General features: G+C 38.9%; 4 protein-coding genes across 8 annotated transcripts; 3 read left to right on the forward strand and 1 right to left on the reverse strand.

The window, feature by feature from the left end:
* Window positions 1-20,301: 20,301 nt before the first annotated feature.
* Window positions 20,302-27,168, reverse strand: CHCHD7 (coiled-coil-helix-coiled-coil-helix domain containing 7). 2 transcript variants are annotated; one of them, XM_059166414.1, is made up of 5 exons: window positions 27,014-27,113; window positions 25,449-25,519; window positions 23,920-23,989; window positions 22,363-22,461; window positions 20,302-21,602 (listed from the first exon to the last, which is right to left on the reverse strand). In XM_059166414.1, the coding sequence occupies exons 3-5, from the start codon at window positions 23,971-23,973 to the stop codon at window positions 21,498-21,500; spliced, it is 258 nt and encodes an 85-aa protein (XP_059022397.1). In that variant the 5' UTR covers window positions 23,974-23,989; window positions 25,449-25,519; window positions 27,014-27,113; the 3' UTR covers window positions 20,302-21,497. The 2 variants fall into 2 exon arrangements, with proteins under 2 accessions (XP_059022397.1, XP_059022396.1); XM_059166413.1 differs by lacking the exon at window positions 25,449-25,519 and having other exon boundaries at window positions 27,014-27,168.
* Window positions 27,169-27,540: 372 nt separating this feature from the next.
* Window positions 27,541-81,599, forward strand: PLAG1 (PLAG1 zinc finger). 4 transcript variants are annotated; one of them, XM_059166416.1, is made up of 5 exons: window positions 27,541-27,745; window positions 61,997-62,100; window positions 69,553-69,651; window positions 72,822-73,180; window positions 73,710-81,599. In XM_059166416.1, exons 4-5 carry the CDS (start codon window positions 72,939-72,941, stop codon window positions 74,965-74,967), a joined length of 1,500 nt encoding a protein of 499 aa, XP_059022399.1. In that variant the 5' UTR covers window positions 27,541-27,745; window positions 61,997-62,100; window positions 69,553-69,651; window positions 72,822-72,938; the 3' UTR covers window positions 74,968-81,599. The 4 variants fall into 4 exon arrangements, with proteins under 4 accessions (XP_059022399.1, XP_059022400.1, XP_059022398.1 ...); XM_059166417.1 differs by lacking the exon at window positions 72,822-73,180; XM_059166415.1 differs by lacking the exon at window positions 61,997-62,100.
* Window positions 81,600-82,421: 822 nt separating this feature from the next.
* Window positions 82,422-82,903, forward strand: LOC131826818 (large ribosomal subunit protein eL42-like). The gene has a single exon (XM_059166420.1). It carries the CDS (start codon window positions 82,460-82,462, stop codon window positions 82,766-82,768), a length of 309 nt encoding a protein of 102 aa, XP_059022403.1. The 5' UTR covers window positions 82,422-82,459; the 3' UTR covers window positions 82,769-82,903.
* A 49,011-nt stretch (window positions 82,904-131,914) lies between these two features.
* MOS (MOS proto-oncogene, serine/threonine kinase) lies at window positions 131,915-133,109 on the forward strand. The gene has a single exon (XM_059168854.1). It carries the CDS (start codon window positions 132,063-132,065, stop codon window positions 133,107-133,109), a length of 1,047 nt encoding a protein of 348 aa, XP_059024837.1. The 5' UTR covers window positions 131,915-132,062.
* Window positions 133,110-144,179: the final 11,070 nt, after the last annotated feature.

Here is a 144,179-nt window from a genome sequence, read left to right on the forward strand (position 1 = left end):
TGAGTTCTTTTTCCACGATTAAATGAAATAATATTTATAAATCACTTAGTGAGCTAGGAAGGACTCTATAAATGCTTAGTGTTCTTGTTCTTATTCTTGAACTGATGGGGAATGGAGAGACAGTACAAAGGCCACCAAGGTATCTAAGGGGAGAATACATTTATTCCACAATGGAGAATAGAACACCAGAAGAACAGAGAAGTTCCTGTGGCCAAACTTGCCAATTTTTACACTTCAGTCAGTAGGCCGGCCAAGGGCTCATGGGCAGTGGAGTGGGACTCACTAGAGAAGGCAGTGCAGCAATCTACCACCAGATGGCAGCATAGAACCACTACCGTTTTCACCCTCCGGTAGCATTGCAATTTCATCCTGCTGAGCTGTATATGACGTTCCAAAAAATTGGGTTCATAGCAGTGCAAATCAGAATTATCCCAGCCAGACTCCCTAATGCACCACCTAAGCCCTGAGTGCTAGTGTTCCTGAAATCCTATTTCCAGCCACTTTCCCTTCCTCCACCTTTTCTTTTTGCTGTTCTTGGGAAAACAGAATGGCTAGTAAATCTGATTTATTCAAACAAGAATTAATCTACACCCAAAGTAAAGAATTGTAGGGTCCACTCTGCAGTAAGCATTTTAGCTATTCTTTCTAAACTCATATACTTCAGCTATGGCTAAAACTTTTATTAAAACAAATCACCCTTGGGGTACCTAGGTGGCTCAGTCATTAAGTGTCTGCCCTATGGCTCAGGTCATGATCCTAGGGTCCTGGGATCAAGCCCTGTGTTGGGGTCCATGCTCAGCGGAAGGCCTGCTTCTGCCTCTCCCACTCCCCTTGCTTGTGTTCCCTCTTTCGCTGTCTCTCTCTGTCAAACAAATAAATAAATAAATAAACAAACCTCCCTTTGCCATGCATAATGCACCCCCAGTGACAGGCAACTCACATTCCAACAAGAGCAGTTCAAAAACAAAGATGCCGCAGAAACCCAATTGCTTTTTTGTAGAAAACTCAAGCATTATTCCATCAACATCTTTTAAGACCAATTTTCTTATACCAAGTAGCTTCTAAATGGATCCCTACAGATAAAGTATATTTCATCCCCAAAACCAAAATCTTTATGAATTTTTGTTGTTGATCCAGAAAAACAGGTCCTTTTCCTTTCTAGCCACAATTAGGAATAACACTGTGATCTATCCACCTGTAGAGAGTCTATCAAAATATTGTAGGGCCGGGGTGCCTGGGTGGCTCAGTGTGTTAAAGCCTCTACCTTTGGCTCAGGTCATGATCCCAAGGTCCTGGACTCGAGCCCCGCATCGGGCTCTCTGCTCAGCGGGGAACCTGCTTCCCGACCCCTCTCTTTGCCTGCCTCTCTGCCTATTTGTGATCTCTGTCTGTCAAATAAATAAATAAAATCTTTAAAAATATATATTGTAGGGCCATCATACTAAATCTGTTTATTTTTAATTGGGACCAAGGAGGTCATTCAAGGAGAAGTTCACAGATATACATAATATACCCTGAATGCTATAATTTACATTTGGTGCTTAGATTTAGTCAACAGATGTGAAAAATATATGTATCCAAATAATTCCCTAGAAACTGTCACATACAGAAGCTGAAAACATTATTCCTGCTTAGGTTAACACTCCCTTAGACTTGAAACATTCCCCTCATCTGAATTTTCACCATGATAGTACTATCTTAACCCACTGAGCCACCCAGGCGCCCCCATGATAGTACTATCTTAGTACTGTGTTATATTCCCATTTCTGTAGGTATACCCAACCTGAATATGGATTAGATGTGAGTTTGTGTCAATTTAAAAAGAAATCCACTATTTGAAATACGTCTTCTTACCCTAAAGTTAATATATAAAGTTAATATCACCAGTAATTAACTTTTTTAGCAATAATAACAAGCCACAAAATGTTTCCCCTAATACGATGCCTGAAGTAGGCTGCACTTGATCTCAGGTGGGACTTCTTGCAAAAAAAATGACCTGAATCCTGTCATGAGAAAAATCATGGGTAAACCCCAGCTGAGAAATATTTTACAAATAATCAGGCAGTACCCTTTAAAAATATAACCCATTAAAGGCAAAAGAAGGAGGAAAAACTGATCCAGCTCAAGGAAAACCAAAGAGATATGAAAACGAAATGCAACATATGATTCTGGACTGGATCTCAAACTAGAAGAAAAAAATTGCAGGCTAGGACACTCCTGGGACCATAATGTGAAATTCGCACAAGGTCTATGAATTGGATGTTGATCATGTATCGATATAAAGTTTCCTGATTTGGAGAACTGGACATGGCTGTATAGTGGATCTCCTGTTCTTGGGAAATAGACACTTAGAGCATTTAGGAGTAAAAGGCTATGAACTCTCCAATAACTCAGAAAGAATATATAATTTTATGGGTATAAAACACATAAGAGAAAGAAAGTGCAAACATTGCAAATGTTAACAATTGGTGGATCTAAGTGAAGAGTATATCAAAGTCCTTTGTACTATTTCTGCAATTTTTTCAATTTTTCTGAAACTGTCTCAAATAAAAGGTAATCCATTTTTTAAAGTAGCCACAATGTCATTCTAGACTCAGACCTAATAAAGCAATTTTGACATTATTCTTTTCTTAATAAAACAACATGTACCAAGGCAGGAAAAAAGGAAAATTTTAAAAGAAAATAAGATCACCCACAACCCACGTTCCTATCCTGCAGGTGCTCCCCTGTCTCCAGGGTTCTCCCTCCTTTTTTGCTGCCATGCACCTTTTGTACCCTCTGTGTGGTTGCTCCAAGCCTCCACCCAAGCCTCCATCATCTCTTGACTCTTAAGATTGGGCTCCCTGCCTCCACCTGTCCCCTCCCATCTATTCTCACCAGAGCAGCCCACGTGTGTCCTTTTGTGTTCAGCACTTTCAGCGAAGTTGGACACATTTGCCAAAAACAAACAAAACTCACCAAAGTAGAGATTTTGGCAAAATATGTAATCAAGTGTCTGGATAAGCATTTTGGCATTTGAAGACATCCAACTTCCATTTATGATCAGTAAGCTCCCTTCTACTCTCGCTCATTTCTGAAGTTCACCTTCTGCCAAATGCCCTTGACTCTAATTTCATCCTCCTGTCTCCACCCTGTCTTCAGTGGGCTGACCAAATTCTACCTTATGTTGTGACTTGCTCTGCTTGGGCATTTCTGAAGCCAGGCAGCTGTGTCTTCATCTCTCCAATCAGGTCAGACTGGGCTCTGCCGTCTGGTGGAGCCAGAGCCTCCTGGGTCTCCCTGAAATTTGCAGGTCATGGGTTAGGCACCCAATATTGAGTGTAACTCTGTCACTAACCAGCTAAAGGCCTCTGGCAAACTGTATGATCTTTCCTGTTCTCAAATTTCAAGTAAGTAAAACAGAGAATTAAATAATTCCGAAAATCACTTTTAGTTCTGAAAGACTATATTTCTATGATTCTACAGCCAGGAAAAACAGAAATCATCAGAAAATCAGAAGCAGAAAAATTTTGAAATGCAGCAGAATGAAAGATGATCACAAGCTGATGGGTTTATTTTAGGGCTTTGAGGCAGAGGATAGAAGAGTAAGACTCACTTCTCCTTTCAGAAAGTGGTTCTCAATGGAGAAAAACTGAAAGCTTTTCCGCTAAGGTCAGGAACACGGCAGGGATGTCCATTATCACCACTGCTATTCAACATCGTACTAGAGGTCCTAGCCTCAGCAATCAGACAACAAAAGGAAATTAAAGGCATCCAAATCGGCAAAGAAGAAGTCAAATTATCACTCTTCGCAGATGATATGATACTATATGTGGAAAACCCAAAAGACTCCACTCCAAAACTGCTAGAACTTATACAGGAATTCAGTAAAGTGTCAGGATATAAAATCAATGCACAGAAATCAGTTGCATTTCTCTACACCAACAGCAAGACAGAAGAAAGAGATATTAAGGAGTCAATCCCATTTACAATTGCATCCAAAACCATAAGATACCTAGGAATAAACCTAACCAAAGAGACACAGAATCTATACTCAGAAAACTATAAAGTACTCATGAAAGAAATTGAGGAAGACACAAAGAAATGGAAAAATGTTCCATGCTCCTGGATTGGAAGAATAAATATTGTGAAAATGTCTATGCTACCTAAAGCAATCTACACATTTAATGCAATTCCTATCAAAGTACCATCCATCTTTTTCAAAGAAATGGAACAAATAATGCTAAAATTTATATGGAACCAGAAAAGACCTCGAATAGCCAAAGGGATATTGAAAAAGAAAGCCAACGTTGGTGGCATCACAATTCCGGACTTCAAGCTCTATTACAAAGCTGTCATCATCAAGACAGCATGGTACTGGCACAAAAACAGACACATAGATCAATGGAACAGAATAGAGAGCCCAGAAATAGACCCTCAACTCTATGGTCAACTAATCTTCGACAAAGCAGGAAAGAATGTCCAATGGAAAAAAGACAGCCTTTTCAATAAATGGTGCTGGGAAAATTGGACAGCCACATGCAGAAAAATGAAATTGGACCATTTCCTTACACCACACACAAAAATAGACTCAAAATGGATGAAGGACCTCAATGTACGAAAGGAATCCATCAAAATCCTTGAGGAGAACATGGGCAGCAACCTCTTCGACCTCTGCCGCAGCAACATCTTCCTAGGAACAACGCAAAAGGCAAGGGAAGCAAGGGAAAAAATGAACTACTGGGATTTCATCAAGATCAAAAGCTTTTGCACAGCAAAGGAAACAGTTAACAAAATCAAAAGACAACTGACAGAATGGGAGAAGATATTTGCAAACGACATATCAGATAAAGGACTAGTGTCCAGAATCTATAAAGAACTTAGCAAACTCAACACCCAAAGAACAAATAATCCAATCAAGAAATGGGCAGAAGACATGAACAGACATTTCTGCAAAGAAGACATCCAGATGGCGAACAGACACATGAAAAAGTGCTCCATATCACTCGGCATCAGGGAAATACAAATCAAAACCACAATGAGATATCACCTCACACCAGTCAGAATGGCTAAAATCAACAAGTCAGGAAATGACAGATGCTGGCGAGGATGCGGAGAAAGGGGAACCCTCCTACACTGTTGGTGGGAATGCAAGCTGGTGCAGCCACTCTGGAAAACAGCATGGAGGTTCCTCAAAATGTTGAAAATAGAACTGCCCTATGACCCAGCAATTGCACTATTGGGTATTTACCCTAAAGATACAAATGTAGTGATCCAAAGGGACACATGCACCCGAATGTTTATAGCAGCAATGTCCACAATAGCCAAACTATGGAAAGAACCTAGATGTCCATCAACAGATGAATGGATCAAGAAGATGTGGTATATATACACAATGGAATACTATGCAGCCATCAAAAGAAATGAAATCTTGCCATTTGCAACAACGTGGATGGAACTAGAGCGTATCATGCTTAGCGAAATAAGTCAAGCAGAGAAAGACAACTATCATATGATCTCCCTGATATGAGGAAGTGGTGATGCAACATGGAGGCTTAAATGGGTAGAAGAATAAATGAAACAAGATGGGATTGGGAGGGAGACAAACCATAAGTGACTCTTAATCTCACAAAACAAACTGAGGGTTGCCGGGGGGAGGGGGTTGGGGAGAAGGGGGTGGGATTATGGACATTGGGGAGGGTATGTGATTTGGTGAGTGCTGTGAAGTGTGTAAACCTGGTGATTCACAGACCTGGGGATAAAAATATATGTTTATAAAAAATATATGTTTATAAAAAATAAAAAATTAAAAAAAAAAAAAAAAGAATCTCTAGGTAAAAAAAAAAAAAAAAAAAAAAAAAAAAGAAGAGTAAGACTCCCATCTCACAAGCTGGTAGAACAGAATTAGGTGATTAGAGACTAGTCATTACAGAATGAGATAATAAATGACTTAGTAAAAATGGCTGACCATCACTCTGACCAGCGATGGATGAATGATACATCTCCAAATGTTGTAATTAAATCTCTCTGAAACCAAATTCTAGCAGTTACTAAGCTTTTCTTCCTTTATACTTTGAACAGCTTGAGAAGTACAGTCAGTTTTTAGATTAGGTTCTCAAAGCATAGTCAGCGAGTCTAGACTAGAGATCAGAGCATTTACGTGAGGAGGGAAGGGTTGATGAACAGCAAGTCTAACCTTTTACTAAGTAGATGAGGAACATAAAGACAAGACTCGTTGAATGAATGACTTGTCAAAGGTCACACAGAGTGATGGCTCACTCCCAGAATGTCTGACTGGTTGTCTCACTGTCATATGTCCTCATCTGTGAAACACCTCTAATCGGTCACTATTAGGCTGGTCTCGATGATTTTACCGAAGCCAAGGCCATGCTTGACTTCAGGCATTGATTCACACATTTCAGCCCTGTCCAAGCCTCTGGGACTGCATGTCAGCCTGGTTACATCGTGTACAAGACCATCTTTTGTGGTGTTGGAGTTATGTCACCCCTCTGGGATGGGGTTGAACATGCACCCCCCTGCTTCCCTGCTGTGGGTCCCTATCTAAAGTGGACCCAGTGAATACAATCACAGGCAACTCTTCATCTGCAACCACCCAGGCGTTTTCTTTTTTTTGCAATGGCAGTAAGACACTAGGGTTACTTATTGCCCCAGGAGCTTATCTCTCCATCAGAGTGCCTCTAGAAATTTGGAATGTTGGAAAGCCATTGCACTATAGCACACTGTGCATATGCTGAGTTCACACACACACCTGTCAAAGTAGAAAAGCCAATTCCCTAGGAGGAATCCTCAACAACATCTCTTCCCTGGGTTTGTCTGGAAAGAGAAGATCAAGTTAAGGAGAACTCCATGAGAGAAGATAATTCCCTTCATTTCAGCTATTGGTGATAATAAAGATAGCCTTCGTCACCTGATGGAGTGATGGTCACTTCCATTTTATCATGTGAGAGATCAAAACAGATAGCTATCATGCCTGTGTTGGCTCTGCAGTGAGGCTTCTCCAGCACCTCTTGAGTTAATCCCTAGACCCTGCCAAGGCTTGATGAGAGCTATGCCTTTGTATCTTCTCCTGCTCTGTGCAGGGACCACTTCATCCAAAACCCTAGGATCCAGCAGATCCTGCTATCACATATCCTCTTGTAATATTTTCTCATGAAAACAAATAAAACATTTTTTTAATCAGGTAGGAAGCATCTTCAAAACAAACAAGAATGTAATTCCTTGAACCTCAAGGTCTCAGGTCTTGACACTTAATAAAAACCTCCCCAATCATCTAGAAGTTTTGGGGTTTTGTTTTGTTTTTGTTATTTTTTAATTGTGACTCTACACCTGGCAGGTCTCTAAAGCTCTTTTGTAATCCATTGCATTCCAGAAGAATGAAAGCGATTCTTTGTCAGTTCAAAACTTTGAGAATTCCTAACTTAGGAATTTGGATTTAGGACAGAAGGTCTGAGGTCCTTGTTCTAGAGAATCTAGATGCACAATTTAATTTGTGAGATTGTTCATGGAAGGGGGAGTGGTACAATCAGGAGACTGAATTTCTCTTTGTTGGAAAACAGATTTGAATCCAAAAACATATTCCTTAACTTATTAGCCATGGGAACGTGGGCAAATCACTTCACCTCTTCAAATCTCATTTAGATCTTTGGTAAAAACAAGTCTGATGACAAGCTGGATAATGACACACTTCAGTTATTATTATTATGGTTTTTAGCAGCTGCGGAGAAAGCAATGTCGCATAGCATTTAGGCTTGTGACCTCTGAAATCACATTTCCTATGTTAAAATCCTGCCTCTATCCCATAGTAATTAGATGACTATGTGCAAGTCATTTTAACTCCAAGTCTAGGTGTTTCTTCTATAATGTAAAGTTGAAGGCTGTCATGAAGAATAAGTGAGAAAGAAAAGCCATGTATCCACAGAAATTGCATGGTGCAGTGCTTCATGCATAGTAAGCATTTAAAAATATCACTTATTGTGATTACTAATGGAAATGCAGCATCAGCAACAGCAGCAGCAATGGTAACAATACTGCTTTATTATGGAGACAACTTGTAGTTATTTGAGCAGTGGAATATGTCCCCCAAAAATGTTTTTGGCAGAATGAATGTTTCCGTCTTTGACTAAAGCTCATTACAAATACTCATCTTCTCTAAATGGTATAAGGACCTTTGAAAGAACATTCTAGAGGAACCAAAAGAACATGTTATCCAGTAATATTCTAGACAAGGAAACATTTTTCCCTCCTGAGCCGATCTGTGTGTTCTGATTTTACTAAAAATCCTTCTTGTGCCACTTTAATAGGACACTGATAAAAGCAATAAAAATTCCTGCCAGTATTTCTAATAATAACAGTTTTCACTGCTCTAATATTATTAGTATTTTAAGTATTTACCTGCAGTCAACTGATTCTCAAGGAGCACTATTATATAATAGATGTGCACGGGATTTGAAGCGGAAACAAAACCAGGCACATTGTATATAAACTGCACCTCCATCTACCATCTTGGACAGAATGCTGCAGCTCTGGACTATTGCTAAATATATATATTTTTTAATCTAGTTCCTCTGCTATGAAAATAGGAACCTTAGGAGCTGCCCTGCCTGTCTTCTAAGGTTGTTATTGGATATCAGATGAGGGAAAACTTGGATTGAATTTCAATTGAAGTTCTGGTACAAATTTAATTTGTTCTTATTTCAAAATGTGAGCTCACTCACCCACAGAAACACGAGTTCTTGGATTTTGTTTGTACTCACTGAAAAACAACTTCTTTGGTTGGTACATTTGCCCCATCGTCAGCGCCTGGATTTGGCTCTGGAAAAGGAGGGACAGGCAGCTGAGGAATACGCTTTTCGGTATTCAGAGGCAGATCTATCTTCTCTGGGAACAGGGAGGCCTGCTCCTGCCCCAAGAGCTTTTCAAAGACTCCTTTAAGGAATTTTACCAGGCCTTCTCAGAGCTGTGCACATGCCAAAACATATATTGACATGATAAACCACAATGGACTTAAGTGTTTAAAGTCAAAAATACACTGTTAAAAATAAGTACTTTAGTTAGCTGATGGAGCAATCATACCTGGATGCCGAATTGAATTTGTTTAGCATAAACCACAGAGTAAACTTTTTCTCGACATTTTGCATGGAAGCAGGGAAAACCGAACGTGAAAAACACAATCCGTGAACCTTTTCCTCATTGCTACATTATGGAACAATCGCAACTCATAGCAGAGTAACACAGCTAAGCCAATAAACTCTGACATCTCTGTGAAAATGTTTAGGTTCAAATTAAAATTAAATATGCTTCCCGTGCCCCTGGCTCTGTCTGCTTACTTCTGTCTCACACTTGTCCCTGATGCTTCCTGTTCTCCTCTTTCTGACATCCAGAATATCTGCTACAAAGAATCCCCCAAACTTGGGAAAAAAAAAAAATGGTGTAAATGCCAGGTGCCTATTTTTCACCTCTGTGTTCTGCGTTTGCCTGTTGGTGTTAAGAATGGAGTCATCCAGACTCTTTTTTTTCCTTCTGTTATATACAGTGCATATTATACGTTCTAGTTGTCTCTATTGTTTCATTTATTTTTTTATAATTTTTTGGGGGGTGGAGTTGGGGCTAGAAGTCTGCCTGCTTTGAGTTTTGGACCCATTATTTCGCCTCTCTATGCCTCAGTTTCCTCATTTGTGCAACGGGAGTTTGGAGGGGGTTGTTTTTTTTTTTTAATTTTAAAAAATTTTTAAATTTTTTATAAACATATAATGTATTGTTTGTTTCAGGGGTACAAGTCTATGAATCATCAGTCTTACACAATTCACAGCACTCACCGTAGCACATACCCTTCCCAATATCCATTGCCCAGACACCCCACCCCTCCCATCCCCCTCCACTCCAGCACTCAGTTTCCTGAGATTAAGAGTCTATTATGGTTTGTCTCCCTCTCTGGTTTCCTCTGGTATCCTCTCTTCCTCTCTTCCCCTATGATCTCCTGCCTTGTTTCTCAGATTCCACGTATCACGGAGATCATATGATAATTGTCTCCATTGTTTTAATTTGGCTGTAATATTGCAAAAGATTTTGACCTGAGCAACTTCTTGTGTGGGTGGGGTATCTTGGGTGTTCTGAAGGGTATAGGTGATTTTTGTCGCATTCATTCAGTTCATTCGGGGAAACAACTCTGCCTCCAGCCTAGTCTAAGAAGCAATAAATTATTGTATTATTTTGCAAGATTTCAAGCACGAGCATGAAGGATCAGAGGAGAGAAACTTTGTTTAAGTAGATAAGTAGTTCAGAAAACTCTTGCTCCCATCATATCCCCCAGTTCAAAGACATTCACATTGCAGGTTACCCCAAGAAGGTCTCAGAATTTGCTACAAGGGCCCTGGCTCTTCCACTTCTTCTGAACTGGTTTTCTGGTCTAGGGCTGGGAACTGAAGAGAAGTACTCCTGAATATCGCCTGAATATACAGCAGCAGATCAGAAGTTGTCAAATTCTCCCTGTGACTTACAGGGACCGTCCACATACTGAGATGTGGATTTATTGGTTTTTCTCACTTTGTCAGAGACACAGGTCAAACACACAATGTGTTAAGCCTAGTAGGGCCCATGGAAGCCAGGACAATGGACAGCATGTTTCCAAAAAGAGGGAAAAGTGTTTCTTCCTCCTACCTGAGGTTATATGACTCCAAGCTCAAATTAGTATCTTCATTATTTTATACTCACCTTCTGATCACAGTTCCAAGCTTGACTCTAAATACACCCATGCAATGTCATGAAGAAAAGTGAGAAACTGGGTCAGCCATCTAGGTACTTGACAAGATAGCCAAGGACAACTAACTGAATTTTTCACCTTGGATCTTAGGATCCCCTATGGGAAGAGTTTTTTCAGAGTTATTTAGCATTCTCTAGATTCAAAATTGAAAGTGTTTTTGAATTCAAAAACTTCATGCACGGTCTTAGCTTATTTTATTTTTTGAACTTCATGTGCTTTTTTTTTTTTTTTGATATTATGAAACAAAAATCCATTTTCCAGAATTTGACTCTAAACAAGAACAATACTATACATTAATCAATATGAGTATCCAAAAAGATTATAACGGGACATTGAGTTGATATGTCTTTGCTCATTTTATGTATGACAACAGCACCCACTCACCCCTTGCTGCTCATAGGTTTAGGATTCACTCCACTAACCCATGGTCCTGCTCCCACTGTTGTCCTTTGATGCCTGAATCCTGGAAAGCGTTGACACTACTTTTCACTGGTGCATTTTCATTTCCTCCATCAATAGGAGTTTCAAGTTCTTTATATGACTATTCCTGCCCTCACCAGGACATTCATACGACCTCTTTTACTTCCACATCCTAAAACCCAGCAGACGTTTATTAGAAAAGTAAAGTCACCCATTTGGGTGGTGGCCTGAACCACCATCAGGGAGGACTAAGCTGTGTTGTCCGGACCCCTTGCCATACCCAATACATCCTCCCCCTGACATCCCATTGCTCCTCCCCCTCTCTTGCCTTTGTCACAGCACTTACAACTTCCTAATATGCTATCTTTTTCATTTATTTATTGTGTTTATTGCTAAATCTCCTTCTCTCTCTCTAATCAGATCAGTCCCAGGAGAGGTCTTTGCCTATATTGTGCAGTAATAAATATCATTTGCTTCAAATCTCTAAGGACAGTGTAGAAGCTATAGTAGAAACTCAATAAATATTTGCTGTACAAATGAGCAAATGCCAAGAGATAGGTACTTCCCTAACGTTCAGGTCATGAAACTTTCCTACTGACCGCTCGAGCTTTTCCTTGCTTACTTTCCTCCTCTCTGGGTGCTGAACTCTAGCAAAATTTTAAACTCTGTTCATGTCTTTCTTCTACAACCCCCTGTGGCCTAGAACTTTAATCTAATCTAAACACACCCATTTCTTTGATCCATTTTGACCCATATTCTTCAAAGTGCCTTGTGTTTCGATATATAATTCATTCACCCATGGTTATTCACCCCTTCTAAGTAAATCCATCCCATCCTTTGTTTTCTTGTTTAGGGAGATATTCAGAACCCTAGAGTCATAAGCATTTCAGGAAAAAGTCTCTATTCAGATTAACATAATGCTCTATTTTTGTAAATCTGCTATTGTCTTCTTGAAGATTATTAAGGTGCCAAACCATACAATTTAATGCATCTGACTCTCTCCCTTAGAGATATCCAGATAGTAAAATTACTATAATTAGTTTGGTAATCACTCAGCGCTAAAAACCTCTTACTCAAGAGTTCTATTTGAGAATATGAAGAGTTCAACTACATGGAAGCAGACAGTATTGACCTACTATTCCAGCAAAGGAAAGACAAAGTATAAGATCCCTGATTTTCAAAATGTAAACCCTCTTATTCGATGGAGATTTCATAAGTTTTTTGTTTGTTTCTTTACTTTTTCTTCTCCTGAAAAGGTAGGAATAGAGAATAAAAATAAATAATATTTACTGGGGCTTTCTATGTTTCAGTCACTGTGCGAAAGCTTTTTACAGATATCATCTTATTCAATTCAACCACCCTCTGAGGTTGGTATTTTGCAGTCACAGAATTAGATATTTCTAGAGTGAGCACTTTGTCCAAGGCTCAGGGCTTAGGATAGGTCAGGATAGTTAGAAAGAAGTGGGGGTATACATCTAGCCAGTGCAAAGCCAAGCAGATAACTTCAACCACCAGCTGCAAATGTCCTATTACTGTACCTCGTTTCTGCAGCTTTTCACATCTTCTCTCCACTTCTCCATACCAAAATTAAAAATAAAGGATTTTTTAAAAGAGATAGAAGTGACCCCCACAGTACTCTAAACCATCTTGTGCTAGATCTGAGGGGTCAAAGGCTGTGAAGGGCTGGGACCGTGGACCCTATGGTTGACAGGAAGCAGAAGAAATTAACCAGTCTGGGTTTTGTTTTCGTATTGTCATTGTTCGGTTTTGTTTTCCCAAGAGGTAAAGAAATGTAGTCTATTGAGGTTGTGCAAGACATTCTTCAAAAGTGGGAATTATATACAGAAGCTGTCAAGGGTTTGGAATGCTGTTCTACAAGATGACATATACATCTGAAATGAAAGAAACAGAGAGACAAGATGACACTCCAGTTGCCAAGTATAGGAACTATAAATTGAAAACACCCCCGCCCCAATCCACAATTCTCTGAGTCTTTAAGGAGCCTATGTATGTGTCAGGAAGCTCTTCAGTACAATAAAATGACAAAACCAGCCTTTTTATCTTGGGCGGGAGGAGGTTGGAAATCCCCTCTGCATATCACCCGGACCTTTTGTGTTCTTCTCCCCTGCTATTTCAAAACAAAGAGCACTGTCCTCTCACTAATGTCACATCTCACTATCACTTCAAGAGCAGAAACGGAGACAGGATTGACAGTGCACACAGAATCAAACATTTTGAAAGAATTCCTTAGAGTCAATAAAAGGTTTGGGAGAGAACCTCTCTACAGTCAATGATGCTGATTAATTTGTAAATTTCCTCCTAGAGTATAAATTTTCTCATTCACTTTTACATCCCCTACAGAAGCCTTTTATCTGTGTGCAGACTCAGTAAGTGCTAAATGGCAAAATGAACAGTAATCTGAATAATGGCCTCGGTCAGGAGCCGCAAAGAAACTGAAAGGACTGGGGATGCAGAGTCCACCGCGGGGGCGGGTTGGGGGGGGGGACGGGAGTGCACGTGGGGAGCAGGCGACATGACAACCGCGTTCAGTCGCAGGTTCCTTAAGCCACAAGGGTCTCAGTCTCCTGTCTGCAAGCCAAGGAGAATGCTGATTTCACAGCACTGGGGTGGGTTTTAAATCCGATCTTGTTTCTGACAATATCTTGTGAACCGCAGGGTGCTGTGCAAAGTGTGAAGGACCATAACGGTCTCTGCTTTTGCAATTCAGTGCAGAAAATGACTGATACCACCTATGTGTACAATGCAGGGACAAAATGACAGGCACCAACATATAATCTGGGACAAAGTCAGAGTCTCACAGGGTGTCAAGGCACAGGGAAGGTGCAAAGAGGGGGAAGCTGCGTGTGAGGTTGGAGAGTTACCTGGGGAATAGGAGTGTGGCACAAAGCTGACATACATGAAGATTTCAGGATGTCAGAAGAACAAGAGGAGGTCCCTAAAGGGAACGGAGGACAGTTTTTGAAGGGAAAGGAAAGGAGAGGGCTCTTGTTCCCAGGTTGAGGGACAAGCTAGCCGGTAATCAGTTTTATTCATACATGTCTGTCATGCCCTGAACATTGATGGAAAAGATTTTCTTCTGAGTGATGTAGTAAATGTTTCCAGTTCTTTTTATCATCTCCCTCTTCCAAAATGAATTTTCTTGTTCTTGCTTTCTGGAGGCTTCAGGTGTATATGAAGCATCTAGGGTAGTGTTATGGGCGTGAGTGAGAAAAAAAAAAATTATAAGGAGGTAACATTTTGAGCTAAATTACATTGTGAAACTATTAAAGTGAAGGAGTGAAATAAAACAGCAATTAATTTGGCTTTTCATACTCGCCAAACTTGGGGCATTATTCTGGGGGGGCTTCTGAAAGAGGGGATCAAGTTGAGAAGATCATAGTAATTGAGGTTATATAGCTTTACCGAAGTAGACCAAGAATTAGCTAGGCTTTCACTTCTTATAAATAAATTCAGCCTATTTCTTATAAATGTGTTTCAAATATTAATATCTACTTGCACAACACATGTGAAATCTTCTTTGGGCTTCACAGTGACCTGTAAGACAGAGCATTAAAAAATACATATTTGTGGGGTGCCTAGGAGGCTCAGTCAGTTAAGCATGTGCCTTCCACTCAGGTTGTGATCCCAAGGTCCTGGGATGGAGCCGAATAGGGCTGCCTGCTCAGCGGCAAGACTGCTTCTCCCTGTGCCTGCCACTCCCCCAGCTTGTGCTCTCTATCAAATAAATAAGTAAAATCTTAAAAAAATACATATTCACAATAGGAAAGACACTAAAAGCTGAAGCAATTTACTGTACAGGCTGTAAGTGGCAGAGCCAGAACTCAAACCCAAATATTTTGACTCTAGACACAATGCTGCTTTCAATCGTATCATGGTTTACTTCCGTGTATTAAGGGGGACTTTTTGTTACAGATTCTGGCATTGGAAGCTTTATTTTCATCATTACTAATCTTTTATTTCTTATTCTTCGGTGTTCATTGCCGGTGCCAGCTCCCTGCACCCATGCAAGCACTCCCAACTTCTCTCAGCTCCTCATCAGCTCTGTCAGGTCATCTCCTCCCCCTGCCAAAACGTCCCTCCAACCTGCCTTCTTCCCCTCCTCCTGCCGACACCAGAATATGATGCTGTGAAATGATTTTTGCTTTCTTTTCCTTTCTCTGGGGGGCTATCAATATCGCTGGAGGAACTGGAGTTGGTCCCAAGCCGATTTATTTGTGGACTCTAAATGCAGTGATGAGAAACCAAAAAATCAAGCCCCTGCACCTGGGTGATGTTGCTGTGTAGCCCGGTGACAGTTTTTGTAGACAGACAGATTTTTAAATGTAAATTTACAGGCTTCCCTGGAAGAAAGCAGGTGCTGTGAAGCAGATGTTGCATCAGTGTGCAAGAGCTTCACCCAGTTGACAGAGGCAAAGCCCAGCACCCTCCAAGAGGTCCGGCGGGCCCGCGGAGTCTAAAGGCAGGTGGGAGGTGGACCTCACACTGACCACTGCACGCTCAACCACCCACAACAGAAACCACTCATCATCTTCAACCTGTCAAGGGAAATTGTTCCTGTGTTCGCAGCTGAAAAGCAAACCAAGCCCACGTCTTTGTAGCTCCTTTTCAGAATAAAACATTGGACACTTGGGTCACATTTCTCATTTTCTTATTCTGCAAAATAAAAACAGAGAGTGAGAAATTAAAAGAACACATAGGTGACTTTGTTTGCCTAATGTAACCACATCCGATGACATCCGCAGCTAGCCAGGGAATACAGGGTGAGTGTCACCCTAGAGATGGGAGGGGAATGAAGAGGGGGCATTCATTCTGACTGGTGTGCTGGCAAGGGGTACTAGAGACAATCCATGTAAGTGGAACGTGAAAGCAGGACTTAACCACAGCATTTGAGAGATGGACATTCAAGTTGAGAAAATTGGGTGTGTATGGGCAATGGAGAAGGTGGCAGCAAGACACCCCACAGGGAAAGGATACAGTCTGATATTTCCGTGTCTGCCTCCCTCGCTGAGATGGAAGGTGCTTGAAGACACAGGTTTGGTCTTGTGTTTCCAAAAGCAGACCCATTCCCCACTTCCTCAAGTCTGCACCCTTTCACAAATGTCCCCAGATCTTAGAGGACCCTGTGAACCAAGGGAAGGAATTTAGACATGTGTCCTGAGGCAATGGTCTTGGAATTTTCAGACCTGTATTTGCATTTTGGAAAGATTCTCTGGCCAGCTGCATAGCAAAGGAACTGGAGTCAGGCAAGAATGTATGGAGGAAAACAGTGAGACGGTTGCAGTGATCTAGGATCATTGTAAAATCCTATCTCAGCACCTCCTGAATTTTTCTTCCAAACACAAACTGATTTGACCCTCTCCATCACACTTCAGCAGCTTTCATTTAGATACTGAACAAGGTTTAAAGTCTCAAGCATAGAATTCAAGGCCCCTTGTAATGTAAACCTACTCTACCTGTTCTACATTTCTTCCTTCACATACTCTGGTCTCAGTCAGTAGAGACTAATCCCCGATACCCCAAAAGCATGTGTCCCTTTTTTATTAAGGTATTTACCCTCTTAGAAGTTTCCTCTTGCTCTTACTGAGGTGCTCACTTCTTCCTCCCAGCTTCTTCCTCCCACACAGCACAGTGAAGTGTTTTGAGGGCCAGATGGTGACTTACTCATGCATGCTCCTCCACCCCCGTTAGCCTAGCACTTTGCACATTATAGACACTTGGCAAATATTTGTTGAGCAGAATTGAACTGTAATAGCAGTACTTGTAGTTGGATTCATTTCATATTTATTGAGCACCAGAAAACATAAACATCAGTCCATCTAAATACATTAAAATGTAAATCACTTCACAGAGATTATAAGAGACGAAAGATACAGAATATAAATGACAAAGAGGTAGTTTCCTTAAAAAATCAAGAGTTCCCCAAATCATTCACTGATAATCTAAAAAAAAAAGAAAAAAGAAAAAAAATGGACAAAGGAAGTAAGTACACCCATTCCATTTTTCATTTGACAGTTGTAAGGATGAAAGGGTTTTCAGGTACCCATTTAGGGGGCACATGGGTGGCGTAGTCTGTTAAGAGTCAGACTCTTGGTTTTGGCTCAGAGTCTTGAGATCCAGCCCTGTGCTGGCCTCTGCACTCCCTCAGCGTGGAGTCTGCTTTAAGTTTCTCTCCTGCTCTCCCTCTGCCCACCCCCGTCTCTCTCTCTCTCTCTCAAATAAACAAATAAATAAATAGATCTTTAAAAAATATATTGTACCAGTAAGACTGAAGGTGTAAGGAAAAAACAGTCACAGGCTTTGTTCACTGGAGTAGAAACCAGTGTGTTCCTTCAGGGAGGGTGGCTTGTCAATACCCACAATATTTAAAATGCAAGAGCCTTCAACCTAGAAATTCTATTCTTAGCAATGTATTATAGAGATGAAAACAGAACAGGCAAAGAACCACACACAATAATGCATGTTGCAACCTTGTCTCTAACAGTGAACCCATCAGCAGGAGGCTGGTTCAGTGACAATATAACTACATAAGGGAAAACTGCAGTCATTGAAAGAAATGGTGGAGAATTATTCCCAAATGTATCAATAACAGAAAAAAGCAAGGTACCTCCGGCTTATACAATAGGTTGTTCCTTTTGTGTAAAACAAACATATGGATATCCTTTATATGCATTAAGAACCTTGAAAACTTGACATGGGCTGCTTCTGGGCGGATTTATCTTCTTTTGCATTATTTGGACCTTTGAACATCGTGTACCCTTTTGTGGTGTTTGAGCATGTTCTTCAATGTGTTCAATTTTAAAAGCCACCCCTCATCCCCCACACATACACATTTGTTGATCAATTACACACACTAGATGCTTACCTGGTATTAGGGATATAACTATGCATGATATAGCTTATATCCACAGGGAGCTTTCAAGTAGGTAATGATCCTCAAAAGGATTGCTTCTACATACTACCTCACAGCATGCCACTCTCTCCCACGGCATGGAGAATCTGCAATGAGACACCTTCTCTGAGAGATGTGGGTGAACACAGTAAAATATTTGATAGTTGATATCAAAGGCTTGTCTGAAAATTTTCTCACTGCACCAATACACATCCTGATACAAATGATTTATCAGGTTAATTAGCTTCACTTTTCCTGTACTGTCTTGGAAAGAGAAGGACAATACTGGCAAATGTGACAGTGGGGATGGGTCTCTGCCTCTCCCAAGTGGTACAGCAAAGTCTTACATAATCTGGGTATAAGACGAGTATGCTGGAGTTATCAGGGTACGGTGTAAAGAGGCAAAGAAGGAATTGGGGAGTTAGTGAAGACAAATATAGAACTGAACATCCTTGCCTAAGTGAAGCCATATTATGATTACACACATTAATGATTTGCTGGTCAAATGTCCCCAATTAGTTTGTCACCAAGAGTACTTCATAGAAAACACACTTACAGAAACCATTCATCAAAGAGCTATGCCATTACTACAAAGCTACAATAATCAAGACAGTGTGACTTAAGACAGACATATAGATCAATGGAATAGAATTCAAAATCCAGAAATAAACTCTGACATACATAATTGATTTGCAGTAGGAGTGTCAAGACAATCCAATAGGAGAAAGCACAGCCTTTTCAACCAAAGGTGCTAGGACCTGGACAGCCACATGCAAAAAAAAAAAAAAAAAAGAAGAAGAAGAAGAAAAAGAAGTTGGATTCCTACCTCATACCATATACAAAAATTAACTCAATGGATCAAAGACCTAAATACAAGAACTAAAACTACAAAACTCTTAGAAGATAAAGTCTTTTTGACTTGGAATTAAGCAATGCTTTCTTAGAAGGGTCACCGAAAGTAACAAAAGAAAAAAGAAATTGGACTTCATCAAAATTGAAAACTTTTGTGTTTCAAAGGATAACATAAAGTGAAAATACAACCCACAGAAGGGAAGAAAACATCTGTATACCTCTATCTGATCAGGGACTTGTATTTAATATATATAAAGAACTCTCACAATTAAGTAATAAAGATACATTACTCAACTTAAAAATAGGCAAAGGATCTAAATGAACATTTCTCCAAGGAAGAAGACATATGACTGGTCAATAAGCACATAAAAAGATGCTCAACATCAGTAGCCTTCAGGAAAACGCAAATCATAACCACACTGAGACACCAGCTCACACCCATTTGGATGACTGTAATCAAAGGCAGATAATAAGTGTCAATGAGAATGTGAAAAAACTGGAACTCTTATACAATGAGAATGTGAAAAAACTGGAACTCTTAAAATGGTGCTGCCACTTCGGAAAATAGTTTCTCAGTGCTCTCAAAGTTTAAACATAGTTACCATATGACCAAGCAATTCAACTCCTAGGGATATATTCAAAAAGAAATGAATAACCACACAAACACTTGTACACAAATATTCAAGAAACAGCATGACTCATAATAGCTTCCAAGTAGAAACAACCAAAATGCCCATCTACTGATGAATGGATACAAAAAATATGGTAGATCCATACAATGGAATGCCATTCAGCAACAAAAAACAATGAAGGGCTGACACACGTAACATGAATGGGTCTTGAAAACATCAGACCAAGTAAAAGAAGCCAGTCACAAAAGACCACATACTTTATGATTCCGTTCCTATAAATGACCAGAATAGCCCATTCTAGAGACAGAAAATAGTTGCCTAAGTGTTGGAGAGCTGAAGAGAAAGGGAGGTGTTAAGAAGAAATTAATGTGTGCTTACGGTTTCTTTCTGAAGTGAAGGGTTCTAGAATCAATTGCGCTGGTGGCCGCACAACTTTGTCAATATACTAAAAATCACTGTATTGTACACTTTAAGTGGATGATTTATATGGTATCTGAATTGTATCTCAATAAACTTGCTATTTAAAAAAAAAAAAAAGGCTAGGCTAAGACAAATAGCTCCTGGATAAATGTTGATATTGGTAGGTACATTTAAAGAGGTGACAGTAAAATTCCAAACCCTTGAACAGCACGCTTAAAATACCGAAATACTTGTCACACAAGTATTAGTTTCTTGTCAGGTCCTATTTTAATCCATCATTTTCAGAGCAATCAATACAAATCAAGGCGTTTCTCATACAATCCAACTTTTATTCAAATAGAATCACATTTAACAATCAGGGTCATATGGCTTAAAAACATCTGACCTGGGTTTTGGACTATACCAATGAGATGGATAGTTTGTGGTCAGCAGCCTTTAAAATAACACTCTTGATCCAGCACCAGATAAAGAGAAGGGACACAAGCTATTTGCTTTCATTGATTTTTTTAGTATGCATTAAATATTAATAAATAATAGGTTCTAAAACTGGCCTGTAAATGAAATAAACTGGATTTAAAAACATGGTAGATATGAGAGCTGCCACACAACCTACCCCAATCACCATACTGAATATTTGTGTGTTTACAGCACAAATGAAGTGGAGCTCTAGTCTCATCCCAGTGTGTTCATACTTCTTGCCCACCTCCTCCTGCGAATAGAAATCCCCCTTCTAAGAAAAAATTTTTTTTTCCCATTACTGTGCTTCAAGAGTATAGGCCTTCAGGTTATCCAGTATGTATGGATTTTAGTCACAGAACCTTTTAACTAAAGCCTTTCCCTAAACAAAGAAAAAAAAAAAAAAAGAAAAAGAAAAAAGAAAAAGGCCATTTATTCGACAATCCTCCCAGACCACTTCTTCCCTGCCCAGTTAATGTACTACTCTGATTTAAACAAAGACAAGGGAGTGAAATGAGCATGGAGGTCTTCCTTTGCTGAGCCTGAGATCTGAGGCCCACTGCTCATCCACCACGAACTTACCTTCCCAGTCTCTGTTCTGCCTCTCCACCAACCACCTTAAACTCTAGGTGAAACAGCCTATAGACCACTCTCCAAAGCTAGCTTGAGCTTTCTTTCCACCATGCTGTTGCTCGTGTCATTTCCCATCCTTGGAAACCACCTTCCTTTCATTGCCAGTAAGTGTTTACTTTGTTACCTTTGCTTGTGAGCCAGCTGAAAAGCTCCACTCCTCCCATCACCTTTCCTAATGCTCCCTTACCTTTGGCAAGTCATGTGAACTCAGCGGCATGGCACAGTCAGCACTGGCAGACTATCTCACGGCACTGAGGGCAAACACATAGGACGCAAGGCTAAATTAACTCTATCTGCCCTTGTAGAATTTAAGATCTGTCTGGGTAAGGCCTAAAAGGGGTTAAAAGATTACAGTTATCTTTGTTGAAAGTATTCATCTGCTTCTAAATTAAATAAACAATTTTAATGCAAACAGTCAGTAAGGCATCTTTCCCATTGCCCCCAGGATCTCATCTCTTTCTGCTGCTGTAGGCATAGATGGTGTCACTCCATTCTGTCTTCTCTGGACCATGACAGAATTCTGCACGTAAGTATAAAAAGAAGAAATCCAAATCAGTCATATATCAAATGCTACTCATTTGCCAGTTATTGGCCACTACTTCCTCAAAGAGGAAATTCTAAAAACCAAGTGTAAAGAGGAATCAAAAAACTTATTCTAGGACTTCAGATTATGTTTTCAAACTAATTAAATAGAAGTGATCATTCCAACTACGCTGATGGTAATTGGGATGGGAATGTATATTATTCGAGTACAAGAGCACAAGAGTCCAGTCTATCAAGAGGATCTACTATATAATTGCTACATGAAAGCAATAGTTAATTTAGAAGATCTGGAAAGGAAGTAGCTGGATCTAGTGCTCAGAGATACAGAAATCACAGACCAAAGTCTCAAGAAAAATGAGACCATTTTAACAACCATGAGAGGTGGTGGGAAAGTAGAAGGCAGAAATGGAAGCATAAAATGCATGATGACAAAGCAAGCTCTCCATTCTGTTCATCCCCAGAACTAAAATTAAAACAAGGTTATTGTGTTAGGGCTGCAGCTCTTAAACACTCATAGGAAGACCAACCCACAGGAGACCTGCATTCTTTCAGCCTGGAGAAGGAGGAGGCAGCCACTAAAAGCTCGCAAGGATCCTTCAGGAAACACTGAGGAGAGTGAAAAACTTAAGTTTCCCCAGGCATCACCAAGAAGGGACTGTGGGTATGCACTGATTTGGGGCTTCAGTTTCATGCCTAAGAGAAGAGTTTCGACACAAAGCTAACCAAGCCAGGCTTACCCAGAATTTCCGGCAGTTTTTATACTTCAAGAAGTAAGTGGAGCACTGTTCCCTGTTGTAGTTATTTTCATCCATACATCGGGTAGAAGCATCGGATTCCTTAAATATGTAAGAAAGGCGTCATTTAAGAGGGTGAATGGGATCTTAAAAAAAAAAAAACAAAAAACCCCCAAACTTCTGAAGCCACTTCCCTCCAGAACAGATAATATGAACTCATTCCCTTCTGCTCTTTTAATGAGCATGTAATGAACAGAAACTAAATTATCTTCCCAAGCATCCCAGCACTCATTCTGCTCAGGGCAGACATCTTCCTTTTCATAGTCTGGGTCAGTTTTCTGAATATCTGATTATGGGAACTTGAGCCAGGGTGCAGACTGAGATCATTTATCCCAGTTACCGTTTAACAAAGAAGCGGAGGCAGGGTGCAAGGTGCTGAAAATCACTACTGCACAGTGAGAATCAAAACCCAATCTCCCAACGCAGATTGCAGCTGTCCTGCTTTTCCAAGTTCTCACTTTGACGTGACTGTTTCATGTAAAGCAGGTTTCAAGATCCTAAGCAAGTCGCTAGTAACTGGTCTACATCAAGGCAACGTATATTAACACCACTCATCTCAATGTATTTTTGGCTATCATTCCCTCCATTATGCAACTACATATACCATTATGCATGCAGTTTTAATAGATATCATTAATATCACTTCAACACACAGGGCTGTGAGTTCAAAGGTAGGAGCTATTTGGGAATTAAAATTAAGCTGTCTAAACTGGAAGTAGATTGGATAACAAACTTCAAAGTGAAAAGTATGATTCTGAGAGGTCATCTAAAGGAAAGCTTTAACTCCAGGGATAGGTAATTTGCTTCACGGATCTAAGAAACACGGTCTATCTAAAGAAACTTAATAAAGCTGTTCAAAACAGATCAAATATACAAAACAAAGCTAAAATTCTATGCCAAATATTTAATGAATGTGTGCATTTGAAAAATGCATTTGGTTCAGGGAATGGCACCAGTCTGATGACTGCATTATTCCAGGGAGACAAAGCTACAAGTCAGTATTGCTAGTCATACCAAATAGATGCCAATAAGACTTTATTATTACAACAAAACATTTTGTGTACATGATACCCTTGTGGGAAGCTTTAGGCTTTAAATAGGCAAATTCCATTATAGGCCCTATTCGTCGCCAGGCTGTCTTAAGGACAGGATGAAATTATTGCTATTAAAACAAATTTTAGTGGCAGTTGAAAAATATACTTTGCCACTTTCCACTTTTGGACTACAGACTTTCCCTGGTGTTACATATTCCGTCTGGTGTTACAGTGGCAAATATATGCTTGCACATTATACAAATGGAAACTTTGAGGGGATGGATCTTTGTTACCTAAATTATAAATACCTAAAACTGCTCTGGTGAAAGGAGGATACGCTGGCCAGGAATATTTTTGTACAGAAATAACTTTATTCAAGAACTTCAGAAAATGGATGCCCATAAGAACACAACAAGTCTGTTTTTCCAAGTTAATACTCGTGAAAATTAAAAGTAAATCACCTTACCGACAAGCAAGGGTTTATGTCAGGATCTCTCAGCCTCCGTGCTACCATGGGCATCCTAATACTTTCCTTACTGCAGGGAGATGTTAGAGAAGAGAGTTACACAGTGAATGACAGAAAATAAATCAGTACATCTCATTACACCCCTGAGTACTTGAAAAATTAATTTTGGGATGCTTATCCAGTAAGGAACTTTGTATGCCCTCTCGATTATGACAATAAATATTTGGTTGGGTTTTTCCTTTGCATTGCTATGGTGCCTCAGCACAAAGGCCATATTTAAATTCATCCACTGAAATTTGATTATAATGTCCAGGAAGAAAGTTCAGTTATAGTTCAGTTTTAGTTTATCTTTACTTCTAAAGGTTAAGCTATAAACACATTAAAAAAAAAAACCCTAAGAATACAGCATGCATTCTTTTTCAAAAGATATTTATTCATTTATGAGAGAGAGAGAGAGAGAGCAAGCCAATATGCCCAAGTGTGGGGAGGCAGGAAGTGCAGAAGGAGACAAGCCGACTCTCTGCTGAGTGAGGAGTGTGCTTCCCTTCCAGGCTTAATCCCAGGCCCCTGAGATCATGATCAGAGCTGAAATCAAGAGTCCAATCCCTAACTGACTGAGCCACCTAGACCTCCCAAATATAGCATACATTCTAATGATTACTTCCTTATTATACCCTTGATCATTATACAAAATAAGTGTGGAACAAATAGTACAACCCAACATTAGCAAAAACATTTGTTTACTAAACCTAACTGCATACTCTGTAGCCAGCACTAGGGTGGTCAATATACTAAAAAAAAACACAGTTATTGCTTAGTTGGCATTTTGAAAAGCTAAAAAAGAAAAACTGAAACTTTACTCCCAGTGGTATCTTCTACTTAACTGATACTTCCCTGGGTTAAAGGAAGTCATAAAATGCTACTGTGGTCCATTAACCTTCCAACTCAAGCCTTACACATGGAGAACTCTGCAGAAGTCCTCACCAATTAAAGATGATCACAGTTCCCTAAGAGCCAACTAGTGATTCCAAGTCAAGTCACACAGTACTCATATATGTCAACTATGTTCCAGGAAAACTGATCTCTATAATGGAGTTCATCTGAAATTGGTATGCCTATTATCTTGGAAGACATGTCATAGAAAGGAACTAAAAGAAAATAAAAAAAAACAATAATCAACAAACTATTTAATATTTCAAAGTGATTTTTTCATTCCACTATATGGGTATACTATTGATGAGCTACCCACAAGCATTTTTAAATGCTCTGCACTAAGTTTAAGGGCCTGAGCTAATATGTACTCTCGAATTCTCTTCTAGCTTAACCATCTTCCACCTAAAAATGGAAGCGGTAACGCAATATGACCTACACAACACCACCCAATAAAAAACTGCATCAGTCAGTATAACCAGACAAAGGTCAGAATTTTGGTATGAAATGGTTTCTACTTTTCTTGCCCTAGATGACACAGTTAAAAAGTATCAGTCATGGTAAAAGAAATAAGGTACATTCAGGAAAGTCAATCAAACCTCGTAAGCTCCTAAAAAGTGGAGGTATTTGTAATCAAGAGTCACCCAGTTCAGAGACCAGGGTGTCCAGGCTAAAAGAGAAAAAAGTTTAGTCATTCCAGTATCCTTTCACTTTTAGGAATCTTCCAAGTAATCCTTATATTTCATGATTTTCCCTGAACAATACATGAATATATACCTAGCTAACAAAAGCATCTAGGTAAAAAAAGAAATTCAAGTGGCTATTCAATTTTATCTAGAAGCTTCTTCCTCTCCTGAACACAATTCTTTTGCTCGCTTGACTTCTCACTAAGAGAACACAGTACTAAGTAAATCCACACCCTTCTTTTTTACATCCATCCTATGATGTAAGAACACAGAATTCTACTTAGCTGTTTATATTCCCTATATATAATCTCAACAATAATGAGACACACACAAAACTCTGGTTGCGTGCCTTATATGAAGATGCACTTTCACTGCATTTTATTATCATTATCAGTCAAGAATTCTTTTAAAATAACATCTAGGTAACATCATATGTACACAAATCAAGTTTGAAGCATTAATTTATTCAGATTTCCTTTCCTTTCCTTTCCGGATTCTACATACGAGTCAATGTTAAGTTTGGATTTCTAAATGTCACCTTCTTTGCCTGAATCCTCACGTATCGACTGAAAATGAAGAGGAAATGCCTGTTTACAAGAAGAAGGGCTAAAGGGAAGATCGAGTGTTCTGATAGAGAACACTTGCCTGCTTACTTTCTGAAGGCACTCAACAAATATTACAGAGCTCTACATGCAAAGGACAGCCGGAAAGAAAAAGAAAGATTTGAGGGAGGGGCCGCAAAAGCACAGCACAGTTGAGGAGTAACTCTAACACCTTCTCCAAAAGGCAAATTGCTTTAAAACGTATGTGTTGATTTTCCATCCAGTTCATATCCCCAGAGGAAGAAAACGTTACTGAACACGTCCATGCTCACATGCTGGTCAGAGCCAAGGCAGGGGTCTGTGGCTCTGATAAAACGCAGATGCAACTAGCAGGAAACTGAAATACGTTATGTGAGAACCTAAAACCCTTACCCCACTGCTGAGCGCAGAAAGGCAGGGTCAGGAAGTCGGCATAGCAAGGCGGGGAGGGGTGGGGAAGTCGAATGAAGAAACTGGAGGTGCGGGTCCGCAGTCTCGCGACCTTCCGCGATGCTGCCTGTCGGTCTAACAGTGGACGACGGGCACAGAACACACCTTGCTGTGACCTTCGATGGAGCCGAGTGGGGCAGGGGGACAGGAAAACGCAGGAAACTGGGGGGGTGGGGGTGGCAATTACGCCCCAAAGGTTGAGAAGCAGGGTAAAGGAGAGCTGGGGTGCCCAGGCAGAGTGAGGGTCACTTTCCTCGTCTCCAGCCCGAACAAACCGGTGTCGTGGAAAGGAGAAGCGACAGGAAAGGGCCTGCGCTGAGGCAAGGCCTAGTGGCAGCGGCTTCACGCCGAAAGAAAGGATTCCGGCCCGCGGTGACCCAGGTGCACACTCCTCTCTTCTCGCATCCCCGCAGTCGCCGCGGAAGATGGGGCGGGGGAACCACTCACCTCGGACGGCCACCCTGCCAGCGCCCAGGCCGTCTCCAGCTCCAAACACGTCAATGGCTCACGCAGCAGGACCTTAAGTAGCGCGCATCCCAACGTGCTGCCCCCGCTCCCCGGCGGCCGCCGGCCCAATCAACGCGCGCCGCCGCCAGACTGACAGCCCTCCCGGGCCCTGCTGGGCGGGGGCGGGCGGGTCTCGCCCCGCCCCCAGCTGGCGGGAGGAGGGCCGAGGTGGGAGGAGTGGGCGGGGCTGGGCGCCCGGCCACGCCCCTATCCCCCCGCCCCGCCGCGCCCCCCACGCCGCGGCCCGCCTCTTAACACTTTGGTTTGATGGGCGGCACCAAAACCCAATCGGCGAGCCCATCCCTGGCGGCGGCGACGCCTAGTGGCCGGCCCCGGGGCGGAGCCCGCCTGGGGGGCGGGCACAGCGGCGGGCGGGGACCGGGGGCGGGCCGGCGGGAGGCGGGGGCGGTGGCCGAGGAGGCAGGGGGAGGCGGCGGTGGGCGCGACGTCGGCGGCGGCGGCGGCGGCGGCGGCGGCGGCAGCGGCAGCGGCAGCTGCAAGTTGGGCTGCAGGGGCAGCGCATACACTACAATGGCTGCTGGAAAGAGGCGTAAGGAAACAATTTCCAGGCCCGCCGCGTCCAGCCCGAAATATGAGAAAAAAATTATTAGAAATTCCGCGGGCGGTGTAAAGGCGGCGGACGGGCCGGAGGGAGGATGTTAAAGCCCCGCGGTGAGTTCTCCCGGGGTCCGGGGCGGCGGAGAGGCGTTTAGCGGGAGAAATATCAGGGTTATTTAAATTATGGGACTAGCCGAGGGGGCAGAGGAGCAACAGCGGCGGCAGGAGGAGGAAAAGTTTGTGCTACTCTCAGCCCCTGCTCAGGACCCCAGAGAGAAAAATAATAATAAAAAATAAAATAAAATAATTAAGCGGGGGTGTGGGGACTCCCGAAGTCGCTTCTGACAGGGCAGGGGGCGATGCGGCTGGAGACCCAAAGGTGAGGTCGGTGGGAAAAAAAAAAAACCCTTTATTCAGGGTCTGGAAAGTTTGAAAAGTTTTCCTCCTCCTCCTCCTCCTCCTCTCTGGTGCTGTGAATATTGTGACAGCGGCAGCGGCAGCAGCGAGAGCGGAAGACATTAGAGACCCGAAAAATAAGGGAAAAATTAATATAAATTCAGTTTTGAGAGTAAACTCTCCGCATTTTCCACCAAAACATCCCGGGGGAAGGTCGCTTCCCAAAGGGCCTGGCGGAAACCCGCAGTCGGCAATATTTGGGGGGCACTTTGAGTGACTTGGGGTAACTTTGCCCCTTTTTCAAAAGAGGTTTTTCTTTTTTGGAGAAATGAATTTGTTTTTGCCCTTTCCTCAGGTGGGCGAGTCGGGGTCGGGGTGCGGGGTCTGCGGGGAGGTGTGAGCCCTGGATGTGTGGCTGCGAGGGCGGGGGTAGGGGGAGGGGGTGCTAAATGAAAGCAGGAGATCTGCACAGAGCAGGGACAGCTTGTTGTCAGTATCATAAACAACCAAAATGGAGGGAGAACTCAGGCATATAACCAAATAAAATTTTTTTAAAAATCGCAAAAAATCCCTAAAAATCCGGGATGCTCCCCCTTTTCTCGCTAAAGGTAGAAGTATGAACCGCCTTACCCCTGAAGTCCATTTTGACTTTGCAGGGACCAAGGAGTTAATATTTATTTATTTTTTAAAACTTTCGAAGGGCAAAAGCCTTTTATAACTCAACCGACAATGAGAAAACGTGAAAATCCGATGCAAGAGAAGGAGGGGGAGGGAGGGGGGAAGTGGTAGTGCAGAAACTGCTAAACTTATTGGTAATGTGGATTGATCTGAGATAAGATAAACACTATATTTACTATTTTATAACTCTCTTTTAATGATCTTTGCGGGGTGGTTTTTTTTTTTTTTTTTTTTTTTGGTGGAAAAAAAAGTGATGCCATTTTCTTAATAGAGTTAATGTGTGTGATTGGAAGAATAAACCTTTCCGGCTTTAGATTGCATTTTCGTCGCATTTATGTTTCAGGTTTTGTTAGTGGCTCCCTCCTTTCTTTAAACTGGGCTCTACAGAGGAGGGGTAGAGAGGTGATGTTGCACAGAGAGACTGGAGTGCAGGACTGGAACACCTTTTGGGGAGGGGTGGGGCGTTGCTTGGTTTCTCCCTTCCTGACCCGTTTGTCACCTGTTCATTCTCTGTAAGGAGTATTAAGCTGAAGTTTTCTGGTTTTACGTATATAAAAGGATGGTGCCTCTTGCATCACATTGAAGTTAATGGGAAAGTGCTGCTGATGTTGGTTCCACGTGGGATATGGGACAGAGCAGGGCATTTTAAAGGGACAGCTTCTCTTTTCTTATAATTTTCATCACCTGCACACAATCACTGTCTGAAGACCAAAGGCAGAGGTGCTGGGAGGGTGTGGTGGTGGAAGAGCCATCTCTTTCCATTACTCAAATGCACCCACCTTTAGGAGTGATGGAGGGAAAGGAGAGATAAACAGGCTCAACAGAAGATGGATATTGTGTAGATTAGTTTGTATCCAAGCTGTTCTTTTGTGTAACAAGCCTCCCAGGAACTTTTCATGTTACCTTTCTTTGCTTTGGAAGCTGATTTTGGAAGGATTTGTGGAAAAATGGAAATAGTTTAAGGTGTGTGGTGTAATGGTATAGCATTATTGAACAGTTATGAATTCTGTGCAGTAAGATCAAAGAGCTGTGTATGCCCATAATGTGATTTTACAGCCATTTTATAAAAGCTGTAAAATACCTAATATTCAATTTGGCTTAAGGTACATTGAAGACTTCTGGTTGAAAACTGCAGACAGAGTGGTGGAGATTCTTTAACACTGTAAGCAGTAGGCATTTCTTTAAGGGGAGAAAAAAGCACATACACCAACAACATGGAAAAGTTTACACATACCCATTTTTAAAGCCCATCCTATACATGTGCTGTAACTGTGCTACTTTGAAATTAAAAGGTTTTAAAATCCTGAGACCTATCAGTTTGCATCTTTTAAGTTGAATTTATTTGTGTTATTTAACAGGAAATGTTTACTGATCATATACTACTGTTGACTTTAATGGTTGACATTTTCACAATATTTTCAAAATTTAAAATATGTTAATTGTTAGCTGAATTCTGTTTGAGATTAAGGTTCATCTCAAATAGAATTGACTTGTGCTCCGTTTTCCACAGGTATATGGAGTTTTGAAATAAATGCCTATTTTCCTTTGTTTTTTTTATGAGTTATAGAAATAGATTAAAATTAGAGCTGGGTTTTTGTACATTTTATACAGACTATTTTTTCTTTCCCTACTGTACAAACAGATTATTGTTTTGAAGCCCATTGTATGTTAACATGTGTTCACAACTGAGCTCCTATCTGCACCTTTCAGTAAATACCTCCCGAACAGCATTACATCGGCACAGTGTTTGAGTACATCATCTTGTGGTTTCTGATTTTGGAAGCAATTACACCTTTCTAAGAACTCATTAAAAATTATTCCCATGAACCACTGTTAAATCAAAACTGATTGAAAAGTGATTAAATTATCAATGGGAAAGGGAAACTTCCCCTTCCCCCAAATAATCATCTGTCCAGAGGTTTCAGAATGCCATTATTATTTATACAACCTTTGAAATTTCTCTTACATTTTTATTGTACTTTGGCTGATGAAAGTTACATTAATTATAAGTAGTCAGAATTAGGCTCTCTGTTTAAAATAAATGAGATTTTTGGATCTTAATTGTTGCCACTTCGACAGACTATATACTACTAACAAATAAATTCAGTTTCTGTAAAAGTGAAGGAAAAATATTTCTTCCAATTACATTAGACCATTGAGTTATTCAGTTTGTTTGGACACTTCAAGTTATGATTAGTTTATTGTCAACCTAAGTAAAAGTGCTGTCATTGTGATTTTTTTCCTCTTTCACAAAGGGTAGTATAAAAGTTTCTTCGTGCTTGGGTTTTACACAAGTGGCTGCTTATCTGAATTAGAAAATGCATTGAGAGTGCGCAAAGTATAAAAACTTTAATTTGTTGGAGAGTATTATTTAGGTAGAGCATAGCATAATATCTAATTTGAATTGGTTGTATTGGGCTTTTTTAATATCTCAGATATAATGTCTGTTGAACATACTTTTTCTGAAGCTACCACTGAATTACACCTATTTAAAGAAATAATCCAAGGATATTGTGTACTCAAAATCTTTATTTCAATTAGAGTTAGAGAAAGCTCCTACTTTGAGATTCTTACTTGAAATTTATATGCCTTATTCTGCTATTTGAAATTCTATAAGGAGTTTAGCTGTTATGGAAGATAATTTATGGATAAATAATCCAAGGATATTGTATATTCAAAATCTTCATTCCAGTTACAGTTAGCAAAACTTCCTACTTTGAGATTATTACTTGAAATTTATATGTCTAATTCTGCCATTTGAAATTCTATAAGGAATTTAGCTGTTGTGGAAGATAGTTTATAGATATGGGCTAGTACTGAAAAAATCCCATGTCTGTATGTTTATTATAACCAAAATATTTTAATAAACAGATATCTAGAGCTAAATAAATTAGTGAATTTGCCTTTATCAATATAATTTTAAATTTTTAAGGGTACTCTTTGTATTTTAATATCCTACAAAGGTGGAATTTTTTTTCCTTCATTTTTAACATAATGCTGGTTGTTGCCATACACATTTTGGTTGGTATTCTGGAAATTTTCCTTTCTAAGGATTAAATTGTTGTTTGCTAAATGAAATGTAATGCTCCTGTCTTGGGTATTTGAAAAGCCAGATAACTTTAAGCTGTATCTGTAACCATCTTTAAAGTTTTGTTTCAATAATCATTTGCCCCTTGAGTTGTGTAATCAAAATATTGGTTCCTTCTAGGAATGTTTTAATATTTTTATTTAGAACTCTGTTCTTTGGGAAATTAAGATGTACAAAAAATTACCTGTTACCCACACATTTACGTACACACACACACACACACACACCCAGGAAAAGGTTCTGCTGAAAGTTTACTCAAACGGCATGGAATACTCGTTCTTTTTTGTGTTTCCAAATGCATAAGGAATAAATATAAATTTTTTCTCTTTGTGTTGATAACATCTTAGATTCTTTAGTTATTTGAGTAAGGGAAGAGTTTCAGAAGAAGGAAAAAACAACTGAATGTGTTCAACAAAATCCAAGATAGTGAATATGTTAAAGGTAAAAGGGCTATAAATTGTCCCTTGAGCCATGTTTTAAATGTTTAAAGGACCTGATAAACACCTTTTCTGAAACATCAAATACTTAGCTATATATCAGCCACTGTGAAAAAACAAAAGTGGACCTTTAATTTCTTTAATTTTTACAGGAATTAATGTAGGCAGCATATTTAACCAATTAGTAAATGTTTAGGTAGCCATGTGAAAGTATTTACAAATAAGTTAAATATGAGGGCAGGGTATGTCAGATTGATAAGCTGTAAAGTTAACTATGATTTTAGGATTCATGGGTGGGAATTCTTTCCCATTTTATGATAAGATCACTTTGGAGGTAGCTCATTTTTACTTTTTGCATGTATTTCAGTGTCTAATTTTTATTGAAATGCCTGAACCTGACATCTACTCTGTTACTGCTTTTCATTTATAATAGGACAAGTTTTATATTTCATTAGCAAATTTAATTTTCAAGCTTAATTAAGAGAAATTAATGAAAAAGTGTAGGTCATAATATTTTATAAAAGTGTTAGTGTATAGTTATTAACATTTGATGTTGTAAGAAATATACATGTACGAAAGCCTTCTAGAAATTATGACAGAGGCATAAGTTGATTTTTACTTCTAAATCACTTGGCCTCCTGTCCAGTGGTTTGCATTCTACTCAGTTTGTACACCTGTCCCTGCCTTCTCTTTCCAGAGTGGTATTGACAAGGTTAGGGTGCTGGGGAACTACCAAGGGTGGTTTGGTATTTTTATTTTCTGTATGTTTGGTATTTTTGTTTTCTGTATGTATTGTCGTTTGTAGTCCTTAGGGTGTTAAGGCTTTTGCCTTTTTTTTTTTTTTTTTAATGCTTATAAGAAAACAGAAATCCATTTTTATAAAACAAATAATTTCTCATTTTGAAAAAGTGAAGTGGTGTGATACTGCATTAAAATTGTTAGTGTTTAAAAGTCCCTGGATGTCTTGTAAACAGAGTTACTGCAGGATCATGGTATTAAAACTAACCACAGTGTGTGTTGGGAATTTGAGATGACTACCTAAGAAATGTGTGTGCATATGTAAAGTGAGTGAATTTAGGCAATTAGGTCCTAGATTAATAGGATAAACAGTTTGCTTGAAATGTTTCCTTGCATTTTTTTTAAAGTGGAATTTTTTTTCCTAATCTAAAAACAGAAAACCTAGAACTACAAAGGTGTTAGAAAGTTTATTTGATGCCTTTTAAAAATAAGAGTTTAAAGAATGAAAGTGTGTAATGAGAATATAAGACTGGACTAAAATGTCCAAAATTAATAGGAAAGAAATAGGGAGATGAGAATTTCAGAATAAAATAAAAATCATGGCAAATTTAAAAATTGACTTGAGTAAAGAATAACTACATACAAAGCAAAAATAATAAATTTACCCTCTGAAAGTGGAGAGATAATTGGGGGAATCTATAAGAGAGTATTTTCAGTACAAATTGCTGACTTTATAATAAACTTTTAAAAATACATTCCCCCAAAGCCTTTCTTCTGTATCTTCTTAGGTTTGAATTAAACTAAATTAAATTCTAAGAATAATTTTTAGTGGTTATTTTCAATTCTTTATTTTTAAGTAAGGAAAAATATTTTTTTCATATTTTAAAAATATTTTAAAGATTATTTTAAATGTGTACCTAAGGGAAATGTTCTGAAAAATCTTAGAAAATATTGAAAATTATCTTATCCATTTTTCATCAGAAAGTTTAAAGCTTTGTTAGGTTAATGAAATGGATTTTAAAAACTTAACCTAAGAACAAGGTACTTTGTGGGCTTTTTTAGGGCAATTTGTATCATTTCCTACACACTTAATAACATTTAAAAAGCTTTTCAAAAGGTAAAGATAAGAACAGTCAACAAAATTCTAAATTTCTGGATTGTTTTTCGGTATATGCTGACAGTTAAAGGAAATTTTTCTTTCCTATTTATTAATTAGCAATTGACTTTCTGAAGGAGGATCTAGACTTCTTACAGTATTATGTTCTGGTGTGGAAGTTTCCTTTAGTATAAGAAAATATTTTGAGGTTAGAGGTGGCATCTTTTCCTAAAAGGCAACTGAATCCCCTACAGATTGTGAATGATGATGTGCCCTTGCAGAGTCTTGAACTCTACCTTTCTTGAGAATAAGAGGCTCATTTTAGACTTGGAGTTATCAAACACTTGAATTATTGTCTCAAACCTATATTGAAATTGCATGTGTGCATATTGATTACTTATGATAGCCTATCTTTTGGTTTCTGAATATGGAAATATTAATTCTCAGAGTAAATGCTACAGCTAAACGGCTGCCATCAGTTTTTTTTAAATTTCTATGATTTTAATCAATAATTAGATATTAGAGCCTTTAATTTTGAGATACATTTTTGGAGACTGTTAAACTAGAAATCGATCAGAGAATGAGGGATTTAGCCTTTTGGCTAGAAGGCAAGCTGAGAAAATGTTTTAATCGGTTTTGTTCACTTGAAGGTGTATTGATAAAAAGTTGATTGAATTGTTCTCCATCAGGAGAATTTTAAGAAACTGAACCTGATAGATTAAGGTTGTTCAAACGTTCAGGTTAAAAATGACACCAGCTGAATTTTAGTCTGCTACATTTTCTAAGTAATTTGATTTTATTTTCTTGTATTGTCTTAAAGCTGGAATTACATAGTGCCCACATCACTTTTCATCATACCCTAAAAGAGCTAGAATATCAGGGTTGTTGTTTTTTTAAATCAACTTTAGCAAATGAAATGAAAATACGGTTTTATTTAAGAATATATTACCTTTCTTAAGCTTTTTGTATTTCCTAAATATAATTCCTATAACTGCTCTGTTTCAAAGAAGAGAAATTAGCTCCCTTACTTTAAAATTGAATTTGTTTTAAATTTGCAGTTTATGAGAGTTGTGTCTTTATATAGCTGAGTAAGATCTATTTTAACCTTAAAATTAATATGACCAGCATATCTGATTAGGGACTATATCTCAAACATGAATTTACTTTCCTTGTATTTCTAAACTTGTTTTCTAAGTAAATCTGAGAAAATGTTTTTCATGTGTTTTTCTAATTTTTTATTGTCTGAGGTCATTTAATTGGATAAAATTTCAACCTTGGTTATGTTACTTTTCTAATATTAGTATTTTGTTTGCAAATCACTATTCAAATGCTAATAGTTTCAGCTCTAAAATAGAATTAGACATATAAGAAAATAGGTAGGTAAATTATACCAGGGGTTGTGGAAGCAGCTCTAGTAGTTCTTATTTGGAAGAGTTTAAAATGTTTCAAAGAAGGAAAATGCCTACAAATACAGGGTACTCTTCTAACAGCAGTTGGTGATATTTTATGTTTTTCTTTGAATGCTTCATAAAATTTGAGCATCCTCAGAGCTCCTGTCATATAAACAAATAACTGATTTTACTATGCCCAGTGTAAAGTGTATATATCAGGCTTAACTTTTAAGGTAATTTGCTTCAGTTTCTTTTTAAGAACAAAGTTTAAGACAAATATTCCTTAGCAATAATTTCACATACAGTATATTTTAAAAGGTAATGCATGTAAAATATTTAATTATAAATCAAAATGGAAATAACTATCATGTAACAGATCTAATTAGATATAGAATAAAGGTTTTAAATATTTGGATAACTTGATGTACTACTGAAATTAGGGAATCTTAATTTGAAAGCTGTTCTGTACCTGAATTTATTTTTATATGCCTAGAAGTTTGTAAACAAAGTGAATACATATCGTTATCTGACAGTTTGTAGAATTTCATAAATATCTATCTTTTCACACAATGAGAATATGTTTTTCAAATAGAGGCACAAAATTACTTAGAGAATCAAATAATATTTGGTTATTGTAGTTATTTTTGAAGGAAGAATGTGATAATGTGTTAGAACTGTTTTTATCTATGTCACTTGACTATCCACTGCATTTGAAATTTTTAATCATTAAGCATTTTAGACTCTCAGGGGTATCTTAGTTCGTTTTAAGTAGCATTACAGATTAATACAGCATTTACATTATATTACATTTACATTACATTACAGCACATACATTAATACAGCATTTACAGTAGCATTACATCATTATAGTTTTCCTTAAAAGTCTCTCTTTTTGAACGTTATAACATAATAAAGACAATTACTTTAAAACTTGAGCTGCTTGTATTTAATAACAGCAGTTTTGTTCCCAAGATCATATTCTTAAAAGAAGTTTCTACTTTGGAGCACTCCTAATCATAGCTCAGGTAATCTTTTTAAATATGCACTAGTCTTCTCTTGTTTTTTGAGGTAGGCATTTATCGCTATGAACTTCCCTCTTAGAACTGCTTTTGCTGCATCCCATAAACTTTGGTAGGTTACACTTCCATTTTCATTTGTCTTTTTTATTTCTCTTTTGATTTCTTCTTTGACCAGTTGGTTGTTCAGTAGCATGCTGCTTAATCACCACATGTCTGTGAATTTTCCAGTTGTCTTCATGTAATTAATTTTTAATTTCATACCACTGTGGTTGGGAAAGATGCCTGATAGGATTTTAATCCTCTGAAGACTTTTTTGTGGTCTAGCGTATGATCTATCTTGGAAAACGTTCCATGTGCACTTGAGAAGAACGTGTATTCTGTTCCTTTTGGTGGAATGTTCTGTGAATGTCTGTTAAGTCTGTCTGGTCTAATATATCATTTAAGGCCAATGTTAACTTACTGGTTTTCTGTCTGGATTATCTCTCCATTGATGTTAGTAAGGTAGTAAAGTCCCTTATTGTTGTGGCTGTCTATTTCTTCCTTTATGTCTGTTAATATTTGTTTTATATATTTAGGTGCTCCTATTTTGGGTGCATAAATATTTACAAATGCTGTATCTTCTTGTTCAAATGAACAACCTAACTTTACACCTCCAGGAGCTAGAAAAAGAACAAATAGAGCCCATAGCTAGTAGAAGGAAGGAAATAACATATATTGAAGCAGAAATAAATAGAAATTAAAAAGACAATAGGAAAGATCAGTGAAACTAAGAACTGATTCTTTGAAAAGATAAAATTGACAAACCATTAGCTAGACTCACTAAGAAAAAAAGAAAGAGGACTCAGAATGAGAAGTGAAAAAAGGAGATGTTAAAACTGATACTACAGAAATAGAAAGGATCATGAGAGACTACCATGAACAATAATATACCAACAAATTGAATAACCGAGAAAAAAACAGATAAATTCCTAGAAACATACAATCTACCAAAACTGTTTCATGATGAAATAGAAAATCTGAACAGACCCATTACTAACAGACCAATTACTCGTGTGGGGATTGAGTCACTAATCAAAAATTTTCCAGTGAACAAAAGTCCAGGACCAGATGGCTCCACTGGTGAATTCTACCAAACATTAAAAGAAGAATTAATACTAATCTTTCTCAAACTCTTCCAGAAAATAGAAGAGGAGAGAATTCTTCCAAATTCACCATATGAAGCCAGCATTACCCTGCTACCAAAACCAAATAGGTTGTCACAAGAAAAGAAAATTCAGGTTAATATCTTTGATGAACATGGTATAAAAATCTCCAACAAAATGTTAGCAAACTGAATTCAGTAATACATTAAAGAAATCATACTGTGATCAAGTGGGATTTATTCCAGGGATGTAAGAATGGCTCAATATCCACACATCAGTCAAAATAATAACCACATTAACAAAATGAGGTATAAGAGTCATATGATCATCTCAGTAGATGCAGAAAGAGCATTTGAAAAAATTCAATATCCATTTATGATAAAAACTCTCAGTGCAGAGGGCATAGAGGTACCGTGCTTCAATTTAATAAAAGCTATATAGGACAAGCCCATAGCTAACATCATACTTAATGGTGAAAAGTTGAAAACTTTACCTCTAACATCAGGAACAAGACAAGGATTCCTGTTCTTGCTGCTTTTATACAATATAGTATTGGAAGTTTTCGCCAGAGAAATTAGGCAAAAAAAGAGAGAAATCAAAGGCATCTAAATTGGAAAGGAAGAAATGAAACTGCCCACTATTTGCTATTGATATGATATTATATATGTGGAAACCCTTAAAGACTCTGTCAAAAAGCTGTTAAATTTAATAACCTAATTCAGTGAAGTTGTAGGATACAAAATCAATATACAGAAATCTGTTGCATTTCTATAGGCTAATAATGAACTATCAAAAAGAAAAAAACATTACCATTTGCAATTGCATCAAAAAAGAATACCTAGGAATAAATTTAACCAGGGAAGTGAAAGACATGTATATTGAAAGCTAGAAAACGTGAAAGAAATTGAAGAAGATATACATAAATAGAAAGATACTCCATGTTCATGGATTAGAAAAATTAATATTCAAATGTCCATACTGCCCAAGTAATCTACATATTCAGTACAGTCCCTTTGAAAATTTCCGTGGCATTTCTCACAAATGGAACAAACAGTCCTAAAAGTTGTCTGGAACCACAAAAGACATGAGATAGCTGAAACAGTTTTGAGAAGAACAAAGCTGGAGGCATCACATTCCCTGATTTCAAGCTATATTACAAAGCTGTAATAATAAAAGCAGTATGGTGTTGGCATAAAAACAGACACATAGATCAGTGGAACAGAATAGAGAGCCGTGAAATAAATCCACACATATATAGCCAATTAATTTATGGTGGAGGAGCCAAGAATATACAATGAGGAAAACACACTCATTGTAGAATTGAATGTAAGACCTGAAACCAGGTTTAAAAGAAAACATAGGCAGTAAGTTCCTTGACACAGGTCTTTGTTGATGATTTTTTTAAATCTGACACCAAAAGCCATGCACACACACAAATAAATGAACAAGTGGGACTACATCAAACTAAAAAGCTTATGCACAGCAAGAAAACCATCAACAAAATGAAAAAACAACCTCCTGAATGGGAGGAAATATTTACGAATGATTTATCTGGTAAGGGTCTAATGTCCAAAATATATAAATTCATACAACTCAGTTGCAAAAAACAAATCAAGTAAAAATGGGTAAAAGATCTGAATAGACGTTTTTTTCAAAGAAGACCTACAAATGGCCAGTAGACACATGAAAAGATGCTCAACATCATTTATCATCAGAGAAATGCAAATCAAAACTACCATGAGATAATCACCTCACACCTGTTGGGTGGCTATTTCAAAAAGCCTAGAAATCACAAGTGTTGGCAAGGCTGTGGAGAAAAGAGAACCCTGTGCACTGTTGGTACAAATATAAATTGGTACAGATGCTGTGGGAAATAGTGTGGAGGTTCCTCAAAAAATTAAAAATAGAACTATGATATGATCCAGCTATTTCACTTCTGGGTATTTATCCAAAGGAAATGAAAACACTAACTTTGAAAGGATATGTACACCCCCATATTCAGCACAGCATTATTTGTAATAACCAGCATATGCAAAAAACCTAAGTGCCCATGGATGGATGCATAGATAAAATGTGGCACTTATATATAATATTGTATATAATATAAAGTATAGTATTATAAAACTTTATATTATATATAATGGAATATTATTCAGCTATAGAAAAGAATGAAATCTCACCATTTGTGACAGTGTGGATGGACTTTGATGCTATTATGCTAAGTGAAGTAAGACTGAGAAGGACAAATACTCTATGATCTTTTTTATATGTTAAATTAATTTAAATACCTATAAGCAAAAATAAAACCAAGCTCATACATACAGAGAACAGATTGGTAGTTCCCAGGGGCAGAGGGTGGGGTGAGGGTGGGGAGAAATAGGTGAACTGTTTTTGTTTTTAGTTTAAATAAATTGGGGGGAAGAAAACCCATAAAACAACAACAACAACAAAATGGGTGTATGTATGTATACACACACACTTGAGATACAGTTGCTCTGCTTAAAAACTGAGTATGATATGGTGCTTAAATTTAATCCTACTCAGTTTACCTTTTATCAGTGCAGGAGGAGGAAGAGAAAGTAGTTTGTTTTCAGAAAAGTGCAATTGATCACTTTCAGAGGCTGACTCATGAGAGCTTTTCTAAAATGCAGAATACCTCTGCCAGAATTAAAAGGAATTTCTTAATTAAAACCAAAATCCCCGTGTGTCTAAGAAGTGTTTTCATAATCAGATTCCAGGCACACTTGGGAGGCTGCATTGGCCATTCAGGCGTTCTGTCAGTCTGGATTTCCTTCTCAGTGCTGCCACCCTGTGTATGGCAGTGCCTCTGTACTGTATGCACTCCTTTTCCGTGCTTTGTGTCAAGCCATGACGTCCAAAACCACTTCTGAAAAATAAGCACACATATTACTATAGATTTTAAAGATGTTTTCGTATACCCTGCTTCTGTGTCTGAGGCTGTACTAAATCTAGATTTTTGAAGTTAAACGGTTCAGAAGGATGGTGTTCAGCTGCCAAAAAATGAAATTTGGGAGTTTTTAAAGGTAAACACCTTTATCATCGGCTTAATCAGTTACTTCACTAAAATAAGGTGGAATTGTACGAGTATTTTTCAGAGAGCTTGAAACTGATCAAGTACGAAAGCAGAGGTTTTGATCCTTTAAAGATGAGAGCTAGTAGAAGTTTTTTTTATTTTTGTTTTTGGTTTTTTTTTAGCCGAGTTTTAGTAAAAAGTTCTTCCCGGTAAAAGCAAAACCAAAATGAGCACAAAAAGAGACTGTTTCTGTTTAAAAGAAAAAGAAACTTAACTGGATTGGTTAAAGTATTCCCCGAATCATTAGCCAACATGACTTTTAAATTATATCACCCAAAATATTTTGAGTATTACTGCCATGCATCTGTTATAAAGGACTTTGGCTGGATAGCAATCTTTGCTCTTACCTGTATTCTCTCATTTCATTCTTACCACAGTCTTATGAGATAGAAAGTGCAGGCATTATGTGTATTCAAGGAGCAATCCTTATTTTAGAAACTGGAATTCTGTGACTTTGTGTAAGTAAGTCTTTAGGATGGGCAGGCCATGTAAGCTAGTTATTGAGACATTAATTTGCTAGCGTAAGCCTAAATTATATCCAGATCGGAATTTTTGTATTTATTTTTAAAAGTAAGTAAAAATAAAATTTTCGGTCATAAAGTTGACACTAACTCAAGTTAGAACATGTTACATGTCCACTTATTTTTTTTTAAGATTTTATTTCTCAGGGAGAGATATTGAGAGGACAAGCAGGGGGATCAGCCAGCAGACGCAGAGGGAGAAGCAGACTTCCTTCTGAGCAGGGTGCCTAATTCAGGACTCGATTCCAGGACTCTGGGATCATGACCGGAGCCGAAGGCAGATGCTTAACCAACCAACTGAGCCACCCAGGCATCCCTGTCTATTTATTTTTAAGCCATGTATTAGGAATTGGGGGAAAATTATAAATTTGCTAAGTTTAAGGAGATTTTTAAAAATATAAACCTAAACTTTGTTTTATAGGATTTAATGATATCAGTAAGAATAGTTTCATCAGTTTTTACTTCAAAATACATTTACAGCAAAACCATTTCCCCTCAGAATGCATGTCTCTTTTTGAATGGTTTTCATTCAGCAAACAATATAATTATTTTTATGACAAAAGAAAATAGTGTTTAGTTAATTTCAGATATTAGGCTTCTGAGATGGAAATGTCACTGACGATCTTAACATTCAGGAGAATTCAAAGAATTTAATGCAGTATATGGTATCATCCCAAGTTCTCCAAAATTCCAAGTTAAGTTCCAGATCCAGATTTAGAGGATTTAGAGACATACCCCACATTGACTGTGCATGTTTTTTACTTTGGCCAGCTCCTGCAAAGCTTTCCTCTCATACCTGTCTGCATCTTGTCCAGTGAGTACCGTCGCAAACCATCTTTTTGAAGTTGCCTTATTCTCCAGATGGGAGCCTGAAGTAGGAAGAGTACAGCCTGCCCCTCATGGGGTACTTATATTTGCCTTCTACCTCTTCCTTGTCTTTCTCTATGCCTTGTGGATGATAGGTTGGTATATGAAAGAGAACACAAAGCAGCAGATTTTAAAATGCAAAATGAGTGGTACGGTAAACATGACAGGTGTTCCAGGGAGGGAGAGGGGGAACTTGAGGTGGGCTTTGAACATGTCTGAGTTAAGAATGGGCAGAAAGAAGGGAGGGCCTTCAGGTCACATGAATGGTTGTAGCAGAGGTGAGCAGGCAGAAATGTGCTTATTGTCCTCAGCCACCAGGAATACCAGTCTGACCCAAAGGGAGGGTTTGTTGAGGGCAGCACAAGGTGAGAATAGAAAGGTATGCTGAGGCCTGATTCTGAACAGTCTTGATTGCCAGCCCAGGGAGTTTGCATTCCACACTGTAGAAGGCACTCTAGCTTTTTGAATACAGGAGGATGAGTTAGGAAAGTAAAGTCGACTCAGAATCCAGAATAAGTGGAGCCCATGGGTATGAGATGAGAGTTACAGAAATGTTACTATAATCCAGATCTGAAGTAGCGGCCCACTGTCGTGCATGTAACTCCAGTCCTTATCACTGCTAGTCCCTTCCTCACTGGCAAGTTCTTGATGTACATTTTCAAGGGCCTCTTTTGACATGGTTGTCTGAACAGAAGGCTGGCTTCTCAAACTCTCAGCATCCCTAAAACTAGCAGTTCAGACTTCAGAAATTTTATTAATGACCCTACCATTCCTTCAAGCCCCTAGGCACAAAGCCAGCCTGTCTACATTCACTTGGAATTTCTGATGTGGGTCTAGTACTTCCATTCTAGAGACATGAAACAGAGGAGACATATAGAGGAAGAAGTAGTTTGATAGCAGTAGGTTATTCTCTCCACAGAGGAGGTGGTCCTAGAGCAGCATTTGGGAGGGGTGACCCTTCTGGGCATGTGGCACATGCTGGGCCCTCACCTGGAACTGGAGTCTAGGGTGTCAGGGGTGAACAGAATGATGGCAGGTGAGATTGGAAAGGGGGACTGGGACCAGGATGTATCAGATCATGAAGGATTTTCATGCTATTGGGAATGAGAACCACCCTCACCCGTGACCCCTGAGATTCACAGTTGGGTCTTTAGTGATACAGAGCTAGTCTTTAGTGTATCTCTTCTTCCTTCCTTTGGTCAGTCCTCTCCTCACTGATTTGCAGCCCTCACCTTGTTCCCCCACCCTCGTACCCAGTGGCCTGTCAGTCCACAGAGAAGACAGGAGCCATCAACACAGCCCCCTGCCCGGCTCCTCTTTTCCTCTTGCTCTTCCAGAATAGTGGCCTACCTCCTGTGGGTTGGACAAGCTTCAGAGGAGCCTATGGAGTCTGTCTAGGGGAGGCTGGGCCTCATGGCCTTGGGAGGCATGCTTCAGTTGGTTGGAGCCAACTGGGTTACTCCTCACCCCTCCCATTCTGGTATTCTCCATCTCTTCCTGTCCACCTGCAAATATGCTTCAGTCTTCCTCTGTCAGAAACAAAATACTGTAGACCTTTGCCTTCCACCCCCCCCCCCAACTGTGTATCTTCTCTTTCTTCCTGTCAGTGCCAAGCTTCCTGAAAGGGTGGTCTCAGTCCAGTCTGTTTCCTTCATCCCTTTCTGTTTACCTGGTCCTGCCCCACTCTTTGCAGTCTGTCTTCAAAGAGAACATCTATCCATCAGTAGTAGCATCTTTCAGTTGTATTCCCTTTGGGGTTTTCTGCACAACTTGATAGGCTTCTGAAATCCCCCTCCACTCCCACTCTTCTGGCCCTGCTGCTCCTGCTCTGACACCTCTTAGGGACTTCCCTTTGAGGGTGCCCGTTCCTCCAACATTTGGCCATTTCCTAGGGTTCCTGGGTCCTCCTCGTCCCTCAGTATATACCCTTCCTGAGCACCAGCTTCCACTCTCTACCATACCGGTGCCTGGCAGCTTTGCGCTAAGAAAGCCTCAGTCTCTACCCTCCTCCTGGGCCTCTGGGCCTGTTTTTCTGTTTCCACAAACATTTCCATGTCTGTGTACAGGTCACTTTATCTCACATCTCTTACTCCATGAGAAGACATGACAGAGGGCCTCCCCTGGGCCAGACACTAAGCCAGACTGAGTGAAGGAGACAGTGAACAGAATCCCCTCAATTTATGGCAGGTGGTATGAAGGAAATAAGGAATATAGGGATGAAGAGTTGGAGACCTGGGGGAGAAGGGACCCTTAGAGACAGTGATTAGAAAGGACATGTTGATGAGGGAACCTTTGTGTAGAGGCCTAACTGATGAGAACAAACAAACCAGGAAGAGCCTGGGAGGGGCAGTTCCAGAGAGGATCCTGATGGAGGGGGACCCCTGCCAGGCAGAGGCAGCAAGGTAGGGGATGAGGCTAGAGAGCCACTCTGCAGTACCATTACATACCCTCTTTGGGGACAGTTGGCCCACACTCTGCTTAGAACTCCGGAGCAGCACATGGGTTGCCCTTTACCAGCTGGCTCCCACCTTGGGCCTCATCTTCATTCACGACTGCCCTTTCCTTGTAGCCAGAGGGCCTGGGGTATGGTGGCACCCCCCTCCCTCGTGTCCTTGAGAGTGCAGCTCCCTGGGACCAGTGACACCCCACCCCAGCTCACACCTTCCTCACCTCCTCCCTTCCCTCCTCCATTGTAACTTGGTTGCTGGGTGTGTCCCCAACCTGCCTGTCTTGCAGTTGGGATGACATCTCTGTGCTGGCACAGCCGATTCCATTCCCTGCTCTTAGCATCCTCCCATCCCGCGCTGGTCCAGCTTCCTCGCTAGACTGAGCCCCGACGCCCTCCCTCTTTCTCCCTCTGGAACCAGGCACACAGTAAATAACTGGGGATGTACGCTCTGGCCACAGGGCCAGACTAAAGGATTGGCTATGGTGAAGGGAAGCTGAGGAAGCTTGGAGCAGTGGCTAGCTGCTGTGTGATGAGAATCCTCCCAGTGGGTGTCCCAGTACAGCATCAAGGAGAAGAATGGCAGCAGCACTGGGCCCATAGAAAAGTCAGCAGGAAAACACCTGGGTGTTGACCTCAAGAGTGGCAGCCAGTGTCTTGCTAACTGTGAAGTGCAGGGCAGTGAGTTTGGGAGGCAAGGAGGTAGCTTATTTCGTCTCTGCTGCCCCCCACCCACCCTTGATACCCCTCTCTGCTCAACCTGAGCCCTCCCCACAACAGGTAGAAGGCCATTCCTTGTCCTCGACAAGCCTTGCAGTGGGGTATGGAGCCAAGTACACACATCCCAAAGAAAGACAGACAGACAGACATGCTTATGGTGGGAGAGGACACAACATACCCAGAGTCCCAGAGAGAGACTCAGAGATGCACAGACTGAACACAGAGTGGGAAGAAGAGACCTGTATGCCCAGGGATGCTATGTCTATGAATAAATGTGTGAGTTATTGTTCACACTTAAGGGAGAGAAGAGAGAGAAAGACGCACACTCACCTCATACCCAGACTGGGGAGAGATACAGAAACTCTGTGTCTGTCTTGCCCCAGACTTGGGGACACCGATAACTGGATGAAGGAGAGAGAGTGCACACATCCAGAAGGTAAAAGAAGGTGGAAGGGGTGGAGCCAGAGAGACAGACTCCAGGATGGATGGGAAGGGGGAGACATACTCATACAAGCATGGGATGTGGACACTGACCTTGGGGGGACAGGAAAGATACACACACTTCCAGAAGGTGGGAGAGAGAGTTACACTCCTACCAGTATGTGAAGGGAGATCATTTGTACACACATACCCAGAAGGTTGTGAGAGGCACACTCCCACTAGGTACACTCATACTGGGATGGGGAGGGGAAGGTACCCTCATGCCCAGAAGGAGCTAGGCACACAACAGGCATCCAGAGAGTAGGAGGGAAATCCCCCAGAATCAGAGGAGAAACACCACATACACATACCTTCAGTAGGAGAGAGAAACAGACTCCCAGAGGCCAGAGGAGGAGACACGCGCGCACGGACACATACACACACACACCCTTAGGGATGCACAAATACATATACCAGAGTGAGGGAGAGGAGAGAGATCTATATATCCCGAACTGGGAAAGGAGAACAACAGAGAAATTCAGAAGAGAGTTGACACACTTGTGCACACACATGCATGTGTGCTCACACACCCACAGGTACCCATAGAGGAAGCCACATAGACACGTAACAGGAGGGAAGAGAGGCCAACATACAGAAGGAGGGAGGGGGGTCTCACATGGGTGGTACACAGGGCAGTGTGAGGAGACACGACTAGGGAGACACACAGCTCACCCACACTATTGGTGTTTACATGACCACACCAAAAACTCAGGATAGGGAAGTACTCACTGTGTCTCTCAGTCCTGGGGAGTAATGTGTTCTGAAATCTGCATTGGGTTTTCCTGGAGGGTGAATCTGTAAATGAGCATAATCACTTGACTGCTGAGGGTACCCTAAACTCCAGGCTGTCACGCATCTCCAGAAAGGTCACACCTTATTCCTTTCACTCCAATTAAAATACTAAAAAGGTACTGGACATTCTTAGAGATTTTTTTTTTTTTTTCAGAGTGTAACACACCTATTAATCACAGCCATTGTAGGACTCCTTTTTAAGAGTCCCGCCATCTTCAGTAGACTTCAGGATCATTTGGTTCAGCCTGTACCGTAGGTGGTTACCTGAAGCACCACCTGGAATCCACCATGCCCTTGGCTCCTTCAAGTCCTTCAGCTTGGGATTCTCTTTTCCCACTTCTCATTAGACAGTGTCCTTTCAGACCTGACTCAGTGGTTCTTCTGTGCCCCGAGAGTCCTGAGTTAGTGCTTGTGTTCTAGTCCCTAGCACACAGCTTGCTCTGACTTCCAGTCAGGGATATCCTTCCCCTACTCATAAAGCTAAGTTTTACTTTTTCCAGAAAGGTTTATACAGCAAGCACTTGGCAAATTTTGTGAGGCTTGAGCTGTTGTAACATTTAGAAGTGGAGTCTTGGGTCCTGTGTTCTCACCTAACCCAGAGCTCTTGGGAGTTGCCACCCCCCCACCGACCTGTTTACACTGTTCCTTGTCCCCCCATAGGAAATCAGGCACTCCAAACTTCAGGACGTCTTGCTTCCTTGGAATCAGCCTGAGCGGGCTAGGGACAAGGAAGCCTGTATCTGCTTTCCCTGGCTACTGGCAATGACTCTGGGCCTCCTCGAGACTGTCACTCCCTTCACCCATCCCTAGACTTTGAAGCTGGACCTCATCATGGCTGTGCCACCGCCCTACTACCAGCCACCCCCACCCCCAGGCACCTCTCTCCCTGTATATGCTCACCCCTGGACTGCTCTGGCCTCATGGCAGGAGTCCCCCGGCAGGCTGGTTACATGGGGAATGCAGTGGCAGCCAGGCGGCCCTGCTACAGACCTGGTGAATTGGGAAGGTAGCTCACTTGGAGCAACAGTAACCCCTGACACTAGGAAGTGCTTACTCTGTGCTTGATGTCCAGCACACTTGTACCTAGGGACTTTTTTTTTTTTTTAAAGCCCATAACAACTCCATAAGATATGTACTGTGCTTATCCCTCATACACAGAGGAAGATAGTGAGGCTCAGAGAAGTGAAGTAAGTATTAAATGAGATGATGCATGAACAAAATTCTCAGCATAATACCTGGTTCATGTAAGTAAGTGCTCAAATGGCTTTTGTTGTCTAAGCAACCTTTTCCACTCTCTTCTATGAATTTCAAGCTAATAATGATGACAATGATAATAGTTCTTATAGAACTAGGATCTTAATAATCTAATAATCATTAATAAACTAATATAAATCTATTAAGTAATTAATATTTTCCTTTTATATTCTAGTATTTAACAAAATAAAAATAATATTTTATGTTCTAATGATTAATACTGATCTATTAATAGTTAACAGTCTGAGATTCTAATTAGAATCTATAGTAGACATTAGGTAAGTACTCAAGTTCACTGAGGAAATTGGGTCTATCAGATATGCCCTACCTACTATCTGTTCCCTTACCACAAACCTATTCCTTTTTTTCTTGTCCCACGGAATATGGAAATGTGTATGCTGCACTGACTCTTTTTCTTCAGCCAATAGACATGTTCAAGGCTGTCCTGACCAAAGCAGCTTGAAGCCCTCACTTGACTCTACCACTGTGTCTGGACTTCCTTTTTCTTCCTCAGACCATCACATCTTTGCCTCCTTTCCCAGACTTTGCCAACCTGGTTTCCGTGCACATGCACACACACACACCTGGCCAACAGATGCCTTCCCCTGGTGCCTGGTCTGTCTGCTCCATGACCCTTCCCCAGTGGTGTGCCATTGCCTCCATGAGTCCCCATATTCATCCACCCCCCAGCCTGACGTAGTTCTCTGATCCTGCTAGACTAACCTGTTCTCCACCCTTGTGAGAGCTGAAGTTACCCACTCATTGTATGATGAGTACTTGAAAGCCTAAATGTTAAAAATCCTCTCCCAGAATACTTATTTCTAAAAAAGTAATTTATTTGATTGAAAGGCGGTGACTACTGAAGATAGTTGTTTCCCTGTGCCTTTCACATGCAAGTACAGAGAACTACTTGGCTTCAGTAGAGTAGTATCCATCAGTGGATTGGCCTGTAACCTTTGTGGCGGGGTTAGGGCTTTAGAAATGGTCATGTGCATTCCTTAGTACACACAAGTTGTGTCATAAACTACGTGTAAATAATTTCTGACTTTGTCACTGTTCACCAGTTTTTATTGAGCACCCATGGTTTGGAATATGCCACATATAGCGGTTACGTGTAGTTCTGCCTTGAGAGATTTTTTTTTTTTTTCATTTTCAATATAGTTTACCTTTTTATTATGTAATTATTCAAAGCTTAGGGGCACCTGGGTGGCTCAGTGGGTTAAAGCCTCTGCCTTCGGCTCAGGTCATGATCCCAGGGTCCTGGGATCGAGCCCCGCGTCGGGCTCTCTGCTCGGCAGGGAGCCTGCTTCCTCCTCTCTCTCTCTCTGCCTGCCTCTCTGCCTACTTGTGATGTCTGTCTGTCAAATAAATAAATAAAATCTTAAAAAAAAAAAAAAATTCAAAAAAAAAAAAAATTATTCAAAGCTTAGAATATGTTTATGTTGTTTTTTTTTTTTTTTAATTTTTTATTTTTTATAAACATATATTTTTATCCCCAGGGGTACAGGTCTGTGAATCACCAGGTTTACACACTTCATAGCACTCACCAAATCACATACCCTCCCCAATGTCCATAATCCCACCCCCTTCTCCCAAACCCCCTCCCCCCAGCAACCCTCAGTTTGTTTTGTGAGATTAAGAGTCACTTATGGTTTGTCTCCCTCCCAATCCCATCTTGTTTCATTTATTCTTCTTCTACCCACTTAAGCCTCCATGTTGCATCACCACTTCCTCATATCAGGGAGATCATATGATAGTTGTCTTTCTCTGCTTGACTTATTTCGCTAAGCATGATACGCTCTAGTTCCATCCATGTTGTTGCAAATGGCAAGATTTCATTTCTTTTGATGGCTGCATAGTATTCCATTGTGTATATATACCACATCTTCTTGATCCATTCATCTGTTGATGGACATCTAGGTTCTTTCCATAGTTTGGCTATTGTGGACATTGCTGCTATAAACATTCGGGTGCATGTCATGGAGGTTCCTCAAAATGTTGAAAATAGAACTGCCCTATGACCCAGCAATTGCACTATTGGGTATTTACCCTAAAGATACAAATGTAGTGAGCCTTGAGAGATTTTTAAGGGACTTTTTATTTTAGAATATTTCAGAGAAGCACGAAAGCACAGAGAGTCCTTGAAGGATTTTCATATACCTGTAACCAGTTTCAGTAGTTACCACCTTAGTAGCCATTTGTATTTTGGCTGTTCCCCTACCCATGTGCATCTTTTCTGCACACTGTTTTGATGCAAGATTATTTCTTATCATTACATATTTTTGGTGTGTATTTCTAAAACATACAGATCCTTTCTAGAGATATAATCACAATATGAAATATGATCATCACATCTCAAAAACAAGAATGTCTTAGTATCACCAAATATTTAGTTAATGTTCAAATATCTACAAATGTCTCAGTGTTTTTAACAGTTTGCAGGACCTGTAAGGCTGTATCTACAGGTAGTTCATAATATCTCTTAAATCTTTTCTGATCTACTGGTTACCCCTTCTCTTTGTTCCCCCTTAAAATTTGTTTAAGATGTGGGGTCTTTTGGGGTGCCTGGGTGGCTCAGTCGGCTAAGCAAGAAGTGGGGTCTTTTTGGTTTGGTTTAGAGTTTCTTAAGTCTGTTTCTTCCTGGTTGCATTCTGGTAAATTGTTTGACAGGCATCTGTGACCCCTCATTTGATGGGAGATTCACATTCTGCTCTTACCTCCAAACTTTTTGGAGTCTCCTGTAAAGAAAAGTTGGAAAGAAAGACTGAATCTTTGGAAAAATAAATACTGAGTTATGTACCATTAGCAAGAAGAATTACATCATTACACATGTAGTAAATATAGATATATGATATTATATTTCTGCTATAATATTAAAGTTCATATAATCAAAACTACGTTAAATACAAATAGCATTTTTTTTTTCTTTAAAGTGCTTAGGAAAAGAACCTAGAGACCATCATGCCAAGTGAAATAAGTCAGACAAAGGCAGTTATATGATTTCACTCATACGTGGAATTTAAGAAACAAAACAAAGGGTCATAGGGGAGGGGAGGGAAAAATAAAATGAGACAAAATCAGAGAGGGAGACAAATCATAAGACACTCTTAACTGTAGGGAACAAACAGGGTTGCTGGAGGGGAGATGAGTGGGGGGCTGGGTGATGGGCATTAAGGAGGGCCCATGAAGTAGTGAGCACTGGGTGTTGGATGCAGCAGATGAATTACTGACCTCTACCTCTGAAACTAATAATACACTATATATTAATAGAATTTAAAGATTAAATTTTTAGAAATAAACTACCTAGGTAATACTTTGGTAAGCCGAATTGAGATCTTTGTTTTTTGTCCTACTTTTTGAAAAACTAACATTGTGTTAATGTTGTTTCCCATGTACTTTTTTTTTTTTCTTAAGATTTTATTTATTTAATGGAGAGAGAGACAGCAAGAGAGGGAACACAAGCAGGGGGAGTGGGAGAGGGAGCAGCAGGCTTCCTGCTGAGCAGAGAGCACGATGTGGGACTCAATCCCAGGACCCTGGGACCATGATCTGAGCTGAAGGTAGACGCTTAACCACTGAGCCACCCCTCCCCTGTACTTTTATGTTACTTCTACTTGTTCTTTAAAAGCTAGACTACTTGTGAATGACCGCCACGATGTATTTAGCCTTCTCCCATCATTGGCTATGTAGCTTATTCGTGGTCTTTACATAAGCAGAGATGAATGGCCTGGTGCATAAATCTTTATGTACATCTTGGCTTCTTTGCATCTTTGCAGATAAATTTTTAGGTATGAAGTGGGTGGAGAAAATGATAAATGCTTCCTCTGGCTTGGTAGTTGTTTGGCCACTTTGACCCTTGGGAGGACTTGTGTCACTAGGCTTACGTGGGCATGCCCACCCATTTCCTTAACCCTCCCCGATGTGGGCCACGACCACTTAAAGAACCCTTGCTGCTGTCTGTGCTTTTTGATTTTTCCTGAACATCTTTCTCTTTCATGTTTTCCCTTCTGAGTTGTCCCTCCTGCTGCCATCATTACGTTTGCCCTTGACACCTGAGGCTGCTCATTTCGCTGCGCCAGAACTCTCAGCCTCCTTCTGCCTGAGAGATTGGCACTAAGTGAAGGAGGGCACACAGTGCTGCCTCTGTCAGAAAGTGCAGGAAGTGTGTGGGTTTATAACCTCTGGTTCAGCTCTTCAGACCCTTGTTCCTCCTCTCTGGTTTTCTTCTCCCTGTGTCAGATCATTAATGTTACAGGACAAGTAAAAGATGGCTGTAGAGTCACACTCCCAAGTTCATGCTATGGTGACAGGAAAACACTCACCTGCCACGCACGTTCTGAACTACTCAGAATTTTCAAAGCAAATCAACTAAGGAAGTGGTTATTCACATTGCCTAATTCCTTTAAAAAAAAAAAAAAAAGGATTCAAATTGGCACCTCTTTTGGTACCCTTGAGTATTAAACAGGTGGATGTCAGTTGAGAAATCTAAAAATTAGGAAGGGTCAACTGTTACAATCAAGATTCTGACACTATCATACAAACTAAAAGTACCTCATGTTTGCATTCAGCTTTCCAGAGTGTTGTCGTCACTTCAGCCTGCTCACCTCTGTGCATCTGAACCCCAGAGTGAGCCCTGCCAGCCACAGCTTGTGTCCTTCCATCCACTTTGCCATGCTCTGCTGGACCTGGTGGTCTCACTCTATTAACACTCTCAGCCTCTCCTTTTCCCTTGGCGTGTCTTCACGTGCTCTCTGCCTCCCCAGCTTGCTTGTGCTCCAAAATATTCCATTGCATCAGCTGCTCTCTTTCCCACGTCACTACTCCCCACCCTGGAAGAATCCTTGCTTTTTCTTTCCTTGGGATTCCAAGTGCCTGGGACAGCCACATCACCAGATGCTTTAGAAACAGCATGTGTAGGGACACCTGGGTGGCTCAGATCATTAAACGTCTGCCTTCGGCTTAGGTCATCATCTCCAGGTTCTGGGATCGAGCCCCATGTCAGGCTTCCAGCTCAGCAAGGAGTCTGCTTCTCCCTCTCCCTCTGGTGCTCCCCCTGCTTGTGCTCTCTCGCTCTCTCTGTCTCTCAAATGAGTAAATAACGTTTTCAAAAGAAAGAAAGAAACAAACAAACAAACAAACAACATGTGTAAAGTGGTCCTGAAAGGATAGCTTGAGTCCACGGCCTGTTGTGATTTGGTCCCAGGTCACACCCTCTGGCTCCCTTCCCATTTACACCCCCACAGCACCAACCTGAAGTTCCATAGGCTCATCAGTCTGGGGTTCATATGCCTGCCCTGACTTATGCCATTTCCTCTGGTGAAATGTTCACCTCCTTTGCCCACTTGACCAGTGCCAGTTCACCCTTGAAAATTGTGCTCGGGTGTCCCCTCCTGTGTGAGGCCATGTTCATTTTTGTCTTCTCTGTCCTCTGTGTGTTTATGGTCTTTGGTCAGCATCCTCACACAGCCTGTCCTCCTGTACCTGCTCTTGTGTGCTGGGTCTCGTCCCTGCTAATCCATTATCCTTTCTCCACCTGACCTGTCAGCATGTAAACATGCCAAGCCTCTGCTGTCTTAAGAACAAACACAGGGACAGAAAACTCTTTCTGTACCTTCCCCTTCAGCAGATACCATTTCTCCAAAGAGCTTCAAGCCTCAGATTTCTCCCATGGCACTCCTTCCTCATCCCCAGCATTCCATGCTGGTTCTTCTGTCCCCTGACATAGTTCTTTCCAGGATTACAATTTTTTGCTTTCCAGACATTTTGCTTTGCAAGTCTCCAAAGCAAAAGGGAGTAGAATTTAGTTCTTACAGTGATCACTGTCTCCATGAAATTCTCTTCTTTTGCTTTTCTGACAGTACAGTGACATGGTTTTCCCCCTGTTCCATGGCCTGCCTTCTCCCCGTACACTGGCCCATCTGTTTTGTCCATTCTGCAAGTGGTAGGGTTCCTCCTTTTGCCCGCCTCCATACTCCTTTCCCTAAACACCTGTGTGTCATGAGCAGTCTTGGTCCTATGTCACGGCCACTGTCCCCTCTCATCCTTCCCCTGCTTCAAAGCCTGTGCCAGTTCTCCCTTATCTGTTAAAGACACTGCCAGGGTCTTTGTGTTACTGGTTCCTCAGCATTTCAGTAAAACTCTCGAGTGCCACTGGCTGTGGCTTGTGCTTTGCATGTGATGATAGCAGATGCCATCTATCCCTCGTAGAAAATTCTGGGGTTTAATGATCTCCCTTTTGAGCTGAAGAAACTCAGTCTGCAAAAAGGTAAATGATTTTTTATCCACAGCATCGCAGCTGGTCCATTTGGCCTCCGTTACCCCCACACAAGATTGCCTCCACAGGCACAAGTGAGTCTGACATCGCCCATAAAAGTGCTTTTTTCCTTGGTGTTCAGCTTCCTTCACCCTCCTGGTCCCTCTCAGCCTTTACTCAGCACTAAATACCATCAGCTCTAGGCAAGGAAGAAATAACTGCACCTGCCCTGGTCCCTGCTCCACAAACTGGTGCTGCACACCATTCCCAGCCCCCCGCCACAGGTTCATGGCTTCTCTCTCTCCACTCACCATTTACTTGGCTCTTCCTTCCCAAACTTTCACCCTCAAAGCTTGAATGAATCTTTTATCTCTAAGAATTCCCATTATTCTTAATCCACACTATTTGGGGGCATTTTCTACCTTCTGTTTTGTTACCAGTAATTATAAATATTCTTTTGCTGTATCTTCCCTTCTAAATTACACGCTTCTTGGTGGTGGGACCGGTAACTGATTCATCTTTTTGTTTTCCATGATAGTTGAATTAAATATTGGAGAGCTATTCATCCAAAACTTTAGTCTTAGAGCCCATTCATTCCAAGAGCCTCTGTGCAGGTAGGGAGAGCCTAATTGGTATATTGAGGAAGACGAACTTGCTAGACATGACCACAAGATGGCACAGTGACTGCAGTGTCATAGTATCTGTTGAGGTTGGGCCAAGAGAAGAAAGAGAACAAGGTGTTCTTGATTGCTGGGCACTCAAGGGAAATCCAAGAGAATTTTCAAATTTAAAGTATTCAGTCAACTCCTAATCATTCACAAAGATAGTCAAGTAGGTTGGGCAGCTGTTTCCTTCCCCAGATCCATCGTCGGGCCGATAGAAGGAAAACCTTCCCTCCCGCCCTCCTCTCTTCTCTTCCTCGTCCTGTTGCTTCAAAAACCATTTGAGGGCCTCCGTCTGCTCTAGATATTAGGGTCCTAGAAATGGACAGTAAAAAGCAAGATCTCTGCTGTGCTGGAACTGATTCTAGAGCCTTTGCTGAGATTTAGTGGACGATATTAAAGACCGATCCGAGTTTCCTTCCTGTTTTTTTGGTTTTGAGTTTTTGGTTTTTCTGTTACTCCTGAGGTCACTTTTCCCCTTCATGCCCAGCACAGATTGATCTGTAGCTTTGTGTTATTCAAATGAGTTTCAGTTTAAAATGCAGAAGAAGCACCAGTCAGTGTATTATTATGACCAATTTTGTTTTAGCCATGATTTTCTGTGGCCTTCTATCTTATTAAGGTATCCCAGTTAATCAAGAATTGACTGTGTTCTCTTTGCAATTAGAGAACTGAGGCTCAGGAAGGTCAAAACATGCATATCACGTAGGTAAATATGTGGAAAAATACATACTCAGGTCTCTGTATCATTCATTACCTCATGATCAGGATCAATGCCAGTCAGTTTCTTCAAAACAAAAGAAGACAAGCAAGTGTCCATATCGTGGCAGGTACCTACCTATAGGTAAATTTGACATAAACTGTGTTGCCAAAGGTGAAGTTTGCCAAGGTGGACTCAGTGTAAATTTATTTAGTTGAAATTGCATCTAGTGTGTAGAAGCATTTCTTCTGCAAAGGGAAAGCAAGAGTATGAAAGTAACACAAGTTGATCATTTGGAAATCTCAGAAATCACACACTGCTTGTTTTAAAACTGAGAGAAGTGCTATCTATTAGAGCAACCTCCTTTGTGGTGTGTTGTAGTTGAGCACTGATTTTTTCCCTAGTATTGGATCTCCATCGCCTCCCGGTGCCTTCCCTCTGTACCTAATCCCTCCGCCAGCCTGGCTCTGCAAGATGGGATTCATTTTCACACTCTTCTTGCCACCCCTTGCTTCAGTTTTAGGAGGATGAGGGTAGGGGATTAATCTGAGATGGTATGTGAAAGAGACATTCCCATGTTGTAGAAGTCAGTGTGGAATTTGAGGTGTACTTGTCGAGTACTTCGATGGAGTGCGTTTTTTCCCTAATACATAGCTGTTTTCTCTGATTTTTAGTAATCTTAATATTTTTGGAGACGCAATATAATCTTTTCCCGCAGTTAGCCACAGGCAGGGGTCAGTCCATCCCTGGGTGGTCATAATCACATAATACCAAATTACCGTTCAGTTCAACATGCAAAATGACTGTTGGCTCCACATGGATGTGTTTTGTTTTAGCTGTGATTTGGCCTTATCTGCCACTCTGACCACCATAAAATTTACGTTACACACACCACCTGTGTCACAGAGATGAGAAGATAAAGGTACACTACTCACCAAGCATCACTCTTAATACTCATGTAGCATCACACATGCGTGCAGTCTTCTTACATGGAGTATTGCCATTGTTTGTCCTTCAAAGATTCTATTGGCTGTGATTCAATAGGAGCCTGTGCCAGGAAAAAAAAAAAAAAAAATCCAAGCCCCTTACTTTTAAGTGCACATCAGGCCATTTGGGGCTGGCACTTACTTCTGAGTAACACACTGAGTATAATAGCTTTGCATTTTGAGCCCTCAGAACGATGCCAGAGACTGGACATACATGACCCCCGTTCGCTTTTCACCACAAGGTAAGTATCTTTTCCTGTCTTGCAGAGAGATTAAGTTGTCCAAAGCTGTGCTTACAGTAAGGCTCAGGCAGGATTCAGACACTTTTCTGATTCCCAAAAGGCAAGCCTGTTGCCTCTACACACTGTTCCCTGTAGTGCTCGAGGCTCTGATTTGGTAAAAGTGTTTGTGGGGTGAGGCCCTCTCCCAAGTCCGAGTCACAAAGGAGCAGTGTAAAGACAATTGCCAGAACTGTACCCATTTGGATTATGGACGGGCAGCCTTTCTGCAATACATGTTCCTCTCAGAGTGGGCCAGGGGAGCAAGCGAGCGTGAGTCCTGTAGTGGAGAATGGGCTGCACCAGGTCCAGGTTGAGCTTCAAGAAAGAGGACCCTGAAGCCTCACAGTGACAGATTTAAACCCCCTTTTGTTAATTACCTGTCAGCAAACACTGCAAAGGCCTAAGTGAGTTTATAGTTCCAGGTCAGATTTCATTGAAAAAAATGTTACCCTAAATAAAAACTGGAAGAATCCCCACTTAATTCTGTTTCAGAAAGCAACGAAAGCACACAAAGATTGGTTGTTTTCTGAATTATCTCAAAACATGCTGGGAATGGGAGTGGATGGAGCAAATTGTACAGGTACCTACATTTAAGATAATTTGTAAATTATCAGTACAGTAGCCCTTGGTAAAAGGACTTATATAAGGCCCCTCCACCCATTGCAAGTCTCTTAGCTCCAGTCTGTCTTTTGCTGTGTGTGGCTCCAAAAATAACAAATCACCTCAAGTTACCCAGACCCACTCCAGTTTCTGACTCCCTCTACCTGAATACCTGTCCAAGGTTGGCTAGTACTTGTTCCTTTGTTATCTTGGCTGGAGTGTAACTTCGTTTATTTTTTTTTTTAATTAATCAAAGGCGGGCCTACCAATTAGCAAGGCACTTCTTTCTTTTTAAGGCTACCGCTAATTAACATATTTAAAAGGTCTGTACAGAGGCTGCATTGAGTTGCTTCAGTGGGTGCTTCCTTTGGTATTTGATAAATGGAACTTATCCCAGTACTATGTATTATTTGTGGGTCTCAGTTCCAGCGAGAGTGTATTCCTGGAGCCTTTAAATCATCTAGTACGATGCGCCAGTCTATAAAGCGACAGGTGAACTGCACTGGCTTCCTCCACGGGCAACAGCTGAGAATGTGACTCTAAGCACTGCCAAGACGTAGCCTTTCTAGTAAGGACTGAATGTGACTCTTACAATTAAACCAAGATTCCCCTTTTTCTCCACTACCCAACCCCCCCCGGATTGGGAAAGAAAGATTTTCGTCATTTTGAGTCATTGCCCTTTTAAAGGATTTTAGTTTATCAGTTTACAGAAAGTGGTTTGGGTTTTTGGCTTTGGTTTTTTTGTTTTTTGTCTTTTGTTTTTTGGCATACTTCAGTAAATTCATTTGAAGATATTTTTGTCATCCTCATTAATTTTGCTTCTTTCAATATGAAAACATGGGCTTTTTTTCTAGCCTTATTTAGGTACAATTGATACTTAATAAACTGCACACAATTAAAGGTTACAATTTGCAAAGTTGTGACATATGTCCACATCCCTAAAACCTTCACCACCACCAACATACTGAACATAACCATCATTCCCAGAAGTTTACTCATGTCCTTTGGTGAGCTTTCCTTCCCAATCCGCCCTCCTGTTCCCAGATAACCACTGAGCTGCTTCCTGTCACTGTAGATCAGTTTGCATTTCCTAGAATTCTATATAAATGGAATCATTTAATATTTACTTTTTCTGTCTAACTTCTTTCAGCGTAATTATTTCGAGGTCCCTCCATGTTGCTGTGTGTGTGAGTAGTTCATTGCTTTTTACTGCAAGTTAGCCAAGTCCACTACATGAATCTACTACAACTTGTTCACCCATTCACATATGGATTGGCATTTGAGTTGTGTCTGGTTTTTTTACTATCACAAATGAAGCTGGCATGAATGTTCATGTACAAGCCTCTGTGTAGATATGTGTGTTCATATCTCCTGGGTAAACACATAGGTGTGAAATGGCTGTGTCATATGGTAGACACATGTTTAACATTTTAAGAAACTGCCCAACTTCTAAAAAGTGATGTAATTATTGTTACCTTTCTTGCCAGTGGTAGGAGTTCCATTTGTTTTACATCCTCACCAGTATTTGATCCAGTCAGATAGTCAGTATTTTTCATTTTAGTCTTTCTAGGAGGTAGATGGCGGTATCTCACTGTGGTATTCATTTGCATTTCTGTAATGAACTGTGATGTTGAGCATCTTTTAATGTGCTTGTTTGCCATCTGTGTACCTTCATTGCCAAAATGTCTGTTCAGATATTTTCCCATTTTTCAGTTGGGTTGTTTTGTTTTCTTACTGTTGAGTTTTGGAAGTCTATTGTAGGTATAAGTTCTTTATCAAATCTGTGCTTTGCAAAGATTTCCTTCCAGTGGCTTGTCTTTTCATTTTTTTAAATGTGGTCCTTTGTACAGCAGTTTTGGATTTTGATGAAATCCATTTTATCAGTTTGTTGTTTTATGGGTTGTGCTTTCAGTGTTGTACCCAGGGAATTTTTGACTAACTGAATGTCACAAGATTTTTGTCTTCTAGAATTTTTTAGTTTCAGGTTTTACATTTGTGTCTCCGATCCATTTGAAGTTAAGTATTGTTTATTTTGTGAGATAGGAATTCAAGTTTTTTTTGTTGTTGTTGTTATTTAATATTCTTTAAATGCAAGGTTTTTAATGCTAAGTAGTTATTCTGTCTTAAACATATACTTTACCCCTTTTATTAGACATTACCAATTTTTATTCTTAAAACATACTTTGAACATGCTTATACTTAAATCTTTGTTTCCCACCTTTCTTTCTTTCTTTTTCGTTTTCTTTTTTTTTTTTCCTTTGGCTTACATTTAGAAATTTACCAGGTCAGCATATCAGCATACATGAACATTTAAAGGGCTTTGATTACATATTTCCACAATGTAGTCCAGAACATTTTAACAGTTTACATTCCCACCAACAACTACTAACAAAATTTAATTCTTATGGCAAATTTTGTTTGTTTCTTTGAAAGCATCAGGGATGCTCCGGGACACCCTCTCTTGTTCTCCTCAGCGTCTTTCTAACATTCACTCTGGCCAAGTGCCTTGCTCCCCGTCATTCTCCTCATATGACCCTTCTACTTGGCACTGGCAGGGTTAAGCAAACTCCTTGCATCTCTTGCCTCTTTTATGAAAACGTTTATGGGGTTGAATTTACATTTCTCCCAGCTCAGTAAAGAAGGCCCTCTTCACATCTGAGATGAAAAGTTCTCCCTTTTCTCAGGCTCCCATTGTGTCCCGTCTCCCAGAATGCTCCATTTCTCTTCCCTGCCTCTTTACCCTCACTAAGCACAGAAGCTGTCCCAGGTCTTCCCCACCTGGCATCCCGAGTTGCCCCTCAACTACCAGCCTGTCTTTTTCTTCTCTTCCAGTGCAAAGCTCTTTGGAAGAAAGCATCCTTTTGTTGGAAGTCACTTCCTTCTTGCTCAACTGGCAATTCACAGGGGAGTGTTGCTCCCTCCTCCTCCTTCCCCATTCTTGCCCTCCCTCCCACCCCACCCCATAGTCTTTTTTGCTGAAGTGTGGTGTCTTCATGCCTAAGTGGTGAGCTCTAGGCAAGAATTTCAGGGTGGTTCTAGAACTCATTGTAGTTTTATCTTTTTGTGGGGCTCGCCATCTTTTTCTTCCTTCTCTTTGAAGCTCTGTCTCTGCCCATCACCTCTTTAAATTAGAGTGGCTGTCACTAGATACCACCATGACTTAACCATTAACTTGGTTTGAGTCTGTCTGTGTAGGAGTGAGTTGTACAGCCCTGTCTACTTCTTTGCATCTCCTTAGTCACTGTGGTCAGGCACTTAAGGACCTGTCCGGTTTCCTCTAGGAAGTGCCCGTTCATGCTGCTTTTTGGCTCTCTGCTTTAGATACTCCAGCACCCAACTTCTGTATCTCATTTGAATAAGCATACCCTATACCTTTTTCCCTCCCCCCCACCCCCCAACTCCTGTCACTGCCCTGAGTGCTTGTTGTCAGTGCTTCAGAATTGCCCCACTTCTTGTCATTAGTATGTGAGTGTATGTGGGATTCAGTGCACTTTTCTCATTTGAATCTTTACGATGTCTATAAACCACACTGCACTCCAGCCAGAGCATCATCTTTGAATCTGTAATAATCTGTGGTGCTTGTCTCAGAGTTCTTCTGGCATGCCCCCCCCCACTCTCATGTCCCCTTTCCTTTAATGTACTTTCTTCAAGGTAAAAATCACCAGAACTCCATTGTATTCTTTTCCTTTTCTGACCTTCTGAGGTACTTGTTTATACCATAATATTGTTTTTTATTGTTGCTTTGTCCTTCTAATACTGCCTTATAAGGGCAACTTTTATTTTAATTAACAGGCATATTGCTTCACTTGGCATAAGGTGTCTATGCCATGGCTACAGCTGTCTTGGAGACTCCTTGAGAACAGGGGTCATGCCTGTTTGCATCCCAATAAGTTCAGATTGGTGCCGTACGTAATAGGTGCTGGTAATATTTATTACATTGGTGTCAGCTACTTATCTTAATGGAGCAGGAGCCACATACGATGGAGCGTTGACTCTGGTCTGGAGAAATGAAGTAGACGACTTCTGTACAGACCTCCCAGCAATCCCTTTTCTCTCTTGCTCTACTACCCCTGGTGTTAGGCCTTCCTTACTTGTATCAACAGAACAAAGCTGTGAGTAATCCGAAAACTTGAGTACTTTGGGGGTACATGTTTGTGTTTCTTTGAGTGTTGCTGAAGATGGTCTTGCCACCTATGAATGCACTTTAAAATGAATGGTAGTCTCATTGTAAAGACATACTCAGGAGCTGAGTAATTGTCTTTCTCCTTACTCTGCCTCTACTCTGGGACATTTCTGGTTTGCACCCTTGCCTGCGAACACATGACCTGAGGGAATCTGAGAGGGTTTCTCCAAGCTGTTGTTTAGAACAAGATCTACACCTCAAAAGTTTTTCCAGAAACTGTTACATAGAAACTGTTAGAGATGTGTTTCAAATGTAAATGAGGGAAATAAGCAGCAATTTTGAGGAATGACCGTAAACTGGGAGTAATATTTGAATAAAAATATGAACAATCTAGATAACTTGTGATTCGGTGGGGAGATATTTAAATCTAGGGGTACTGATTTATTTACTTTTCACTTTTCAGTGTACTGTAAATATTTTATGTGTTTCACATAAAAGTATAAAAATATGATAATGAATAAAAACCAGTTTGGCTCATATGCCATTAACCAGATTGGCTCGCACTTTTGTAATTTCAAACTAACTCTTCTTTTCTTTTTAGGTTGCCTCTTGGTGCTGCATTGGCCGTATTTGGCACCCAGAATGCTTCATTCTGTGATGGTCTATTAATAAGGTTACCTTGTAGAGTTTGGAGCAGGGCCTCAGGTAGGTGGCTTTTATCATTATATGGCATGGCTTTCAAAGTGATCCATTATTTCAGTTTCAGAATAATTTAAGATACCGTATTAAAAGCTTTGAAAAGCATGCCACATAATAAGCATGCCACTTACTATTTTAAGGTCTATCAATATGGATTGTGTTCAGCAGGACTTTATTAATAGTTATAGTCTAATGGAAGGATTGAAATACTGGCAGTGAGCAGTCTTCCTTACTTTGTGCACAAAATGCATAGCTGCCGTAAAAGCTTATTTGTTCATGTTCCCCAAATAGCCCGCAGATGAACTTTTAAGCTCCTCTTTCTCCTCTTGCTCAGAGTGATAGACTATCCCATGTTACCACTATGTCTTCTTCCTGTCTACTGAGAGGGATCTGATGAACTCCGGGCAGGTGGGGAAGGCTGCTCGCTCTGCTTGCTGGGATGGGGCAGATGCTACAGTAAGGAACTTCGTGGGGCAAGAGCAGTTTGCTAGCCTGGTTGGGAAGGGGACACACCCTAGCATCTGGGCTTTCCAGCCTGTAGGTGCAGCTCAGTGGCACAGAATTGATAGTGATACTTGGAAGTCCAGGCGCCTGTGGATGTGGGACCAGGTAAGTCTGTCAGCAGGACCTCACACACAGGATCAAGGTTTAGAGGCCAGGACCCTCAGCCCTAGGGAAGTAAGAATGGTATGAATAAAGATGGCTAGGCCAAGTGCCAGAGGATAGGCTCAAGGTCATAAACTCCACTGAACCCAGGCAAGGGGCGGGCCCTGGGGAAAAGAGGACACAGCCCAAGAGCCAGGCAGGGTCCCCCACTGTGCATGAACAGAGTTTTACAGTCAAACAAAATGTACATAAACTAATCTGGCTAAAATTCCTAACACAGTATTCTCTGAAAATTAAGCATTAAAATCTAGTTAGCATAAATTTTTAGTCATTTGCATATTTATATAGTCAGTTTTTTAAAGATGTTAACGGTTTTTCAGTGTTGCAGATTATGGTTTTTTTTTTTTTTTCCTTTTCTACTTCATTGTCATTTTTGAACCACTTTTTGATGAAACTGGTTTAGCAGCTCAAAAAAAGAAAAAAGTTTTTCAGTCCTTTGATGGAGCCAACTACATTTATGTAGATTTTCTCCTTTTTTATTTTTCTTTTATCAGTAATCCCTCAGACATTTTTTCTGACATTTTCAACATCATCCTTACATTTTAATTTCCCATAAAGAACATCCTCTTCCAAGATTTTGAATATTCCTTTTTCTTTCCTGTAAAACTTCATTGGCTATTTCCAAACGATAAGTCGGAAGGGATGCAGGCTGCATGCGCACAAGGATCTGTGGGACAGAACATGTGAAAGCAGATATGTTCTGAAAATCTGGGCCGATGGAGCGCACCCCAGCTATGTCTCCCTGCCTGTCGGGCCACCTGCAGGCCCCTGCTAGTATGTGTCCACATGTTCCTAGCTTTCAGCACCCCCTGACAGAAACTGGAGGGACCCCCACCCAGGTGGTTGTGATGCTCCCCACGTTTCTCCTCTGCCGTCTGAGCAAACAAACAGCCTCCTCCTACAGGGTTTGTCTTCTGAGCCTGCTTTATGCTGATGTGAAATTGCAGAAACACCAAAACATGTTTACCTGCTGTTCTGATTTCTGAAATCCCTTATCAAGACTATAGTTATGGTCAACAAATATTTATCAAGTGTCTGCTACATGCCAGGATGCTGACCAGGTGCTGGGGGGTGGAAAGATGAATAATCGTCTCCCTGCAGCTGAATTTAGAATCCCCGGGGGTGGGGGAGACAGGTCATCTCAGGGAGAGTGTCACAGTCTGTATTAGAGGTAAAAGGCACCCCAAGGCATAACATTGTGAAGTTCTTTCTCGTTCAAGTTAAATCGGTCTAGGAATGTAATTACCAAATCTCTTCTGACTGGGGTGGCCTGGGCAGTGTATGTATCCTCTGGAGGTGGAGGAGGGAGTGGCCACCCCAACTTGACATTTTTGCCTAGAGTTAATCCTATTTACTCAACTATAGGAATACATAGAGGTGGTGGTTTCCAGAGGTGGTTGTGACCTGCAGGGTTACACGGGCATAGCTTAAGGACAGAGTAATGGCAAATACAGAGCCTTCCCTGGACTGGGCTCTTTTTCATGATACAGCTTAATGCTGCTCAAGATTTTGTGTGTGTGCATGTACACACACACACACACACACACTTATATCTTCTCGTATAGCACAGTGCTAGCCTGTATTTCAAGTGCACTTTATTTTGAGATGGCTTAAAACTAATTCTCTGCATGAGCTTTTGTAACTACATAAAACCTTCTCTCCTCATCACTTTTGTTTGAACATGTGCTGTTTCTGCTTTCCCATTTGCATTTGTAGACAGACACAGTAGGAGTGCTTGGAGAGTTCAAACATGGAACCTAGATGATGCTGTGTTCGTCATTTTAGTAGTATCAGTCAGTTAACCCTAAATGAATGGAGGCATGTGCTCCAGGTGTTTGTGGTCCATCCGTGTGAACATTTTTAGAGTTGATGTCTGGGATTTTTGTTGTCACCCCAGGAATATAAGAAGTCAGTAGTCATAAAAACAGCCCCTCACAATTTGGGAAATAGGCAATTTTCAAATTGGGCTGACCTGTGAATCACTTACTTTATACCTAGCCAGAGCACCAGTATTTTGGAAATGTTTCATACCAAAAAACAAAGCCAAGAAAAGCTCTAAAAGCCATTAAAGTCTTGATAAAGCAATCTTACTTGGTATTCACATATCACTGATTTCTTTGCTCTCTCCCAAGCACCATTGCTTCCCTTGTAAATAGTTCCCCTCACACATCCTGTTTGCAAATACTAAGATCACCCTATGTGATGAAAATGGAAATACTTGATATGCCACCCATGTGTATGTTTTTAGCTTTTTATTTTGACAAGACTAATCTTAGGGGGAAGAATCCTCCATGTACTTTTTTAAAGGAAATGCTGACTTCTAAGTCACGGATCATTAAAAGAGAGGTTTTAAAAGAGAAGAAAAAAATTTTTACTTAACATGACATTTATGTTCTATAAAATAAATAACCAAGAAAATATTTCAGAATTGGAAAACAAACTTTGATTGTCTCTTCCTTCTCTCTGGGTACTCTAGAGAATGTAATAAAACAGCCATACCCAGGCTCAAGGTGGCCCACAAGGAACATCCTAATTGTACAGAGAGAGAACTGATGTTGGGATTTGTGGGTTCCACTTTGGAATCCATTGTTTTTTTCCTGTTGGTTCTTAAAAACAAACAGGTCTGCTTTTTCCCTTCACTTGTCTGTTGGGTTTTATTATTTGTACATTAAGCATACTTTCTACATATGAGTATGGCTAAATTTTATGCTAAGTGTCAAAAGGGGTGTGCTAGAACTACGTTTTAATGAACTGCTCAGAAGTTGTAAACATCGAGTACAGTCATTCAAAACAGGCAGAGTTCTTTTTACTAGTTTTAGTTAACTATGACTTCTATAGGAAAACAAGTACTGTAGTTGTCAGTATTTGGGGTACAAAATGTGTTAATCAGGTACCTACTTAAAGCTTTGGTGGGTCAGGCACAATCCCAGCTCTTTGCCCTGTCTCCTGCTTCTTTCTGTCCTCTTGAGGCATCAGCAGCCCCATCTCACCATCTGACCATCCTGCTGTATCCTTCCTGCTGTGTGTCAGGCATGGGTGCAGGTACCAGGCATATTTTCACTTGAGCAGTTTTTATTAGGAATGGGGACTGGGTCGATATTACCTACTTGTACTGATTCCTTAGCAGCGGACCAGTCTGAGAAGGCTTGTTCTCTGAAGCAAATAATTTTAGACTTTACAACAGTTGCTGCTGTTTTTATCTAAGCCTTTACAAATAGCTGGTAAGTTTCAAAAATACCTTGTTAGTGGCTTAGTTTGTTGGACCAAATTGTATCCATACCATTATTATGTTTTACTTGAACATAGGTACGTATATTCTGTCCTGTGTCTGTTATGGTGATTGAGCAAGCCTATAGTTCATTTTGATGCTGGAAAGCACATGCCCTGCTTTAATTACTTTCATTCATTCAAAATAAATAAATAAGTAAAACTTTACTTTTAGGGGAAAGAGCAATGAATAAATAAAACTGACAGAGATGCTGCCCCAATGCCGCCTACAGTCTGTTTTTAATAGTCTTGCAAGATATACTTCTCTTATTTTCCATTAATAAGGGATTCTACACACCTACAGAAATGGAATGCAGTAAAAATTTCCACATAACATTCCTGATCAAAAAAGTGTGCTGACTATGCCATTGCCCTTACTTCAGTATTGGTCTGCTGTTACCTTGTTAATTTCTTTCACTTCTTATCTGAAGCTCTGTTATGTTTTGTACATGTGAATTAAAGTATTGACTATTGGTAAGTTTCCTTTTGCAAGCTACCTATTTATATGAAAAACATGTTTTAAGCAAATGTTGACATTTTCCGCATTGTTTACTCATGGTGTTTTATGATTAGCATATGGGAGCATAAATAAAGCTTTGAATATCGATGGCATTTGCCCTTAATTATCAAAGTGTGTGTTTGACTTTTAACCTAAATACGAACAAATTATTGATGCAGGTAAGTGTCCTAAGAATTCACAGCTGTTAGATGAGTGACAGAGCTGTGGAATTGCAAGTATAGAAGCAGTACAGGGCTGTTCTTACGCCAACATTGTCATAGGAATTTGTTTAGTAGACCCTCTGATGTATAATTCATTTTTGCTTGTTATGTTTCTGTGTGAGTCACGGTTCTAGAATGTAAAACATAGGATGATGAACATGTATGCATGCACACACACACAGTGTTCCCTTTACTTCCTGTTTTTATGTATGCGAAGTTGCCCTAGAAAATAAATGTGTGTTTCCGTACCAGCAAAAACTGGAAGGGCGTCCGAAGGGTTGTGACTTTCTCAGAGTGAGTTGAAATGGGTATATGGGTATATTGCTTCACAATTATTAGATCGAGGCAAAGAATTTGAATCGTTTGAAAAGCATAATAACTGCTCTTTGACACATAAAAAAGAAAGGTGGGAGAAGACATTTTGTTGTAGACTTTTCAGAAAATAGTAGTTACTTTTTAGAAGTCTTTCTTACTTCTATAAAAAAGAACACAGATCAGTTTAGTTGACATTTTAGTTAGCATTACATAAATGCAAACGGTATATTTTTCAATGTTTATTTTATCAAGCCATATAATAATGAACTCTAACTGGCTCCTGGTTTCCTTTGTTTGGGGAAATAATTAGCAGCCCTTTGAAATTATTGGGTCACTCATAAAAACTCAAAATAGTTAGATTGAAGTTAGGGAAATTAACTGTGACTTTGGAATTATGTTCTGCGATAAAATGAATGAAAATCTTGGCTTTATTTATTGTTTTATTTCAGGCTAAAATATAGGTAATTTTGTAGACTATACTAGTATTTCAAATCAAGATAGAAATTTTAAACTATATTGAAATGCTTCAACTCTAAAGTTTTTATTATAAGTGCCATTGAAGAATAAGCATCACTGAAATTTTTATGAATTATTTGAGATGCAATAAAATTGATTTGGTCAGGAAAAATACAAAAATGTATTGTTTACTAGTCAGCTTCTATATTTGTTTCTGCCCAAATCACTGTCCACTCAGATAGATATGCTAGTTTTTTAACTGTTACATAAATTACTTAAAATTTACTTTGCAAACTGTCTTTATTAAAAGAAGCCAAGTCTTATATTTGTTTCCTTTTGCGGATCATATTGGCAGTTCCAACAGAGAAAATAGACACTGTTCCCTGTTCTTGTCTTTTAAATGTAATATGGGATTTATCCACTTGCGTAATGGTTTGCCCTGTAAGAGTGGAAAAAGGAATTTTTAAGGCTTATGCCCCTTCTTGACCACATACATGCTGTCAGGATAGTCAGCTTCTATGAGCCTCTCACATTAAAATGGCAGTGATGATAAATGCACCCACCTCTCAGGTCCATTGAATTTTCCAGGGAGGCCATAGAGATGAAAACACTCTATACTTGCAAGGTATTTATATTATTAAAATAACACAATACACAAAGCAGGCTTTCATGTTCTTAACTACCCTACCAAAACCTCAGTATGTACCCTGGGCAAGTAAGTATTTACAAAGTTAATTTTATTATTTTACAATTTTGATGTGCGGAATTCAGTTCTTCCATTTATGCATGTCCTGTGCTTTACAAACGAATGGAGCTTTTGCTTTAACTTTTTAAATATCTTTTATGAGTCTGAATTTGTATTTTTCTTGTTTTTTCAACTACGAGAATAATGCTGCTTTCAAATGTACCTCTATTACTTTTGTAATGATGCTTGAATGTTCTCTAGTAAATATTGTATTTACACATCAAATTTTTAAAAGTATGTGAATATTTGATATTAGGAGAAATTAATTAGATTTGTGTTTGGAACATTATGTAAAATTGTTTCCACTTAGCTTGTCATTGGTGAATCCTTTTATTATTGTCCTTTAACCATTTGATTTATATTATCCCCCTCATGCTCTTACAGTCATGAGTTCTGAACATTCAACTTTAAAATATTCAACGCTTATTAACTTCTTTGTGCCCTGTAGTCTCTACAATTGATAATACTATAGTTGTTTTTTATGCCTTTTGACCATTCTTTTCTCATTTACTTGTACAATCAGGAATTATTAACAGATTTTTTTCTCTATGCATGTTCTTAGTTAACTGAAGATCATGCCAATAGGCATTTTTTACAGATATTTTAAGATTTTTTCAACAGTGATCTTTTAAAACCCAATGATGCTTTGTTCCTGATACCTCTGCAGCAAACCCGTATATAATTTCCCTTGCATGGTTTTGAAATCTAAAGAGTGCAGAGTTATTGCTCCATTTTAGCAATCCTTGCAGCATTCTGGGAAATAGATCAGCAGGTGTTGCAGGTAGCAAAAAGTGCAGCTCAGAGATACCCTCCTTGTACAAGTATGTGTCCCGTGGGCAGATGAGGTGCTTACTTCAGGAGTCTGCTCTTTTGATAAGGTTCCAGATGCACTGACTTTGTCTGTTCCATAATATTATTAAATTTAATGAAATTTTGATCAGTTTCATTTAAAGATAGTAACCCTAATATCCATTTCTCTCAGTAGGCAAGTTAGATTTTAAAAAATTAAAAATTGAATTTGGGAAAGAAGCGGGAGTCATTCAGCATCACAAAATGCCATTTATATAGGTAATACTACTTTACTTTTTGTTTCTGCATTCATTTGGTCATGTAAGTGTGCTTAGAACTAATAAAAATTTGCAACTGGTGAAAATTAATGCATGACTTATCAGCAGAGTATGGAATGTAAGCATGTGCCATGAAATTGCAATTCCTTTATCCTTTATTTTCCTTCATTTACATACTGATTCCATTTAGAGTGTAGTCCATTCTTATTCTTTGTTTCACAGATTGGCCAAAATGGGAAGGACTGGATTCCGCTCTCTTCCACGAAGAGTCAATGGGACTGGCTAAGATCAAGGTCTGAGGCTTTTTCCATCTGTCATCAGGTATGTATTGAACAAGAATCACTACAGTTCTCTGCATGTTTCTTTAAAGTATTTGATATGCATATTATGAATGTGGACTTTTACTCAATGTTGAGTTCACAACCTTATATTATCCTGTAGTTTTAAATGCACCTGTAACTAATTTGAGTTCTGTAATATATTGAGATGAAAAGCTATTATTAGCCATGAAAAAATTTCAGCTGGTCTTAGAAAAGTGTAATATTTGAAATCTGCAGTTCTTCATTGCTCAGTATGTACATCCAAAGATAACAGAATTTACTTGTTACTCCATATTATCACCAACTTTAATATAATCAAATGTCTGTATATTGTTTCATGGTGTACTTTCAATACTTTTTTTCATTGACTTAGAAGTTACATTTTTTTCCCCAACTGGAATTCTCTGCCCCTTATGCTTGGAACTCATAATACAACAATGACAAATATGACCAGTCTTTGAAATATTTTCAGATACTCGTTATATACAGGGACTTAGATATTTTGCATTCCGTGCTGATTTTACAGTTGACAAGTTTATCAGCTCATTTCCCACAGTGTTCTAAATAGGTGCATAAAAGCATCATGTTAGGAAATCAAAAAGTCAAAATTACTGGGTATTTTCCTGTCTTGGCAGAGTGCTTTCTGCCAATTTACAGTGCCATTGCTCGTCACAGCAGAATAGTTCTGGGAGAGCTAGAGAAACTGTCTCTTGAAGAGAATGTAACAGGAAAAGAACAAGTCCCTGAGAGTTAGGAAATCTAAAACTGGGGAGCATATTGTGTTAGCATTAGTAATGTCAGTTGTGTTAACTGTGTTAATGTCACTTTTAAACTGCAGAGGAGATTTAGACAATTCGCACAGCTTGAAGGGAAGGCCTTGTCTGTGTCTCCCTACTGATAAAGAAAGGGTACACAAAGAAGACACTGGTTAACTTAACCTACAAGCCTTCCATTTCAATCAAGTGAGTGGATAACAGCCCTATTTTGCCTGTTTCGTGACAGCCTCTACGTTAAAACACAGAGGGATGCACTGTAATATACACTTAGTTTTATAGAAGTTAGGTTAAACAGAGAGCCCCTGCAAAAGTGTAACTGGAGGGACGCCTGGGTGGCTCAGTTGGTTAAGCAGCTGCCTTCGGCTCAGGTCATGATCCCAGCGTTCTGGGATCGAGTCCCGCATCGGGCTCCTTGCTCGGCAGGGAGCCTGCTTCTCCCTCTGCCTCTGCCTGCCATTCTGCCTGCCTGTGCTCGCTCTCTCCCCTGCTCTCTCTCTGATAAATAAATAAAATCTTTAAAAAAAAAAAAAAAGTGTAACTGGAATTGGCAGGACTCAGCAGGACACATCTATCTCTTTTTTTTTTGTATTTTTTATAAACATATATTTTTATCCCCAGGGGTACAGGTCTGTGAATCACCAGGTTTACACACTTCACAGCACTCACCAAAGCACATACCCTCCCCAATGTCCATAATCCCACCCCCTTCTCCCAAACCCCCTCCCCCCAGCAACCCTCAGTTTGTTTTGTGAGATTAAGAGTCACTTAGACACATCTATCTCTTAAAGGCAAACTAGGGTCAGTCCGATGCCAAAACAAGGGCTATAAAGAGACTGGTTTTTGTTTGTTTCTAAGTAAATAATAGGTGGAAAAGTCCAACTGAGTAGTGGTTGATTAAACATCATTTAGCCACATGCAGTTTTCACTTCAAAAAGAAGATCTTTTTCGGGGCGCCTGGGTGGCTCAGTGGGTTAAGCCACTGCCTTCGGCTCTGGTCATGATCTCAGGGTCCTGGGATTGAGTCCCGCATCAGGCTCTCTGCTCGGTGGGGAGCCTGCTTCCTCCTCTCTCTCTCTCTGCCTGCCTCTCTGCCTACTTGTGATCTCTCTCTGTCAAATAAATAAATAAAATCTTAAAAAAAAAAAAAAAAACAGATCTTTTTCAAGAGAGGCTGTAGGTCTCCTCATTTCTGTGTCTCTTAGAAGTACTTTGCCAGATTGGCAGTCATGAAACTTGAGTCTCTTTAACTCTTTTGTATCAGGTGGATCTTTGGGGAGGTGGTTTCTCACTCTTAGAAATACAGTTAATAATATTTATTATCTCTTGTCCATGAATTTCCAAAGGTTCCCATCAATTCAAACATTTCTGTGTAAGTAGACATGCTCTTTGCCATGTGATCCGTACATGTCCTTCTTCCTCAGAGCAGCCATAGTGCATTGAAGCTCTTATACACCTTTTTACCTGAAATGCCTCCGTAATGCTGCGTCCTCGCACAGGTATTGGGCTCCAAGCCAAAAGTCACACTGGTGTACTGCACATGGGTTACAGGTGTGCCCAAGACTGATATCCTCAGCTCTTCGGGAGGCCTGAGGACTCTGGCTCATGCACTAACCTCAGTGTGCCCAGTGAACAGAATCATTTTTTGTGATGTGCAAAAAGGTGAAGAAACTTACCCTGACCAAATCTTTTTCCCCCAAGTGATAAGGAACCATGATCCTCACCTCAAATAACTTCACAAGGTGTTACCATTTCAAGAATGTGCATTGTTACGAAAAGAAGTCATTTCCACTCTTGACTCAGAAATCCCTCTGTGTGTGCTAACACTGGTATCAAGAGCAAATTTCCACTCTGGATGGTGCCTTCAACTCTTTCAGGCCTCCCGTGGCTGCATTAAACACTTCTTCCTTGGACTGAATGGTTCACAGGGTGCCTAAAAGAGTTTCTAGTCGCTTCTCTGTATTTCTCTATAACACAGAGTCCAATTAGAGTTTACTTACACAAGTTAAGATGGTTTTTCAACCTTAAAATATTTGCAGAAACATTTTTCTGTTTTTAGTCAGATTTCTGTTGTCTAATCTTACCTTGTCGAAATTGAAGCTTCATAGTGCCACTTTGAGTGTCATGTTTTATGCTTCCTGAGAGTTCCTGCGATCACTACTGCCTTCCCTAAGTACGACATTTGTCAGGTGGAATTTCTGGGGGTGTGTGAACTGTTCATTCTGAGCAATGCGTTAATATGTATTTTGGCAAATGTAAAGAGACCTACAGATATTACATTAGACCAGCTGAATCCATTTTATGGTTTCTTTTTGAATTCAAAAGCATCACATAACAAATAAAAATTTTAAAAATTAAATTTAGTTACAAACTAGTTGTTTCTTATTTTTTTTTCCAGTCCCTTTTTGCTTTCTTTTACGACCACATGAAACTTGAGAAGCCACCTAAAGCTAAATCATTTAGTGGAGTTGGGCAGTTCCCAAGTGTCCAACAAGAAGGCCTGCTTTAGGCTGCGATGGCCACTGTCATTCCTGGTGATTTGTCAGAAGTAAGAGATACCCAGAAAGTCCCTTCAGGGAAACGTAAGCGTGGTGAAACCAAACCAAGAAAAAACTTTCCTTGCCAACTGTGTGACAAGGCCTTTAACAGTGTTGAGAAATTAAAGGTTCACTCCTACTCTCACACAGGAGAGAGGCCCTACAAGTGCATACAACAAGACTGCACCAAGGCCTTTGTTTCTAAGTACAAATTACAAAGGTATTAAACTCTATTTGTCTTTCAGATTATATTTTCTATTATGTTGGCCATGTGAAGCCGTTGTAAACGTATATATATGTGTATACACATTCTTGAGCTGCTTTGCAGAGAGGAAATGTTAACGTAGATTAGATGTTGGCTAGCTTTAGTATGCTAAGTCACATACTTTGATGTGTTAGTGTCTTTGGATTTTTTTTTTTTTTTAATGAAATGCTTATTAAGAGTAGAATTTCCGTTTGTGCAAAGAGATTACAAGGAGAGGGTATGGACGTTTACGTGAGTATGTTCAGCCTCACTCACTGGCTTTTGTAGTAATAGCTACGAACCAGAGAATCCTGAAGTGGCAACTTCAGCGGCTCGAGTTCTGCAGTGTTTAGGGGTATTGACTGTCCTTGTAGCGCATGTTAAGTTAAAGCGTGTCCGTTAGCAGGGAGCCAGCCGGTTTTAGCATAGCAGCTTAGCTTCCATTTGAAAAGTGACTCCCTGCCATTTGTGTCATGATACTGACAGAATATGTCTGTGTTTCAAGGCACATGGCTACCCATTCTCCTGAGAAAACCCACAAGTGTAATTATTGTGAGAAAATGTTTCACCGGAAAGATCACCTGAAGAATCACCTCCATACGCATGACCCCAACAAAGAGACGTTTAAGTGTGAAGAGTGTGGCAAGAACTACAACACCAAGCTCGGCTTTAAGCGTCACCTGGCCTTGCATGCCGCGACGAGCGGCGACCTCACCTGCAAGGTCTGCCTGCAGACTTTCGAGAGCACGGGAGTGCTGCTGGAGCACCTTAAATCACACGCTGGCAAGTCGTCCGGCGGGGTGAAAGAGAAAAAGCACCAGTGCGAGCATTGCGATCGCCGCTTCTACACCCGGAAGGATGTCCGGAGACACATGGTGGTGCACACGGGAAGGAAGGACTTCCTCTGTCAGTATTGTGCACAGAGATTTGGGCGGAAGGATCACCTGACTCGACACATGAAGAAGAGTCACAATCAAGAACTTCTGAAAGTCAAAACCGAACCGGTGGACTTTCTGGATCCATTCACCTGCAACGTTTCTGTGCCTATAAAAGATGAGCTCCTCCCGGTGATGTCCTTACCTTCCAGCGAACTGTTGTCAAAGCCATTCACAAACACTCTGCAGTTAAACCTCTATAACACTCCATTTCAGTCCATGCAGAGCTCGGGACCTGCCCACCAAATGATCACGACTTTACCTTTGGGAATGACGTGCCCAATAGAGATGGACACTGTCCATCCTTCTCACCACCTTTCTTTCAAATACCCATTCAGTTCTACCTCATATGCCATTTCTATTCCTGAAAAAGAACAGCCACTAAAGGGGGAGATTGAGAGTTATTTGATGGAGCTGCAAGGTGGCGGGCCTTCCTCATCCCAGGATTCCCAAGCATCATCATCTAAACTAGGGTTGGATCCTCAAGTCGGGTCCCTGGATGATGGTGCAGGGGACCTCTCCCTGTCAAAAAGCTCTATTTCTATCAGTGACCCCCTAAATACGCCTGCCTTGGATTTTTCCCAGTTGTTTAATTTCATACCCCTCAATGGCCCTCCCTATAATCCTATCTCAGTGGGGAGCCTGGGAATGAGCTATTCCCAAGAGGAAGCACATTCTTCTGTGTCTCAGCTGCCCCCGCAGACACAGGATCTTCAGGATCCTGCAAACACTCTAGGTCTCGGCTCCCTGCACTCCCTGTCAGCAGCGTTCACCAGTAGTTTCAGCACCAGCACCACACTGCCACGTTTCCATCAAGCTTTTCAGTAGGCGTCCCAGACGTGGACTGATCACAGAAACCTATGTGTAGCCCTGCCTTAGAGGACCATTTTTATTTTAGTGCCTACTTTAAAACCGCATAAAAACTTCTGCTCTTGTACAGTACCAATTTTCATTAAGCCAGTATGCAATAGAAACAAGCTTTATAAATGAGCTTTGGAACCATTTGCGTTCAGTTATGTTTACCTGGGTATTTTGTCCACACTCACTGCCAATTGTCATATTTTAAGATGCTTTTTCCTCTAGGAAAGCCATTATTAGCAGTAAAGTCTTACCAGTCCCACATTCAAATTGCTTTGAGATCTTAAAATTTTCAGTTCTGTTCAATAACAGTGGCTCTAGCTTTTGACATTTGTCTCATTAAAGAAGTTTGCAACAGAATGTACATTTTCTAAAATGTATATGAATAACCTGAGAGTTTTTACATTTTTACTGCTCTCTAAATGGATTCATAAGCAAATGTTTTCAGATGAATTCAGAATCCAGTCTGGGGAGATAATAGATGTTTCTTAGATATACCATAATTTCAGGTCAGTATATTTTGAAGACTTTGCTGTTGTCTGGCTCAAATATTTGCTGTCTATATTATGCACATACGAGGAAAACAAAACCTAAACACAAAGCACCAGTATTTATAGCAAAAAAGAGACTCCTGGTGAGGTGACACGCATTCCATGTTACTCCGTAGTTGGCCTTAAACTTGTATGCAGGATGTTTTGCCACATTGCAAAGTCACTCTTTCCAGTTTAATAGTGCTCATTGTGTTAGAGCATCCGAGTCTTCAGAGTCAGTGTATGGCTAGATCTCTTTAATCATTTCCGCCTTTCATGGCCAAAGGGTGGGTCAGGTGCATCCAGCAATTCTGTTTTAGTTGTCAGTCCACAGTTCAGAATCGAAAGCCATTGTGGAACCACAGATGTCAGGGGTGTTTATCCCAGAGTAGACTGTCTCTTCTTCTGTGGTGTGATAGTCTCCTACGAAGATAGATGTGAAGCCCTTGGTTCTTGGGAACTTGTCTAGGGACCCTGTCCCTTGTTGCCAGGGTTGGAAACTAGACTCTTGAGGAGTAAAGGAAAAGCATATTGCTCACATCAATTCTTGCTGAATTTAATACAGTTTTCTTTCCCATAAGAGCCAAAAGCAGAAAACAAAACAGCCCTACCCCCCATGGTATCTTTCTTATTCAGTGTTGATTTATCTTTCCTTGCTATTTTCAGATGGAGACTTTAAAATTAAATGCATTAGAAAGCTATTGGAGGAATGACCACAAAGTTTTAAGCAACTAAAAATATATACAGTAAAACCCTACTTTTACACGTCTCTGCGAAATTGGGGGAGAGCTGCGAATCCGTTAAATTTCTAGAGGGGGGAGAAAACTAAAGCAGAATAAGCACTGTCTTAGGTAATGTGAAAGTAACAATTAAGAATATTGTGTTCACTGAATAAAGTAGTTATTGTGGGCTTTCCTCATATTAGACAACCACCATAACCTTTTTGAAGGTCAAATTATACTTTTCTAAATATTGGTTGGGACATCAGCCTACGAAACATATCTATTAAGCACTTATTTGGGGACCCTGTCTTTTGGGGTGGGTAGGAAGGGGAAGGTTTATAAAAGAGTATATATCTCTTAAAAAAAAGGAAAAAAAAAAAAGAAAAAATATTTGAGCACTCATTAGCCCTATACAGAAGCTTCTTTTTTCATTTATAGGGCCAATTATCACTGCAGATTGTGATGTTTACCAAGAATTTCTAAAAATGAGTGCAGATTACTGAATATAATACATTATTTAAAATATTTGGGAGTAGTATAATTTGTGGATAAATGTAAATTGTAATAATGTAAATGGGGGTTTCACTATATATATTATACACACACACACACACACACACACACATATCGCACTTCATAGAATCAGAGTTGCTCTCTTAAGGGAGCTTTGGCTCCTGATATTTTATCATGCTCCTATTTTTTTTTTTAATTCTAGGAGCAGTAGTTTTTATACTTATGTATTTAAATTTTATTATAAAAAATACATTTTATTAAAAAAAGTGTGTTCCAAAGGCATTAAAATTATATATGTTTTAATAAGGAAATACATTTAAAATTTTTCAAACTGCTCCTAAGCTTTTGATTAGGAGAATATTTGCTCTGAAAGTAGACTTTTAGCTCTGCTTTATTACTGCTTCCTTTAGTTTCTATGAAACAGATTGCTTACTTAAATCATTAGTTGAATGATTAGTGTTCAATATTGCTTTAATCACCATTTAAAAAAAAAGGAAAAAAATTGGTGACAGAGCACAAATAAATAGAAAATGTACTTTTACACAGAAGTCACAAATACAAGTGTGGAAGCACTACTTTGTCTAAAATTTGCTTAAGGAAAAGTCAAATTAATGACCTGAGACGTTGGCCTTAGCAGGCTGTATTTCACTGCTAATAAACAACTAAAAAAGGGAGTACCAGGATTTATTCAGTAAGACATTTTGGAAATGGGGAATGGCGCCATATATATATATGTATATTTTTAACCTAATTCTCGCCCTGCATGGAATTCAAATACATGGAGGCATGTCTTTTAGAGCACCAGGGCGAACATTGTAGTCTTAATTTTCATGTGAACACCTCTTTGCCTGTTGCCACCTCATAGACTTGAGACACATGCGAGGAAGAGGGAATTCAGCTTGTGTTTTTCACATTGACTATACTGGTCACTAAACCCTTTCTGAGATTATTTCTGTTAAACATGAGGCAGATTCATTTATTTTAATTGCGCAGTGATTTAACAAGGATATAACTCAGAACTGGCTCTTTTTTTTCTAGAAAAAAAAATTGACATTTGTTTTTACATCAACTGGATGTGATTAAAAATAATTACTGCCAATGCTGTTTTCATTCTCCCCATGGCCAGAATCATCATCTTTGAAATTTCTAATAGTGCCTTCACTTGCTTAAAAAAAAAAAAAGGGATTATCATTAAGTAAAAATATTTCAGTTTAGAATTTGGACCTCAGACAAGATATTGAACCTCATTCAGTTTGAACTTCCACACGTGTGTACGAATTCAATCACCAGACACAGAAGCATGAGTGTGGAAGGGTCTCAGCACTGTAAGCAATATTATCCGCTGATGTATGCAAATATCATCTTTATAGTTACTGGTCACTGTTAAAACTCACATTTTAAAAGCTATTACCAAGTACAGTTTTCAGAAACTTAAGTTGTCCTGGCTGATCACACACCACTCTTTGTGCGACTTTTTAATTTCACTTAGTGTTTTTTCCAAGCTATGTATTTTTGCCTATTTGTTGCTTGTGCTTTATTATTCTTAGTCATTTGTGGAATATAGTGATATATTGTGTTAATTTGGACAGTAGCGGTTTTTAAAAACCATATACTGACTGAAACATGAGCCAGAGCTGATTGCTTTATTAAGCTAATAATGAATGTTAAAGAGTACATATTTCAGGATCATTCATCTAGTAAGCAATACACATATATAGGCCAATATTTTTTTAAAAAATAGAGCTTGGTCAACCTCTATACTACACATATTACAAGATATAGCACTTTCAAAACGAATCTAAACCTTTACAGAAACTTTCTTATAGGTTATGCCTTTTATTTTAAGACCTATTATAATTTGTTTCAAGTGCCATTAGATGATATATATGTAGGCCTTTGATATATAATGCTTTGTGTTCAAAAATGGTAGATGTATTTTAAACAGGTACATTTTTACAGTGTTTTCTTATCAATTTGCTATATTGCACAGAATCAGTGTGTGTCTTTTCATAAGGTTTTACAATGGTTTATTTTTTTACAAGGTTTACGTGTTTCAAAACACACTGTCTTCCCAGTTTGTAAATTAAAAAATACCAGTTCACCCAAGTTGCTTCTAGCCTACTGAGATCCATGTGACATTGGAGGAGGTCTTTTAAATGTCGAGTATTCCTCATTAGCAATAGCGGACTGTTATCTCTGCCAAATAGTGCCTAAGTTGACCTTGTCTTATTTGTTCTCACACTGTGTCAGCAGCCGTGTCTACAGCACAGATAGTCTGTTGTGATTCCATAGATCCATGAAAGTCGCCTTGTGTAGTTCTGTGCTAGAAACCCATACGGAGTGCCTTTTGGATCACATAAACTGGTAACACCTGCGTTGGTAAAGGCACACACAGATCATCACCCTTAGGCCCTTCTCCGTTACCAACCCTTTGAGGATGGAAAGGCAGTGTCTTTTGATAAGTTTATCTTGCTCTAGAAATGACGGAACTATTGCTAATGTTTGAAACACTTCCTTGTATAAGCTTCAGTGGTACAGATGAACCAGAATGAATGTTTATCTTCTCAGAAACACTCCTTCAATATTATGTTGGATCATGCTGCTAATGTAACTTGGGATACAACTCTTCATGGTGCTACAAACGTCTCTGTCTTGTTCAGTCGTATTTTTTTAGCCATAGGAAAAAAAGGACTCCATTAGGCGTAAAGGTGTACAATATATTTTTATACTGTGACTTAATCTGTCATTAACAGACTTTTAACACCACCCACCACAATGTATTCACGTGCACTTGCAAAAGGAAATCTTGGACGTGCAAATGTTATCAGAACAAACCCAGCTTTTGTCCACAAGGTGACTCTAACTCAGAATGAAAAGTGGGCTTTGTAATATGGTGTGGAGTGAAGAACATGCTGTATGTTACTAACAGCCCGTTGAATTTAACAAAAACTGGGAATCCATTAGGAAATGGATTGCATCATGCCTGAACATAAGCTGGACTGCTGAAATTGTATTTTTAGCTGACGAAAAAGTGTTTGGACTAGTACTCTAAAAAACGTTTGAATGATAAAGTTTTGAGTCAAAATAGAAAAGAAAAATCTGCATTCCAGGCTGAATTTTGTATATTTTTATTGCATTTTAAATCGCTCTTCTGTGATATTGGGAGATCAAGTGGCTTATCATGTATATCATGTACTTAAAATGTATTCACAAACTACTGTTGTATTTGTATAAAATATAGACAAAGATCGTATTTTTTGTGTGTGTATAAGCTCTGTAAAATAGCAATCACATTCTGAAGCTGCAGTGATTCTACATTTTCAACATCCACATCCAAAGAAGCAGGCTATTTATTGTCCAGTTACCTAGATATAAAATATTAATTTGCTGCTAACGAAACAATAGTACTGCAGCTTCTTGTGGCCTACAGTGTTATGTTTGCTGTAAGAAAAAGATATGTGAACTCCACAAAATATATGAATAAAATTATAGAATGGCTTTAGATAATGTAGATCTTCCTGAAATTTTAATAGATGATACATTTCTATTGGGTATAACTTTTTCTTTTCACTTTGAATTTTAAATATCTTCTCATTGGGTAAATATACAATTCTAATAGCTGACTCGAGGACAATACTTTGTTGTTGAAACGAAATGTAAAATTCCAGGGTGTCTTTGTTTTATTTTAAAACTTATGTACTTTAAAGGAAGGATAGAAACTAAATAAAAAAAGTCAAAAGTGTAATCCAGATGAGCATCCAAAAAAGAACTCCACAAAAGGAATTAGAATGTATAAATCAATAAGGTCTCTTGTTCGTGTGAGAAAAGATTGGCATTATGCATTCCTTTAACACCTGCTGTCTGCTGGTACTATCAATTATCCTTTTGGAGGTTTCCTTTGGGCTCTTTGTCTAAAATGTTGCTGAAAACCCTCCCTTGGCAGCTCTCTGGACCAAAGCACACACACCACTTCTAAGGCTCATCAGTGAAACAGGAATGCAGAGAGCTACATTATCTGACGATTCAGTTAATAATCTGAGCAGGAATCAGCTGTAGAAAACATGTTTTATGTATCTGATAGCCTCTTTCAGAGGGATAGAAAAATTCCCTCTTTACCTTTGGCTTTCCTGTTTCAAGGCTCTCCCACTTTCAGAGAGAAAAAGACTGAAGAGCAATTTGCAGTGTCAGCAGTCCCTCTTTTCACCAGCTTGCTTCCGGAAAATCAAAAAGCATGGCTTTGTTAATTCTTAACACTAAATACATTTTTATTTAAATTCATGCATTTGAAATATTTCAAGGACTAGTTATCAAAACATGATGCTTTTCTTAGTTAAAATACTTTGAAAAAGTACATTTAGGATTAATTCACTTAAGGCATAATCTCCCTTATGGAAAAGTAATTTGAAAAGTAGTTTGCACATTTTTCATTTGTGTCACTCTTAAGAAGTTCATACCAATGGTTTACATTGAGGGAAGATGGAATTTCAAGTCTGACTATACATAGCTTGACTTTGGCTGTCACTCTTCCTTAATCAGGCATTTCTTCAGCAAAAGGCATCACTTTGTGCTAAGTCCTAGGGGTATTACAAAGAAATCAGCTTTATAAAAAAGGTTTTCTGATCAGGCATCTAAGTGATAATGGCAGCGTCACTGCAACTGCTGGAAAGCCTAAATACCATATTGAGCCATACCCAGTTATCCTTTTTTGCAGATCAAAAATGGTCAAATATTGGGAGTTTCAGCCTAACTAAAACAAACGATAAAACCCAGAATGTCTTGACTTCACCTGCATTCTATTCAACACAGAGGTCAATAATAAATTTTTCTACTCTGAAGATGTTTGACTCTTGGCTAGTGTGATGGTTAATTTTGTGCGTCAACTTGGCTAGGCTGGGGTACCCAGACAAAATGTTGCTGCGGAGGTGTTCTTTTTAGACGTGCTTAACATTTGTAATCTATTGACTTTATGGGGTGCCTGGATGGCTCAGTCGGATAAGTGTCCGACTCTTGGTTTCGGCTCAGATCATGATCTCGGGTCATGATATTGAGCCGAGGGTGGGGCTCTAGGCTCAGTGGGGGATCTGTTTGAAGATTCTTGCCCTCTGCCCCTACCCACCTCCCAAATAAATAAAGAAATCTTCAGAACACTACCCTCCATAGTGCAGGTGGGTCTTACGCAATCAGTTGAAGGCCTTAAGAAGAAAAGACTTGGGTTCCCCAGCAAGAGGGACGTCTGCCCCCAGACTGTCTTTGAACTCAGAATGCAAAATCAACTCTTCTCTGGATCTCCAGCCTGCCGGCCTGTCTGACAGATTTTGGACTTGGTCAACCTCCATGATTACATTAGCTAATTTCTTTTATACACACACATACACACACACACACACACACACACATATAATATACATGCACACACACATTCATTCATTTATATATTTATACACACATCTGATTGTTTTCTCTGGAGAAACCGGTTTCATATGACCAGATTCAACTTTCATTCTTTAGTTGTGCTGGTAGAAATATTTTCTCTGATAATGCTATTATGCCAGAGAACATATTCCCAGATTCTGACTGCTTTAGAAAAGAAACACACACACACACACACACACACACACACGAGCTCAGTGCTTAGTGGAGATTGTGTGTATAAATGAGTCCTCAGAATCTCCTTTTCTCCTTTGCGCTCTCGCAAACATGGTGAACGTTCCTAAAACCCGCCGGACTTTCTGCAAGAAGTGTGGCAAGCACCAACCCCATAAAGTGACACAGTACAAGAAAGGAAAAGATTCTCTTTATGCCCAGGGAAAGCGGCGTTATGATAGGAAGCAGAGTGGCTATGGTGGGCAGACGAAGCCTATTTTCCGGAAAAAGGCTAAAACTACAAAGAAGATTGTGCTGAGGCTTGAATGTGTTGAGCCCAATTGCAGATCTAAGAGAATGCTGGCTATTAAGAGATGCAAACATTTGAACTGGGAGGAGATAAGAAGAGAAAGGGCCAGGTGATCCAGTTCTAAACTTCATATTTTTATATTATGAAGACAGTAAAATCTTGAGGTTATGTTCACTTCATTTGGTTGCAGTTGGTCTTTTAAGATGGAAATAAAGTACTGGCATCAATAAAAATAATAATAATAATAATGGCTTCCATTATTGCAGATGATGAAGGGTTTTCTCCTAATGAACAAGTTTTTTAAAAATGAGAACAGAAGGTGCCTGGGTGGCTCAGCTGCTAAGCGTCTGCCTTTGGCTCAGGTCATGATCCCAGGGTTGTGGGGTTGAGTCCTGCATTGGGCTCCTTGCTCAGCGGGAAACCTGCTTTTTCCTTTCCCACTCGCAGTGCTGAGTTCCCTTTCTCGCTCTGTATCTCTCTGTCAAATAAGTAAATAAAATCTTTTTTAAAAATGAGAACAGACTAACCTTCCTTTACTCAGTAGAAGCATACTTGAAACGTAGACCAGTATTTATTACACATGCACACGTGGAAATGTAAATTGCATCTTTTTTGAAAATAGATAGTCGATTTATAATACCCCTTATAATAAGGCTTGGGGTTCTGAGGGGATGAGAGTCAGAAGTATAATGGATCCTCACATAAGCTGCAGAATTTTGTATTTTATGATATTAGAATTGTTGCAAAGATTTAACTTTTGGTTTATTCTATTTGTTATTAGAGAACTTTAATCTTTTTATGGGGTGGGGATGGGGAAGACCTTTCAAAGTGTTGTTAGTGCATTTGGTAGTCTTATAGGCATGATGTTGGTAAACTGTCCTGCTTCTAAAAATACATAATTGATCTGTTATTATCATTCACACACCCCTGATGACATTTCTAAGAAGGCTCCCGTAACCAGATTTTCATGCCCTGGGAACTCTCATTGTGCAAGTAGGTTAATAGCCCAAGCCATGCCCTATTTAAGATTTCAAGGTATGTCAGTTTTTCCCACCCCAGAATCTGTGGTGCTCAGTGGCTGTCACAGATACACACCCTTTTAAAGGTCTCAAAGACCATATTTTTTAAAGACTTCGGACAGATGAGTTCAGTTCATCCAATTTTCAAAACTCAATTACCTTTTGCAGGAGTAAAGTGCTACCTACTATTGTATCTTCTGTTGTAAATTCTTTCATATGCTATTTCCATATTTGCTTCTAAACTGTACCTTGATAAAGAGAGTGTGAAGTCAGTACTCGTCGATGATTTGAAGGACCCTGAAAATTCTCATCTATTCTTAGCAGTTTGCCCATTGCCTCCTCTTCCTCTTTCTCTGATTTTCATGTGACGTTAACTCACTGTTCCCTGTGCTTATCTATCCCTTTGCCTACACTTGCCCCTGCAATGCTTCCTTTCTATGGTCCTGCTTATGAATCCATTTAGCAAAATCTCACCATCTTCCACCCGCTTTTTAAATGATGGCTCTTCCATTCCATACCTTTTCTTGTCTCACCCACTGAAAGGTAACTTACTTTCCCTCTGAATATTTATTACAGCATTTGAGATCTTCTCAAGGATGTGTATATTTTTAACTCTTGTAAGTACTTGAGGGCAAAACCCTGTTCACACAGTTCCCTGCACCTGGCAAGCAAATAACACATATTTATTGGCTGAAGTGTAATCAATCATCAACCATCTTACCATTAAAAGAAAGTTTTGCAAGTAATAATTTTATCACTTGGATTACCTTTGTTCTATAGAAAAGTTTATCTGATACACCAAAGATTGTGTCAAAACTTCTATTTTATTCTGCCCTTTTGCACCAAAATAAGCAAATTCCATAAGAACGTATGATTTCTTCAGAAGTAAACCACTCTAAATGCTTTCCCTACGATGGACCAAAACTAAGAACCTGTGAGAGCTCTAATTCTTATCAATTTGGACTTCAAAATCTCAGACCATGGAGTCTTTAGCTCTATTTAAAATTTCTGGAGTGGGACTAGTTAACAGGTATCAGTGGATAGGGTTCTTAGATCTTATTTCATCAAGTTCTCGTAACAGAAATTCTCCCTTTGAAATTTCCCTTGATCTTATCTAAACTTTAATCTGCCCTTTCTCCTCCGCAATTAGACCACTGACTAAGAAGCCACTGAAGGGGAACCCATTTGTTTGCTTACTCTACATAGTGAAAATCAATTTGTCCTTAAAAAAAAAAAAAAAAGCAAACTCCCAAACTAAAGCAGACCTTGGAAGTTCTCCCCTCGCCTTTATAGACTAGTCCTGGGGCCATGCAGCTAGACCAGGCAGGGCCCGGGGGTCTCCTCACACAGCCCAGAGCTCCTCCTGCTTTCATTTCAGGTGGCTGACTTTCCCCCAGCCGAGCCAGCCCTGGCTGGGAGATACGCCACTACCACGTGCAAGGCTACAAGCAGAAATCTCTTAAAAGTCTCATGCTTTGCCTTTAAAATTCAAATTCTGGGAAGATAATGAAAACGTGTCTCTGCTGCCCTTGTCAGTACTTTTTACTATCTTCATTTTACATGAGGAAGCGAAGGCTCAGAGAGCTGGTAACCTGAAGTGGTAGGTTTAAACCAGGTTATTTGACCCCAGGGCCTGCCCCCTTAACCACTATAGTTTCAGGAGAGCCAATACCCAGGCATCCAGGAGAGAGAAAGGTGAGGATTGAGTATTGGGGAGATAGTACTCCAAAAATATGATGAGAATCCCACCCACCCACCCACTGGCACCAAGCTGAAAGAAGATCCAACACGTGAGATCAACATGTGCTGGAGAAGATTACCAAAAAAGGTCTGTTTCACCAAGTCAAGAAAATTGGACTGAGTATTTTCACACCAAACTAACAACAAAATATATGGAACAATATTTTAGAAACGCTAGGAGGCTTTGATCAAGCCACAATCTTACTGAAAATATGGGGAATTATGAGAATAAATGAAAAACAAAAACAAAAAATATTGGTCCCAGATAACCTACAATTTGAAAGAAAATCAGAACTGACATCATACTTACCCGAAATAGTGATAGAAGCCAGCAAAACCAAACGAGTTGTCAAACAGACACATAAATGCACATAAGCATTTAGAAAGTAAATTACTCAATTGTTATTTAAAAAAAAAAAGCTGCAAATAACCCAGAGAAGCAATAATGGAATCAACATGGACATCTCAAGAAAGCAGAAGATACTTAAGTGGTGAACAATAATGATAATGATTTGGTTAAATTTAAAGTTATGATCATTTGCTAGTGAGTAAGCATTTTGAAAGAGAAATTCAACTGTAATGCAGATGTCCTCACCTGGGTGTGTGGCTAGGGCTTACATACCAAGGTGTGATCACACATGAAAACTCTGGAGACTTCCACATGAAACCATATAACATGGTACTATGGAGTGAGATTTGGAGCAATCTAGTTTGGACGGAAGCAATTTAGCGCAAAAAGAATACTGGAGAAACTCAACTTTATGAAGAAACATAAAGAGACTCCCAAATTCTCACTATTAGGAAGAAGAAGGACCAATGATGACTACCCCTTGGGCATCAAAATTTAATAAATCTCAGGGTTGGAACCCCATACAATAATTCAGTTTGGGGGGACTGGATTTGCTTTAAGTATGGCCAGCACCTCCTGCCCAAGTTTGATTCCTGACGAACAAAATCCATTCAAATGTTGATTAAGCATCTACTATGCACCAAGCTCCATGTGCTGGGACTACAGTATTGGACAAGACCAAGTTCTATTCCCATGGAGCCCACATTCATTGGAGTTAGTTCCCAAGGAGTGAAAGCCAGGGTTCCCTGCTCCTGGTCACAATGCTCCCCAAATACACTCCAGATCCTGTTAAGAAACTACCTCTTTGTTTGCATCCAGTATGTGGTCCTGGGTCTCAAAAGTGGACAGTTGTGTCAACCAAGGCATACTTCAGTGTTCCCCAACACCCTACCAATGCTGCTTCAGAGTATGCATACCCACTTTGAATGTTTGAAAAGGAGACACTGTGATTGCGAAGAAGAGATAACACTCGTGATGAACGAAAACTGGGGGATGACCTGGACTACCCCACTGCTCCATACCCCTCCTTCCCTGGTGCCCACCCAACCTGAAGCACACGATCTTGATGGGGTTCCAGCTTCCAAACTCCTGAATTGTTTGGTGCAAGTGCACCACTAATGCGTCCAGCATGGCCAGCAAGCCCAGGATGTCAATGTCAGGAGCAAACAAGGCAGCGTGTGTGGAAGGACAGTGGCAGAGGTACCCTCAAGGAAGGAGGCAGCATGCACGTCAGGGAATTAGGAACCTGTGAATGTCAAATGTGTATTTTTGAAACTTTTATTGGACTTCAAAATTGATCACGTATTGAATCACTAAAAACAAACAATGCATCCCCACCCCTCCCACAGTAGGCTATTTCAACAGGCATTGCAGAATTTTGAGTTCTCCCAAACTTCTTAAATTCTGATAAATATTGCCAGAGTGCTCTCCAAAACAGTAACACCAATTTACGTGTGTTTACTTTTTTCTAACTGTTGGATGAAGGTGAGCATTTTTATATGTGTTTATTCTTCTCTAAGTTGCTGTTTATATGTGCTTATTTTTCCAGATGGATGTTACTACCATAATGTCACTTTCTTCATTATTAGGATCTGGTAATATCCCAAGGAATTTGGGGGCATAAGAGGAATGCATTGGTGCATTGGTGCAAGTTCTCACCTAGCTATAAAATTTGTAAGTATAGGGGCACCTGGTGGCTCATGGGTTGGGCCTCTGCCTTCGGCTCGGGTCGTGGTCTCGGGGTTCTGGGATCGAGCCCCGTATCGGGCTCTCTGGTTGGCGGGGAGCCTGCTTCCTCCTCTCTCTCTGCCTGCCTCTCTGCCTACTTGTGGTGTCTGTCTGTCAAATGGATGAATAAAATCTTTAAAAAAAAAATTTTGTAAGTATAATTAACAAAATTTTCCAAACAAACATTACTAATGCAACTCATCAAAACTTATTAATTGTATCTAATACATTAACATTAAGCATTGCTTACCAATATATTTAAATGAATTTGCTTAGGTATTTTATAAGAATGCGAATGATGGGCAATCTTTTTGTTTCCTCGTCTTGAAGACTTATGAACCATGCTTTAGTAAACATTCATGATCACATTTCCTTATTAATTGATCCATGGACAAACTCTCAGAAGGGGTTGAAGAGTATTTGAAATCTTAATTTTAAAGGATGTTGCCAGATTTCTTTCCAAAAACATTTTATTTTTCAGTTGCTATAACACTTCGTGTTCCTACAGCAATACCTAAAAACGCCATCGCTCTCTTTCCCAACCAGTAAGTAACAGGCATTAGGTTTCCTTACGGTTTCTCCTGTCTGATGGGAGTAAAGAGATATTTTAATTGTTACTTTAATTTACATTTCCCTGGCTTACTAGTAAATTTGAACGTCTTTTCATTCATTTGGGTTTTTGCGTCTGCTCTTGCTATCCATAGATCCTTTGCTCATTTTCACAAGATGTTTGTTGTTGGTCAATCCATAAGTTTGCTTTGTATAATAGAGAAATTATCATTTTTCCATCTGCATTATAAGCTTTTTCCAGCAATATTGTTTTTTCATGCCTTTGGTACCAAATGATGTCATAGATACCATTTTTAAAGTTTTAAATTTTTATATTGTCAGACATGACTAAATTTTCTTCTGTGGCTTTAGCTTTCCAGGCTTTAGTATACAGGATAGGTTCTAAGGAATAGAATAACTGGATTGAAGAGTATCTGTACACCCTTACTTCCCAGATTTTCTTATAAGATTTTTTACTGATTTGATTTTTATATTTACATTTCAATCTGTTTGTTTTTATATCATGGATAAGATGCTGGTATAATTTTACTATCTCGCAGAAGAGGAGATGGCTGTGCTGGTATCACCATTGACTGGCCGGTCCTCATCTGAACTTCCACACTTGTCAGATATTGATTTCTCATATAAATTGGGATCTAAGTGTAGATTCTCCATTCCACTGATTTATTTGTCCATTAGTACACCAAGACTACTTGCTTAAGGTGACTTTAGCATAAGTTCTGATAACTAATATGGCAAATCTCCCCTCTATTGTTCTTTTAAAAAAAAAAAAAGTTTATTTAAGAGAAAGAGAGAAAGAGAACAAGCTGTGAGAGAGACAGACAGAGAAGGAAAAGCAGGCTCCCCTCTGAACAGGAAGCCCCACCCAGGGCTCGATCCCCAGGATCATGACCTGAGCCAAAGGCAGATACTTAACCAACTTAACCACCCAGTCACCCTTCCTGGTTCTCTTAGCTATCCTCATAGGCATGTGTTCAATATAAGAAGTTTAAGAATTTTTTTCAATTATGAAAAAAAACCTGTTGATTCTTTTTTAAACATTTTTAAAATTTAATTTAATTTTTTTCAGTGCTCTAAAATTCATTGTTTATGCACCACAACCTGTTGATTCTAATTGAAAATTAGACATCCAGAACATGGGAGACATCTCCATTTTTTAAGATTTTGTTTAATGTCTTTTAATATAATAGGCTTTTAATGTTGGCCCTCAGTCTGTCTTGTTAAAATTTTTCCTATGTAATTTAAAATTTGTCTTCCCATTTCACATCTAGATTTTAACAACTAGAACACTAAAAAGTAGTTGGTTTATTTTAATATTTATTTCATCTCTACTTAACCATATTTGCACAATTATTCTAACTGGTTGGGTTTTTTTTCCCTCCACTGTTCTCTGGGACTTCCTAAAGTGTACATTCATACCATCAACAGAAAAGATACTTTTATATATTTTCTATGTTCATGCCAGTCATTTCATGTTCTCGTCTGATCATATTTACCAAAACCTCTGAGAAGATATTCAATAATAATAACGACAGGCATTGCTTTCTCCTGCAATGGCTTTAGTGTTCGGAATTTAAAACATTTGCTGATAGTTTTGGAGAACTCTAAGCCTTGCTTGATCAGTTACAACTGACCTTCTTATCTTCACTGGGACGACTGCTCACTTCAAATCCTCCAGGCATTCTTGGATGAGTTCTGGTAGTTGGACTTGCCACAGAATCATGCATTTCCCTCAGGTGTGGGCTTGCTTGCTTTGGTTCTCTCATGATGTTTTCATCTCCACTGAAAGTCCCTTAAGTCTGCCATCCTCCCTTCCATCCTCTACCCCACCAAGCTGATCCATCAAAAACCATCACAGTTCATTTGGGATGTCAAACTTTTTTTGTCTGCTTTAATTTTGTGTGTGTGTGTGCAACAGCTTCACAGTTGGCTCTTAATTTTTCGCTTAATCTAACCGTCTTTGTCTGGTTCAGTCTTTGGTTCTTCATATTTTGGACTGTTTTATTTTATTCCCTTCTATCTTATTCTATACTTAGTATATATAATATTATATAATATTATGATATCATCACAAACATTGTACATTGTAATGTATAATATTATAATATTATGTTATCATCATTTATATCATTTTAGGACTATTTGTCTTTTTCTTCTACCTTATTTTTGTGAGTTTGATAGAGCTGTTATATATTTCACTTCTTCCTCTTGTTAATTTTGATCTTCCTTGGTATGTTTTCATCCCATTAATCATTAGTGTCCTATTTTCCCTGCTTTATTAGTCTGTCACACACAACTCTCCTTTTATCTGTAGACAAAAATACCAACTATGTTCCTTCCCTGAAACAAACCCCACAACACACTAATTCTTCCCTACTCACCTGTTGTATCCTAGCCCTCAAGAAAGGATCCTTTTACCTCCCTACCTGCACAACCCCCAGCATAATATCCTGGTATTTTGCAACCTAGTTTAGCATTTATTATTTTCTGTAGCTCTATATGACCATCTAATGAAATGGTTCGTTCCAATAGTGTATTTTTAAGTTCTATAATTTTCATTTGGTTCTTTTCTCTAATTTCTCTTTTTCTGTGGAGATTTCTTGTTTGTTTAAGGTGTCTATTTACTCTTATTCCTTTCAACACCGATTTTAGTGTCTTTCCTGCTAATTCTAGTCATGACTCCTTCTTAGGGTCAGCCTCCGGGAATCATTTTTTTTTCTTATGTATGGCTCACATGTTTTTTTTTTTTCTTTGTATTTCTAGTAGTTTTGTGATTTTGGTATGTTTCTCTGAAGAGTATTGGGTTTGTTTGAGATTTGGCTCCTCTATGGTGGGCTGCAACTGATACAAAGTTTCTTTTAGCTTAAGTGGGGACTGTTTGGAGTCTGCCCAGTAAATAGATGGCTATTTCAAGGGTTAGGAATCCTGACCAGTTTATACACAGAATCTGCCTTTTGCTCAATGCCACTCTTTCTGGGATTCTCCCCCTTTCACCTTTCCAGCTACTGTTTTCCCTTCAAACTCTGTGACTGGTTTATCAAGTCAGTAAGACTGCAGTGTTCTAGTTGCCCTTAGGAATGTAATAAACTTGGAAAGTGAATTTTATTTGCCTTGGTTTATAATACTACATGTGAAGAATCTATGAAATCTGTTAAACCCTAGAAAAGTTTCCTCAATTTTATGTGTGTTTCCTTGGTTTATTGTGTATGGCCTTTGCCTACAACATAAAGTGTTTTTTTTTTTTTTTTCTGGGTAAGCTGCCTGGATAGCAAATATTCTATGATTGCTAGATCATATGATAAGTATAGGATTAACATAGTAACAAAGTTTTATACCATCTTCCAAAATGGCTGTAGCATATTTTTCATTTCCTTCAATAATGAATGAGAGGTCCTGTTTTCTCATATCTTCCCAGTGTTTTGGTATTATAGGATGTTTGGATTTTAACTAGAATCTTATGGTTGTTTTGATTTGCATTTCCCAATGATAACGATGTTGGGAACATTTCCATATGCTTATTGGCATCTATCATTTTTAATAAAATATCTGTTCAGAGCCTTTGCCCATTTTTAAACCAGACCTTTTGGTTTTTACTAGACTCATTATTTTCTTATTATTGAATCCTAAGTGTTCTATTTATATTTTAGATAGAAATCCTTTATCAGATAGGTATTTTGCATATATTTTCTCTCAGTCTGTGACTGTCTTTTAATCATTTTAAGTGTGTCTTTGAAAGAGAGAAAGTTTTCAACCTCTATAAAATCCAGATTATGTATTTGTTCCTTTGTGGATTGTTGCATCATGCAGATTTTTCTCCTAGATTTCTTTTAAAAGTTGTGTATTGTTATGTTTTACATGGAGGTCTATGGTCCATTTCTATTTAATTTTTGTATAAGATGTGAGGTATGTACGAGATCCTTTTCTTCTCTTTTATTTTGTTTGGCATATGGACATCCAATTATACCAGCATTACTTGGTTATTTCTGGCCTCTCTGTTCTGTTCTGTTAACCTGTGCCGTTCTCTTTTTACCAGCATCATAGTGTTATAATTCCATTAAAAGTCTCAAAATCAGGAAATGTGAGTCTTCCAAGTGTATTTTTCCTTTACAGTGTTATCTTGGCTATTCCTTTTGTTTTCGTATACATTGTGTAGATTGTGTACATTTTAGAATTGGCTTATTAATATCTACTAAAGAACTTGTTTGGATTTTGATTATGATTATACTGAATATATAAATCAAATTAACCGGAATACACATCTTTCAAATACTGAGTCTTATAATGTATGAACCAGGGTATAGATCTAATCATCAAGATCATCTTTTGGGGTTTTTTTTTTTATTGCTACTTTGTAGTTTTCTGCATACAAATTCTGCACATTTTTTGTCACTACTTTTTTTCTATTATTATAAATGGTATTTTTAAAAATTTCAAAATCCAGTTAGTCATTGGTGATGTATAAGTATACACGAAACTTTAACTTTTTTTCCTGTGACCTTGCTAAACTCACTTATTAGTTCCAGGGGATTTTGTGTGTGTGTGTGTGTGTGTGTGTGTGTAGATTTGGGGGGATTTTCTACAATCATTTTGAATAAAGACAGTTTTATTTCTTGCTTTCCAGTCACTGTGTCTTTTCTTTTTCTTGTACAAACTAGGATTTCCAGTATGGTATTGAATAGAAGCAGTAATTGAGAACATCTTTGCCTTGTTCTATATCTTAGGGAGAAAGCATTCAGTCTCTCATCATCAAATATAATGTTAGTTGTAGGGTTTTCATGAAGACCTTTTATTAGGTTAAGGAAGCTGTGTCTATTTCCAGTTTGTATGATTTTTTTTTAAATCATGAATAGATGCTATGTTGAGTGCCTGTTTTGCATTTACTGATAAGATGATGTTTTTACTTATTTAGTATAGTAATATGGGGAGTTATAGTGATTGATCTTGAATGTTAAACCAGCCTTGTATTCCTAGGATGAACCATACTTGACTGTGAGGTGGTATCCTTTTTTATATATTGCTGGATTTGATTTGCTAATATTTTATTAGGGATTTCTGTGTCTGTGTTCATGAGAGATAGTGGCCTAAAGTTTTCTTTCCTCTGGATATATGAGAAAGTGTGTGTGTGTGTGTTGTGTGTGTGTGTGTGTGTGTGTGTGTGTAGATAGACAGATAGATGTTTTCCATCAGCTTACAGTTATGCATCCAAAAATTTCAACCCAGCAACTCAGAATTCAGTCTAGCATTTTTCATGTATTAACTGCTTTCTCCAACAGTGAGAAACCAGGCTCTCATTATCCACAATATATTTACTTATCCAGTTATGGAATACATATAGTTTCATAATTGCTCACCCACACTTACTAACTAGAGCACAATATTTGTTTACAGTTCTTGTGGTCTTTAGCCTGTGGGCATATATTCAAAATACTGTGTTCAAAGTTATCCCTCGTGCCCTTTCAGTGTGGTCATGTTGTTCATTTAGAATATATTTAAGTTCACTTTTTTCTGTGTTCTATTTTTTTATTATTTCCCACCCTTGTTAATATTTTCTTTAAGTATGTGAAACATTAACATAGTTCTAAAATTCAGAACATATTAAAAAGTAAATCAAAGAAATGCCCCTTTGTCATCACTTCTATTCCAGTGCCCTCATGCTTTCCACCCAATTTCCACCCATTAGCCTTAGAAAACAGTCTCATTAGTCTCTGGTCTATTATCCCTAAGTTTCTTTTCCTTCTCTCTCTCTTTTTTTTTTTCATGAATAAACAGACACATGTATATTTCCCTATCTCCCTTTCTTCGCATAAATGGTATATTATAGATATATACTGATCTGCATTTTGCTTTTTCAATGAACAATATATCCGGGATATCACTCCCTATCAGTTGATAGAAATCACCCTTATTACTTATTTTACTACATAGTATTTGTGCGGATGTGCTGTAGCTTATTTAACCTCTCTCCTATATGTGGGCACTTAGATTGTTTCCCATATTTTACAATTACAAATAATCATGAAGTTAATGACTTGTTCATATACATTTTCGTGTTGTCGAGGTATATCTGTCAAAGTAAATTCTAGAATTTGGGCTGATGGGCCAAATGTAAGTGCATGTGTAGTTTTGTTGATTCTGTAAATTCCTCTCCAAAACAGTTGTATCTATGTGTATTCCCATTTATGTTGCTTCTAAGAAGATATTTTTATACTTTTCTCCAATATCTATAGTTGTTTTCATAGAAAGGTTGGTCTGAAAGAAGTATTTCATCATTATAGAAAACAAGAAATCCCTTGTGAATGACTCTTAAATATGGCATGACAGTCAGTGACCATTGGACATTTCAGGCAACTCCCCACATGGAAGACACAGTGACCAAAATGGCAAAAAAAAAGAAAAGAAAAGAAAGAATGAATGAAAATAAAAAGAAAAAAAAAGGAAAGAAAAAAAGAAAACTCAGGTAAAACAAAGGTAATGAGGAACAGAAAATAATTTTTAATCCCTTAATTAATATTCTCAGGGGTATATATTGTTCCTAAAAGACATAAAACAGTATTGTGCATGTACATGAGTAATATAAAGACATATATGTGCATATAAATACACACACACACACATACATGTATTTCCTAACTCTGCCTCTGAGAAGGTTTAGAAGCAGTGAGCATACTAATAACCAGATCTTGGTATCTAAGTACCATGCTCCACTAACCAGTCCAAAGCTCTTTGGCCTGCTTCTAGGACTTGAAGCAAGGAAACTACAAGATAGTCCTAGAACATCTTGTACCATAAAGTAAGGAAAGGGTCAAAGGATAATATGGAACATATGAAAATGACCTAGGAGCCACCCTGAAGTGGCACCCACTGGTTTAATTTGGGAAAATTGGAGCAAAAGTAAATAAATAAACACACAGAGAGTAACAGTTTGGAACCCATGGAATAAGAGAACATAAAAGGTCATGATGGTAAAAATTAAATAAATAAATATAAATAAGTAGAGAAGTGGGATTCTACCTAATAACTGGAGAAAAAGAATGATGAAATTCAAAAACTATTAACTGGCAACTACCATAGTGATAAGTACTTCACAAGAGAAACATCAACAGGTATAAACTAGTAAGCTAAGTATTGATGAGAAGCAGCTTATTTATACAGGTTTAAAATCTTTCCACAAAATACTTATTAATTATAAAAAAGAATATTTTCACAATAGAGAAATCAAGTATACACCAATTTCAACAACTGATCAGAGTTAACCTCATTAGTAATGTAACAAGTCAACAGTCTGTAATTGATCAAATTTAAGCTCATCAGTAATGGGACAAATCAATAGACTACATGAGAAGAACACAAGAGCATTTTCCTTCACTGATATTCCTGCCACAATTTTATAACTTGAAGTTAGTCATGGGGAAATATCAGACAAACCTGAGGGATGTTCAACAAAATACCCCCCCAAAATGTCAAAGCCAAGAAAGACCGAGAAACTGTTTCAGATTAAGAAAAACTAAAGACGCTGGATAACTGGATTAGTTTTCTATGGTTGCTGTAACAAATTACCACAAAATGAGAGAGAATCAAATCCAAAGTAGGACTCCAAGTCCCTTGTTAATACCTCAGAAAGATCGACAACAGTGCCTCTGAAAAAACACTTAACCAGACTAAATGCCATCTAAGGATCTTGAGGGTGTGCCCCCAAAGAACCTCTGCATTAAACCATAGGGTTTCTAAGAATCTTCAGTGTTTTCTCTCAGCAGCCCAAGTGGAAGCCAACTCAATGACACTTGTGAATGTAATATTTTTAATGGACTGAGTTTTGTAGATTGATTCCCAGGAAATCCATAATGTTTTTAAAAGAATTGTATCAGCATGGAATGAAAGGGTATGAGGGTAGTGCAAAAGGAAGAAGGATCTTAAATGTGTCTCACAGATCCTCTCCATTAAATTGTAGGACTTCTAAGAATTGAGTCTGTTGTCTCTCAGCAGCTTCATTTGAAGCCCCATCAATGAGATTTCTGGGGGTGGATTTCTAAAAGTTGATTCATTAATAAAAAAAAAAAAGTTTTTAGAAGAACTGTATCAACATGGACTGAAAGGAACAGAGAACAAAATGAAGAGACACTTTTACTCTCGAGACTCTTTGGGCAAGAAGCAGGCTGCCAAAATTCCTCGGCTGCCAATATGGCTCTGTTTATGGAAAAGGAAGTACAATTCAGAAGGCAGAATCACGACCCAGAGCTATGGTGAATCATGCCACATGGTGGGCTGAGTCTAGTCAAGGCACATGTGCCTAGCTGGGCTTCAAAACTGTACAGTGAGTCCTGTGTGCTCCATACTGTTTCTTGTTACAAATGAGAATTAGTTTCTCATGCAGCAGTTATTCTATACCTGTCCCACCATTATATGTGGGGTGTTTAGTTCCCAGATCTCAGACTGATAGAAGCTGTACTTGAGGTGCTGAGTCAGGAGCAGCATTGGAGCCACCATCCCCAAGAAGCCTCCACCACACCTGAGCCAGATTTAGAAAACAAGACTCTAGACCTCAAACCTGAGTCTCTTCTATAACAGATAAACCTTTTAGGGAATTTGGGAAGATGATATACAATTTGCACATGGGGAAAAAGTAAATAAACTGAGGCCAGTGAGTTGACTGTGGCAGATTTAAAACAAGCCCACAAAATCTTTGACATTCCTTTTGTCAAAAAGATGAGATCTAAAAAAAAAAAAAAAAAAAAAAAAAGATGAGATCTAATTCCCCTTCATTTGAACCGTAATGACCTTAGTGACTCACTAAGTCAATTAGTGAGTCACTAAGAACGCAGCATAAATGTTGCTGGAAGATCTATAAGGCTAGGGCATAAAAATATAGCCTTCCCTTGATTCAGTCCCCCTCTTAGGACACACACCTTGGGTGTTCTGAGCTGGCTTGTAGAAATCCAGCTGCCTAGAAGTTGCCCTGCATAAAAACCACAGGACGACACTGGAGCACAGAGAGTGCCAGATGTTCCAGTCCCACTTGTTTGTTCCCAACCCAGATACCTGACATGAAAGTGAGTAGACCTCTAGATGGGACCATTCCTCAGTTTTCCAACCACAAGCTGGCCCAATTGCAGACTCATGAAGAAAACAGATACATCGTTGCTGCTATTGTTTTCAATCACTACATTTAAGGATGCAAGAAATAACTGGAAATGTTGACTACCGATCATCCAGTACATTTAAAGTTTTTGCTAGATTGTTCCATAAAAATAATATTATTTCTTTCTCCATATTCGATTTCTTCATGTGTTTTGTGATTTGACTAACAGTCTCATTTTGAGTGAGATATTTGAGGTTTGTTCATTTTTCTCTACTTCCCCCCCTTTTTTAACCCCCACTGCTAGTTTTATAGTTGTCTCCATCTAAGTTCCCTTCCATCTGACCCCTGGTCCACAATAGTTCTTATATAGTCTTATTGAGCTACTGTCACATGATGCTTAATTGGCAACATCACAGGTTCATCTCTTGAACATGATCTGGTTCCTGGTCCCAAAGATGGTTGTGTTTGCCCATCCCTCTAGGCTCCCAAGTTCCATAAACCCATAGCCCTACAAGGCAGCAGCCTTTATGGAGGAGGAGTTACCTCCCCTCTAGCTCCTGACTTCAAGCAGGATCCTGACTTTTATCCCCCAATCTAAGTATTAAATTTTCAGGTCCATCCCCAATTTACCTGGGACTCAAATGGCTTACAGACACTGCTAATCTCTGAATCCAAGACCCAAACAACATGTGGTTTCAGCGCCACTCGCCGCTTTGTGTTTCTTTACTGTGTATGGTTTCTAGAGACCTTTATTTTGTCTTTGAGCCAGACCATATCTATTCTCCTATAGTGTTATCCATCATCATTATGTGTTTGTGGCAGACGGAGTGCATCAAACAATGACATCATTGCCCCAGAGGGACTGGTGGTTCCCTTACTGTTCCTTTAAGGAGAGCTGGGTCTGGGAATTGGATCATTTGCCATTGGGTGGTTCAAGTCAGGAACTTGTTCATCACATGAAGACCCTAGTTGTTAAAGAAATTCAATGAAGGCCTTATTTGGCTCATCTAGTTAATACTTAAGAACTACATAAATAATTAACACAGCCCAATGTATCTGTGGGACAAATATTTCTGATTACTCTCTCTACCCTGCCATGAGTTATTGGAAATAACCAGCTGTGACCTTGATAACCTACCATTATTGACATTGGGGAGCCCATTTCAACTGCAGCATCTTGTACTAGAATTTCTGGCTTAGAAGGAACAGCCAGAAAGGCACTTTCTGAAGATGCCGACACTTCCCTCACTAGGTTGGCACATTCTCTAGCCTTGTTCCAATGTGCAAGGATTCAGAAAATACAAAAGCCATGTAACCTATCTGAGGAAAACACTTGAAAAAGCCCTCTAACTCTAAATTCAAACCAGAGCATGAGACAAGCAGAGAAAAACATGGTGAGCAAAAGATCCTATTATGGGTGATGAGAATATCACTGAGAGTTCATAATATGTTAGGTTAGTATTCTTGAAAAGGAAGAATAATTTTAGCCCATGCCTAGATATTTTAAACTGTTTCAGCATGGCCAGAAGTTAGTCAGGGAGAGAAGGCACTGGAAAGGCATCTACAGGTTTTGTTGGTGGGAGGGGGTTAGGAAAGTATCTTAGGGTAACATGTATTATTTTGCTCTATTGTTATAATGAGAAAACATTTTGATCGTGATTTCAAGATCAGGGTGGTAACTGTTAGGAGCACTGGAAAGGAAAATAGCTTTTGAAATTAGTGAGGGAGAAACTTGATAAAGTAAGAGTAAGGAAGGGAAAAAAGAAAAGGGAGATAAATAGCTGATATTAAAATAAGTTGGAAAAATTACATTATCCAGTTATGACATTAAATGTGAATTATATGAGTTACTAAACAAAAGACTTCTTAAAAAAGAATATATTTTCTATTAAAATCTAAGAGAAACAGCTAAAGTTTCTTGTCATAGAACGATGGTGAAATGGGAGTTTGATTCTGAGTATTGGGAAAGGACTGGCTAAATGGAGCTAGTTAATGGAAATGAAAAATTAATAAGTGAAAAAGAAGGAAATTAATCTTAAGTTCATAAAACCTATAAAAATGAGGAATACATACACTGTCACAAAGGAACTTTTAAAACATATATGTTGTTTACAAGAAACACACTTAAGGAGAGCCTGGGTGGTGCAGTTGTTAAATGTCTGCCTTCAGCTCAGGTCATGAGTCCAGGCTCCTGGAATTGAGCAGGAGCCTGCTTCTCCCTTGCCCACTCCCTCTGCTTGTGTTCCCTCTCTCTCTGCCAAATAAATAAATAAAATCTTAAGAAAGAAAGAAAGAAACAAACAAACACACTTAAAACCAAGGGATAAGGCAGGATTAGAAATAAACGGATTTTCCCTTTTTTTTTAAAGACTGCTTTATTTTACAGAAGGGAGTGGGGGAGAAGCAGAGGAAGTGGAGAAAGAATCTCAGGCAGATTCCCTGCTGAGTGTGGAGCTTAACATGGGCTCAATCCCATGATCCGGAGATCATGACCTGAGCTGAAATCAGAGTCTGATGCTTAACTAACTGTGCCATCCAGGCACCCCAGGATTTTCCTTTATTAATATCCAGGAGGATACAGGAAACTAAGAAGGACCTAGGCTGATGATGTAGCAAGAAGTGGCTCTCGACAAGATAGAAACACAGCAAGAAAGAAAGGACAAATTTTGAGTCTGTAATTTACTCATTTTCGAAGGCAGGGGGGTGCCAATGGAAGTTGTGCTCAAAAGTGTTTCATCATGTGACTGCTTGTAAATTTATTGTAATTTCCCACATTTAATCCTCTACCTGAGTATTCTTTATTTGGTGTTTCACAGTAGCTGGTTTTTGTTTTTTTATTTTTAACCTCTGTACCTGTTTTTAGACATTAATAGTAGGAAAATACAAATTAAGTCCATGTATTTTTTATTCATGGGTTCCATAATAATAATAATGATAAAAATATTCTTCCTGGTGTCTGGAATGAAAATTGGCAATTGAGTGGTATAGTTATCTATATATGTTGGAACAACCAGCCCACTGCTTAATGATTAAATTGGTTAGAAAGATAATCAGGATGGACAGATAAAATGACAAGCGGGTAGGTCTAGAAATAGATAGATGATGAATGATAAAGCAGATCCGATCCTCCCAGTAATGTACATTCAAAGTCAGACAACAACAAATTAGGTGGATTAGTAGGCCCACCAGTAGGGGAAAGGATACCCCATATATCTGGTGTTCTTTATGGTTTATAAACACTCCCACAACATTATCTTCCTTCCTTCTCACAAAAGTAGGGCATGTTTTATCATCTTCATTTTACAGATTAGAGCTGTAACTCTTAGGAAAAAGAAAAACTGGGATGAGAACCTGATATTAAGTACAAGCAAAAAAGTCATCACAAGTGGCATCATTTTTATCAGAACACATAGATTTAACATTAAAATCTTCAGAAAGGAAAAACAAGGACATACAGTAATAACATATAATTTTAAGAACAAGATAATAGTAGTTATAAAGGTGTTGCTCAAAAAAAAAATGGCAGCTAAATATCTAAATGGCAATTAGAAATGCAAGAGCTTCATTCTAAAAATTATATTAAAATGAGAGTAATAGGGTGCCTGGGTGTCTCAGTCAGTTAAGTGGCTACCTTCAGCTCAGGTCATGATCTCAGGGGCCTGGGATTGAGTCCTGCCTTGGGGGGGGGGGGGTCGCTGCTCAGTGGGGAGTCTGTTTCTCCCTCTCCCTCTGCTTGCTGCTCCCCCTGCTTGTACTCTCTCTCTGTTAAATAAATAAATAAAAATCTTTTAAAATAATGAGAGTAATAATTCTCTCAGAATAAAAGACAAAAATAAGAAAAGTCATCAAATAATATAATCAAACTTGATGTGTATATTAAATGAAACTTTATCATTTGAAAAAGGAACACATACACACATGTATTTATGTCCAGGTATCACAAAATCTTTCATGCATTTTTTCAAAAAGAAAAAAATAAATACATTTTTAAAAGTATTAATGTTAGGAGCACAGACTCTTAATAAAGTTAGAAATAAATAATAAAATTATGACTTTAGAAAACCTATAACTACTTGAAAACTAAGAAATATCATTCTGGGGCGCCTGGGTGGCTCAGTGGGTTAAAGCCTCTGCCTTCGGCTCAAGTCATGATCCCAGGGTTCTGGGATCAGGGAGCCTGCTTCCTCCTCTCTCTCTGCCTGCCTCTCTTCCCACTTGTGATCTCTGTCAAATAAATAAATAAAATCTTTAAAAAAAAGAAAGAAAGAAAGAAAGAAAGAAATACCATCCTAAATATTCTTTCAACTAATGAAGAAATCCAAACTGAATTTGCAACCTACCTAAAAAAGGTCCAGAAAAGGAGCATGTGTCATATCAAAACCTCTGAGTCAAGGTTTCGGTTGTACTGGAAAAATACTTGTCACTTGGCATTACCTTGATTTCTTTTGTCAATGCTTTATACTTTCCAACAAACAAATCTTGTACATGTTTTTTTAGATTTACATGTAGATATTGCTCTTTTTTTTTTTTTTTGAGTGACTGTAAATGGGATTGTATTTTTAATTTTGGTGTGCATGTGTTCATTGCTAGTATCTAAAAATACAATTGTTTTTTACATGTTTATTTTGTATCCTATAAACTTGCTGAACTCACTAATTCTAGGAGGTTTTTATAGTTTTTGAGATTTTTTTGCATAGATAATAAACATGATATCAGCAAATAGGAACAATTTTATTTCTTTTTAATCTCTATGACTTTTCCTTTTCTTTTCTTGCCTTATTATTCTGGCTGGAACTTTCAGCATTTTTTTAATATGAGTAGAAGAACAGACCTCCTTGCCTTGTTCTCAATCTTAAGAGAAATACATTCAGCCTTTCACCATTAAGTATACTGTTAAGTGTAGATTTTTGTAAATGCACTTTATTAAGTTGAGGAAGTTACCCTCTATTCCTAATTTGTAAGGAGTTTTATTATGAATAAATCTTGAATATTTCCATTTTTTCTGCATCAATTAATGTGCTGATTTGACTTCTTATTCAGCCTGTTGATATGATGGATGACATTGCTCAACTTTCAAATATTGAACTAGCCTTGCATTCCTTGAATAAACATCACTTGGTCATGGTGTACAATTATTTTATATGTTGCTGAATTCTACTTGTTAATATTTTGTTAAGGATTTTTGCATCGATGTCCATGAGGAATATTGGTCTTTAGTTTGCTTTTCTTGTACTGTCTTTGATTTTGGTATCAAAGTAATACTGACTTCATAAATGAATTGGAAAATGTTCCCTCCTCTTGTATTTTCTGGTATAGATTATGCAGATTTTAGTGCTAATTATTCATTAAACCTTTAGGAGAATTCTCCAAAGAAGCCATCTGTGACTCAAGATTTTTTTTTTAGGAAAGTCCTTAAATTAAGAATTCAATTTCCTTAATACTTACAGAGCAATGCAAATTATGCATTTCATATTGGGTGAAATTATGGTAATTTGTTTTTTGAGGAATTGGTCTATTCATTTAATTTGCCAAATTTATACATACATGATTGTTCGTAGTATGTCTTATTATGTTTTTTTATGTTTGTAGGATCTGTAGTAATATTCCTTGTTTCAATCTTGATAAGCTGTATCTTCTTTTTTATATGTCAATCTTTCTTGTAGTTTGTCAATCTTTTTGATCTCAGAGAGCTTGATTTTGTTCTGTTGATTTCAATATTACCTTTTTGCTTATAATTTCAATGTTTCCTATCTCTTTTATTTATTTCTTAAGCTTCTTTTGGGTTTATTTTGCTCTTCTTTTTCTAACTTCTTGAGGGGAAGATGTAGACCATTGATCTGAGGTTTTTCTTATTTTATAATGTGAGCATTTAGTGTTACAAATTCCTTCTTAGCACTGTGTTAGCTGTGTCTCACAAATTTTGAATATGCTGTATGCATATCAGTTCAATCCTTGTTTGTTTTTTTAATTCCCTTTGAGACTTTTGCCTTTGAAACAGGGATTATTTTCAAGTGTGTAATTTGATTGCCAAGTGCTTGGAGGTTTTACTGTTATCTTTTTGTTATTCTTTTCTAGTTTAATTATATTATGATCAGAGAACATACTCTGTTTGGTTTCAAATTTTTTTACATTTGTTGAAGTTTATTTTCTGGATTTGGTATCCTTGATATATTCCACAGACACTTGAAGAGAATGTGTATGCTGTTGTTGTTAAGTGGAATATTCTATCAATGTCAATTTGAAATAATTGGAGCACAAAAAAATATGTTGAACTGTACCATCAGTATGTAATCAGCAAAATCCAGACCAGGGAAAGTCTACAGATAAAATGGGTCACAGGCTTCATCAGATAATTTGTAAAGAAAAAAAAATGGGATAGAGAGGAAATCTGCAGATTAAAGACCTTAAAATACATAGCATAGTAAAAATAAGGTGTGATATTAACCATAGTGTCTAGGGATGGACACTGGGTGATAAAAAACCATTAAACACACACACACACACACACACACACACACACACACACACACGCAGAGAAGTGATTACTATAAAAGTCAGGGTAGTGGTTACTTTTAGATAGAGAGGGTTATGATGGGGCATACAGAGGGGTTACTGGGGTGACTGGCAACATTTTATTTATTAGCTTGTGGTTTTACTTCTTGACTTGGGTGGTAGTAGCAAGCAGTGGTGTGCTGGTATTTAACAACTGGATCTCCAGGGGGAAAAGAAAGCCTGGACTTGTAGCATTTCCTGATTTCCATCATGTAAACACTACCACCATGGCCAATTTTCAAGCTACCAACATGATGTCATTGTCTGTGGAGCTGGGAAGAAATTGCACAAACAGCTCTAAGGGGACTGTGTGAGCCAGCTCCGACACAGCACTGGGAGGCTGTGTTCCTTGTAATAACTTGGAGAGCTGTACATTTATTTCTTGAATATTTTAAAGCTAAAAATATAAGAATAAATGTAAAACAATAGCTCTGGATAAATAGCTGTTTCTCGGATGGAACAGGAGATATGTAAAACGACCCTTGAACATCTTTTAGTGTCAGAAAGTAAGGAAGTGCTCAAAATAGAAACAAAGAACCCATAATGATAGGGGTATGTCAAAGAGACACAGTAATTAATTGAAAGGGTTCCCAATGGTCAAAGCTGGAATAATTTGAGCAGTAAGATAAAGTAATATTGGATTATAACCCAATGTATAAAGTAAATATCCATGACTGCATACCGATGCAAATAAATGATTGGTTATTGGAGGAGAGCAGACACATCTGTTGTGCAGAAGAATCCAAGTAACTTATGTAGATATGCAACCACATAACTCCCTGCCTCTTAAGTAAGGGTCGCACATAGTGCCTTCTTTCCAATGAGTACAGTTTGGAAAAGGGGGTGGTTAAAAGCAGTGACTTCACAGTAGAGAAACATGACAAACACTACTGCAGCCAAGTGATCAAGGTCAACATCAACAGAGATAAGTCATATTAATATTTTACACCCTTGATATATGATGAAAATGGCCTTTTACTTCTGTAGTCTTCGTTCCAAAAACCCATAACCCTAGTCTAATCACGGGGAAAACAGACAAATCCCAAATGGAGGACATTCTACAAAATATTTGATCAAGACTCCTTAAAACTGTCAAAGTCATCAAAGACAAGTAAAGTCTAAGAAAATCCCATAAGCAGAGGACTTGCTACATAGACATGACAACTAAATGTGATGTAGTCTAGATGGGATCTTGGAACAGAAAACATACATCAGGTAAAATGATAATGATGATGATGATGATGATGATAATGATGATGATGATCATGATGATGATGATAATAATAATAATGTCATCTGAATAAAGTATGGACTATTGATAATAATGTATCCATAGTGGCCATTAAATGTACCATCCCAGAGTCAACTGTTAGTAACAGCGGAAACTAAGTGTGGGTTATATGGGAACTCTGTAGTATCTTACAATTTTTCTGTATATGTAAAACTGTTCTAAAGTAACAAGTCTAAAATTAAATAAAATTTTAAACTCTGTTTACTCCACATCCTTTCATTATAAAAGCCACACATTCAGGCTAACTCATCTCACCTAAGTTTTGTGACCCCAAACCTCAATTGGGTGCTTGGTGTTGCCTGGCAGTCTTACTATCTCATCCTGAACGAATCTGACTGCCTTTCTCTAAGTCACATTTCCTGGATCCTCACATCTCCTCCATACTGCTCCCCAGCCCAGTCCTAGCTGGTAGTCTTGCTTCATATTTGACCAAGAAAATAGAAGCAAATAGAAGAGAATTTCTACATTTTGACCACGGAATCTAACCATCTGCACTTTGCCCTCCCTCCTGTTAAAATAAATGATGTGTCCACACACCTAAGACCAGCTACTCTATTTCTGCACTGGATCCCCTTCCCCCCTCTACCCCCCACTAAAGGAAAATCATGACTTTCCCCCTTTGTGTAAGATAATTACCATCAGCAGCGTGGCATGCAAATGTGTTGCCACATCTTTTCCCATATTCCCCTTCAGCTTACCTCCCATTTTTTCTATTCTTTATACCAAAATGCCCTAAAGGAGTTATCTATATTCACCATCACTATTGTTTTAAAATATATTATATTCATAGAAAATGTGAGGTATGGTAGGGCCAACAGATCAGGAAATGAGTGCCATTGAAAAGTTAGTGTGTTACTCATTGTTCCTAAAGGCAGAGGAATGCCACACCATTGGCAGAGGGAGAGGGAGCCACCATGGACAAAAGCTTTACAGTGGCTTCCACAGGAAGGCACAGGCAAGGTAGGGAAAGCAGGCTTAGGATTGACTACTTTGAATCATTCCAGTGGCCTCTGGGGCACAGGGTATCCCTGGTTGTCTGGTACTTGGCCTGGGTGATCAGAGCAGGGTACAGTGGTCCAGAATGTGAAAGCTGAGGTAGGGGTTCTGGACCGGTTGGTCTTTATTTGAAAATTGTGCTCAGGAGCAGGTTGTTTAGTATCTCTAGGAACTGGTAACCCTGAGAAGGGCAGACCATCCAAGATCAGTAAGGTCCCAGATTTCAAAGTATCAGCATAAAGAAAACACACTCAACCAGGCTTGCCTTCTACTACTATTAGTTTCCTCATTCTGGTAATGATACCTTAATCCTCCTGGATGTCTTTTCACCTCATTGGCCACTCCTCACTGTTCTCTGGCAGATTCTCCTCCTCAGCCCAAGTCTGAAGGTTGAAATAACCTCACGGCTTAATGCTCTTCTCATTTTTGTCTTCACCAGCAGCTCATGAGGAATGCTGACATGGACCCCTGTGGCCTCTGAGAGTCCCCCTCAGGAACTCCATGAAAGGAGAATTGAATTTGCATGTCTCCCTCCATTGGTGTTTGTGTTTATGAAGCAAAAGTAAAGATGGGCAAAAGTGCTGGTACCTTAGCATGAGTCAAGGTAATAGCACCAAACCACCTAGTAGGTATTTTTTCCTTCATTGCCTAGCATTCACACTAGAATTTAAATAAATAAAAAAAAAAGTTGAATATATCCAACACAGCACTAAAAAGTCTCATTTTATGAACTCCTAAACCTTTTTTTTTTTTTAAAGATTTTATTTATTTATTTATCAGAGAGAGAGAGCGAACACAGGCAGACAGAGTGGCAGGCAGAGTCAGAGGGAAAAGCAGGCTCCCTGCCGAGCAAGGAGCCCGATGTGGGACTTGATCCCACGACGCTGGGATCATGACCTGAACTGAAGGCAGCTGCTTAACCAACTGAGCCATACAGGCATCCCCTTTTTAACCTTTAATACATATTATGTTACTACTCTGTGTAGTTAAATAGGATGCATGCTTAAGGCTGTACACCAACATATAACTGTCCTGGAGAAAAGCATGTGTACAGTTAAAGTTGTAAGCTGAACCAGCATCTTTCATGGAACTCCATTTTGCTGGAAAGAACAGACAATGAAGCATTATTTATAATGGGACCTGAAACAACTTAAACGTCCATCAATAAATGAAAGAGTAAAGATGTGATATATAGATATAGTTACAGGTATAGACAATTAAACTATTAAAGGGAAGTAATCCTGGGGTACCTGGGTGGTTCAATCAGTTAAGCATCTGCCTTCAGCTCAGGTCATGATCCCAGAGTCCCAGGATCCCTGCATCATGCTCCCTGCTCAGCAGGGAGTCTGCTTCTCCCTCTGCCTTTCACCCCACTCATGCTCTCTCTCTCACGCTTGCTAACTTGCTCTCACTCTCTCTCGAATAAATATCTCTTAAAAAAAAAAGAGAGAGAGAGAGAGAGAAGTAATCTTAATAAATAAATGGATGGATAGATGGAAGTAATCCTGCCTGCCATCTTAGAGAGCACTGGATGGACCCTGAGGGCATTATGCTAAATGAAATAAGTCAGACAAAGAAAGATATATACTGTATGTATACTGTATGATCTCACTTATTTGTGGAATCCAAAGGCAAAAAAAAAAAAAAAAAAAAGGCGTAGAAAATTAGACCAGATTTGTGGTTACCAGAGGCAGGAGGTAGAGGATGGAGAAAGGAGAACTGGAGGAAGGTAGTCCAAGCTACAAACTTCCAGTTACAAGATAAAAAATAAGCATGAGGGGTGTAATGTACAACATGCTGACTATAGTTACACTGTTATATGGTATGTGAGTCATTCAAATAAATCTTGGAAAATGAAAAATACTTTTTTTTCCCTTTTTTTTGTATCTATATGAGATGATGGATGTTAACTGAACTATTTTGGTAATCACAGTATATGTAAGTTGAATCATTACATTGTACTCCTTACACTTACATCGTGCTGTATGCCAACTGTATCTCAATAAGATGGCAGGGGAGTACATGCTGGAAAAAGAAAAGAGTTTAAGTAAGTTATAACATATCAATATAATGTGTAATATGTTGATAAAAACCAATCAGTAGCTATCTGTGCACTGACATGGAAATTTCTCCAAGTTATAATGTAAGTAAAAAATAACATTCAGAACAAAGTGCATAGTATGCCCCCTTTGGTGTAAAAAATAGAGAAAATAATAAAAATAAAAATTACACTAATAAGGTTCTGTATCAGTGTGGACTTAGATATATATCAACTCTGAAAAGATATTTAGACTCTAGTAACAGTGATTTCCATGGCAGACAGGAAGAAGTGGACAGACACAAACAGGAAGGGAGGCAGACTTTTCACTGTGTATCATTTGATACCTATTGGGAAATTAAATTTTAAAAAACTCTTATATTATTGGGGGAGGCAATTATAGTAGATTCTGAGCCCAAAGAATTTGAGAACCTCTGATCTCACTTACACAAATCCCCTGTGAACCCGGAGATGGTTCCAGAACCAGAGTCTGTCATAATCTCCCATAGCAAAAGTGAAAGAATTCTATTCCCATGAGGATGAGAAAACTCTTACCCCTCAGGATGATGTTTTTTTAAAAAAACCACAGTGGACTAGGTACACATCTGCATCAATACCAACAACAAAATAGTAAATAAAATATCAACCAGGTGGTTATGAGGGAACACTATTATAACAAGCTTTGCAACCCCTAAACCCTTCAATGAACATAGACATAACATTTCAGCTCTTCCTTTTGAATCTGCATCTTCCCTTCTCCTCCTATCCTCCCAGGAAATTTTCTTTTTCTTGCCCTATCTGCTACAAAATAGTCAAGAAATCCCTGGTCCTGGGGAGCCTGGGTGACTCCGTCAGTTAAATACTGACTCTTGGGTGCCTGGGTGGCTCAGTGGGTTAAGCCACTGCCTTTGGCTCAGGTCGTGATCTCAGGGTCCTGGGATCGAGTCCCGCATCGGGCTCTCTGCTCAGCAAGGAGCCTGCTTCCTCCTCTCTCTCTCTCTGCCTGCTTCTCTGCCTACTTGTGATGTCTCTCTGTCAAGTAAATAAAATAAAATAAATCTGTAAAAAAAAAAAAAATACTGACTCTTGATTTTGGCTCAGGTCATGATCTCAAGGTCCTGGAATCTAATCCTGTTGGGCTCTGTGCTAAGTGGGGAGTCTGCATGGGCTTCTCTCTCTCCCTCTCTCTCTCTGCCTCTGCCCCCTCTGCACACACACTCTCTCTCTCTTTCTCTCTCTCTCTCTCAAATAAATAAATCTTTAAAAAAAAAAAAAAAAAAGAGTGAAAGAAACTGTGAGTCCAACTGTGTCCAAACTGCAAACCGCCATCTGGCCTTCTGACTGGTGGGGCCTCCCCGACGTCCTTACCCAAGTCAAATCGGCCTCCCAGGCATTCCCAGGGCATAGCTTGCACTTTATTCTTGGACCTCTGTGTGTCCCATCTGCTGGTGGGCTTAGTGGATAGGAAGCCTGCCTCTGTGATCAAGGTCCACATCTCTCCTTCAGCCCCACTCTTTTCCAGCTGGACCTAAAACAACAAAGTTCTAAAATGATCCTAAATCTCTATGAGTGCCTCATGGGCCCAGTAGCCCTGAGCAAGGGCTAGTGGGGGGTGGGGTGATGTCCTCTAATTCAAAGCTTGGGGTTACTAGAATGCCCTCCCAGTTGGGTCCCTTCCTCTAGGCTCGCTTGTGTCCATTTTCCACTAACTACCAAAAGAAACTTGATAAAAACACAAATCTCATCATATCCTGGAGGATATGATGTGTAGAGCAGAGGTGGCCCTTGGGAGGGTCTGCTGTTGCACAGCCTTCATGTGATGACTCTGAGTGAATTTCTGAGCAGTTTAAAAATTGGGGAGTGAGCCTTCTTAAACCTCTTATAATTGTTATTAAATCATAAATTCCCTATAATGAATAGAATGAAAGGACCATGGCAGCACTTTTCAAGTCAGCCCGTGGAGTAGCACTAACACCCAGGCATTCTTTAGATGTCTGACAGAATAGGTGTTTGTCTACGGACAACTATATATATACCTAGGGACAACTGTATACCTACTCCACCCACTTCCAGGGATCAAGCCAAACCAACAATTCTAAATGATGAATAACCCCAATTCCTTTTCTATTAACTGCTGGAATTTGGCAGGGGCCCCAGAAATATCTTGAGATGTTCACTCAAAATTTTAAACCACAGAGGACACATGAAGGCAGCTCCCATTTTGCCTTCCCTAGTCCTGCCTATACGTTAATATCTACTTATCAAGTCCAGTTCTGAGAACTAATGGATATGGACAATAGATTAATTCTGTTGTTAGTGCAAGGGTCTACACACATTTTTCATTTTCCTGATTTCTTCCCCATCACTACAGTACAGGGTGAAGAAGATGGATAAAAGTTTCTAAATTTTACATGTCTTATCATTAATGGTGCACCCTTTAATAAGATTCCATGAGTCTTGGACTGAATATGCTTTCCTAGACCCTTTCAAAAGTTGTTTGAAATTCTATTCAAATGACTGTTGAGCAACATTGAGAAAACATGCATTCTATTCACAAGGGAGAAAACAATGCTCCCTGCTTAAGAATTTCACTTACAGTCTCTAGCTACTCCTCAGAAACAGAAGATTTTCTAAAATTGAAGCTCTTGGATTTGGACTTCTACTCAGCCCCTAACATCCATAGGCATTTGTTTTCAGAACAGGATGAGTCTGGGTCGCCAGATATTTGGTACCTGCCTGCTGGCTGTACTATTGAACTACCACTATGAAAAAGTTGAGAATTGTTCCAATTGGTGCCAGCACTGTTCAAATGCCTCCCCAGCTGGATGAGCAATTGTGGTATTATCTTCTCACTTATCCCTGTTATCCCTTTGGGAAATTCCAATCTAATCACATAATCCAGAAGTTAAGCCCCTGAGACCCAACATTCCCAATCTTTATAATGAGAGGTGCTGAGATGCTTCTTATAAAATGAATGTTCTCTTAAGAACACCCTCTATAACCACTGAGTTTCAAACTTCCTGTTTTCCTAGTCACCTCCAGCAAGAGCCCTAGCAGCCACCATGAATGGATACCAGCCTAAGCAACCCAGCTAAGCCTACTATGTCAACTCCATGAGAAAACTTGGCTCTTGCACACTTGGGCCATTCTCCCACCTGTTCCTTGTGGGCCCGACCTTACAGGTTGAAGTGGAGCCCCATGAAAATTCTGTGTAATCAACTCTTGTTGGGGCAAGGGCACCATGGAGGAGTCTCCCCCACTCTATTTCCCAAAGGCCCATAGATCTGCTGTCACATACGGTGGGGGAATTCACTACTAATGCAAATGCTGTTTTCCATAACTAGAGATAGATACAGGGTAGACACAGAGACAGAGGAACACCAATTTTCTATAGGGACTGTTAGAATTTGGAGTATCCTAACCAAGATTTCATATTCCAGAGTTAGAGAACTAACATGTCAAAATTAGGATGAAAAAAAAAATATATATATATATATCAAAAGGTCTAAGAAGAGATCTAAGAAATCATTGGTGAAATGGTCTCCAAGACATTGCCTATTTGTAGATTCTAGGGACCCCATGTTGCTTTGAATGAATGAACAGAATTCAGATAACCCGGAAACCAAGTAGTGCTGAAGAATCCTTCCACTTCCAGAGGACTTGGTCGAATGATGTGACAACCAGGGTGAAAAACATGCATCTTCTGAGGAGGAAATCTGCTATGCAAGATGTCCAGGGGACACTGTGAGGGAGTGCTCATAGCCTTCTTCAGGACTCAAGACTTTTCCCAGGTTTTGGAGTGCTCCCAAGAGAGCCCTCCATTGTCACCCTTCTTTCAGAATGGCCTCAGTGGAAGAGCACCACCTTGGCTACAGTCAGACACCCTTTCCCCAGGGGCAGTCTGCATTCAATAACTAATCAGAGTTGGTGTACAAATGCCCCACCCCCTGCTCTCATTTGGGACACTTCTGAATGGCCATCCCAGTTCTGGAGCAACCACGCAATCTCATAGCCCATACTATATATCTCTGCACAACCCTGCTTCCAGACCACTCTGGTCCCCAGACCACTCTGTAATGAACACTGTGCATAACAATCTCCATGTCACACTGGTTTTTTTCCCCCCAGGGAAGCCAATCTGCTACAGTTGAGTCAGTAGCAGTCAAGTGGCCAGGGGCACTGACCCACCCCTATTTGTTGATAGTTAGGGCTCTTGGCATGAGATAGAGACAGGTAGGTTCTTGTACAAAGTAGCAGAGCAAGTGTTACAACTTGAGCTGTGATGAAGTGGGATGGGATGGTGCTGTGTACCTGCTAGTCATCCTGTCAAAATATAGGGTGAACAGTAGCTGTAAAAATAGCAAGATCATGAAGGGGCACATGCACCCGAAATGTTTATAGCAGCAATGTCCACAATAGCCAAACTATGGAAAAAACCTAGTGTACATTCCTTTAATGAAGTGTCCATCAACAGATGAGTGGATAAAGAAGATGTGGTATATATATATACAATGGAATACTATGCAGCCATCAAAAGAAATGAAATCTTGCCATTTGCAACGACGTGGATGGAACTAGAGGGTATTATGCTTAGTGAAATAAGTCAATCAGAGAAAGACAACTATCATATGATCTCTCTGATATGAGGAAGTGGAGATGCAATGTTAGGGGTTTGGGGGGTAGAAAAAAAATAAAACAAGATGGGATTGGGAGGGAGACAAACCATAAGAGACTTTTAATCTCACAAAACAAACTGAGGGTTGCTGGGGGAAGGGGGGTTGGGAGAAGGTGATGAGGTTATGGACATTGAGGGGTGTGAGTGCTGTGAAGTGTGTAAACCTGGCGATTCACAGACCTGTACCCCTGGGGATAAAAATATATTATATGTTTATAAAAAATAAAAAATTTTAAAAAATTTTAATGAAAAAATAATAAATAAAAATCTCAAAAAAAAAATAGCAGGATCAGGCCACAATTGCTACATGCAGTGGGCTCTGTGACAAAAGCTGAAGAAATTATGTGAGTGATCAGTCAGCATATGAATTAACTGTGGAGGGCAGAGGGCTTCCTTGGTGGCATAAATCGAATACAGTTATTTGAAAAAAAAAATGTTTTTTTTTTCCATGCTATGGCTTGCTTTTTAATTTTCTTAGTGGTATCATTTGAATTGATTCATAATTTCCTCATCCCACCTAAAAAAATCTTTGCCTAGCCTAAAATTACGATTTTTTTTTCCTGTTGTTTTCTGTTATACTGACTTACAATCTTCTCTTTACTATTTCTTGCTTTTTCTAGTTTAAAATGGAAGTAATTCAGTAATTTTAGACTTTCCTTTTTTCTAATGTAAACATTTTAAAACAGTAACATTGCCTCTAAACACTGCCTTAGCTGCATATCAAAAAGGGGATATGCTGAGTTTTCATTTTCATTCAATTAAAATTAGTTTATAATTTCTGTGGGATTTCTTTTGGGGCCCATAGATATTTAGAAGTATATTGTTTAATTTCCATATATTTAGGGATTTTCCAAATCCTTCTTTTATTGATTTTTAATTTAACTTCACTGTGATATGAGAATGTATTCTATTTGTTATTAATCCTTTCAGATTTACTGAGACACATTTCATGACTTGGTGAATATTTTTCCATGCATACTTGAAAATCATGTGTATTTTGGCAGTTTGGGGTCAACTCAGTTGAGAATTGTGATGGTTAATTTTATGTGTTAACTTGGCTGGACCACCATGCCCAGATGTCTCCATAATGTGGGCAGACCTTATCCAATCAAAGTTCTAATAGAACAAAGACTGACCTCCTTTGGATTCTTCCAAAGGAAGCAGGAAGGATTCTTCCAACACATTCCCTTTGGATTAGAACTGCAAATCTTACCTGAGTCTTCAATCAGCCAACCTACTCTGTAGATTCTGGACTTGCCAAAGCTTCTATAATTGCATGACAGAGTTCCTTAAAATAAATCTCTAGATAGATAGATAGATAGATAGATGATAGACAGACAGACATCTTATCCATTCTGATTCTCTGGAGAACTGTTGTTCAGTTCTTCGGTATTCCTGATAATTTTTTTAATCTACTTGTTTTATTAATCATTGAGAAAAGAGTGTTGATCTCTTTAACTACATTTATGGATAGTCTACTTCTTTCAGTTGTCTTTTTCACTTTGATGCTCTATCATACTCATTTAGGATTATTGTGTTCTCTTGATTACTTTAATGAAATGCACTTAATGATTCCTTGTGTGACTTGATTCCTTTACTTTAATGAAGTGTACATTCCTTTCATGAAGTGTACTTTGCAATTCCTGTTAATAATTCTTTAATCTAAAGTCTAATTTTTCCTATTATTAATATAGCCATTCTGGTATTCTTTTTGTTAGTCCTTACATAGTATTTCATTTTCCATCTTTTTACTCTTATATTATATGTATCTTGATAGTTAAAATAGGTTTCTTATAGATAACATATAGTTTGCTCTTACTACTTTATCCAGTCTGACAATCTGTGCCTTTTAATTGGAACAATTGCTTTTAATGAAAGCACTGATAGAATTAAGTTTAATTTTGTCATTTTACATTTGCTATTTCATAACTATAATTTGTTCCATTTTTCCTGCCTTATTTTGGGTTGATTAAGTTTTAAGACATGTTAAAAATCTCCTCTAATGGCTTATTAGCTATGTTTCTTTGTCTTACTGTTTCAGTGGTTTCTCTAAGGTTTCAATATACATCCGCATTATGGTCTATCTTCATGTAATATATCACTTCAGTTATAATGTAAACCTTCCAACAATAGGTTTCCATTTCCCTTCCTCCCTTTGTGCTACTGTTGTCATGCCTTTTAGTTCTACACATGCTTTAAACCCAACAACATATTATTTCTATTATTTTAAGTACTCGATTGCACTAAAGACACTTTTTTAAATAAGAAGAATATTTAGCTACACATTTACAATTTCTGATAGCCTTTATTCCTTCATATATGTTGATGTTTCCATCTACTATCATCTTCCTGTTGCTTAATGTACTTCCTCTAGCACTTGTGATAATGCAGGTCTAGAGAGAACAAATTCCTTTGTTTTTGCTTGCCCAAAGAAGTCTACTACATATTCATTTTTGAGTGATAGTTTTGGTAAAGATTAATAGGTGGAAGCCTAGTTGTTTTTTCTTTTTTTTCCTTTCAAAGTTAAAGGCTGTTCCATTATCTTCTAGATTGGATAGTTTCTGATAGAAGTCCATGGAAGCAGGAGAACATAGTAACAGACCTTATCATGACCCCAGCTGAAACCTTGATTGCAATGGTCTGGGAGCCTCAAAACTAGAGAGCCCAGCTTAACTGCACTTAGATTCCTGACCACACAAAAACTGTGAAATAATATGTGTGAGGTACAAACCCCACTAAGTCCTGGGGCAATGTGTTATAAACAAAAGATATCTAATTCAGAAGGTATCCTAAAAACTTTCACAAATGAAAAATTAGTTACATGCAAAGCACCCAGAAAAAAAAACACTGGACAACTCATCAGCTGCTTTCAAAACTGGGAAAATCTATTAAAAAAAAAAAAGATTTTATTTACTTATTTCATGAAGAGAGATACAGTGAAAGAAGGAACACAAGCAGGGGGAGTGGGAGAGAGAGAAGCAGACTCTCCTGCTGAGCAGGGAACCTGATACGGGGCTTGATCCCAGGAGCCTAGAATCATGACCTGAGCCAAAGGCAGATGCTTAATGACTGAACCACCCAGCTTCCCTGAAAATCTATTTCAGTATACAATTTGGGCCAGCCAAATCATTAATCACAGGTCAGGATAAAATATATTATCAGAAATGTAGGGACTGAAGAAAATGGATCTCATGCCTACCTTTTCTCAGGAAGTGAGATGTATTCCACCAAAACAAGAAAATAAACCAGACAAGAGGAACGTGGGGAATGCAAGAAAAAGTGGGTCTAAACCAAGAGAGAGGCAAAAAATTCTCTTTGCCAAGAGTAGAAATAAAGGGCCAACCCAGAATGGGTAGCTAGTAATAGACTAGAACAACCACCCACTTGGAAATAGGAAAGTGGCAGAAGTGTGTGCAAGAATAGGTAAATACCCAGATACACAGTTTGCAAAGTTGGAAGGGGTTATGTTTGGGTAACAGGTAAGAAAGACTAGTGAGCATGGTTCAAATCTCCCCAACCTGTAGGGAAATTCTATCTCAATCAGCAGGGGGAATTCCTCACATCCTCCATTTCCCCAAAGGTAGCTTATTTACTGCATCATGTAATTTGATGTGTCCATAGCATCTTGCTTCATGCAGAATTAGTTCTAAGAATTCAAACACTGTTACTACATCTTCACCTCTGTTTGGCCACATATTTGCTCTGCTTTATTCTGCATTCACTTCTCTCTCAGGTAGAAACTTATGCTAAAGGTACTAGTTCTTCATTGGTCTAGAAAATTCCTGGAACTGTGACTCATTGAACCAGTCATTTGGCCAAGAGAAAGAGGATATGATATGATTAGCTAGGCCCAAAGTTCCTAGTAAGTGTAAAGCCCCCTTTCACCACTGGAACTCATGGAGAAGCGAGAGTCAAAAATGACTTAGTTGTGCAAACATTTCAAGTGGACCAGACAGGCCTAGTGATACTGTGTTAGTTTTTTCCTTTTCAAGAGTACCATATGGATGCCAAGATTCTCAACAAGATCCTAGCTAATAGGATCCAACAGTATTAAAAAGATTACCCACCATCACCAGGTAGGATTTATCCCTGGGATGCAAGGGTGGTTCAACCTTCGCAAATCAATCAATGTGAAAGAACAAATCAATAAGAGAAGAAAGAAGAACCAAATGGTCCTCTCAATTGATGCAAAAAAAGCTTTTGACCAAATACAGCATCTAATCCTGATTAAAACTCTTTAAAATATAGTGAAAGAGGGAACATTCTTCAACTTCATAAACTCTATCTATGAAAAACCCACAGCAAATATCATTCTCAATGGGGAAAAGCTGACAGGCTTCTCTTTGAGATCAGGAACATGACAAGGATGCCCACTCTTGCCGGTTGTTCAACATAGTACTAGAAGTCCTAGCAACAGCAATCAGACAACAAAAAGAAATAAAAGGTATTCAAATTGGCAAACAAGAAGTCAAACTCTCTCTCTTCACAGATGACATGACACTTTATATGGAAAACCCAAAAGTCTCCACCCCCTAAACTACTAGAACTCATACAGCAATTCAGTAATATGGTAGGATACAAAATCAATGTACAGAAATCAGTTGCTTTCTTATACACTAACAATGAAAATATAGAAAAGGAAATTAGAGAATTGAGTCCATTTACTATAGCACCAAGAACCATAATATACCTAGGAATGAACCTAACCAAAGAAGTAAAGGATCTGTACTGAGGAACTATAGAACACTCATGAAAGAAACTGAAGATATAAAAAGATGGAAAAGCAAAACATGCTCAGGGATTGGAAGAATAAACATTGTTAAAATGTCTATACCACCTAGATCCATCTATACTTTTAATGCCATCCCAATCAAAATTCCATCGGCATTTTTCAAAGTACTGGAACAAACAATCTTAAAATTTGTATGGAAACAGAAAAGACCCCCAAATTGCTAAGGAAACTTTGAAAAAGAAAAACAAAACTGGGGGCATCATGTTGCCTGATTTCAAGCTTTACTACAAAGCTGTGATCACCAAGACAGCATGGTACTGGCACAAAAACAGACACATAGCCCAGTGGAACAGAGTAGAGAGCCCAGATATGGGCCCTCAACTCTACGGTCAAATAATCTTTGACAAAGCAGGAAAAAAATGTGGAAAACAGCTTTTGGCTGTGGAGTGAAAAAAAGACAGCCTCTTCAATAAATGGTGCTAGGAAAATTGGACAGTTATGTATAGAAGAATGAAATGGTCAACATTTTCTCACACCATACACAAAGATAAACTCGAAATGGATAAAAGACTCAATGTGAGGCAGGAATCTATCAAAATCCTAGTAAACAGTAACCTCTTTGACACTGGTCACAGCATCTTCTTTCAAGACCGTCTCCAAAGGCAAAGGAAACAAAAGCAAAAATGAACTTTTGGGACTTCATCATAATTAATAGCTTCCGCACAGCAAAGGAAACAGTTAACAAAACAAAGAGGCAACCCAAGGAATGGGGGAAGATATTTGCAAATGACACTACAGACAAAGAGATCAGGAACATGACAAAGGGCTGATACACAAGATCTATAAAGAACTCCTCAAACTCAACATCCAAAAAAACAGATAATCATGTCAAAAAATGTGCAGAAGACATGAACAGACACTTCTCCAGTGAAGACATACAAATGGCTAACAGACACATGAAAAAATGTTTATCATCATTAGCCATCAGGGAGATTCAAATCAAAACCACATTGAGATACCACCTTACATCAGTCAGAATGGCCCAAATTAACAGGACAGCAAACAAATGTTGGAGAGGATGCAAGAAAGGGGAACCCTTTTATACTGTTGGGAATGCAAGTTGGTGCAGCCACTTTGGAAAACAGTGTTTTCCAGTTTTTCAAGATTCCTTAAAAAATTAAAAATAGAGCTACCCTATGATCCTGCAATTGTACTATTGGGTATTTACCCCAAAGATAAAGATACAGTGAAAAGAAGGGCCATATCTACCCCAATGTTCATAGTAGCAATGGCCATAATTGCCAAACTGTGGAAAGATGGAAAGAGCCTCGATGCCCTTCAACAGATAAATGGAAAAAGAAGATATGGTCTATATAAAATGGCATATTAGCCATCAGAAAGGATGAATACCCAACTTTTGTATCAACATGGATGGGACTAGAGGAGATATGCTGAGTGAAATAAGTCAAACAGAGAGAGTCAATTATCATATGGTTTCAGTTACTTGTGGGGCATAAGGAATAACATGGAGGGCATTAGGAGAAGGAAAGGAAAAGTGAATTGGGGGAAATTGGAGGGGGAGATGAAGCATGAAAGACTGTGGATTCTGAGAAACAAACTGAGAGTTTTGGAATGGACAAGGGTTGAGGGATAGGTGAGCCTGGTGGTGGGTATTAAGGAGGGCACGTATTGCATGGAGCACTGGGTGTGGTGCATAAACAATGAATTTGGAACACTGAAAAAATAAAATAAAATGAAAAAAAGAGAAAGAAAAATATGAAAACACACACACAGAAAAAAAAAAGAGTAGCATAAAAATTGATTTATTATGGTCCTAAAAAAAGGAAACTATCCTTGAAAAGTTTGAATGTGTGGAGAGCACATTGAAAGGGACTGTTATGAGGACCTGCAAAGCAGGAGTCTTTGGAACCCTCTACCACCACCCAAACTATAAACCTGAAATAGCATGAGGGTTCTTGAGGATGAAAAATCATCACAGCTGAATGCAGGAATTAGAGGCACTCTGGTAGTTCACACCTCCACATCCCCCTTAATACCTTGGTTTTTGCCAGAGATCCATCCCCTGGTGAGTAGAGAATGTATTTGTCATCTTTTGGCTACAAAATATCCAGTCCTTCTCTACACACTTTGGCTTCCTTTTCTTCTCCCCCAGTGTTTCATGGTCTTGTTGAAAAAGTATATCCAGGCATCTGCTTGCTTCCTACAAATGAAGCCAAAGGGTTATGTCCTCTCTTTCCCTATGCTGGTACAACCAGGAGGACAGAGAAGTGAACCAGATTGACCTTTGTCCTATTCCATCATAAGGCTAAAGAAATGGCTGGGGGACATTCAGTCCAGTGGTTGTGTCCCGGTCATACTTTTCTATCCAGCCTGTTACAGTGGTTTGTGCTACCCAGTCCTGAACAAATGTCTTGGTTCTTAGTCACTTCTGAGGTTCTTCAAACTCCCACTGAGTCTGTGAGCCTATAAAATATCTCCAATAAATTTCTTTGTTTAAGTTTGCTTTAGTTGGTTTCTACCATTGGGGGGAGGGGACCTAAGAACCCTAACATAATGGTTAACTATGGTTTACAGTAAACTTAATGAGGCTGCTCCTGCTGTGTCAATGCTATCCCTAATTTTGTTTCTATATTGAAATATCATCTTAAAGCCCCCTAATTTTTATAAGCTTTTATGAATCAAGCTAGTGTAGTCTTCCACCTCCTTATAATACCTACAAGCAATAATTTGATTTATACACTCCACAGTTTGTGCCATAATGCAATGCTATGGGATTTAAACTTTCAGCCTAAACTAGATTCAAGAATTTATAATCACCCATTACATTGATAATACATTGATTCGGGTGGGGGAAGATGCAAACATGGGAGACAACCCGTAGGTTAATAATGCAAAACACAAACCGAACAGTAAAGAAGTGTAAGTTGAGAGCACTGGAAACACAAAGCCATTCAAAATGAAAATTTATAGTTATCTCATATCTTCTAATATGCTTCCCTGATCCTGCTTTCTGACTGTAATTGTTGTTGTTCGAAGTTGGAACCACGATTCTGCATCACCTGGACTAAAGCTCTTACTAATGTGCTAACTCAACACTATTCCTTTCGGTGGAAAAATGACACAAGCTACAGGCTTCCATGGGGTCATCTGGGACAAATTATTGTGTAGCCAATCCCCTTCCTTGGGTTCAGCTGCATGCAGGGACCTATACAGACTCAAATTATTAATAACATCTGGTTACATAATTAAACATTGTCTGTAGAAGAGCTGGGTCATTAGGGATTACACTCAATTGTGGAAGAGACTAAGCTGTTAAACTGTTCTTTTTTGGTAATTAGTAAATTAAACATTTTTCAAATGTGTCAATAGTAATTGGGATCTATGCATCCCAAATCAACCTCCAGTTGACAGGCCTACAGATATAGTTAAAAATTATACAGTAGTAATTTAATAAGTACAAAGCCTAAATCAAATGTTTCTGTGAATAAGGGGATATATATTTCACAAGTGCCCATTGGTCTCCTAGTTCATGCTCCATGGGATCAAAGATTCTACTCATCCCTCCCAGAAGCACGTGCAGCTCCCATATGACATAGGGATCCTTTCCCACATGCCTCACTGTTTCACAGGAGACCCTTGTGTATGTACGCGTGCATACACACACACAAATTCTGAGATGTTCTCAAGTTGCCTAGGTAAATAGGTTGCTGATGTTGTTAAATGTGTTCCATAAAAAAAAAAAAAAAATGATTAAAAGAGCAAATAAAACTTAAAGATTCAAAGACAACCAGGAGGTTAAATCATTGATATGTATATGCTTTTCTATTTCTTCCTTCTGTGTACAGGTTAGTTTTTTTAAAAAATTTTTATTTAATTTTTTATTTTTAATAAACATATATTTTTATCCCCAGGGGTACAGGTCTGTGAATCACCAGGTTTACACACTTCACAGCATGTGTACAGGTTAGTTTTAAATGACAGAGTCAATTTAAAGTTTGAGGGACGCCTGGGTGGCTCAGTGGGTTAAAGCCTCTGCCTTCAGCTCAGGTCATGATCCCAGGGTCCTGGGATTAAGCCCTGCATCGGGCTCTCTGCTCAGCAGGGAGCCTGTTTCTCCCTCTCTCTCTGCCTGCTGCTCTGTCTACTTGTGATCTCTGTCTGTCATATAAATAAATAAAATCTTTTTTTTAAATTTATTTGTCAGAGAGAGAGAGAGAGAGAGAGCGCACAGGCAGATAGAGTGGCAGGCAGAGGCAGAGGGAGAAGCAGGTTCCCTGCCGAGCAAGGAGCCCGATGTGGGACTCCATCCCCCGACGTTGGGATCATGACCTGAGCCGAAGGCGGCTGCTTAACCAACTGAGCCACCCAGACGTCCCAATAAATAAAATCTTTAAAAAAATATTTTCAAGTTTGAGACCATGATTTTTATCTCTGTAAGAATTTATCATGGTCTGCAGAATCTGTTGCAACAGGCAACCTCAGCTCAGCAAAGGAAGCTGCAGAATCATTCACTCGATGTTTATAAGCCCCTTGTTTTCCCTTCTTCACTTGCTCTTTGTTATCCTGGGTTGCCGTGTTTGGACTCCAGTACTCAACTTTGTTTCAGCAACCTCTAGTTTCAGGCAGGAATCAAACATTAAATCTTTTTGCCAAGCCTCTGTTTCTCAAACACACACACACACACACACACACACACACACTCTCTCTCTCTCTTTCTCACTCACTCGCTCTCTCTCTCTTTCTCACTCACTCGCTCTCTCTCCTTGTATCTTTCCAGTAACAGCAAATACAAGGATTTAATGTCCTGCTTTCTTCCATAGGCTAGAATGACAAAGCATGGCTACCACCATGTCTAAATGTCAGGAAGGCATGTCTAGCTTTCCTCAGTTAGTACAGACCATAGTCTGTAAACTGCAATAGGTGTAGTAGAGATGACCCTACATTTCAATTTCTCCTTTATGGATTCTGGGACTATGATATCTTGAAACATCTGAAGGAAAACCAGGGTAATCACCATGCCAACCAGATTGATTCGTAATGTGTATGGAAGAGGAAATGAGGATCTGACACAAGTTGCCAAGAAAGAAGCTAAAACATCTTTAAAGATGTTGAGAGAAAAACTGAGGAGAACCCCACCAGAAGGTTCTCTTTCCATTGCCTGCCCAAGTATGAGCCACTGAGACTATACCCCAGCCTCCCAGCTCAAGGACAGCTAAAAATCTTCTAATAATGAGTTCCTCCTCCTCCACAATCATCCAAAATCTGTGTGGAGTTCCAGCAAGTATCCTGACGTTCTGTTTCCAAAGATGTGAGCCAGGGATGCCAGAAACTTCACTATAAAATGCTTTTTAATTTCATGGAAGATTAAGCCTTAAAGTATTAGCACTGAAATCCTCAGCTGGCAAGGAGACACACTCTAGAAATAATTAGAATATTTTTTGTCCATTAAAGGTAGAACACATGAGTACTTGAGAAGAGATGAAAAATGACATAAATCTCTCCTTAGATTAAGTTCAGACTGCCAGAGGCCAGGTGAGAAATGAATTGTTTGTATTTCAAATTTAAAAAGCCTCAGTCTAACTAGAGGCATTAAGAAGATACACTATATAGACATAGGTTTTTTTTTTTTTTAAGATTTTCTTTTTTGTTTATATGACAGACATAGATCACAAGTAAGTAGAGAGGCAGACAGAGAGAGGGAAGCAGGGTCCCCGCTGAGCAGAGAGCCCAATGTGGGGCTCGATCCCAGGACACTGGGATCATGACCTGAATCTAAGGCAGAGGCTTTAATCCACTGAGCCATCCAAGTGCCCCTAGACATAGGTTTAAGTCTTAAATTTTATAAGTCAAGTAAGGCAATTTTTTAATCAACAAAAGGATAACTACTTATAGTTTGATACAACCTATCTATCCAGACACACACATAAAACAATTCTCTTTATACCAATTTTAAAAAATGCCTCACTTCCAAAAAGCACTTGGGGTGCTGTAATTGTCAATTGGTCTGCTTGAAAACTTCTAAGGGTTCTGTTGCTTTGATTATATATACAACTTTGTGTTTACTTCTTTGGTTGAGCATGTATAAGTATATATGTATTTGTATAAAGCTAAAATAAGAATGGGTTTTAAGCAAATACAGCTATTTTTTAAAGCATAGCCTTAACCTCAAAAAGAAATATAACTTATCCAAAGGCTTCTTAAAAACTGGAATTCTACACTGTAATTAAAAATTAGGATAATAATAACTATTATGTACAATGTGACATCAGAATTTTGACCCAAATAGAGAGGCTCTCAGACAAAATCTTTAAAACTTGTGTTTTATCCATGGTGGCCATGAAAATGTGTCTCTCAGATCCTTGAATGCAGAAGGTATGACTGGCCAGTGGCCCCAGAGTAAGCTGTGCTTTTTCCAGAATCCACTATGATGTCTGTACTAAATGAAGTCATGTTTCCCTGCACTGCTCCCAGCCAGTAACTCTGTGCAGCAGAGACACAAAAGCCAGTCCATTCCCAGGAGACACGGGATGCCTCTAATGGACAACTTTGACTTGAGGACTCATCTATCACAATGAACCTTCTTTGGACTGCACTACAGGGACTACACTGTGGGCTAAAAACTCTCCTACTCCACCTTCCTTTTCTCCCTTCTCTCCCTCACATCATGGGCTGAAAGCTCTCCAGCTGCCCCCAGCTCCCTCCTCATTTCTCCTCAGAGATGTTCCTCCTAAGAAGTCTGTTGCACAGCTAATCCTGTCTTGTTATCTGTTCCTCAGATAGATAGATAGATAGATTTCTCAATAATTTCTTGATTATTTCTAATTTTTCTAAATATTCTAATTAGAAATATTATTTCTTATTATTCTAATCTAAAATTATTTCCAATTATTCTAATCTAAAAATTCTAAGAAAGAATTTTTGTTCTTTTTAATTTCTTAATAATATAGAATTCTAAGAAACTATGTACCCATTAAAATCTTCCTGAAGAAAAGATTTTTTTTTTTTAAGATTTTATTTATTTATTTGACAGAGATCACAAGTAGGCACAAAGGCAGGCAGGCAGAGTGAGAAAGGGGGAAGCAGGCTCTCTGCTGAGCAGAGAGCCCGATGTGGGGCTTGATCCCAGGATCCTGGGATCATGACCTGAGCCGAAGGCAGAGGCTTAACCCACTGAGCCACCCAGGCACCCCATGAAGGAAAGGTTTTAAAAGAAGATTAAAATCTTCCTGGACCAAAGATTTTGTTACTGGCTTGTGATTAAACTAAATTAGGAAATCATTTGTATTCTATACATTGTAAGTTCGTGTATAATGTGATATTGAGTTGAAAATGGTAGAAAATTGTTACCTTTTGAAAAATTGGTAGAACAATGTTACCTTTCCTATAAGGAAGCTAAGAAAGAATAATGAATTGTAAAGGTTTTAATATCTCATATTTGCTAAATTAAATATTAATGGGATATATGAAAACATGTAGGTTCTAATATTGCCACAAAGTGAACAGAAGACAGAATTAAGCTGCCCAACCAGAACTTGGATGCATATAATATTACATTTGGTAATATTTAGCCAGTAACTAAATGGAACTCTCATACAGAATTTGGGAAATTCATTTGCTTGATTCACCCTTTACTCCTCATCTCATAAGGTTTCTACAATCCTCCAGGGTTCGAAATCACAGGAGAAGAAAACGTCTTGGCCAAAAACTACCACCTTCAAAGAAAATTGCTGATAAACTTCCAGAACTGAAAGCAAATTAAATCATACTAATCACATATTATTCATATATATATATATATATATATACTATATATATGATATATATTATATATGATACATGCAATTACAAAGGCTCAGAATGAATTATTATGAATGACTCTATCATAAAATAATTGGGCTGCACATCCTTAGTGGCATTAAGTATAAGGATAAAAATAACTGCAAAAAAAATCTTAAACTTTATTTAATATTTTTGTAAGACAACATTAGTAAATATATTAATTTTGTTTAGAATCAAGATTTTAAATATAAGGGAAAGGGTAAGGAAATTACCAAAATGTTTTACTTTTTAAAGGACTTTTTATTTATTTATTTGAGAGAGAGAAAGAGAGAAAGAGTACACGAGCAAGGGGAGAGGGAGAAGCAGACTCCTAGCTGAGCAGAAAACCTGACATGGGACTTGATTACTAGGATTCTAGGACCCCATAACCTGAGCCAAAGGCAGATGCTTAACCAATTGAGCCACCTAGGTGCCCCTAATATCTAAATGTTTTAATTAGGAACTATAATATTAGAGCTGAATTAGAAATACCAATAACTGCAAAAAAATTTAAACTTTATTTAATAGTTTGGTCAAATATTAGTAATTATATTAATTTTGTTTGGAATCAAGATTTTAAGTATAAGAGAAAGGGGAAGGATATTATAAAATCAAATGTTTTAATTAGGAACTCTAATGTTAGAACTGAATTAGAAACATCAATACAAACCCAGGCTTCAAAAAAAAAATGTTTCCCAATTCTGTCAGCTAAAATGAGCTGGGAAGAAAGGCCCAAGAGAATGAAGCCAATGTGTAAACTTCACTATTATGATTTCTATTCCCATCTTTCTAGGATACCCTGGAGAAATGGCTGAATCCATGTTTGGGGTAGGGTAGGGTATAAGCCTGGGGCAATTTGTTGTACTAATAGACAAGAAATAATGCAGATCCATGGGATTGTGTCAAAAGAACACAAGTGTTGTAATTCCCAGGGGTGCCTCAATTTGAACAATTAAAGACAATGACTGTTGCAGTTGGTTAAATCACACTGATCCCTGAAAAGTCATGAATCCATAATGATATACAGGAGAAAAATTAGCATAAAGCTGAACAAAGGTGGTGAAAGGAATAGCCTGTATTACTTTTGAATCCTTTATTCAAAGATGATGTTATTTTGATTTGTTTACTTTAGCAATGAAAAATATGGAATTTAATAAATATTAAATACATTAAATTAAATATTAAATACATTAAAAAGTGTTTTCTGGCTTAAGGGAGGATGCCAATTGAATGATCCCATAAGTTGTGACTGTAAGTTGGACAAAGACATTCAAGTTCACCAAATCTCAATCAGGTACCATTTCAAATATCCATAAGTGTTTTATGGTCTTAAGAATATGGAAAAATTGCAAGTTACCATTAAACTCAGTGATCTTCCAAACCAGTTTGAAAGGCATTTGCAAGGGTCTTAAAATCCTATTAAGTTAAAAGGTAGAGAAGTTAGAAGTTAAGCATTAGAGAAGTAAAATATATTTATGTATCTTAAGAGTCAAAATACAAAAATCCAAGTACTCGGCCCAGATAAAAGCCACCAACATCTGTGAATGGACAGAAGCAGGTAGTGTATGCAGATTTCCACCCAAGGACATGGTCCATGCAATCCATAGCATTACTGTCTGATAAGCAGGAACCTGTGCGTATTTCAGATTTTATACACTTGTAACACGTAAGAGAATTTGGCCTATTAGAGTGCTGGCTTGTATCTCCAGTTTAAAATGTATAATTCATTAACTTGTTTAGATAGGTGATTTTTAAATTAAGATATGGCCATATACAATATTCAAACTACTATTAGAAAAAAAAAAAAAAAACTTGAGGGGGTACCTGGGTGCTCAGATGGTTAAGCATCTGCCTTCGACTCAGGTCATGATCTCAGGGTCCTGATCTCAGAGTCCCGTGATCAAGCCCCTCATCCGGCTCCCTGCTCAGCAGGGAGTCTGCTTCTCCCTCTGCCCCTCATACTGCTCATGCTCTCTCTCTCAGATAAATAAATAGATCATATTTTTTAAAAACTTAAGATTCATCCCATTCATTGTTTAGTTTACTAAATTTATAAGTATTTAATAGTCAGAATAGATTAGGGAGAAATTAGTGACAGCTTAGCATATACTTAGTAAAGCCCATGAACTTTTATTACTGACCCAAATTATGAGAAGCTATATCAGTTAAATAACCCCTATATGTTCCTTTATTTTCATTTGTATTCTTATACTGTTTTAAGAAAGCAATTTTACAAACAAAAAATACATAAGGTGATAAATACTACTACCGACCCAAGTTTGTATATGAATGGAAATATGCATAAATATAAAATTAACTAACACTCTCCACATAAAAGTTTGGCCAAGACGCAGTATGGTACTAACCAAGCAATGAATGATGCCCAGTGCAAATGAAGGTCCTTTAATATTTGTGTTAATGAAAAGCTAAATACTAATAGTAAAAATCTGGAGGTCACAACAAATTTTCAGAGGAACGATGTACAGACACACATTATTTCAGCAAAAATAAGATAACAGCCAAATATTTTAGAGAAGTGGCAGTTGTTTTGACTTGCCTTCATCATCAGAACTAAATACCTCATCTTATTCTATGGGATGTGCTGTTTGACTGATATTGAATAGAATTAAATATAAGCAACTTCTCTAGTGCTCTACACTCTTACAAATTTCGGATTGATTTAATTTTCCATAAAATAAATCCATAATACTTAAAAAAATTGCTTGTGCTGATATTAATTGAAGTTCTACCTCAAATCAATTTTTGACAGATTCCTTGTCATACAAAAAAGTAATTTTTTTAAAGGGTATCACCCCCAAATGCAGGGGAATGCAGTATATATATGCTGGATATTATTCATTAATAAAACTGTTATTTCTCTGAATTTTGTGATGACTCATGTTGTTAGCTTTCCAAAATGTGTAATTTGTTGCGACTGCTCATCTAAGAAATATTCACTTCCATATCTAATTTTTAAATCTTTTTCTTAAAAGGGGTCCCTCTATTTCTGTAAGTTGTAAACCCCACAAAACCTGGGTCTGCCCCTGACCATATTATTGTAGAAAACCCAAGGTAGCTCTCTATGCTTCTGTAAAGACACGGAAACAAGTCCATGATACACTGCTAAGCATATAATTCAAATTTCGGAATAATATCAATAGTATAATCCCATTTAAATTAAAAAAAAAAAGTTTTTCAGGTCTGACTCTATAATCTTTATTTTTAGCAAAGCACGTCTTCGCTTACTAGTTTTATTCTTCTAAAAAAAGCAAAAGTGTATATTCGACCCTAATTCATGCTTGCAAACCCCAACCCAGTTCAACCACTCCAAAACGCCTATTCCTTCCCATTTTTGCGTTCTGAAATTGGATTGTAACCTGAGATCGCTGGGAAGCCGCGGTCACTCGGCGCGCATGCGCAGATATGGCCGTGGCCGATCCGACGTGGTCGTCATCAGTGGGGCTGTGTGCGTAGTCGGTGCGACCTTGAGTTTAACGGCCTTTTAAAAATGCCTTCCGGGAGATTACGTGATGATTCTGAATTGAAATGAAAATGAAATTCGGTGTAGGCAGAGGGGCAGGGAAACACAGCCGCGGGGCGCGCACTCGACCCCGGGCAGCGAGCCGCCTCGGGCGTGACGGCCTGGGCCACGTGCGTCTGGGCACCCCAGGGAGCGCCGTGGCCGCCGCCGCCGCGCTGCGGTGCCTGAGGGGCTGCGCGCGGACTTCAGGGCCGGGGAGGCCTCGGGACCGTACGTCGTGGAGGGGAGGCGCTGACGTCGTCGTCCCCGTGCCTGCCCGCGAGCGGCGCGGGGAGAGCGCCCCCCTCCCCCGAGCCCGGGGCCTGGGAGAGGAGGCGCGGCGGGACGCCGGCGCTGCCCGGGAGCCGGAGCGCCCGGCCTGGCCACCGGCGCTGACGCCCTTTAGGAAGGGAAACGTTGCGCGAGCCGCGGGAATCTCTCTCGCAGTCGGGGCCCCTCAGTCGAATTCAGGGTGGCTTCAGTTCCGCAGTCGGTTGTCACAGCTGGTGATGAGTACGCGGATGTTTGCCTGATGCCCAAGCAGCTCTTAACAGAAATGCTGCCGATCTGAGCGAAACTGTAAAGCCTTTACTCTGAAAATCTGAAAGCTCCTCCGTGGGTGCACCCGGTGTCTTTCTCTCCTTTGTTTCGTTTGCACTTCTAAGGTAGATAGTGTCTACCGTGTTATCAACAAATGATGTTCTTGCCTTTATTTGGGATGGCAGGATTATTGCATTTGATCGAATTCAGGTGAACGCTCTGCATTTTTAGTATAGAACAGTAAGGCAATATGCTCTCATATCTACAACCTCAAATAAAATTTAAGTTGGAAAAACAGTCAAACTTTAGATTGGTTTAGCTTATAATGAGTTACTTCAGCCCTGGCAGGGTGCATTTTAAACCAATACTAACCAATCTGTTTCTTACTGGCATGAACCCATGTACACTTTTTAAAAATGAGTTTCATAAATAATAATTCACAATTAGGTATTACTTATCAGGACCTGATCTAAGTATCTGGAATTCTGTCAGTCCTGACAGCAGTCCTGAGGTAGTCAGATTTCCCTCAACTTGCAGATGAGGAAACTGAGGGACAGTAAGAAACCCAGGCCTCCTGGCCCCAGCAGCTGTTTTAAAATGGGTATTCACTGAAATACTCTCTTGAGCGGATTGGAGATGATGGCTATAATGAACTTGGGGCTTGTGAATGTAAAGTACCACATTTTCATTGATACCTTACATTCTATGTAAGGGATAAAATCAGCCTTTGGAAAATTAATGGTCTATGCTCTTATCTTTTTTTTTTAATATTTTATTTATTTATTTGACAGACAGAGATCACAAGTAGGCAGAGAGGCAAGCAGAGAGAGAGGAGGAAGCAGGCTCCCTGCCAAGCAGAGAGCCAGATGCAGGACTCAATCCCAGGACCGTGAGATCATGACCTGAGCGAAGACAGAGGCTTAACCCACTGAGCCACCGAGGCGCCCCTCTATGCTCTTATTTTAAAAATAAAGATGATATAATAACAAATCACCTCATTTTGCCAAGAAGGTTATGGCACTCTATTATTTGACTAATACTCATTCACAGCATTCCTAATACCATAAAACAGTTTCAGAAACCTGAATTATACTGCCATGTGATGACTACTAAATAAATTTTGCAGTATAGACTTACTGTAAAATATCTTATTTTACTCTCTTCACTGCTATCCTTTTATATTTTGAGTTTGATTCAACTGCCTTCTAAAATGTTTCATAGTGTACATTTTTTAGACTTTAGTTATTCATTTGTATAGGGCTCCCCAACTTCTATTCCAAAATTTTAAAAGCTGAATAATTATTATCCTAATTTCTTAAGTGAAAAAACTGATGCTCAAACAGGTTAAATATTATACACAATATCACATACTAAGGCAGATGGGTAGTATAGACTAGAAATCCTATCCTAGGGCTCAACAGACACCTAATGGTTTATGTAAATGGCTTGTGTTTATTCACACACCTTCTTAGAACCAATATATCTCAGAAGCGTAGACCTATCATCATAAAAATGTGGTTAAACGTCACTTATGTACTCTAAGTACAATTCAGAACAGAACTTTACCATTCGATTTTGTTCAAGACATAGATCCTAATACTTTCTATGTTTTTTTAATCAACAGGTTAATATTATTGGTCTTTCCCCCAAAGATATGGAATGAAAATGAGTGGGAGGTTGGGGAGTTTGTTGTTATAAAAACCAGAAAGGGGAAACTTACAGCTGGATAGCAAGACCCTGATTTAATTTGAACATCTGGTTTTCCACATTATATATATAGGCAGTGGTGATTCTTTGCCATTTTTATTCAGATTTTTCCTCTCCTAGGAGGCTCTCATCTTTGTTATTTTCTGTAACTCTGATTGTAGCTCTGAATCTGTTTTTTTTTCTCCCCCAACTCTGTTTCAAAACTTCTGTAATCCATTTGCTGTGCAATCTAGACTCTCTTGCCAGTGAGCTTACTGGGTGGGCCAAACTGCTGTGGACCAGGATTGTTAGGAAGTCAATAGGTTGCTAAGAAGTCTTGCTAATTTGCTATATAAGCTGAATGAAGCGTCAGAGAATTTTCCTTTCCCCTGATGAACTTAGGAGGTGTATGTTTTGACCTGTATCAGTGATTGTATTTGGATCAATTACTTTAAGATTCTAATTTTTTTATCCATATATGAATATTGCACCTAATTATCCCCGTAATCAGTTAAACAAATGTCAGCTGTTCGCATTTCAACTCTTTCTGCCAATAACTGCTGGAAGTGATTTAATGCAGCTGGAGAATAACACTGACAATCATTATAGCCTGCAAAGTGTGAAATAATTTCATTGCACTACTGCGGTCTCTTTAGCGTGAGGACTGATCATGTTCAGGGTATGACACTTTGGTGGGGGGGAGCCAGTTTTATTATAATTAAGGAAATAATGGAAAGGGGGGGTGAGTCTATGAGCAGCTCAGTGTTATCTGGCGAACTCTTCTCCGAGGAGGGTTTGTTTTTATAAGTCACTTTAAGTGTTGAAGGGAAATATTTTCATCTAAACAGAAGGGTTGTGCTTCATTCAGATTATTTCCCCTCATCTGATAAAAACCCCCGAGTAACAGCACAGATGTGGCTTATTTGGAGGACAATGAAGGAAGAGGAGAAAAACGCTGGGTGGAGCAAAGGAGTAGTCAGCGACTTCCCTTTTTTGCTGGCCCTTTTCTTTTCTTTTCTTTTTTCATTTACCTGAGGCACTCTGGGGTCAGGCGCGATGCCCTCCCCTCTTCCCTGGCGAAGTTACCTCCCCAGCGAGTTTTCTCCCTCGGTGGACTCCAGGCCCTGCAGTAGCCCTTCAGTGCTCCCAGGTAAGGCAGGGAAGCTCTTCCTGGGCACTCCCCCCAGGGCCCCAAGGCTACCAAGCCGGCTGGCCTGGTGCTCCATTGACTGGGAACAGGTGTGCCTCCTGCAGAGGCTGGGAGCTGGCGGGTTTGGCTCCGTGTACAAGGCAACCTACCACGGTGTTCTGGTGGCCATAAAGCAAGTGAAAAAGTGCACCAAGAACCGACTGGCATCCCAGCGCAGTTTCTGGGCAGAGCTCAATGTTGCAGGGCTTCACCATGATAACATCGTGCGGGTGGTGGCTGCCAGCACACGCACACCTGCGGGCTTTAACAGCCTGGGCACCATAATCATGGAGTTTGGTGGCAATGTCACCTTACACCAAGCCATATACGGTGCAGCCAGCTGCCCCGACGAGGACAATGTGCAACCCCACTGCTGTGCTGGAGAGCAATTAAATCTGGAAAAGTGTCTCAGGTATTCCCTAGATGTTATGAATGGCCTGCTCTTCCTTCACTCGCAAAACGTTGTACACTTGGACCTGAAGCCGGCTAACATTCTGATCAGTGAGCAGGATGTCTGCAAAATTGGTGACTTTGGTTGCTCAGAGAAGCTGGAAGATCTGCTGTGCTTCCGGACTCCTCCTTACCCCCTAGGGGGCACGTACACACACCGAGCCCCAGAGCTCCTGAAAGGAGAGACCCTAACGCCTAAAGCTGACATCTATTCCTTTGCCATCACTCTCTGGCAAATGGTGACCAAGGAAGCCCCTTACTCAGGGGAGAGGCACTACGTGCTCTACGCCGTGGTGGCCTATAATCTCCGGCCGTCTCTGTCAGCAGCTGTCTTCACTGACTCCATCTCTGGGAAGAGACTTGAGAAGATCATCCAATGCTGCTGGAGGGCCAGTGCTTTGCAGCGGCCAAGTGCAGAACTCCTCCTGGTTGAACTTAACTCTTTAAGGGCTGAATTTTACTGACTATTAATCTGTATCGACATAAGCTTTGTTTTTATTTCTCTTCGTTCTTAAATTAGTGACTGTGTAGAAAAAAACATATTTGCAGGACGGATTTTTAGAAAATAAAGTTATTAAAAACGCCTTTTGGTCTAAATGCTTTTTCTAAGACAAATAGCACAGCTACAAATCTAGTAGACCGCTTAATATTGTTAGTAACTCAACTTATGCCCTCACAGAGTTAATAGGCTTTGCTTTCGCTGCAAATGTGCTTACTTCAACAGTTCTCTAGTATTGCACTTGTTCTGATTTGTTATTGATGAAGCCAGCTTGTCCAAGACAGAACTGAATTGTAAAATGCCAAGATGTTCTATAAACTAAAATAATAAACTCCAAACCCACCACCTAAATGTAAACTATTAACAGTTTACTACTCCCAAACCAAACAAGTAAAAATTTTTTGAAAAATACTAATTTTTTTCTGCCCCTCCACCCAAAATTTGTTTGTAATGACCCTCAGACGTAAAATTTACCAACTGAGGTACATTTATTTTTAAAGGAATAGTATCTTAAATGATTTCTTGTGATATTTTGACTTGTACATGCCATGAATAGAAAAATTGTATGCTTCTCAACTGGGTCTCTTTTTCTTATTATTTGGACTCAGAAGTAGATGACAAAGCAAAGATTTATGATATGTGAGGGAAAAAATGACAACCCTGAGGAACAGTAAAATTTAACATTTGGATGGAGATCAGACAAGTAAAACCAGACTGCCCATTCTAGAAAGCAAGACAATGGCTGCCAGTACATAAGATTTAAAAGAATGAGGTGACTGGATTTTGCCATTAGGACCACTGTGACTTCCATTTAGCAACAGTAGTTTCTGTGAGTGGTGGAGGGCAAAGCCATTGCACTGGACCAGACAGTTACAGCGAGGACTTGCTATTGAGGAAAAAGGGGGGAGCAGAAACTTTTAAAAGGAATAAGATACACATGTTCTTGGATTTGGGGTTTGGTTTAGTTGTCTTGGGATGAAGGAAATGAGTTTATTTGTGAGTGAAGCAAGAAGAGACAAAGATAACTGATAAAATTTAAAAAGTTATAAAAGAAATGAAAAGTAATACCCAGGAAAAGAGGCTATAGCTTCACAAGGAAAGAGCATCTCTCCCTATATGTGAGCATTGGAAGATGGGACAACTGCCATGGAAGAGAAGTTTTCCATAAGAAAAAGAGACACTGGGGAGGTTCACATCTGTGGACTTCTATTTTTTCTGTTAAGAGTGGATTGAGAGTAGGAGGTCTACATGGAAATCATGGTTTGGAACTGTTCTTGAGGGAAGCAGAAGGGAGCTGTCCATGGCTACATAAAATACAGTGATGCTAGCTCTGTCCGTGCAGCTTAGAGAACAAACCACCCATATACCAATGACTAATTTCCTCCTCTGTTCACTGTAACAACAGGAGCTCGTGTTGGAAAGTTTAAGATACAATGGCTCACAGACAAAATTACAACAAATCCGTTTGTTCGACCAAGTGTGCTGAAATGAGATTCTAATTCTGCTACCTCATAAACAGACTGTCAGTGAGCTACATGGGGATCCTCTACGAAAAGCTTTAAGGTCCAGAATTCACTTCCAGAATGAACATGACCACAGCTTGGATTCAAATATTTTCCCTTCTCCTGAATACCAAAGTGGGAGGTGCTTTGTAAACTCCATAATCGGTGACATGAGAAGACAGAGAAAGTGTACAGACTCTGACATGTATGCAGTGATGCCAGATGACTGGACAGAGCCTGTAGGAAATGAGTGCACAGAGCAGTGAGGGATAGCTCAGGGGAGGACCTGTCAGTGGCAGATCTCAGAAAGTCTTGGCAAACATAGATGTCCTGATAAACAGATAGATACTGAAGTGCCGAAGGTGAGGAAAAAAACTCTTTGAGGACCGGGCTGAGGTCAAACTGAGCAGAGCTTACAGGAGTTGATACAGAAAGAAGAAACAGAGAGTGTTGAGGAGCGTCTAGCCAGGACAGAGCTCAGAAAGTGGAGGCAAATAGCCCCTTCTGGGAGCTTCTGGTTGGCTCAGTCCTTTAGCGTCTGCCTTCAGCTCCGATCATGATCACAGGGTCCTGGGATGGAGCTCTACATCGGGCTCCCTGCTCCCTGAGGAGCCTGCTTCTCCCTCTCCTCTCCACTGGTGCTCTCTCTTGCTATCTCTGTCACTCTGTCTCAAAGAAACAAAATTTAAAAAAAAGAAAGAACGGAAGGAAGGAAGAAAAAAGAGCTCCTTCTACACAGGAGACAGTCAGTCTGGGGGTGGGGCCAGGCAATGTGAGACAGGCACAGAAGCCTCCTAAGAGAGAGAAAAAGGTGTGGTTGCCTGAAGAAACCCACAGAAATGCCATATTTGAAGGAAACAAATATGGTCTTTGGGGACACAGAGAAAGGAAGTCTTTGAGCTGTGGGAGGACTGCTCTGTGGGAGGTAGAGTAAGCACGTGGGCTGCTTCACCTGCAACAGTTAACAGTCAAAAGAAATTATTTAAAGTAGACAAATCAAGTCAGAGGTAAAGGCATATTTAATAGTACAAAGATAAGTATTAAAGATATACTATGGACTTAAATTGGGGCAGAGGAGGAGAGAGGAAAAGGGATAATAAGCTGTCAATATTATTATTATTCATAGAAGTAAACTCATAGATATCTTCTAGGATTAAGGAAATTATATACAGTTAAATAATTGTACTAAGATTCAAAGACACCCTTCCTCAAAATCAGAACTACTGAAACAAAATAAAAAGGCTAAAGAACCAAGTACAGAATGCAAGATAACAACACACACTATAGAAACAAAATAACTTAAAATGTGAGAGTTAAGATCAAACTCATCTGTCATTATCAATAAATATGAGTGACTTCATTCAGCTATTAAAGAAAATATTTGTCCTGTCAGATACAGTTCTTTTTTTAAAGTACGGACAAAAATAAGCAACTAAATGCAAGCCAAAAATAGGACCTCTCTCTTTGTGCCTACCTGCAATCTCTCTCTGTCATCTTAAAAAAAAAAAAAAAAAAAAAAAAAAAAAGGAGCCACAATTTTACAAGAGAAAATGGAATTGAAGCCAAAGAAGGATACTGAACAATGTCAAAGAATATAATTCACACTAAAGAAACAATGTCAAAGAATATAATTCACACTAAAGAAACAAAAATCACAAGTAACTGTGAACCAAATATTTGTTTTCACAGACCAGAAATAACAAGCAGTGTAAGAACAAATTGAAACATTTTCCATGGAAGACTAACAGATTAGATGGGCACAAAATAAGGAATGATGTAGAAGACATTGAGAATTAATAGAATACATTTGGTTGTAACACTGACATTTGAGACTGTAAAAAATAAAGATAGCTCTTTTAAAGTACCTGTGGAAAACTAATCTATACCATTTAGTACAAATTCCAAAACCTAAAAATAGTAAAGTCAAATAAAATTGATTTTTTTTTTGAGAGAGTGAGTGATAGAGAGAGAGAGAGCATGAGAGGGGAGAGGAGAGGGTTAGAGGGAGAAGCAGACCCCCATTGAGCAGGGAACCCAATGCAGGAATCGATCCCAGGACTCTGGGATTATTACCTGATATGAAGGCAGTCGTTTAACCAACTGAGCCACCCACCCAGGTGCCCTTAAAATTGAAATTTTAACAAAATTTAAAAGGCTCCTTGTTCTAGAAATTTCAATACTCCTAAGTAACTGTGTATCTGAAAGAAATGCTAGTCAAAATTGCAGGAACTCCAGAGAGCAACAATAATGAAAACACATATATTAGAACCAAAGGAAAACAATAAAGTCAAAAAATTTTGTAGTCTCAATTAGATAAATTATAAGAATATACAGAAGAATATACAATATTTTAGAAAATGACAATTTACTAAATCTGACACCAGTGAAGATAGAAAATCTAAACAGGTCAATTTCTACAGAATAGAGAAGGTTGTCTAATCATTCCCCTCCCCACCCCATAAGGCATAAGACCCAAAGTCCACTGACTTCTAGAAAACCTTAAGAACCAAGTAATCTTGATACAACTTAAATTAGAAGAAAAACTTCCAAATTCTTTTTGAGAATAATACACTGAAGCCTGATAAAGATTGCGTTAAAAAGAAACTACAGACCAACCTCATTTATAACTACCAGTGTAAATGTTCTAAATAAAACATTAGCAAACAGAATCCAACAGCTAATTTTATTTTTATTTATTTATTTGGGAGCAGGGGGCAGAGGGAAAAGGAGAGAAAAAAATTTTAGTCAGGCTTCATGCCCAGGGCAGAGCCTCATGTGGGGCTCAATCTCACAATCCTGAGATCATGACCTGAGCTGAAATCCAGAGGCAGATGCTTAACCAACTGAGCCACCCAGGCACCCCAACAACAGTTAATTTTAAAAACCATGCACATACACATGATAAATATATATGATAAATAAACATAGATTTATTCCAAGATGCAGGGATGGCTCAATATTTAAAAATCTATTAATTCATTATATTCATTGGTCAAAAGAAAAAAAATAAGTATCCTGAGAAGACATTTGACAAAATTAGACATTCATTCCCAATTTTTAAAAAGAGACTAAAAAAAGAGGACTCCTTAATATTTTTTAAAACACTCTATATACCAATGCTAATTTCTTAGTGTTTATAAATGTATCATGGTTACATAACATGTTAACATTAAGGGAGGCTGAGTGAAAGGCATACAAGAATTGTCTGTACTATCTTTGAAACTTCTGTATTTCTAAACTTATTTCAAAAGAAAAAGTTAAAAATCATAAAACACACACACACACACACACTTCAGCCCAACATTAGGTGGGGGCATTCCCGCTAAAGTCAAGAATAGGAGCGCCTGGGTGGCTCAGTTGGTTAAGCAGGTCATGATTCTGGGGTCCTGAGCTCAAGCCTCGAACTGGGCTCCCTGCTCAGTGGGAAGCCGGCTTCTCTGTCTCCCACTACTCCACTTGTGTCCCCTCTCTCTCGCTGCCTCTCTCATTATGTGTACCATTACCCTACTATTTAACACTTTATTTGTCAATGAAATTAGAAAAATGCAGGAAATCTAGGGTTTAATAACTGTAAAGACAGAAGGAAAACTAACTCTGTTTACAGATTCTATTTTCAGGATGTGTAACTGAAAATAAAAAGAATTAACAGAAAAACTTATGAGCAATGAAAATACTGTGTATAGTATAGCACTATATAAAATTACCATGAAGTATGTCAACTGTATTTCAATAATAAAAAAATTAACATAAGTCAAGAGACTTTGAATACGTAAACAGTTTTTTAAAAATACCATTATTTATAGAAGAGGATACATTTTTCAATAGCAATGAAAAAGAGAAAATATCCTTTCTGACACATCCATGGCCTGCTTGGTTGGTGATACTAGGGCCAGAAGATGGGCTATTTGGCCAGTATGGGAGGAATATTAGTTGTATACCTGGGAGCTGAAGAAGTAAACATATTGAAGATAATGGGAATCATGCTTCACAACTGTTGGAGAACAGGGCTATAGGTACAGAAAGGAGGAAGTCTGTAATAAATTGTATTCTGATGGATTGAAATAAGAGGTATCAGTGTGAATTCACTTGTTAATATAGATAGATGGCTAGAGAGATACAGATAGATACAGAAATAGACAAATGAGTATATGTGTTATATGCACATACATGCATTTCCTAGCTCTGTCCTTTGAGAGGATCTAAAATAATTTTTTGAAGCAGACTTTAGCACCAGATCTTATTTTGTGAATTCTGAGTTTTAGTTCCTAACTTCTTAATTACTCACAATAGAAGGAATCCAGGGCTTCTTAGAAAAATGACTGATTCTACAGCAGGAAAACACAAAATGGACCTAGAACATCTTATGCCCCAAATAAGAAAGTGCTCCAGGAATGAGAGGTACATGTCAAAAGGACACAGGACAGGTCTCCACTGGCCAAACCTAAGGCTATGTGAGCATTTAAAAAAAACAATAGCAAGAAAAGCAGGAACAAATAATCATAGTGAATGAAATAGGATTTCATACTAACATGAATAACTAAATAAGGGAGAAAGTAAAGTCCTACCTTTCAGCAGAATTGCTAATTAGTATAAAATACTTATTAATTATTACCTTTAGAGTGGAGAAGACCTGCGGACACTATTTTACAAGTGTTATAGATAGATATAAGCTACTTTAATCAAGTTAATATCACCAGCAATGGGATAAATTGAATTATGTGCCTCCTGATATGGTGCACAGAAAAAAGCATAGCACCATTTCTGTGATATTCCCGAGAAAGATATGTAACCTGATTCAAATCAAGGAACAACATACAAACCCAAATTGGCCAGTGTAGTTCAAAACTATCAAGGAGAGACTGAGAAGGACATGACAATCCAATAGAACACATAATCTTGAATAGGATTATGGTCCCATAAAGGACATTATTAGGACAGTTGGCAAAATTTGAATGAAGTCTCTGGATTAGACGCTCGTGTCATAATCAATTTCTTGATTTCCATGGTTATACTGCAGTTATGTTAGAGTGTGTCCTTGTTTTTAGGAAATACTTGCCGAGATGCTAAAAGGGTAATGAGGTGTCCATGTCTGTAACTTACTCTCAATTGGTTCAGAATAAAAAACAATTGTTTCAGAATAAAGAGAATGATACAGTAAATGTGATCAAATTTAACAATTGGGGGAATGTTAGTTGAAGAGAATTTGGGAGGCTTTTGTGTCATTCTTGCAATTTTTCTGTAAGTTAAAATTATTTCAAAATAAAACAATTAAAACAAAGGGGAAAATGTAGGTGTAAGTTTAATAAAATGTGCAAAATCTTTATGGGGAAGACTTTAAAACACTTAACATAAGAGGCATCCAACAAAATGAAGACTTACTACAAAGGTGGCTATTCTTCCTAAATTAACTTATAATATTAAAATGATTCCAAATTTCAATATATGTGTGTGTTTATCTCCAACTGAAAATCAGACAAGCTGACTGTAAAATTTATATAAAAAATTTAAAAAAAAACAAAAAGAACCAGAAAAATTCAGAAATAGATAAGCAATAAGGAAGAACTAACCCCTCTAAACGTTAATATCTAGTATAAAATCTAAGTAATAAAAATATTGTGGTATGATGTGTGAATACACAGATCATTCAAACAGAAAGAATGTCCAAACACCTATGGGAATTTGGTACACGATAAAGATGGTTTTTTAAATCTGTGGAGAAAAGATGGACTTTTCAATGAAATTATGTTGGGACACCTATGTGGCCAACTGAAACCAAAATTAGACTAGATCTCACAACAAACAGATACATTTTCAATGAGTCAAAGATTTAGAGTGAAAAATGAATTGAGGAGAACTATGGGGTGGTAGGGGCGGGATGAGTAAATTCCTTTATAACATTAGAATGAGAAAGTCTTTCCAAAGTCATGAAAGGAATAGATGGTATTCTTAACTACAAAAAGAAGGAACATAGCTACATGGGAAAAAATCAACAATATAGATAAGGTCAAAAGAGAAATAACAAACTGGGGGAAAAATATTTGTACTTCAAATCACGGCAAAGAGCTAATCTCCCTAACATAAAAGAAGTGATTAGAATTTGATAAGAAAAAAATAAAAGATGAACAATCAGTTCACAGAAATAGGAACATGAATAGTCCTTAAACATATGAGAATTCCTAATTAAAGTTACTCTGAGATACCATTTTCTGTTACAGAAATTGAAAATAGATCACTATAATGTAAAAAATTGGCAAATATCGTTGTTGAGGCATAGGGAACTAGGTCCTCTTAGCTATTGCTAATGGAAGTATAAATTGCAATAAACTATGGAAAGTAATTTGGTTACATGTATTAAAATTACCAAATCATTTCCCTATGATCCACTAATCTTACTCCTGGAAATGTATCCTGTTGATATACTCATAGATATATGAACAAGCTTATTCATTATAGGATTTTTATAATAGCAAAAGATTAGAAGCAAGTCAAGCCCTTTTCAATAAGAGCTGGTTAGATTATGATACATCCATATACTAAAACACTCTGCTTGGGAACAAAAAGAATAAACCTTTTACTGTTACTGAGAAATCTGCATAATGTATTTTTAAATTCAAAGCAGGGTATAAGACACTAACAAAGGCAATATGGCATGCTATGCTTCCTTTTGTGAAAGAAAGAAGGAAAATAAGAATACATTTTCATATTTCTTTGTAATTATTTAAGAACTCTAGAAGGAAAAACAAAATAAAAGTTATTCTCTGTGGCAGGAAAAGAGATGGATGGAGCAAGAATGGTAATGAGAGCTTTTGCTGTGTATCCATTCTATTAATTTAATATTTGAACCATATGAACGCGTTGCCTATTCAAAAATAGTACCACTTAATAGTAACAATGTTTAAAAATAAAGTCAAACAAGTTGCCTTAAACCACCTTGAATCCTCTCACCTAATTGCTCCCTTCATCCAGCTTCCCTTGAGCCAATGAAATCATGGTAAACATGCTTTTAAGTGTGCCAGGAAATTCATTTCTTTCTGACCTTTCTCAGATTCAAAGCAGAGAGCAGCTTCCAGGGCCACGGCCTCTGAAGGAAAAAGACTAAAGCTCACCCAGGTGAAGTTACATCCTCTGGTAAACATTCTCAACACACTCTGCATCTCCACAGCATCCACCACTCTTATAATTACTATCTTTATGGCTCAGAAGAATCATCAACATCAGAGCTAAACTCTATTGAGAGCATTATGTATCAGGAACTGTAAAGTGCTTTACATAGATATCAAATTAAATCCTCACAACTACTCTTAACATATTTACTATTATTATTTTCTATATTTACTGCTATTTTCTTGTTAAATATTGAGGAGACAGACACAGAGAGATTAAGAACTTACCTAGGGTCATACAGCTAAAGGACAGGGCCAGAACCCATATCCTTAACCATTTCAATCCAGCACCTGGGATGGCGGTAGGGGCAGGAAATACCCTACTCTTCGTGTCATTATCTCAAATGTTTCAACAATTTGTTTTATCTAATTCACAGAAATCAACCAAGAAAATTACTATTTAAGGCATTACTTTGTACAAATAGTAGAACAGTGCAATTGAGGATAATCTTTATTTTTATTTATTTATTTATTTTTTAAAGATTTTATCTATCTATTCGACAGAGAAAGAGACCACAAACAGGCAGAGAGACAGACAGAGAGAGAGATGAGGAAAAGCAGGCTCCCCGCTGAGCAGAGAGCCCCATGCAGGACTCGATCCCAGGCCCCCGGGATCACGACCCGAGCGGAAGGCAGAGGCCCAACCCACTGAGCCACCCAGGCGCCCCTGAGGATAATTTTTAAAAGAAACAGAAAAGACATCTAGAAGTATATGGTGCTCAAGGTTGAGAAAAAGAAAAAAATGGTTATAGTCTGTACTTATTCCTTTCCTTCACATAAATCTGCTCCTAAAAATCATTCTTACCCATGTATTCACATATTCAGCAAGGCTATATTTCATCATCCAAAATATCCTGGCAGGCACTGCATGAGAAAACCCAGGCACAAAGACAGACCCAGGATTTGATATTATGTTCCAGCTGAAGAGGTCATGTAATACTATATTTAAATTAAGATTTTTGTGGATACTGACTTCATTATTGGTATATTAAACACATTTCCAAAATTTAAAACTGCCTGACCATCCTGGATATTTTGGAACTTCCAATGAATGATAAAGGGCAAAACATACTCATTTATCTCTCTCTTCTCCTTCCTAGAGTAACGAATTGACAGCCAATGAATTTTTTAAAGAATGAGTTCATAAGGGCAAAGAGAATGAGAGAACAAATTACAGAAACAAAATCTTGGAATCTGGAAAGTTCAGTATGCCCCAGAAAGCTTAATCCTGAGCCATTATTAGAGGAAACTGAGATACTACCTGAGTTGTAGCATAGAATGCCCAAAGGTCTTTGCACTGGTTGTTTAAGTTCACAGAATCTGGCAACTGAGCTAATACTCTGTAGGCAAAGAAATATGAATAGTCCAGGAAATATGATTAATCCAACAGTGGAGGTTCCCCAGTAAAACAGCCAGAATAACCTATGGTCAGACTTTCATTCTTAATGGTCCATCCACATGTACAGAGTCACCAGACAGCTTTTTGGTGCCCTACTATTAAATAGGAGAAGATAGTTCAGCATTTTTTTTTTTTTTTTGAAGCTCAACTTATTTTTAAAGAGAGTCTTGAATATAAAAGAGTAAGATAAAAAAACCTTAACCATCCTCAATAACATATATATAAAAGTAGCTATCAGCAACATTTTAAAAAAATAGGGTTTTATTTAAAAAAAAAAAAAACCTGGAAAATAGTAAAGAGCTCTTGGAAGTTAAAACTATGTTAACATAAATGAAAAATTCACTAGAAAAACTGATACACAAAGATAAGTAAATCTTTCAGAAAATACAGAAAAACAGATTAAAAATAGAAAAACAAGACAAGGGAGGGTCAGCCTGGAAAGTCTAATATCCAAACAATAGACATCGCAAGAAGAGAAAATATGGAAAAGAGGAGAAGATTACCAACACACAATTTAGGAAACAAAAGTTTCCAGATTGAAAAGATGCAGGATTGACTGCCAATACAAGTGAAAACAAACTACACAAAGGCATATTACCATAGAATTTGAGAACAGTAAGAGCAATTAGAAAGTTCTAAAAGTCCCCCCAACACACACACACACACAAATCACATACAAAAGATAAGGATCCTAAAAGATAACAGAGGCTGCCACCTCCAAACTTCTGACGGAAAACCATTTCCAACTTGGAAATCTATACCCAGCCAAAATATCGAGTGACTGTGCATCTGACTGAAATCCTTTCCAGGCAAGCAAGACCTCAAAAATTTATGCCTGTGTACCCTTTCTCAGGAAACTACTCAAGGAGGTATCCCACCAAAGCACAAGTATAAACCAAAAAAGAAAATATGGGATCCAAGAAACAGTTACAGCCCAATAGACAAAGGGAATCTCCAAAGATGGTGGTGAC

This window comes from Mustela lutreola, chromosome 3 (genome assembly GCF_030435805.1).
Source record: "Mustela lutreola isolate mMusLut2 chromosome 3, mMusLut2.pri, whole genome shotgun sequence".
Classification (NCBI taxonomy): Eukaryota; Metazoa; Chordata; class Mammalia; order Carnivora; family Mustelidae; genus Mustela; species Mustela lutreola.

Bases quoted from the DNA above. Each gene is read 5' to 3' on its own strand.
- PLAG1 (XM_059166416.1), top strand. From the start codon at position 72,939: ATGGCCACTGTCATTCCTGGTGATTTGTCAGAAGTAAGAGATACCCAG. The intron at 73,181-73,709 runs GTATTAAACTCT...CTGTGTTTCAAG, and splicing joins TCTAAGTACAAATTACAAAG to GCACATGGCTACCCATTCTC.
- MOS (XM_059168854.1), top strand. From the start codon at position 132,063: ATGCCCTCCCCTCTTCCCTGGCGAAGTTACCTCCCCAGCGAGTTTTCT.
- LOC131826818 (XM_059166420.1), top strand. From the start codon at position 82,460: ATGGTGAACGTTCCTAAAACCCGCCGGACTTTCTGCAAGAAGTGTGGC.
- CHCHD7 (XM_059166413.1), bottom strand. From the start codon at position 23,973: ATGCCCATGGTAGCACGGAGGCTGAGAGATCCTGACATAAACCCTTGC. The intron at 22,462-23,919 runs GTAAGGTGATTT...TACATATTTAAG, and splicing joins ACATAAACCCTTGCTTGTCG to GAATCCGATGCTTCTACCCG. The intron at 21,603-22,362 runs GTAAGCCTGGCT...ACTTACGTGCAG, and splicing joins AAAACTGCCGGAAATTCTGG to AATTCTGTCATGGTCCAGAG.